We start from the raw sequence: 104824 nt of genomic DNA on the forward strand, positions 1-104824 counted from the left end.
TCGCATGTATTTCCCTTTCGTTTTCAATTCAGCCGGTTCAGATTTCAACTCACTATTTGTGTTTAATCCTTTAATTCAGCTCAATAGCTCTGCATCAGCTGAAGGCGCATCCATTTTGAATATTGTTGCTGTTGTTGTTTTGTATTCATACGCGCCGCTTCATTTACATTATTTACATTTTTGATCAATGACACATCACATTTTTTTATTTGAAAATGTTTTATTAAATGATAAGAAATGAAGATAATAATTTTTCTATTGATCGACGTATCAAAGAAAAAATTGACCGGAAAACTTTTTCCGGTCAATTTTTTCTTTGATACGTCGATCAATAGAAAAATTATTATCTTCATTTCTTAAAGAGGTTCGATCCTCTGATTTTGGGTAGCCATTTTGTGTCACATCTAGTTTGGAAATTCTGTGTCATATATGGATTCTACTTGTAAATTCCTTTTTTACAATGCCAAATAAACTCTATCGAATAAAATAGTGAAGAAAAAATTCCATATTTAGAGAGTGTAGTAAGGGACTATATTTTGTGGCGGAAGGTTTTTAAGAAGAAAATGAACATTTTTCATAACTCAGTTGTTTTAGAGTACCGTAATTTTAGCTTTCTTGTTTTCTGTGCAGACAAAAGTTTCAGATAGTTTATGCATTGGGATATCTTCGTATTGTCTCAAAAAACATATTTCAACAATATTTCAATATTTCTATCGACATATATTGGCATGTTTAAGTGATATTTCATAAAAGTAAAGAAAAAATCAACTCCAATTTTCCCCTAAAATTAGCTTATTTCAGGCCATATCTCAAAATTTACATTATAGACCCATACTTTTGGTTTTAATTTTTGAATATTTAAGTTTCTTTTGACAAGGCTGTCATAATTTGAGAAAAAGTTTGAGACTTTTAAATTATTTTATTGCATGTTGAATCGTTCATGAATAAGAATATTATTTTTTCAGTGCAAAAAGGTCAAAATATCAATAAGGTGAAGAAATTGCAAACTTTTTCATTATGATAATTTTAATTTTATTAATTCCAAATAATGTAAATTTGTATTTGATACCATGGTTCATTTCGATAAAAAATTATAGAGGGAAAAGCGATTTATGTGCAATTTGTACTTTCAGTGCAGAAAGGTCATATTAAATACACCGTAGCACCGAAAGTAGCATATAGACCCCACAATTTTGTTTTGAATTTTGGTTTAGATATGTGTGTAGATATTTGAAAAATACTTTAGAAAAAAACTTAGAGACTTTTAATCGCAGGATCCAACGTCCTTAATTCAAACTGATTTGTTGATATCAAGAATTATATCATCTGATATCAGAAATTCAAATAATTTGTTATATCAAAAAATGATTTTGTGATATGAAGAATTCCATTTTTTTAAACATTAAAAAGATTTTCTGATATCAAGAATTCATTTTTTTTATATAAATGAATCAACTTTAATTTTTGATGTCAAAAAATCTATTTTGTTATATCAGAAAATCATTGATATCAAGAATTCGAATTTGTGATTTAAAAAAATGATTTTCTGATATCACAAAATAGATTTTTTGATATCAATAATTATTTCTTGATATCGAATTATTTTTTGATATCAATAATTTAAATTCTTGATATCAAATACTTATTTCTTTATAACAGAAAATACCTCAAAAATATTTAAAAGTGCCTCATTGTTCATTAATTTACTGCCTTACACCATTTCTCTTTCCAAGTGTGCATCCACAATACAGTCGACATCGCAACAGTGCGATGAACGATAGCGCGATATAGACCTAACAATGACTGGAAAGAGCATCGTGTCTTCGTTATCGCAACATTGCTATCGTACCATCACATCATTGCTTCGTCGTGCTATCTTACTCGCTTTGTCATGCCATCGCATCATCATCATCACACCATCGTCAACGCTTCATCGTCATCATCATCGATGGCGTGATAGTGAACTCCATGGCCCTGTCTGGATTCCATACATACATACTATGTATGTGACGTGGTTGTGTCAATTTCTTATCCATTCACTTAGATATTTTGAGGAAAATGTATGTACTTCCTGTCCAAGTCATATTTTGTGATGGAAAAAAGACTGGAAGCTCGTACATGACCCGAGAATACATCATTATTTTGACCATTGTGCAAGCTTAAGCGGGATTGGGGTGTAAATGAAGTATCAGGGTTTGGGTCAATTACTTTGAAATGTAATTAATTACTTTCAAATACATCAATAATTTTGTAATAACTTGCAATTACAATTACATTGCTTTTTTCAAATGTAATTAATTACTTTCAATTACTTTGACAAATGTAATTAAATACATTTCAATTACTTTTAATATCTTAAGAATAAATACATGTATAAACAGCATTGAGACACACAAAACTTGTTTATGGTAATGTCTTTAAAGGTTTCCATTCATTTTATTAATAATCATTATTTATAGATTTTGCTTTAAAATTTATAATTTAAAATAATATATAACCATAATAATGGGTACTAAATCCAGTGTCACTGGGTTCGTGTTTGGTTCTGAACAAGACTTTTTATACTAAACTTTTATTCAATACATTTGTTCTTGTGTATGAGAGGGCTTCAGGCCTGAACAAATTAGACCTTTTCTAGAGTGCCATGTTGTATAAACACATCAAACATAATGAGACACTTAATTAGTGTATAAACACAAGCCCATTTAAAACAGGTATGCAACCTAAACATAATTATTAAATATCTGTCTGTCATTCTCCTGTTATCCTTATATACCTTTACATGCATATAAGTAAGTATACATATAATTGTTTACATCTACTTGTACTGACAAAATGTGTACTGCTTAAAGCTTAAATTTAATGAAGAACTGAACTGAATATGACACCTTTTTAAACTTTTAACTTGAAAAAAAGTAATTAAAAATACATGATATTTTTGGAATGTATTTAAATAAATTCAATTACTTGTAATTTAAGGGAGACTCAATTACAAATTACTTCCAATTACTTTGAAAAAAAGTAATTAATTACACTCAATTACAAATACTTCTTTCAATTACCCCATCCCTGTGAAGTTTACCACAAAAATTCTGAGTTTAACAGAATTACTTTTCCAGTTTCCATGCTTCAAAGACAGCATGTACTAAGGAATTTTATAAATATTATACTTCACTCATTTACTACACAGTCTAAACCCCTGCAGAAACACACACCACTAAAATCCATCATGTCCAGTCTTTTGTACAAATTTATTCAAGTTCACAACAAATGAAACATGACAATATGACACTGAATTCTGAAATAAATATAAATATTTTGATTGGTCAATCTGAAGATTACCCAAACAACAAATATGAAAGAGGTAAGGCTTCTTTAATCATAGGAATGATTTTCATAAAAAAATTATAATCTGGATTCGATTCTGTACACATAGTTAATTGCAGACATATAACTGTATTTCTAGGAGATTGTCACACTTAACCTTTGAGTTGAACAGAATATTTGCCAATACTACTTATAAATCAGAGGTGAACCTAAATCAGGTCTCACCATTTTTCTACAAGGGCTCTAGACCAGGTATCTACAAATCTGCTACTGTATAACCACAGTGTATATAATATAAAAATGTTTTCATCTTAATTGGATTTTTGTTGAAAGCAGTAATATTACCTCCTTCATTATAACAATCTTTTTGGATAGCTTCCCCCCCCCCCCCCTCCCAAAAAAAATCCCCCAAAATCAATGATTGAAAATATCAGGTTCGTGTAATTTACACAAAAAAGCAAGCTGTTTTCGTTGATCATCAAAAGAAAACACCACTGATTTGTGTTCTACTGAGAAAGAATATATATTGTATACTTCTATTAATGGTATCCAAAATAATGGGGTTGAATAATGGTGAACAATGTTTGCCATTTAATCAGCTTATAACAACTTTTTGTAAATAAATGTACATATATATCAAAGGCTTTTTGTCTCAGAAATCCTTTTATGTACAACATTTCTCATTTATAAATGCCTTTTGGGTTACAATTACAAGTTAAATTGTTTTTGTCATATACAATGATGTTAGATAAGAAAAATTAGCTGCTGATCTAAACCAATGCATAGACTGGAGGATATCTAGAAATGTGGATTTGTTTTGAATTATAAAAACAAAACAAATAATATTTTAAGGTATTTTACAAGAGAGCTTTCTGAAACAGAGCTCTTTTATATACCACTTATCTTTATCAATGGAATACTGACTCGCTTTTGACAAAAGTTAACAAGAATTCAAAGTACTGAGAGTAACCTGTCTTTTTACGATATTGGCCAACAATGGTTGATGTGCTCTTGAATAAAAGTGGGAAAAAATGACTAGTACACCACTACAGCCAAGTGCAAGAAATCTAGACCACAGACAGGAATACAATATCACTGATTTTGGAAACGGCTGATAGAATAAAAAACAGAACATCAATAACATTGTAGATGGAAGATCTATGGTTGTCGCAGGAATGGGAATACAAGGGTGCATGTCATTAAATATGAAATTCAGTGTATATATATAAAAGATACAAAAACAGTTTCTGAAGGTACAAAATATATAAACATCATCATTGACGTCAATCTGCAGACATGATTCATAAATAACAAGAAAAACACGTATTACATATAAAAATGTAAAAATAGACAATGATATACTGCATCTGTTGTTGCTTCAAGCCCAGATCTGCTAAATTATTTATAATATTACCGACATTGATGATAAAAGGAGGCTGCCAGGGAAATATACCAGTATATTTATTGTGCTGGCCATTGTTCTGTGTTTTCAAAGTTTCAAGGTTATGTAGATTTGTAGACAACCACTTTTCTATAGGATTCTTGGTCATGTTCAAGTTTCTACTTAAGTATAAGGAGGCTGGATGATCAACAAACTATCCATAAAATGTACCTAAAATTTTAAGATAAACCATTGTTTGTTTGGCTACAAACTGCTATTTAGTAAAGAAAAAATCCTTATATTTTACCTTTAAAATTGTTTTTTTCCCCAATATTTTTATATGTAGCTCTTCTTTTAGAGGAGATCAATACAGCCCAAAAATGGCCACGACCATCGAGCCCTCTTAATATGATTTACTGGATCATCTCAGCAACAAAATCCAGAGAAACAAGATACCATGGTAGTTCACACCATGATTTTCTCATCTTTTTTTTGCACCAGGCTTTTGTTACTGATTAGTACCCTATGACCCATACGACCCTGAATGTTTGTTTCCATGACCTTTGACCTACGTTATTAGAGGAGCTGGGCATCAACAGATGCAGTACACAGTACAGTACACAGAATCACACACACAGAGGTATTACACTATGGTTGTGGACATTTGGAAAGACTTAGGCAAGATAAAATATGTAAAAAGTCATAACATAATCATGGAGGCCTGCCCCTACACTCCTTCACAAAGGGAGACAACTTGTTCCAACTTAATGCTCATTGTATTAATATTCACTACGGAAGTACTTATCATAAAGGGGGAAAAAAAATAAATATATGTAATTTTAATACATCCACAAAATAAAAATGTATGGCATCAAGAATCATTGGTATGTCCGATTTGATTCAATTAAAACTGACCATCTAGCACAATATCCTTTGATACAAGAGCACTCTAGACTGACTTTGGGTTGAACTAGTTCCGGGACAAACCTCTACCTTGACCAATTAAAGCACCAGTAACGAGCCAACAACAGCTCATCAGGTCAGCACTATGTATAACATCCCCGTCTTTGGTATGGCATCCTCACACTCAACAAATCAAACATGTTCGTCAAGTGTAGGGACTTGAAGCTGTCACTGCTGGATTAACACACCTGTGCATACCCTGTTTTGTTTTTTTGTTTGTCTACATATCTATATCTTTCTCGTTTGAGACCGGAGGTCATTGCATGTGATATTTAAAAAGAAGAAGTCACAATAAACAGGAAGAATTCAAAATAGCTTAATATATATGTGAACAATGGAAAAAGAAAAATCCTCCATCTCCCATAAACTGTTTCTATGGTTAATAATGGTGTCAGGAGGAGTTTTTGTCGAACACCAGAGATTTGTCGTAAGCAGTCATGCGGTTGTTGAGTTCTTTGATCCCCTGCTGAATCCTCTTCAGGTGCCCGACCTTTGTCACTCCGAGGTCCTACAAACACAACAAACACTGTCATTTCCTACGTAAGTATTCTACATATGTTGAAGGCATGAATATTGGAATATTTTCAGGGTAAACGTGGTAGTTAGAGTTTTTTTGTTTTTTTTTTTGTAATTTTTTTTGTTTGCTAAGGGGTTGAAAACTTATTTTATGTTATTTCATCATATGAAATTCAACAGGTTTTTTGCTTTTTTCCAGGGAGGGTTTAAAGAACTAAAATTATTTAACTGCTAAGAAAAATTAATACTGAAATTAATACTTCAAACATAAATATGGGTAACTAAACAATTCAACTCATACTGTATAAAACAATGAAGAAAATTCTTTAAAAAATCTTAAATAGAACTTAAAGATAAATTGGCTGTATCACTGAAATTGTTCTATCTAAGTTCACCACAACAGTAAAGGATTTGTCACAAGTTTTGCCAGTATTCTTTATACATTATGTCCGTTATCACTAATTATACATAATACAATGATCGGTCATCTCACCTGCAGATCTCCCTTGTCAAGAGTTAGGAGCTCGGTGCCACGTATCTCATTACGAATGAACGAGTCTTTGTACTCAGACAGAGATCGAGATTCGAGCCACTGACCCACATCTTCTGGCGTCCAGTTATAAACATTGTATGCTAAAAAATAATTCCAATAAATAGTGCTAATCAATTTATTCATAGTTGTTAATTTATTAAAGGATTTTATGTTTCTGAACAGTAAACTTAAAATACCCTTATTCTTTACATCATTGATTTTTTTATACTTCTCTCGTCATTAACTGACTAGAGAATGTTCTTATTTTTAAGAATTTGTGCCCAAATTCATCTCTCCTTAACATTTAACAATGTGTACAATCAAAATTGACTTACAAAGTGGAATGTATTGTTTGTCTTTGTTCTTTCCCTTTAACTTGCTGTAAACTTGCCGTAATTTTCCTGGCTTTCTTTTATGTTCTAAGGGAATCAACTACAAAAAAAGCTATAAATGTAACTACCTTTAAACAGAAATACACACTAAAATAAACAGTTTCTTATTGCATGAATTTTGCAAGAGCTCAGTATAGCCCCATCATATGTTGGTCCTGTTTACACAATTGAAGCGGATGCTTTGACAGGGTCAGGGTGTGCTTTAATAGTGACCGCCTACCTCCTCCTGTGATTGTGTGATCTGTGAGGGGTCGTACTGGAATGTAGAGTTAATCCCACACACCTGGCAGATTTTCTGCAGCTCTAGCTCAAGGTGTGCCAATGAAGCGTTCAGGCGTTCCGATATATCAGGTGCAAGTCTCTGTAACATGTGACAACATTAACAACATACTGGTCAGCCAGGTGGAGTGCGCACATCAAGTCCACAGTTTATCATTGTAATGAATTTAGAAGCTACAGAATTTATAGGTGGTTTATAAAAAAAGCGTGATCTATTCTAACCAAGTTTTATACGACTATAAATTTCGTAGCTATTGAATTAATGGTAATTAAATTCTATATCAAGAACATAAATTGAGACCAATTTGCCTCATAAATAGTACAAAACATAATAGTAACATCATGCAGATCAATTTTTTTTTTAGCATGAGCAATTGTGATATCGATGCCATCAAAATTGTTTATACAAGTGTAAAATGTAAGATACATATTTCCTATTCATTTATTTTAAGCCAAATGAATTTATGTGCTTATGGTGAAGACTCTAGGGGCTTGTGGTGTAAGATGAGAAAACTTACTAGAACAGCGGCCTTCTCCGATAGGAAGTTACTGGTGTCGTGGTTCAGGTGCTGCACGCTGCGAACAAAATCAATCACCTGACTCCTGAGGGTTGGCTAAATATAGCACAAACATGTGTTATTACATTAATTACAAAAGGATAAATCACCAAAAGTCACACATTCCTACCATTAACATCAAATTAGTGTCCAGTGCCATTTATGCACTACACAGTAGTATGGTGAGTATGCCATTTAACAATTCATTCTTTAGATACCGTTATGATTTAAATGAAAATAAAAAAAAAAATACATGTATACATCCTTTGGTTAAAGCAAGAATACTATAGTGTATATACTGTATACAGGGAAACATTCAACCTCGTTTTATTTTCGCCCCTTTGGCCCTCGTTGTCAGAGGGCAAATTTAAGACTGGGCGAATTCCAATGTTCCACATTATCTCTCTTTAAACACAACTTTGCCTGGGTGAATTCACGATGGGGCGAAACCTGTTTGCAAGTGAAGAAGGGTGAAAATAACACGGGGCAAAAATAACCCTGTATACAGTATGTCGTTAATAGCATTCAGCTCATCTTCTTTCCTTCCCTCGTTTTTGCCAATTTAAATCAGAATTTCTTTAAAAAATAAGCAAGCACTCTAAAAACTACATAGAAGGTACAACTTAGATTCAGTGTTCTTTGCAAGCAAGTGGAAAAATGGAAAATTAGGTGGAAGAGACACAGAAGGAAGAACTACTGGTATACCAGCACGTACAATTCACAGGATCACATGCATTATATTTAATAGTTATGTCCCCTTTACTTAAACAGAGCATTAAAAAAAGACTCTGATTGGAAATTGAAGTCTGAGAAAATATCGAAATTTTGTGAAATACACGAGTCATCTACTCTAAGTGATAATTAAATCACAAAAGCTGCGTGACCTTTTGTGCGACTTAATTCAGTGATTAAACTGGTACAGATTATCAATGGACAAAATACACATTATGTGAAGGGAATATTGCACATTAATAGTATACCAAACAGATCAATAGAAATCACACGGGATGAATATCAGGAAGATTTGAACTGTTACAAAAAGGAAAAAATAATGAAAGATGAGAATTGTTTGATCTCTTGGAAAAATGTACATCACATGATATTATGGAATCTTACTTTCAATTTTGATTTAAATTTGATAGGTCTGTGTTTAACCTAAAATGAAGTAAAAAAGTAAATGAAAAAGCAAATGAAAAAGACAACAATAAAATAAAAGGGGGTTGATGAACAAAACAGATAGGGTTTTTTTTTTACTGAGAAAAGCAGACAGGTACAACAGGCAGGCACCTGATAGGACTCCATTCCTCCTGTCTCCATCTAAGACAAGAACCAACACACAGACAAAGTGAAATCAATGTACGCAATGCATCATGTAGTAACGGTGTCATTCAATGACAGACTGGCATTTGACCATGCAAACAATATCGATCATAGTGATCAGAATTCTCATGCAGGCTTATGAAATTTCTTGCTGAATTTGATGAGTTAATGTGTTATTTTAGAGACCGCATACCTCTGCTAACTTTCCCGCAGGAAACAATCGGTCCATGTACTCCGAGGCTTGAGTAGCAAGGGGAAATAACTCCTGCTCTACTGCACTGTACTTCAAGGAGGCAATCTTCACACTGAAAGGAAAAATAAATATGTTATTAAAGGCACCTTTCAATCATCTAAAGATTAAACATTTATTTTCATTGGCTTCTCGGTTCTGTTGGTATTTGAATTTAATATTTTGATTTATATACAGTTTACTTTCAAACATATTATTTTAGCTGAAAAAAACCACACTAACCCTTTGATGAGAGTGGATGCAACCTCCACAAAGTTCTGTAGTACAAGGGACTCCTCCTCAGACAGAGAGGTGGGCTGGGGGCTGACGGACCGCTCAATCTCTTTCTGCTTCTCTGACCAAGACTTCAGCGTATTCTCAAACACCTGTTTCATCACCAAAGACAAGAACAATCAGTGTGTTTCCTATGTATGGATCATTCACTCAGTGCTACGTAGGGGTCAAATATAATTGACAAGTATCAAGAGTGTAAATTAGATATGCCAGAGTTAAATCTACAGATTGAAATCTATAGAGTTCAATCTACCAGTATGAGTGAATCTACAATGTGAGTTAAGCCAGTTTTATCTCCAGTGTGAGTATGTGAGTCTGCCTAAACTTACCCTGTCCCTGGTCAACATCTGGGCACGGTTCTTGTGGACGATGTGGATGTATCCCGGGGGCTGCATCCACGCCTCCCCATCCACCTGTGCTGGCACCGCCTCGTCCCCCATGATGGTGATCTTCACACGACGGCACTGCAAGATGTTACAAATGTTTATCTCACTGCATGTTGTTACCAGCATACATGCACTGGGGTTTTATCAACCTTTGGTCTTCTGAAGTATGATACAGGTATATGAAAATACCGTAGAAGCATATATTTTTGTTGGGTCAAAATTTCGTTGTTTTTAAACCAAATAAAATTCATTGGCATTTAATTTCGTCATATTGTAATCTCTTTGTATTCACTAATACTTGGGCTGAAAATTCATCAAGGATTTGATTTTGTTGCTATATACTGCCAACAAAAATAACGAAATTAAATCCTCACAAATATTTCTGCTTCTACAGCAGTGTTTACTGATAGGGCGGGCTATTGCCCACAAGTTTACGCTTCCTCTAAACAGAATCTTGCTAAATCCACAAAAATTGATGTCTATGAATATCAGTGAAACCACACTGCTATCTTTCTTTTTTACAATAGCTATAGTACGTTGGATCTTCTATCCACCTTTTTCCTGTTTTTTAAGGCCTACCTGTGCTATCCTGTGATGTTGGATGTCGATCACTCGAGACATGGCCATCTGAACACTCCCAAACACTGCCACCACCTCCAGAATCTTGTCATCAAAGCTTGGGGCCTGAAATGTCTGTAGAAAAACCCCAAAATAATTCACAAAGAAGCACTTTTCAGGGCACCAAAATCCTTTCATACTATCATGGTACATTTGTACGTCATTGTGCATTTTTGAGAACATTTTAAAACAAGCTTTTAAACTCACATCATCTTCCTTTGTTCCTCCCCAGAAGTTTGCTCCACCCATGTAACTGAAAGGTTATAGAATGAACGTTTTCTTAAATTGCCTTATATAAACTTTGCAAGATGGTATGTTGAAGAGAAGTGTGTCCGATTGATGTACCTTGGTATATTGAGGATGACTATGCCCTGTAGGCTAGGCAGCGGTATACGCTGACCATCACACTCCAGCTGTACCCGCTGGTCCAGATTCTTGAAGGATCTCTGCACCAGCTCCTTGCCTCCCAACACACCATACCACATAAAGTTCTTGGTCCTACTCCTAATATAAATCAGGATTTTGTAAATTAAAAATAAATAACCATTCCACATTAAGTTCTTGGTTCTAGTCCTAAAATATATGGAGTGTTTACAATAAATGAATAAATCAACAATAAATCTTGAGGTGAAATCTGAAAAGCTCCTGAATATTTTTACTTTCATGTTGAAATTTACATACCTGCATTTTTCTGGATGTTCATCTCGTTTATTTTGAAAGTCTAAAGTGATCTTGGCATCCAATCCAATTCCAAAATAATTGTTCATTACACAGCGCTCAGTATATTCTGACCTAAAAAACAAACCAGAAATCCAGCTATTGGTTATCTGCATGATTTGTACTAAATCCAAGATCTCCCGCTTCACACTTCACACTTTTTAGACACTATGGTAATGACAAACTTCGTAACAATTGCCGTGTACCCAGTACCAACTTAATGGCATTATCAAACTAAAAAATAATTTGCAAAATTCAGAGGATTTTGAATGAACGTAAATAATTGTTGAGCTTTGACTTGAGCTGGGATGAACTTACGGTGGAATGTCATCCTCCACGAGGGGGGAAGCGGCAGCACACAGGGCATCTGCATTGGCCAACAGGACCTTACTGATAAAGCTTCCCCCCGCCAGCTTACCGGCGATGTTACTGTTCAAACCTTAACACAGAAAGTTCAGGGCGTTAATCAAGCATCGAAATAACATACTGTAATCTTTTATCTACATGTATGTATGCACACATGGAAAAAATGGTATATAATCAGTGAATCAATAAATCAAATCAAACAAAACATAAACCTGAATGTGAATATTCTTGTACCAATATACATGTACTGGTCTTCTTTATTGGTACATATACTAAGTAACTACTCCATCATGATAAAATGAAATTTAAAAAGCAAAAACTGTTTAAAAAAGGCAAAGCAACAATTCAAATAGCTGAACCTCTGGTATTAAGAATGTATATGTATGTGGTTTATTTTGTTGACATTTACCCGGTAGGATAGTGTGGAAGGGGACCCCGAACAAGGGAGCAGTAAGTTCCTTTTGAGGACTTTTGTCCCGGCCCAGTACCGAGCCGACACTGGCCGTCTTATTGAGCATGCTCATACTGCTGATCCTCCGTGACGCTCCTGTTTCTAGGTCCTTCACGCTCAGGTTAGGATCAGTGTGAACTAAGGGAGCAGTCGAAAACAATTATCAGTGTGCATTCTCTTTTTAATGGAAGTGTGAGGGAACGTTTACTCAAAGAGTAGAAAACAAAATGGTATATATAGGATTTCTGATGCAAATGGCAAGCATATTGACCCATAGTAAAATAAAAAGATGAAAATGCCACAAATCTTTATGTCTGATGCAGTAGGAATTTATTCAGTCTTGTGTATTATGTCTGTGATTAGTTTAACAGAATCAGTCAATTTATAAATGAATGAAATGAAACATTTTAGTACAATTTTTTTCTAGAACTCTTACCTAAGTTCCTTGGACTGGATATGGGGGTTTTTGGAGCTGCCTCCAGGGTGAAGATGGAGAATGTAGGGGCTGATCGTGATGTCTCGGCATGAGCAGCGAGCCCCCTTTGTGGAGAAGTCTCGCTGGAGTCCAGCAGCTCGGAGCTGTCTGCCTTGTACAGGGGCGACTCCTTCATCCGCTGGTATTGTTCCTCAGTTTGTGCATTTTGTTCATCAACAGCTGTGAGAGAAAAATTACGGTAATCTTAGGTACATGTACCGGTACTGTGAAAACAGGTATCCTCTACAAAATTCAACTGAAAATGTTTTACACAAAGAAAATCAAACTTGCTACTTATTTTGGGAGTTTCCCTCCAAATCTTTTACAAAATGTAAATACATGAACAAATGAGATAAATAATTTCACAGGATATACAGAGGTTCTAGTGATGGCTATACTCTGTCCCGAGTTTTTGCTTCCACCACTTTTTACTTGATATTTCAATAATCATAAATACCTTTGTGCTCAAACTACGTTCATCCACTAATATGAAAAATGAAACGCCCCCTCTACCACTTCAGGTTTTAATACACATCCAAAAATAGAAAGTCTACGTGGATTTTGCATTGCATCAGCCATTAAGAAGCCCGGATGATAACGTTAAAAAATTGCGCGAGGTATCCTGAGTACTTCCAAATGGAGAGAAGATGTAAACATTTCCCATTATAAATCTCCGTAAGAAATTTGTTTTCGTTCCTGTGAACTTTTATGAGTGAAAAATGATAATTATTCAATGAAGATATCTTGGATATATTCCCTTTTATCGATTTCAACTGTATTTCTTTCACAGGTATGTGTATTTTTATTAAAAATCATCAAAAAGTGGTGGAAGCAATAACTTGTGACAGACTATAGTTTTCTTACCTCGCTCAGTGTGTTCTATGATTTGGCGGATTGCTTTTTTCAGACTGTTAGCTCTGGACATAAGGGCATCTCTAGGTTTAAAAATGGCCTGAAATAAAGACAATGCCATCAAAATAAATCCATTCAACTACAGTCTACCTCTCTATCATAAATGTCTGACAAGTGGGAAGCGCTGCTCACAGATTTGGTTTTGGTGGGGGCGGTAATAACCCCAGGGACGGTGTCTTGATCTTGATTGCTAGAATCTTGTTCCGGAGAGGAAGGGGATTTTGTTTGTTCCTGAAAACATAAAACAAATCAACTTGATAACCATGAACAACCACTGCAGTGCAATAAAATGACAGTTTATTTAGTTAATTTTACTTCAGGATCCGTTTCACAGAACATTTGTGCATACCTGAGAAGGGGTAGAGGCCTCTGCTTCATCATTAAGGGTGACCAGTAAACTCTCTAACTTTTCATTCAGCACATTACACTGTCAAACAGAAAGGATAATCTTCAACCACACAACATATTTACAACCAATATTCTATAGTATTTGACATCCATTACCAAAAAATATCAAATGATCTATTCCATCTTCATGTTTTAGTTTTTGTTCATTCCATTATCATTGTGGGTTTCATTAACTAATACATCTGTACACACGTTCTAACTTGCTTTCCTCTCACCTTTAAGGCAATGTCTGAGTCCTTCTGGCCTTCTTTTTCGTGTGCTTCTCCTACTTTTGCCACAAAATCTTTTACAGTTTGACACAATACTCTGTTAAACAAAGGAAACATTACACAAATATTTAATGAATGATCTACATGTTGATGTACAGTGGCCTTACAGCAATAATAATTCTTGTCTCACTTAAGAAGAATATTGAAAATTCTGGAAAAGTAATCTTCAGCCAATGGAATACTTGCTTTGCAGAAGAAATGACAACAGCGTGGTCCTCGGAATGTAACATTTTGGAGAGATGGTTAGCCACTGAATCCTCGTACACAGATATCGGGTCAAACTAATCAAAAATCAAGTGTGAAATCATCATCAACACCATTTACCACATTCAATTCACTCAAATTATCATAACAACTACAAAATCACAATGTGAAACTTTAATAACACCGCACATGAAGTATATGAGACTTCCAATTGAGAAACAAGTACCTGTTGAGAAAGTTTTCGAGGTGGTGGCATTGTTCCTTCATAAGTCCATATACTCCACCTACAAACACAATTTGAGCAGAGTTGATGTGCTATAACTGTCTATCCAGTAATTACAACAGTTACTGGAGAAAAGATCATGCCCATTACGTACCTATCTAACATTTTAATTTGTGAATGTTCTAATTTTTCTAGTATCACAGGTAGCTGTGTGTCAGCGTCGAAGGTTGATCCCCACCCCAGGACCCGGGCCAGGTCATTCCCTGTCCCAAAGGGCAGCACCCCCATCTGACACTGAAAGACAAAGTCATCTCCATAGCTATCATATTTAATGTACATTATTATTATATCATTACATTACATAATTGTTATATCATATTATATTAAACTAGATAGTTATGAAATTAAAAAATCATTTCTAGTAAAATAAGTACACTGACAATTTACTGTAGAAGAAAGGGTCATCAACTATAAGTAATAGTGTAATGCTGTAATCACAGTATAATACACAATGCAACAGTACCTGTTTATGGAGATCAAGTTTATCGATTTCTGAGAGAACCCAGCCAACACTTCCATCACCCCCACACACCAGGATCCGGAACTGGTCAAACTTCTGAAACAGCCTCAGCCTACAAACGAAAACAACACCACTCTGTGGTAGTTATCTATAACCTGTTGTCTTAAATAACATTCAACTCAATTAGATGCAATTTTTGGTTTTTCTTTTCAAATCATGAATTTAATAACATTTAAATGATTAAAATGATGTTATTTATTGTTAATAGTCTTAGTTATTTGGTTATTTAATGAAATAAGTACTGATTTTATTACACAATGATTCCATTCTTGTTTTAGTTATAGTGAGGTAAGAAGAGTGTATTATTTAAATACGTAACAACTGGAAAATATGAAAATAACTTCTGTAAAACGTAGCAGTTCTTCTGATTTGGTGTACTGTGTGATTACACCAAAGCTACCTACCCAGGATGTGGTCCCCCATTCATTAAATCAAACACCTGAGCAGGATTCAAAAGCTGTTTAAATCGTCGTAAAAATTTAACACCCTACAAGAAAAAAATTAGATTTAAAAATAATAAGATTGTTTCAATATATCGATCCATAGCATAACAAAATCAACAGTCTTACTGCTTACAACTGATTGAAATTTTATCCCCCCCCCCTACTACTTTACCTCTACCGGTACTCTGTCATAGTTTCCAATGCAAAATCTTTACTTTAAATTACACTTTTCAAAAACTTTAAAATATAAGTAGAAGTTGTCACTATTACTCCCCCCTTCCCCATCCCTTTCTATGCCTTTACCTGATTGTCTCCCGATTTGGTGTTGACAAACACCAGGAGGGGGCTGGTCCTGGGGGGTCGGGTCGCCTCCCAGTAACCGTCCGAGTCTATGTTGTTGATGGCAGTGGGAGGTAGGATAGAGAGCTTACACTGACCCAGGGGGCACACCGACGAAATCTGGTCCTTACAGTTTGAATGAACCTTTATCAAGAAAAAAATAATCACATTTTAACAGATTTTAATATACATGTTGTAGTTTTGTCACACTAGAAAATGAGGGTAGGGTCAAAACAATTAGCAAAATAAACTCGAAATATAGAGGACAAACTTTTCTGAGAAGTTTCCACAAAATAATACCTTTTTAAGTTGAAAATCCAAATAATTTGATTAGAAAATATTTTAAATTCCTATTTTTTTTTTATTCATAAATTTTGACACAAAAAACAACAAATTTGATACATTTGCAAATTAAATGCATTCTCAAATTTTCAAATTTGCGTTCTTCTATGAAATTCAAAAAGTGCACAGTGAAGAAGTGCACAACTTAAATAACATAGCAAATATACCTTTTATTATTTTACTGTATTGTGCTGTAAGTGCTTGGAATTCCTAGATATATCTAGATATACGTACCATGGCCTTACACCAGAGACACCGCCAGTCCTGTAGTTTTAGCACACTTCCACAAGTCTTGTCACAGACATTACACTTAGCACTGACCGGCAGGTTTCCCTCTAACCACTGGTGTGGCATTGAGATCAGCTACAACACAGTCAAGTATAACCCATAAATATATAGCATTGAGATCAGCTACAACACAGTCAAGTATAACCCATAAATATATAGCATTGAGATCAGCTACAACACAGTCAAGTATAACCCATAAATATATAGCATCGAAATCAGCTACAACACAGTCAAGTATAACCCATAAATATATAGCATCGAGATCAGCTACAACACAGTCAAGTATAACCCATAAATATATAGCATTGAGATCAGCTACAACACAGTCAAGTATGACCCATAAATATATAGCATTGAGATCAGCTACAACACAGTCAAGTATAACCCATAAATATATAGCATCGAAATCAGCTACAACACAGTCAAGTATGACCCATAAATATATAGCATTGAGATCAGCTACAACACAGTCAAGTATGACCCATAAATATATAGCATTGAGATCAGCTACAACACAGTCAAGTATGACCCATAAATATATAGCATTGAGATCAGCTACAACACATTCATATATAACCCGTAAAAATATAGCATCAAGATCAGCTACAACACGTTCAAATATAACACGTATATATATCATAGAAATCAGCTACAACACAGTCAAATATAACACGTAAATATATAGCATCAAGATCAGCTATAACACATTCAAATATAACCAGTAAATATATAGCATCAAAATGCTAAACAAATTTGGATGATGAATTAATTGTTCATTCAGTACGGCTACATAGAGATTTCTATTAGAACACAGTAGATTATCTACATGTACTGAAAATGCAGTCAGCACATAAACATTTCTATGAAAATACACCAATATGAACTTGAAAATGAAAAATTTAATTAATTATTCAGTCTGTTAATTAGACATGTTGATATTAATCAAGTACACACAAGTTTCTTCACTAAGTTTTTTAAGCTGTGGTCAAATACAATCATTTAAATTCTTGGGGCCAATTTTCGTGGATTGTGGATTTTTTGCTTATTTGTGGGGATGTAATTTGGTGGATGCGTTGGTTTTCAGTTTCAGTAAGAAAACTAAATCTTTTACAATTAGTTTTCATCGAGGATGTAAATTTGTGGGTGAGGGCTACCCATGAATACCACGTAAATTGAGCCACTATGAATTCTAATGATTCCACAGTAACCTCCTTGCTGTAAGCCCATGCTATAGAAATGCATGTATTCACCTAAACCATGGTTACTTACACCGTCTTCATCTTCCAGAATTTCTCTTCCAATGGCCGCCAGAGTGGTCCACTTACAGTTAGATTGAGCTTTCACAGCACATCTCTTGTGGGCTTTGAACTTGCATACTACAACAAATAGAATAGACCACCATTGAGATATACAGTGGGTCAGGACTAACAACATCACCTGCAGCACATCATATTTTGTTTCATACTTAAGATCTTGTGATTCGAGGATTTTGGTCAAACCCACCTGAATGCAGAGAACTAGCTGTTTTGCATTCAAATATACTGTAGTAAATTCTGATCAATTATGAGTCATATTGAAATATTGACCTTGTCCATGTTGGAATCACGATTTCTGATTTATCAGAACAAAGAGAATAGAGAATTACAGAGTTCTGAGCATAATGGTGTTTTTTACTACAACATTTACAGTACCACTGTAAATAAATAGGAACTACTGTACATAAAGATTTTTCTGTTAGGTTAATGGACCACTTACAGAGATGCAATAATAAAGATTTTTTTTAAAAATTAGCAATAAAAATGTTGGTTTTTACATCAATATTCTACACAAGACCCCTTTGAGGTCAATAACTCTGGTAAAATGTGGAACCAGGACATCTTGTTAATTCCTGAAAGAAAGAGGATGTTAAAGTACAGTGACTCCATCATCAAATAAATTAACCAAATTCAGAGTCACGCAATCAGGTAGCATACGACAGTATTCCAAGACATACAATACAGTGATCAATACAAGAGGGGAATATTATACCATACAAGTCTATTTTTGTCCATAGATCTGCACAAAATATAGAACCGACTTTAATGTTTGGAGTCACTTCAAGCAAAAATGACAGAAACAGATTATGAAATAAAGCCAATAATAGAAAGTTTTTCAATTTTCTCAGAAAAAATGAAATCTAGAATTCAATTTTGCAGCCATAAATCCTCACAACAGTGAAATGTCATCAAGTCACGATGTCAACTATTTGTGTTACTACTGAAACAGTTCTACCGGGGCTTGATCTCAAAACCACAGAACCATTAGAAGGAAAATCAGTCAGGATTTCTTTTAAAACCCATCCATTTATTGGTCAGGAATCGCACATGTTCTTGTTCTAGCACAAACCATAAGCCCGGCTTTGATCTATCCGAGTCCATTGGCAAGACCTGGCTTATTGATGAGAAAAACTAACCACAGCTTTACGACTTTATGTTAATACAAAACAAAACATTGTGCAGCATTCAATCAGCAGTAATGTGCATCATTCATCCCCCTATTCTTTTTGCATGATCTATTTATTTGAGTGTAATGAGTAACAGGGGAGACGTCTTGTCTGTTGGTGCCAGGGGTCACTGGATCTGTTGTCTATAATCCAGCACTCCACAGATCAAACAGTGAACAGAACAAATAAATCACCACCTTCATTACAGGTAAGACAAGCAAAAAACAACTTAATCAGGACCAAACTGTTGCAACAACAAAAGAACTCATTTTTACCACAACAACTAAGTGCATAGATTTGATTCAAAGTTTCAAAATTTCATTTCATAAACTGAATTTTGGGGTCTGTTAAAGAACGGCACACATTTTTTAAATAAGAAATACTGACCAAGTTAAAAGTATCTGCATGTGACAGCTGTTTAAGGTGCACAAACCCTCAATTAAGAAAGATAACTCCCATTGAAACATAGGACTTACATTACTTATTTGTATAAGAGCAACTATTATAAATCTGTGATTCAAAGTGTGCCATGCAATGCATGCTGCATTTTTGTGCATCTCATTTATCATTTAAATCTCTTTATGAAAAAAATAATTACTAAAGCAAAATTTTATATGATTGAACAGCGGGATGATTAACCATAAGTTTAGCAGCATTTTATAAAAATTTAAACAGCTGTCTGCAGAATCAAGCCAACAGAACTCTTCACAATGTTTTAATGCTTATCCATTGTGTATGTATAAGCCAGTCAAATTTGCTTCCATTTTCAAGTTCTGTTTCTCCCTTTTTTCACTCAAAAATCCCAGCACATGATAACATACAGCATACTTTACATCAAGGTAACCTTTTTTAAGTACACAATTTTTGCACTGGGAAACATTTTCAATTTTTTTTTCTTGGAGATAATTCAATTTAATAGTACATTTAGATTATATTACTCAAGGCCAAACAAAATAAGAAATGTTCCGAGTTCATGTGTAATTCTACCTCGCAGGAAATCACATAACATGCACGCTGATATAGAATTTCATTTTTTCATACTGGTATCTGCCTTTTTTAAAATTTCCCTTAAAGTAGTACTGTATCAATAGCCTTTCTTCTTTTAAGAAAGTTAATTCAGTAAGTCTTATCAGCAAGCCTCAATCAGGTCAGGACAACCAAAATCATTTAGAGAGTTTTATATTCTTAAAGTTCTTCAATCAGCAGTGTTCATATTCTTCATGACAGTGGACGAAAAAAAAGACCTATAAGAACCTACAAGCTATGCAAAATTAAGGCAAAATTTTATTTTCTCCAAGGGATTTGAATTCAAGATCAATGAATGTAATGTACAGCATCATGAGACAGTAATAATTTCCCACAACCACAAATTAAATATTCAAAGTAATGGCATACTAACCAACTCTAATTACTATGTACGGTACACAAAGGGTATGCACTCTAGCATTATCAAGAAACAAAATGTGACCAAAGTAAAGGCAAATGTAACATTAACTTTACAAAAGTACTGCACAGAGGGTATGTACTCTATGGCTGTAGTAATTACACACTACACACCTTCACAGATGTATGAGCAAGAATGGGGATGAGGGGAGAGAAAATGTGCTCCAGACAAGTGGTATTGGACAGAAAGACTGACTTACAGTATAATACACTATAATGTTTCCACTGTGTGGGGCCCTAATGACCTTACAAAAATTCTGTAAACGTACTACATTTAGCTGTGTATTTTATTTAGCGCTTTTGGTGGAACGATACTTCCGCTAAAGCAAGTACATCACTAAATGCCATGCATAAATGTATAAGAAAAGTCACATTCAGGAAAATGCTAATTCAAATCCTCGCCAACTTGTTTAAAAACTAATTTCCGCCAAATATCGTAAACACCAAATATAATACGTTTACAGTAGTACAGAGAGGCTCTGTCCTCCAATACAGCCAGAGAAATGACTCTGAGATACTCACAAGAAAGACACAGAAGATATATATACCGGTATACCATATACAGTAAAACACGCTTATAATGAAGTGCCAGGGACAGCGATTTTACTTTGTTATAAGCTATAAGCGATAATTCGTTATCTCCGTCAAGTTTTAAGCGTGTAATAAAGTTACAGGGAATTAAAAATCACTTCACTGTAGGCATAAGTTCATAATAAGCGTGTTCGCTATAACCGTGTTTTACTGTATACTGTCTACATAGCATGTATTCTACACTACTACAGGTAAAGAAATGACCCTGAGATACCCACCCTCGCAGGAGAGTCCATGGGAGGTGACCCCTGAGAGGGCCTCACGGCAGACATTGCAGTAGGTGGGACGGGCGTGGGAACACGCGTACCAGTTGTGCTGGCCGGACATCATCTCACGCTGACTGGCATTCCCCTGTAACAAAGACATCATCATTAATACATACACCAAATACTGGGAGGGAGGATGAATAATAACAGCTTCATACATGTATTACAATTCTAGAATTTGGTTGTGGAGGGATTCATGTAGCATTGTAAGATTTATTTTTTAACTCTTAGCAACAAATCAGATTTAATTATCTATTGAATCTGTAATTGTGCAGTGACATTAACATAGTGCAATTAAAATTTGACATTCAAAAAAAGATAAACAAAATCATTTACTTTCTCTAAGAAACAAGCTTTACATGAACCTGTTATCATTATAGTATCAATAATATGCAACACACAATTCTTTTGTCTCTTTCCTCACAGAAAAGCAACTTTTCTGCCAAGGTAACAACTCTGAGAGACCATGGGGCTAGTCTATAATCCATAAAACAGGGTATACTGTGATGAATAGAGACCAAGTCCTGAAAATCCTCCTGCATAAGTCTCAAACAATAATTCTCAAGAACCATATCAAAGCAAAGTGTTTTATAACCCCTCCCCCCCTCCCCACCCCCCTCTTCTGGACATCAACTTTTCATTCAGCTGACTTTGTTTTTGGTTTTTTAAGAATTGTTGTAAAAGTTTGTTGAAAAAGAAAATTTTACTAAACTATAGTTAATGCGAAATTACTGTACATTAATTTAAAAATAACCTCACCATAATATTGTATTCTAAATGCCAATTTTTATTTTTTTCTCTCTTGCTTCAATCACTTTTGAGTTTTGATTATTAAGATAAGAATGATGGAATCCAAACTATATCACATAGAGTAAAGTTGTGAATGATTGAGGACATACCTACATCTGCTCTCAGTGGCCATTAGGTCAATCTGTAATTTATCACTGAACAACTGTATAGCAATGTATCATAAACCTCAGGGTCAGCCAGACAATGACAACATTAGTACAGTGCTGCCCCGAGCCATGTTTTAGGGGCAGCCATGTTTTAATAGCCGCCACCTTCAGTCACAAACCACTCCATCTTAGTCTTTTACACCTGGTCATTCCTCTTGTAATCAGTACTTGTTAGTACTTTTATATACATATTTATACTCAATCAAATCAACAAGCTTTAATCAGGTCACAACAGAGACAAATAAGCATGCAAGCTATGCCACTCGTAATCAAGGAATAAGGATGACAGACCTACCGTAATTCATTTCTACTAATAAGGATTTTTGAGTTAGAGTAACTAAAGATGTTCCAAAATCAATAAAAAAAAAAAACCCCATTAAAATCCAATTAGATTTTTAGTAGTTGAACATAATGTGTAAAAAAAAAATGTTTGAAAAATTCTGCAATAGGTTTTCTATCTAAACTGAAATATGATACTTATATTATGATTTTGAATGTTAGATTATAGCAAGTACATTATTGTACAGCAAATACACTATGTAAAGTGCGTGTAAATGACATATAATCTTTTTTTTTCTGAATACTCTATTGCAATTATTACTTATATTTACATAATTTTCAGCAATTGTACGATTAAATATCAGAATATTGACATACTTATGTGATTTTTCATTTCTTTTAATTATGCAAATCCTGCTTGCGTCCCAACAAAACATCATTTGATTTTATTGGACTATACATTACAAAATCGATTCGTAGGGTTATCATAGCCAAAGACAATGAAAAATGTACATATAATATTGCACAATGTAACTTGCCTACATCATAATACAACACATGTGCAAATGCTGCAAATTGTATTGATTCACTTGACGTTGCATTTAAATTTTGTATAAATTTCAAATGTCATTTTTTTAAAATAATGGGCCTTTTTTTCTAATTTAAGTTGTTAAAAATTAAATCACAAGGAATAAAATTTCTAGCTAAGTTAGAGAGTATAACTTACCTGGTAACTTGACACAGTTTTAGCTTTTTTTTAAAAACTGCTTTATGGTTTATAAAGCGTGAAGTAAATTCATTCCTTAAATGAATTTATTTTTTGCAAAATCTTTCAAACAGTCAAAATGTGACACAAGGTTGGTTTTATTTCCAAATTTCATTGCGATATATTAGGGTTTTAACTATTGCACTAGTAAATTATGGACCTGAAAAAAAATTTCATAAATTCACAATTTTATTGAATCTTTACAGAACTAACACATAAACCTGAAATAAGCAGTTCGCTCATTACAAACCTTTTTGTCAGTCTGTCCATTAGCAACTTGAATCCTCTCAAAATAATGGGTAATTAATGAACTTTCTCTCTTCAGACCTCTCAAACAGCAAAACATTTTCTTGAATTAGTGATATCCAGGAGTAAAACAACAATTCAAACACAATTCCATGGAGATCACAATCAAATATTTTGGTCCACTGTTTGTCTAAGATGTGGCAATCCAATATCTAATATCTCAATCAAAATTGAAATGTCTTGATCCAATATATAAAATATGAAGTCTCATTTTCACCCCTTGTCTAATATCTGATATCTTAACCAAAAATGAAATGTATTTCTGATATCACCATTAATCTCGTTCCAACATTGCTCTTCGTAACTGATCAATCCAATTAAATTCAAATTCGTTTCGAGTCATATTTCCGAATTTAACTTGAGATATTTCAATTTACAATCAGATATCTCAATTCTCTGACTTCTATGACACATAAAAAGCTGCTTCTAGGCCTCAAGTCAGTCTTTCAAGATCCCCAGCAGGAGACAGAAGTTTACTGATGGAAATCCTCCCTACAACTCCCTGATTCAGCATCATGTCAAAAACTCAGGTCTCCTACTGTCACTTCTTGTCTTTTCAATTCCTTATAGCTACAGATCTACTATCATAGGCAAGATAAACAATTGATTTTTCTGACGTGTTATTTCTGAAAGATTTTTCTCATTTACTACGACGGCATTGTCTTGCGTCAATCTCAATCCCATTAAGTGAATTAAAAAAGAAATATGCAAAAAGTAATGCAATTCTAACGAAATCTTATCGAATTCCTTTTAAGTTCAAACAGCACATAAAAAGATTTTATAATCCAATGATGTTGTCAAATTAAACATTCATTTTTCAACATTAAACATTGATCAAATTAATCTTCATTCACTTTTGCGTGTCTCTGATTCTTAAAGAAATCTTGTATACAACAGTTTGAGTTATATTACAGCTAAGATTAGCACCAAATGGAAGCCCACTTGAACATGACACCTATGCATTACACAAATGTTACTTTAAACATGTATCACGTTTTGATTTACTAACAATATGAATTCTTTGTTCTGGTAACCACTGTATTTTCACATTAAGAAGTCCTTTGTATTACAGAATCTCCTATTTTAACAAATTTTTTGTTGCTTATTTTCAACAATTTGGATAATTCATCAATCATTTTTCTAGGCTATTTTGAGTGATCATTCAGTATCATCAGTGTTTGTATAATAAGAATATGTATTTCAATATTTCATATGATTTACTTTCCAGAACAACAAAAAAATACATCACAGCAAAACTGATATTCTGCCCTACCTGCTGAAATCCCGACAAGTTTTTGGGGGTAAGTGCATGATCTTGACCAGATACCCTGCCCTAATGTTCCTAATGATGTCTGCTAATTAAAGAAGAGATGGGAAGGGACAGCTTCCCATCAAAAAGTGGTACTTACATCGTAAAACTCTTTGTTAGTGGCCGTTTTAAGGGCCGTGATCCATTCCTCCATCTCTCTCCGACTGTCTGCGCACAGAACAAGGTTCCTGAACGGGGTTATCACCTACAAAACACAGTATATTATAGGTATTATCTTAGTCATAGTAAAAGTACTGAGTCTACCATATTCAAAACAGTCATATTATAGGTACAGGGTCACCATATACAACAAAACAGTCACAGAAATAGGTATATATTAACTGTACATACTGTACAAAAACATTCACATAAAGTGACTACAATGAAGGTCCCAAGTTATCACCTGCAAATCAGTCATAAAAAATCCCCCACACAGAACTTGAGGACATAAAGAATCTCCCGGCCAGGCATCCAACAAATGGTCAAGGATGTACAGTTATTGGTTACTGTCCTGGCAAGGGGATCCTTGGGGTGGTGCTGCCTAATGTCTCAGATGTCAGAGACAATGTCAGAGGCAAACATATTACTAAAGTTTGAAACTTTGATCAGTTGAGAATTGCAAGTAACATATTGTAAACAGGCAAAGGGACATGACACTCTGAAGAAAACCAGTCAGGTTTAGACAGCCAAAGGTAATGACTTCCTAGTACAAGGTTGTTAGTTTAAAAGTCAATGCATACTCCATTACTATTGGAATGTGTAAAATAACACATGAGTTTATAGTAGTAAAATTCAGACAGTAAATACTGGTAACAGATTTTTTGAAAAAGTACTAAAGGCAACAACTCAACTCTTTAGCCTGTTACAGGTTCTACAACTAGAATTCAGAAGACTTAGAATTTGAATGATTTTTAATGCAAAATACTGCATTCAAATATCAGCATCACAATTGCAAAATCTTCATATCATGTAATCTGGGGTTTTATTGAGCCTGACGGTTTTTCATTATACATGTAATGTGCAATCAATTCTATGTGAAGACTTCAATTTTTTCTACAATTTTTTGCATTTCTCAAATCAATGAATATTTTAAAATCAAATTATTTAAACATATTACAATGTTTTGACATGTTCTTCATTTCCACATTGCCGTGCTCTAGTCAAGAATTGTTTCTCTCCAGAGTTCATGCATTGCAGCAAAAATGTCAATAGTTATATGTGATAAATCATAACATAAAGACTATAGAAATACATACATTATTACAAACTGTGTTAGTTATCAACCATCCAAAACTCCCTATAGTACCTCACGCACAATATGTGTGTACCATACCACAGATCCCAAAAGAAGCAACATGCAATATATGTCTTATCATTAAACGTAAAAAAAAAAAAAAAAAAAAAAATTGTGGACACACCCTAGCTTCCAATCGAATGTCAGGGAAGTGTGAAATCCTGTGTAATCTGATGGCATCTCTGTTATTTATCACGATATCAAACATACGTGAGAGGCAAGTATATAGAAATCCAGCGCGGAGGTGAAGAAAAAAAAACCCCACACTAAGCCATGAGTGATGTGACTATATGTGAATCTACGTCTATTCTCCCCTACAGACTTACCATGAAACCCTGGCGGCAGGAAAAAGGCATGAGTCGTATTAGAACTTAGGTAGTACAGGTTTATATATATTCACATGCATACTTAATGATGTGTCACATAAATAACTGAAAAACTGGCATACGATGGGTCAAATCATGCACATAGCACTGCACCTTTCAATAGTACTAGAACTAAAAATAAAACTAAACAAGGACATCATTTTCACGTAACACATTCTTCCTTGCCAGGTTAACACAACACTGGCTGCTAAATGTCACAAACACTTGGGATTCCTGGGTAGGAGGTGTATATCAGTATCTTGTCACCGGGGGTGGATGGATGTCTACATTCCAGTCTACACCCTGACAAGGGTGACATATGTACCCATATAATATCTATCTACACATCTCATACATGTACGTCAGAGTTTCTTTTTAAATTAGAAAGGATTTACCCTGTAATAGGTATGAACATAATACATCCATAATTAAGCCACAAATTAAAACGTCATAGCTATATAAACAAAGAAGAAAGGAGAGAGGGAGAGTGAACCATAAGCTTCGTTGATACTTACATTAACATAGTCAAGAGAACCTAAATTAAATTCCGTGCTGGAGTATCTTGACCATTCTATTGAGTTTACACAGTTCCACTCAATGGGAATCAATCCTCAGTCAATCCTACGCAAATCCACAGTAAACACAGACAAATCCGGGCCCGCTAATTAACCAGATGGTCAATGAACATCAGTAGTAAGAGTAATCAACTAATTAAAACCAGGGTAATCCTACACTGAGCTAATCATACTCAAGAAGCAGGGATTCCGAGAAACAGGATTATTTTTATATCACCACTCACTCACACACAAACACACACACAGAGTCTGTACTATCCACAAATTCAAGTCACTCAGTTTGTTTCCTAGTATTTCCTTATTTAACAAATCTGCAATATTATCCCATCAACGAAAACAAGGTCACCTGATGTGGATTTCTCTTCCTGAACCAAGAGGATAATTGGGGTGCTTTGTAGTCTGCCTGTTCACCGATGTTCAATACACCAGCACAAAGAGAGATCAGTGGGAGGGGGAGGCCAATAAAATCAGCTGTCAGGAGACACATTTATACAGTCAGAAAAATTCACCCATCATGATCGCCATCAGATAGAGTAATTGAACGCCTCCTCTTTTTTCTCCTGCAGATAGAATCACCAACAGGCAAGCAAAGATTTTTTTCTCTCTCTTCTTTTACCAGTGAAACTTTCTTTGCCCAACAGGTCTTCAGAGCTGATAATCCACAGATGTTCCAACTTTTATTTAGGAGATTATCATCTCCAGTTAGACAAGGGGGTTAAGCCCTAGGTTCATGACCTCTTGGCTAGACACAGAAATATCCATGGAGAAATCAGCTGATGAAAGTCTAGAAATAAACCCCTCGCATCAGGGATCCAATTTCTCCATCTTTTAATGTGTACTTGTGAAAGATCAAAATTTAAAGAACAGAAAATATTCCATTAATTATGGAGTTGTTTCTATAGTGAGTACAACTGGGTTGATACAGAAAGGTGGAGTACTGGAGAGATTACACTGAAGATTTGTGTGCTAGCTCCCACTGATGTATCAGAATAAATTACTTCTAAACTTTCTCCCGCTATTTCAAACATGCATCCATCAAACGTTGAGAAAAAGAAAGATTGTGTAAACTTCTTGCCTTTACAGACCAGTTAATGACGTCACTTGTCTGTCCGCCAGCTCACTTCTCCTGTGTAACATCAACAAGGCGAGATTTCCCTGTACTAACGCCAAAGAAAGCAACTACCTACCGGCCAGCCAACACTTCACCCCTTTCTATGCTACAATCCTCATGTACGGCATCTTTATCAGCAGCAGAATCTGCTGGGAAGGTATTTCTTTGTAATGTTTACACTACATGTATATATATATATCATATCTCACCTGGTGCTAAGAAAAAGAAATATCACCTTTATCTGACAGCTGTCACCAAAAACAAAGTCAACAATTATAAACACGTACCCTCTCAATAATATTTTTCAACAAGCAAAATATTATTGAAAATATGAGACACTGTATCCTTCATCAGACAGTCCAAATAAGGCTGTAAACACTAGTGCAAACCTAAATTACCAGACCCAATTCCTGTTTGTCTGTTTACAACCTGAGTGGCTTTATGCTGGAAGAGTTCTGATTGTGACAGGGAATTATTAACACCACTGGTGACCACCAATAAAACTCCAGATCCATAACATCATTAACGCATCTACCTTCTTACCACACAAACAGGTGGCACAGAAAAGTACAGCAAAACATTGCCAAACAACAACTCATCACAAACAGTCAACAAAATGACTTCAAAAATAACTCTGAACTAAATGTGCCCTGTACACTTTGTATAATTGTAGAATTTGTTGGATCAAGTACTTACTACTGAAAAGCTAACATCATGCACTGGTACTGGCAAATGAAGAGTAAAGCTTATTAATAAGTGCAAATGCATGACATTTGTAATCTATAACTTTCAAATCAAATTTTTCAGCTCTTGGTTGAAATAAAACTTGTTCACATTTCTATCCTTTTATCTAAGTGACATCGAGTCCTATAAACCCCTAAGTAATATATGGTACTGTTATGCGAAGCATCAAACAGCAATTAAAGATTTTTTCATACGGTGCCTCTTCTTGAAAATCTATCAACATTCCTGAATAATCATTGGTTCCACACCAATGTATTTTCACGAAATATTGATGGATTTGGCAGAAAAAACTAATTGCAGCCATATAATACAAGTCAGTGACCATGAAATGGCAAAAACAGCACAAGATCGGGAACCCCACCTCTCACTAACACCTACATGTTTATGACTTCAGACATTAAAACTGTGGGATTGATCATTTCTCCTTTTCAAGTCCAGGCGTGGGGGATACGTTTTTGTTGTTTATCCACAAATTTTCAAGAACTAGTATATTTTAAAGACAAGGAATATGCTTTGTTATATTTTTGGGCAGTTGCTTCTTGTTTTGATAAATAATGCAACTGGTCTTCACTAAGATTTTAATGTCATATAGTAACAGATGAATGTACTAGTACACAGTATACGCCATGTTATTGTTTCTTTAATCAACTCCTTTAAAATTCACAAATTACGCACAACACCAAACAGGACAGTCAGTTAAATATTTACAAAACTGGCTCATTCCAGTCTTCTGGGCTATAAAACTCCCAATCTATAGAATTTTTTTCGCAATAAAATATCCATGATTTAAGTCAACAGTTAACTGATGATGACATACGAATTCATCAAATCTGTTAAATGATATTTGTGTGCATTTATTGTGTAAGAATGAAAAAACTTCATTGATTTGTGAGAAGCCCAGTCAAACATACAGTAAGCACTTGTCAATATTGCAATAATGAGGCTCTGACCCCCCGAGTTTCAAGTCATCTTTGGAAATTAAAAGCATTATACAAATCGTTCACTCCTCTCTGTTTAACTTCTCTTATAGTATATTACAATTAAACCTGAATGAATGTTCAGACAGTCATTTTCCTGACATTGCAATTTTTAAATTTTATAAATGTCATTGACCATCTCATTTTTTTGTGTTTGGGAACACAGAATTGTAGAATGTAACTAAATCTTAGTTCTTCAAAGTATGATATTTTATATTTAACTATTTAATAGTTTGTGAATTATTGACTAATTCACTCATGAATGTCATACAGTTATTAATATTTGTTGAACTATCTTGGAGAGACAAAAATACTATCCAAGGCAAAGGCAAACCCTTCCGCCTGAGGGCCAAACAAATCACATGTTGTCAAATCCCCAGTCAAAATGCCTTGTTATTTCCTTTCCTATAGATATAAGCATCATTTTGAGTTGCCAACAGTCACTAAGGTGGCACTGAATTTCAGCTATGTTTATAGGGCAAAAATTGCAAGAATGTTAGATATAATACACATGTAAATTAGCAGTCATGTGATGCTTAAGTCCAACAATTTTCATGTTGGCTGGAAGACTAGGCAGCATTATTACTTTGTTGAACTTTTGGTTGGTAAGAAATACATTGACAAGTGATTATAAACATAAAAGCCAATGTTTTATTTACTGAAGGATGTTCATTTAGAGCAAGTGGAGTTAATGTTACTCTTTATTGTGAATACAACATGATATTCACCAATAGATGCATATGGAATTATTTTTTATATATAGACTATGAAAGACATAAGACGTTCACTCGGTATAATGTTGTCTTGAGGTCACCACCGCTTTGCCTCGACTAAACTTGGCTTGGCTTCACCACGGCAGTAACAATGATGGTGTCTATATCAGAATCACAAGGTTATAGCATACAGTCATGTACAGTACATCTTTTAACTTCATTGTATTTGTGACATGGTGAGGCATATTCAGAAATATTCGTTGAATACATGTGACTGTACTTAGATTTATTTAATTTTTTGAGACTGTAGAGACATAGAGTGATCTTTCAATGACTGCTGGGGCACAGATAAAGATTGAGTCATCTGTTGTTTTGTATCAATTCCAACAGACTCTGTTTTAAAACGAATACTTCCCAATATAAACACAATTATGTAAACTACCATCCGAGCAGCCTCTCAAGGATTTATACAGTAAACATAAGTAGAAAACTTGGGAGGTGATTTTGTAAAGTTTCAACTATTCACGCAATCAAAATTTTTTTTGTGGCTATTCCAATTCAATGAAGAGTAAAATAATGAACAAAAAAAGTAAACAAGCTCACATGCACCATGCTCCCACATTACTTGACGATACTACACATAATGAATGTCATGTATGCATACTGGTTAATAATAAAAGGGGCTTAACTCCCAAAGAAATCAACAAATCAAAATATCATGCAATCATGCACTGTGTGTGCATTTATACAAAGTTTTATAATATTCTGTTCAGTGGTTTAAGAGGAGTTGCAGTGACAAAAAAAAGGGCGATTGACTGACTGTCAGATAAAAAACATTGAATCCCTCGCAACTTGTGGCATGGAGAATGAAAAGTTTTGGCAATGTTAGGCGACCTGATAGATCAATTGAGAGGCTGAAATTCAACTGGTCTGGTTAGAATGAATCAAAGTGCCCTCAGTGTGGAGTGCCTTTGTTACAAAAGACTTACCTGAAAGCTGTGGTTGATATTCTTGGTGCTGCATTCTGCTACACTCAGATCAGTCAGTTCTATCTCATCAAAAATGACAGACTGAAAGAAACAAAATCAAAAGATGTACCGACTTTTAAACAGGACTTATTCAGCAGTAGTTTAATATATTTCTGACATTTAAAATTTTTTTTTTACCAAAATCCTTAATTAATGGTACTAAAAATTTTCATGGTACTTAAATACTGGGGCATAATGTCCAACATCATAGAACATTTAGTACCGATACAATTGGAAATATAGCACACATAAGATGTACTTGTATTGAGTTTAAGAATTAGTACAAGTACATGACAAAAAAAAAAAAATCAAAACTCAAGAGTTTAAACTTCATATTCGAAGTTATAATAATACATGTATTAAAAATTCTGTTTTTATCATTTAAAAAGTTATAACAACTATTTCATCATGGAAGTAAAGAAGTATCAATTAAGTCACATGACAGACAATTTTAACAATGATTTAAAAGATGACAGTGTTAATTTTGTTTCCATCTGTGACCAAAAACAATATTTTTACTCTCCAACAACATATTTCCTTCAATAAATGTGGTTTATGATTAACATTAAACTTAATATATCATTAATATCAGTTTTATTTCGGAATTTTTGAAGGTGTCAATTAAAATAAAATGTTAATATCAATGCATTGTAAGTTAATTCTTAAATATTCCATAGAACTATGAATTATCATTCTTATTTAGTCATTAATTCACACATTCATGATTTATACTTATTGACAATTAGTGCGACTATAAGAATCAGTGAATCATTCAGGAAAGATAACTCTGATTTGAATTTTAAATATCATATCAACAGGAGTTATCTAACCTTTAACATTGCAGTAGATATATATACAATTCTTAAAGCAATATGAGGTGCAATTTTCATTGAAATTTTTTTATACGAAAATGTTATTTTCTACTAAAATGACAAAAAATATCATGTTTTATAAATTTCTGTTTGCCATATTTTTGTGGGAAAAATAAAATTCTAAATAATACAGCTCATATTGTTTTAAAATTTAAAATGTCCTTAATTTCATCCCTTCAATTGGTGTGTGGGCAATATTGCTCACCTGTGCAATGTGATCAAATTTTGATCAAGGTAGCTTACTACACTTGCAAATCAAATATTTAAAAAGTATCAGCTGCAGGTCTGTTGCTTCTAGACTGAAAAAGTTTGGATGGACCTGGGAGCAACAATTCCTTACATGTTTAAAAAAATGCAATTTACAGGGCACAAAAATAGGTTTGGACTGATTAATCTTATTTCTGAACACATTCCTCTGACATTTTAACTACGGATATCGTCACTTTACTTGCCTCTGATATTCTTTTAAACACTATATATATATCAACATCCCTTAAAGTGAAGAAGTGTAGTTTGCTTACATAAAAATGGTGACTCTCCAGTCTTCGAATTTAAGCGGTAGCCCGATGACCGAGGCTAGTAAAATCAGGATTGGGCTACCAAATATTATTTTCGCGCATGCCCGATGGGCTTGTACATTATTTCCGGCGGTCATTGAAATTATGATACCATTTTTAAAATATAAGGAAGATGCTATTCCGGGTAAAAAAAAAACCATCAAAAGGACCGCTCTAACAGAAGAAGAAAAGGTTGGGGTGAAGAAGAGATATGAAGAAAAGCTTCAACGGAAATTTCAGCGAGCTTAGTTAGAAGACCATGGCTAGATTTCGTAGATGACTTGATGAACTGCACCTGGTGCAAGAAGGAAAACGTCTGAAACTGGTGTGATTCCTGATCATAGTGATGCTGGAGTAGTCACCCCATCAGTAATTCCAGGAGAGGAGGTATTCATCTTTTACCTTTCTTATGTTTTACATATTGTTTAGAGATTAACTTACACTTCAGAAAAAGTTGACAACCTTTGTTTTTATATTTATAGGATGAAAGTGATGATGAAGAACTGGAAGAAGAGTATGACTATGAGGATTCTGAAGAATCTGACAATGAAATGACAGAGCTAGAAGTTGAAAGAGAGTTTGAGCTCTTGTAGTGCAGTGCTAACTTTCAATGCATTACTAAATAAAAAGTCATTTTTTGTCGAGTTGTTTTTATTGTTCTTGATTTGGGCTAATAAAATTTTGTTTGGGCTACCAGATTTTGTAACCTCACTTGCCCTATGGGCTTGTAGTAAAAAAAGTTAAGCGCAAAGACTGCTCTCGATCTGAAAACATAATGTACTTCATTTTCCTGTAATCCAGCATGTTTATGTGAAGTGATGACATCAGTAGTAAATTGTCTAAAAAATAATTGATGGTACTGATTATTTCCACAGAATTTGTGTGGAAAAAGGTTTATTAGTCCTAAACTACCAGTAGTTCATTTTTTTGTCTTCCGTAAAAAAAAAGTTTTTACATGTAAGAAACTATTGCTCCCAAGTCGTCCATCCATATTTTTGCAGACTGGGAGCTATATACCTATGCATAAAGCTAAAAAAGTATTTTTAAAAATTTATTAAAGAAAGTATTTTTCCCCAGCCAACCCTTATTCATCAACAACAGGTACGCTTGCATATAAAAAAAATAGCATATAAATCATTCCTTGAAGATAGAACAAAGTTCTAAAATGACGCTTATTATTTCCATTTTTTTCCCACAAATTACATTGTATTTCCCAGAAAAAGTGAGAAAGTTAAATGAATCATTACTGGTATATACCAATACATGTACGAATGTTTATTATCTAATTGATAAAAAAATTAATTATCTGCATTTATGATGGTTCTCATCCGCCAATAAGTTTGAACTGTTTTGCAATTAATCAATAACCACTTGAATTGTATATACATTCCAAGTGTCAGTCATTGTAAACAAGGAATTCATTAAACACAATCATTGTGACAAACACTTTTCATTTGTCATTTGATTGACCTGAGAAAGCTACTCAGATATACAGCTCTGGGTTCCAACACTAATGCAAACAACAAGAAAGCATAGACAGCAAGACTAAAACAAACTCTATCGGTAATCTAAAAAATCAAGTCCTCACAGCAATTGGACACTCATTATATTAATAGATTAAAGATGAATCGCATAGGCCTTTAAATGGAGAAAAAGTTACTTTAGAAGTTATTTCAAGAAATTCAATAAAAATCAATAACTGCAAAGCAAACTGTTCGTGGCAGCTGCATAAGATATAAATGACATATATTTTATCATATTTCATAAAATTATCTTTCATGATATTATTTTTATATTTCTATATGTCATGAATAGCTGCTTTATCACTCTGCAATAAATTTGAATAGCCATGGTATCCATTTCAAGTGCTTAAACATCTATATCAAATGGCCACACACAATCACTGATCATGGTTTGTAGGGACACGCCCACTTTTCAGGGACCAGTGCTAGCGTACTGGTCAGACAGTAAGCTAAGACAAACATGGAACAGCTTGGCATGCTTAAAAAAAACACCCACAAATTTATTTCAATCAAACCCTTATGTGGATTATATCATAAAAAAACCTCAATAAGAATGGACCAATTTATCACATTAGTGTACTTTCACAAAGCTGTGCCTGACCTATATCTGGAGTAATCTAAGGCTGGATTCAATATATTGCTGGAAGTTTTATGATTTCAAAGTCCTATTCAGATGGATTTCACACCAGATCACTTTAAGTTGAACCATTAATATATAAATTATTAATTAGAAATTTGTTGTTCTACCAAACAAGAGTGCGGATTTCAATTAATTCCAAAACCTCTTGGGAGACCTCTACAGTTGCACCTTCTAACATAGTAAAATTGAAACAAGTTCACATAAAAGTAATACACAGCGAGTTTTAGATTTGTAATTGAAAATATTAATAAATAGCATTGTTTTTCTCCATTATTGTTATTTGAATCAACACTAAAAGGTCTTTTGGCAGGTTTTTCTGACACTAAGATTTAAGGAGGAATACTCGTGAATCGTTAAGTTGTGGTTTACAACTCCAATATCTGTGATGACGTTGGGCGAGTTGTCTAAGCTACTAAAACACGGTAATTTAAATACTGGTAATGCCATTTACTAGAATACCCAACATGCAACAAGAATAATCTGGTGTCTCTTTGTCTCACTCCAAATTAAAAACCTGTAGTTTCTACCATATAATGATGTAAAAAATTATGCAGGTTTAATGACAAGGGTATTTCTAAGTTCAAAAGGGCCAAAATTTCCAGAAAAGTAATGGAATCAGAATTTTCTGGTAATATGCACATCTGCACATTGTGTCCTAAATGCCTACAGAGTTTTATGATATTCCATGCAGCCGTTTAAGAGGATTGTGCTTACAAAAAAGCATAACCGACGGACTGACTGACGGACCAGTCAAAAACATACCTTTTACAACTTTGTTGTGTGGGGTTTAATTATGATACATGTATATATATTGTGTGATTTCATATTTGCTTTATTAAGCAAGATTAAAGGCTATTTATATTGCAAGACTTGCTGAGCAAATAAAGATACCATTTCAACTCAATACACTCAATAAAGCAAACATAATATCCCATTTATTAATCTCAAGAGAGAACTTAATTTCAAACAAATATTTATCAAATAATATAACAATGCCACATTGTGCCATTATTGTGACTTTGTACAATAAAATGTAGTACATCTTTCATGAGATAAATTTATTTAACTGTTGCTGAATATACTGGTAGACCTTGAAAAATCCAATTTTTTCTCTTAAAAATTTTCTAATCTAACGACTGATTGTTTTCTGCTAAAAAGGAAATTCTGTTGACTTTGCTGTAGTAAAGTTTGATGTATATAAAAAAAATTCACATAAATTGGAAGTTAATAATTTTGAATAGGAGGCCTGCTGGTGTTGGAATAAAGTCTTAGGAGGCATTTATGTCCAGATTATGTGTATAACCTGTACATATAAAATTATAAAGTAGATCTTCCATCACCATAATTTGCCAGAAAACAAACATGACTGACAGTATTTTTTATGAACATATTTATATTTTTAGCTTAGTTTTTAAAAAAAAAACTTTTTTTGACAAATGAAAATAGCAATGTAAAAATAAAGAAACAAGGTCATTAAAGCTTTCATGAGAGGGGCAGAGTCAAAAATAAGTCTTTCCAAAGTAATTTGATCTATAGCTAGCAACCTCTATTACTAAGCATATGTTTTATCAAACGATTTGAATTCACCAATTTATGAGACAAATCTGTGTCTGATAATGTGATAATATTTTTGAAAATGGTATTGGAGCAGGCTAGTACACTCTTACTTTCCATGGCCAATTTTAGGGAAAAATTAATTTTATTTTTCCTGTTTCAGGGAAATACAGGAAATGCAGCATTTTTAGACCCTTCAGGAGGAATGTAATGAGAATTCATAAATAAATAATTTGTTTGAAAGCACATCATTGAAATACAATCACCATAAAACAATTTCCAAACTCGACAATATTCAGGTATAAAGATTACAGAAAACACTCTAAACAAGTTAATAATGTCATGAAATCAAAAGAAACCCAGTCCCTTGACTCATACACACAAGATACTTTAACCCAACTGAGCAATAAATTTAATGCCCAAAAAATAGTTAGAGCCAATTTTGAATTTATTGTATATTGAAAGAAAGAACTTTACAAAATGTAGCTTTCCTGTTCCAAAACAAATGGTCGATTGTCCTGATCAACCAACAGTGTCGGCTGTAACACAAATAGCTATTCAACTTGCTTTACAAAAGACTACTATAGTAATATTATGTAATATTATCTTTGAACAAGTACATGTATATCAAGTTCATCTTCCAGTACTGGTTGAGGAAACTTGAGTCCCCATCTTTGTAATAAATACTTGAGTCCCCAAACTGGTATTGAAAAATTCTCACAAGTTCCAAGTCTAAATATTTTGTATCATTATGTCATTGTTGAATTGAAACCAATTGAAGTAACTTTTATTCAATGATTCATACACATCTATTTGAAATTGAAATACAAATAAGTATACCAGTACCACTCATATTTATGACCTTGACCTCATTGACCTTTGACCTTGACATGTAGATGGTTGGCTCCATAGCTGGCCAGATGCACCAATCCATGAAACATTAACCAGTTGGAGAGGAAGAGACAGCCAAATTTTAAATGCAATAAATCTATGTATGTTTTCAATATCTTTCATCAATCCTGGGAGGGGGGGGGGGGGGTGGGGGGGGGGGGGGGTAAGGTATGTTTTTCTACATATATACATGTAATGTATTTGTGTTATGTGCAAGGATGTCTTTTTAGTTACCAGAAAGTGATTTCAAAGTCATGCATAAAGAAAAAAGTTGTTCTGTAAACAGGAAAGTAAACTAAAATGGTTTTCAAAGACATAAAAAAAAACTTGAAAATATAACTTGGACTTACATCTAGGTATGATAAAAAGGTTGGTGGCGTTTAAGTTTTTTTTAAAGGATTTTTTTAATTCAAAAAAATTATTTCTGCCTTGACTTTGACTGTGTATCTATTTGCAAAGCATTCCTTTTAATGTGTTCAGTAATTTACTGTTTCCATGCTTTCTCAAACTCATCAGTCTTAATTACCTTTGTATCTTTTGCATAATAAAGTTTTCTTCCTTTAAGTTTAAAATATCTTCTTTTCCATCTCTGAAAATGCAGAAACATGTCACAGTAATATGATCTAACTAATTTTTTTTTTTAAATACAGAATCAAGAAAAAAAGATCTAACACATCGAAAAATTGTGACACTTATGTTTGTTTTTTTGTATGTGTGGATAATTAAACAAATATTAAAAACTTTAAATATTGAGATTGAGCTTTGATCAATATATACATGTAAACAAAATCTTTGTAATCAAAAAGTACCTGAAAATTAGTCTGTTTCATTAAATGGCCTTCTTTTGTACATGCCTGAAAAAATAAAAAAATATCCAGATAAAGTGTTAAAATGTTATTATGAGAAAGATTCTAAATTTAGTCTAATCTATATTTCACTAGCATCCCTAGATCAGTTTATGAGAAGAACTTCTCAATAACGATGACTGTGTTTGCTGTGTATATTAACACGTAGGTATACATTGGTGTGGTGAAAACTCTCTAATGAGCAGCTCAAGTCACTTGCAGCTATTAACAATTGATTTTTTGTCACAGATCACTCACAGTACAGCACAATAACAGATACATGTAGCTTCTCCCAGTCATCCTAGGCATCCAAAATCAATACAAAAACACCAAATCTCACCAACCAATATAATATCAAATATGCCTACCTGTAACCCCACCCTTTGTTGTGTCATGCTTTTTCCCCTTTCAATGGCTTGTTCAATAGTTACCCACATTATTATGTCAGTGCACTATCAGTGCCATGTACTTTTTCTACATACCAGGAAGCAAATATCATAATATGTTCCAAAGGGTCTCATACAGTACAAGTATACTGAAATAGCAATAAAGGAGATTTTTTTTTCATTTTTCAAAAGCTTGATTAAAATTCTGGGATGGGCAAAGACAAGCAAAGGGACATAAAATAAGCAATTTTGATACCATTCATAACAATTTAAATGTCTTCATTAACTCATAATCTTTACTTAATTAGAGATGCATAAAATGTGTAGCACTATGTTGTTACTGCTTCCACTCCCACTTCTTTCAAGTACTATGCCAGTTAGTACTGACTTAACTTGTATCTATTCCCTAGACCTGCATTTGATGTTCTACCTATGACAGATCCAAAAGGGCACCGCCAGTGTCTGATGAATCCATGTGTATAATCATGATATTTATTGATTCCTGATGCTTTAGAACACACAAAGGGATGGAGACATTGGAAATACACATATTTATACACAGTGAGAGGCAAACTATAAAAATTTCATAAGCCCTCATACTACAACTGGGAAGAAAACAAACGATTGCAAAATTGTAGCCATTTGTGCGGGTAAAAATGAAGACTATCAAATCCGAGTAGGCTGATCATCATATAGAATCCCTGCTGCTACAGACAAATGATAGTCATGTTAATTGGACTAATTTTCTCCAGCAATGCTATTCATGGGACTTCATCAAATATATAAAGTCACGAACAGCATTTAGTTCATACCGACAATGCTTTATCAATGATTATACATAAGTATTGCCAATTCATACCGACGATGCTTTATCAATGATTATACATAAGTATTGCCAATTCAAGGACATGATACTATGTATAATGCGTGTAGGATAAATATGTAAGAGATTCTTGGGCAACCTATACTTTTGGATATTTGTTGGATATTTATTATTGGGACCCTTTCTTATTCTGTATGAATTAAATGAGATGACTAAGCTTGCACTGTTGTGCATCAGTTCTCATTTACATTCATTTTCAGTTGAAAACAATTGCCATTTATATGCAATAATTTCAGATACTGATCTTGATCAAAAATAATACTTTTAATATTTCATTTCAGATACTTATCGATGCACTAAACATAAATTTTTTCAAGTGCAAACATAAAATTTCCTCAATTACAATTGTATTCATAAATAGCTCTAAAAGCACTTGAACAAATGAGAAAATATTTATCATGGCTTCATCTGGTCATATAATGGTAATTTAAAAGTATATTTATTTGACAAACACTTCCACAATCTGAAATTTATTTTGTTCCTTAAAGTAACACCCTACCATAAAAGAATTCACAAACATTTAATAGTAGTAAATGTTGTTAGTACTAGCAAAGCCCATTCATACACAAGCATTTATACTATAGGGTGAAGAAGTTTCATTTACATACCATTATTTCAGCATCAAGAACCTGAAAGAAAACATGCAGGGCAACAAAATAAACATGCATAATAGAACTATAAATAAACATAACATAAAAAATTGCAGAAACTGAACAAAATAAAAATTGAAGGGATCGATATATACTGCAGATTATTGATCAATACATACTGTACATATGAAAATGATACTACATGCAATGAGGTAAAAATGAATTTAATTGCCATGATCTATACAAATGACAAAGTTGAGGAGATTATGTTTGCCTTTAAAATACTATAAATTTATTGACAATATTTTTTTCAAATCAGTTAACTATGCAGAACATCGTTGATTTGAGGTTTACACACAAGTCAGTACCTTGTCATCTTTAAGGGTAAAACATGTATTTTCAATTTCCTACAATACAATTATTTTCTCAATGAATTCGAAGGAATTAAATTCTGAGTTGTAACATATTACACATTTTTCGGTTGAATTCATTAAAATTTTCCTTTAGCTTTGATATCTATTGACAATCAAAAGTCAAAACCTTGACTTTAGTAATAGCATAGGCCTACTGAGATGGATTGCAGTGGCACATTTACTGTATCTATATGCATGTAACCAAGAAAACTATATCCACACTATATCATATGACGGATTCTATTTTCAAGTACTACATTACAAGTACTACTATTGACAGAAATCTAACTCAGATGGGTCTCCAAAAGTAATTAACGTTTATAAGCAAAATACAACAAAAGATATCACAACATTCATCGCCATGCTGCATAACATGTCACGACCAAACCATGTCACCAGCATCTGTCAACCTCGTACATCGACAGACGCCGACTTCTAAAATCTAACTTACGGAAGATTTAATTTCTCTGTTGGTAGAAATGCGTCGGTGAAATCTCTTTGCCGGTTCTGGTTCCGTCTCACTCTCAGAAGATTCCTCAGCGACCGCAATTTCCACACGTTTCCCATTTTTGTGTGGCCCTTCTGTCAGACTCAAACTGGCCGCCATCTTTATTCGCCACACTTGCCACTAGGGGTCGCGTTCGATGCTATTCCTCCTGAGAGATCCCTCACATCTGACTTGTGCGAGCTGATTGATAAATCATTATTCGCGTCTGCTGCGAGACTTTTTTTTCAATTTGACAATGTTCGATAGGGAGGGTAGTAGATTTCCGTTTGGGCTCGGTTTAATATGCAAATGAATATGAGGTTATTTTAATAAGATAGGCCTAAGTTCCGCTTTAACGACTGCTTAGTTTCATTAATTTAAGGGTAACATTAAATTAATTCAATCTTTGTTTCTATTTTGCGAAAATTTGATATTATACACAAAAGACAACTATGAATACATATTAAAAAACTAAAAGGAAGGTATGTAGGCTCAAATGGCATCGTGCTAACGGTATCGTTCTACTACAAACTGATATAAATTCCTATCCAAATCGATATCGTATTTAAAAACTGGATTTACAAATGATCATTTTTTATTTCATAATGTTTTATGCAAACACAATACAGATACTAGGAGAGATTTTCCTAAACTATCACTCTTAAATAATTAATTAAACTGACTTATTGCCGTAAACTTTAGTTTATAATAAAAACAAAGTGGTTTTTTTTTTAGATTGTCTAATGTTAGATTAGAAACGATTATTTTTTGTTCTCTCTCTGTCTTTTTTTTAAATCTCTTAACTTCGCATAATTCTATAATACTTCTAATCACGTGAATGCAAAAAGTATATCTTTCGCATTGTGTATGTTATATACGGTGAGAATGTACTGACTTTCAAATATCACAAACGTATATGTTAATACCGTCCAGATATTTATTATAATGTGTGTATTTCTAATCAATCTTTTTAGATTTAAGATAAGTAAAATTGTCCGTCTTTGATATGTACGAAACTTAGAAAGTCTTTATAAAAGTATTTATCTCGTACCCTCGTCAAATTCTAAATATAAAAGTTGAAACAAAAACAAACATATATCAAAATAGTCTCAATATTGAGTAAAAAATTTCATGAAATCACCTATTTGGCCTGATTTTCTTAGCATTTTGAATTTCAGTCTCATCTTCTTCACGTGTTGTTCATATATAAGTGTGTAGGAATGAGAGTGCCGAACAGATATGTAAATGTTACCCCCCAAAATTAGTGTCCAACGGTAAGTATTCGGACACAAGTTACACTGCCCAGGTTTTTATCACTTTATAAGAGGGGTGGTGGTGTATATTTTTTAATATAACAAGCACTCGATTATAGACAAGTAAAATCATGCAAAATTGAGGTTCGTAAACAGATCTTGGATTGTGTTACAAGTGTCCGGGAAAACTGTTGCACATAGATATCCTGTTATGGAACATTTTCTTGCAGACAACAATATGTCAATTTTTCACCCCTGTTGCCTCATGGCATGAAAAGGACCATTTAATTAAGTTGTCATCCTTAATGACAATGTAGAATTGTCTTCGCGTTCTACGTGTCGTCTGCAGTTTATTCAGAACCATCTATATGATATCAACATATTATTAAAATGTGTCAAAATTACCCCCCCCCCCCTTGCCAAGAAATGATAACCAATTTACGGTAGCAAAAAATGAGAGAGAGAGAGAGAGAGAGAGAGAGAATGGGCCGACATCAGTTCAGGATCCATTATAATGCCAAATAAATTAAATTGAATGGTCACATTGTCAAAATATACCTGACACATTTCAACTCATGATATCTCCAAGGCAAAGAAAGAGGAATTTCTTTCCCAAAGTCTAAATATTGATCCACCAATGCAGTTTTAGAGAAACATCAAGAAAGACAACTCTTTTCATTTTTTTTTTTGACGTCTCAACACAAACACAAGTAAATAAACATGGCACAACAAATTTCAGATCCTTTATTTATTCGTCATTTTTAAGCTTTACATTTCCCGAGTCCTACAATAATTGATCTTAAATTTAATTGTTGGTTTGTTCCACATTATTTGTGATGGCCTTATTTTATCATTTGACATACCCTGTCAAAATGCTAACGGTACCAAAACAAGCCTCTAGTTCTGGGACGGAAAACATGTGACGGGTCAAGATGGTACACCAAGTTATACATGTATGTTATCATTAGAATCTATAGCTGGCAAAATTAGAGTGTTACTCACCCTCAAATAATCCCTAAATCTAACATACTACTAGTGTTTTGCATATAAACTATATTAACAAAAAAATATTTGAAACTGTAAATTGCACACGTTCAACTTTTCTCACTGTAGAAAAAAAATCCTTGCATTCCAACATAAAAAGGCAAAAAAAAAAAATATGTACACAAATGGTTAAAACTAAGTTCTATAATGCAAAAGATGTGATGTGATGGCAATTCATGAATACCAATGAACTGAGATTTCCAATCTGATTTAGAGCATATCAATAACAAATAATCTCCATTTTACATTGCAATCCTACATCATCAAGTTGTACAATTGTATCTTTCAAAGCAACCACTGATATCCCAATTTCTGAAATTTAACCAATATGTACACATAAAAAGAAATATATATATACAATGCTTATTCTGGCTATATACCCGATAATAGATAAGTGTCCTTTTAAGGAATGTAACAAATGTATATCAACATATCAAAGATCACTAAAGATTTTCATATCTGGCATATTTAGGGTAGCTATTTAAATAGCCAATATAAAAAAAATTAGCATCACTTATCAAAGAACCATATTTTTTTCTCACAAAAATGCCCCCATAATTTACAAAATAAAATCAAACACAATTTTAAAACTAGAAAAATTTGAAAGTCTCAGTTATACATTTATTGGTTGAATAGCAGCAACCACTTTAAAAATTTGGTAAAAAAAGAAATACAAACTTATTTTTCCTTGTGGCCTTCTATCATTTGTCTCACTGTCTCTCATTTACCTTCAGGTAAAGGGTCCTTTTATAAAGATATTCTAATGTGTTTGTGAAAAGCCACCCTTGCAACGTTTGTAGTGAAAATTATAAAAAGTAGACTAAAAAGAGTTCATTCGGTTAATCCACCATCAATTCAAAGTGGACCATTCCGGCTTTCTCCAGCTGGTTGTGCCGGATGTTCCTGGCGTAAGCTTTGCATTGAACCATGACGAGAACACCTGGGTGGGGCCTGATGAATCTGGCCATCACCAATGGGGAGCGGTAAGCTTGCTGGTTACGGAATGGGAAATATTTGAAGTGGAATCCTCCCTGTGGGTAGTACTCAATGGGTCCGATGTTGTCCTTGTCAGCGGGGTTCTGTAAAACACAAGTAAAATATTTTCACGTTATAAAATTTGAAGGCTAATAAAGACATGCAACTGCTATATGGGAGAAATGAATCAATAAATGGACTGTATGTCTGTGTGTTATACTGACCTCTCCCTCACACTTGACGGTGACATGGTAAGGCTCCCACAGATCAGCTACCTCCGAGGGTACTGTGTCATTGGTGAAGGACTCGGGTTGCCAGTCAAAGATCTATCAGAATAAAAAATATGGCTAATGTAAAACTCGAACAATCAACAGCTACAACAATAGAAATACCAGCAGCTACAAAATTGCAGCTAAGGGTATCTAAAATGAAAAAACCTATCACATTCTATTCTTAGTAACATGATATCAAAATTAACCTTTATTTTAACCTTTTTCTTAGAAAGAACAAAGGAAGGATGTGCATAAATAATCCATGAATCAAACATTTTCCGACAATAAAATAAAACATTGTCAGTTGCATTTTTTTAAAGCTATAATACATAAATAGGAAAGTCCTTTAAGTCAAATATCTCATAGCTCCAATAATCTAAGTATCACACAAGATCATTCTTTGCATGAACTATTTTATCTTTCTGAATTAGATTATACCTTGTTGAGCTTCAGCAAAATACATGGCATTCCATCGTCAAAGCCAAAGGTCTGTTGTTTGACACAATCAGCTCCCAGGTTGGCGGTCAGATCGAATCGGCAGGGCTTGTCCCAGTCCTTCTCTGGGCGGCGCCCGGTCACTGAGTCACAGTCGGCCACGGTACCTCCGTCCTGGGGGTTCAGGTTCTGGTTCTCGTAGTCTGAAAGTTAAACAAAGTAACATGAGTACACTCAAAGCCATACTCAACAGAACCCCTAGTGTTATCAAACTTAATTCTAATTTTACAATTTCTTTTTTAGAGCAAATAAATAGTGTGATAGTAGTCAAGACATGCCAAACTGGCAGTTTTGAAACAATCGCTTATTCATGTTCCTGTGATAACTCTATGTAGTAAAATAGGGGCACCTAATGTAAAGACATAATTTGTGATCTATTTTGTTATGGTCCATGTTACTGGCATAAGATCCTTATACTTACATTCAAGGAAAGCCTGGATGTGGTCAGTGTATGGAGAGTATGTGGAGGCATCAGCCTTAACAAATCTGACTAAAGTAGACTGCACATCAGGAATGGGACGGAATCCAATACCTGTAAACAGAGAGAGTGCAATAGTTTCAATCTCACATACAAATGGTAAATGCAGGTTATTTCTGCATACATTCTATAATGACTAATTGTGTAGGCCATTAAAGCCTATGATCAATTTATATTACTTTCAGGGGTAGCTGTTGTTGATATCCCTAAATGTCAAATGATATAAATGCTAAGGATGCATATTCAGCCATACAAAAATCTAAAATGAAGTAAATGCCTCACCTGGGTTTTGTTTGAGAAGAGTATCAGGTCCCTGAAGTCTGGGGTAGTTCCAGTCCAAGGTCTGGTAGAAGATGGCCATCATCCCAGCGAAGAAAGCGGAAAGGCATGAGTAGTAGATCAGATAGAAGATACCAATCTGGGCTAAAAATACATGAAGGAAAGTAAACTTAAAAATCTATCATTTCACAAGTTTAAATAATTACCTTTATTTAATCAATTGAAATAGATAAATATTTTTCTGTCATTAAGTATTTTGGGTCTACATATTTTGCCAGACAGACTGTGGTTGTACAATATAAATGCATTGTATTTTGTTTGTTAGAGGTCATATAAAACATTTATGGTTGCTTCTGCCCATTAACTATTACAAGTTAAATACAATGGCGGATTGTCTTATTAAATCAAATATGTTATGCTTCACTGCCTCTGTACGCACAGAAATTTGATATGAAGACACAGCCCTGTATAATGCACTAGTCTGACATTCAAGCATTGTTTAAATTATGTGATGAATAAAACTAGATTCATTAACTTGATCGTGGCCATTAACAAAATGTGAACCAATTTCTGTCCATTTAATTCCACAGTCACTGTGGTATGTACACAAGTTAGTATGTCAAATTCCACACAGAATTAGGTGGCCTTTGTCATTTATCTATAGCTGTAAAGAAAACCTAGACCAAAATATAATATGTTAAGCAATGTAATGCAAGATTACATAACAGTTTACACAAACACAGCTCTGGGCAGTGAGGTGGACAAATGATTGTCTGGCTGGCCACTGTTTAAATTTCATATCACAAGGAGATTTATTACAACACATAGTTGGCTTAACTTGAGTGAAGACAAAAACCATCCATTCTTGTCTTCCTCTAGACTTTTTTTTTCACCCCCCCCCCTCCAAATCTAATAAAAAAAATTAAAGTTGAGTTTTTCCTAATAATTTTAAATCTTTTTGACAAAAATCAAGTTGATTATTTTTGATGGCCTTACAGATGATTGTTGTTTGACATTTTTATTTGGTGTCATAAATTTTAGTTTTAAAACGAGGACATTTCCTCTGGAGATTAAAATAGCCCTCACTTGTTTCACACTATCAGCGTACGTACGCAATGACAGTTGAAAGTGAAGGTGACCTATAATGTATGCATAAAATAATACAGACATCTTGGTGAATAGCTTGAGGCTATAGTACTCCTAGAGCCATAAAATGACACGGCTTTACAGCATGCCAACTTTTTCTGGACTCATAACCTTTCATTTAGATATTTTATTTGAAAAAAAAAAATATTTGAGACACCTTTTTGCTAAGTCTTTTAAAGTTAAAGTAAATGATTTAATGATTTGTGAAAATGTGAAAAAGAAGAAAATTTATGTTTTAATTATATGAAATAAGAAAATCAACAGAAGTGTAAATTGTGTAATAATAAATTCAAGAAACGAAAATATTTTTATCCTGATACATATCATTTTCAAACCTGACATGAAACAACTATAGTGCATAACATATAGATATATTAACATACAGTGACCCAGCTCAAACAAGTTCTGAACAATGTTTTGAAGGTCATGGAGTATCAGTATGAAAACATTGGAAAATAAGCAAACTTAACATTTCACAATATTACATCTTTTGTAAACATAGTATGTCTGAATTGATTGCGAAATAGTATACATACGGAGAAGAGTAGTGGTTAACCTACAGTGTATTATGTACTTTAACATGCATGTCAGAGCTTTAAACCTTTGTATAAGTTTAAGTTTTGAATTTATCACAACAATAAAAGTAAATATCCAATAGTCATAACTTCATAAAGATTAATCCGTAAATATAGGTTAGCGTGCCTTCCTTTGTGTGTACCCCCTATGTGGCCCCACACCGAAAGGACAATCTGCAAAGGTCATTCGAAGTTGCACCGTGTATTTCTCAAAATATCCCATCCGTGTAATAGAAAAAATCACTACCATTCAGAATAAACCTTATATAATGTAAATATCAGAATATGTACCATTCTAATTATCGCTAAAGACCGTTTAAACTTTACCGGTTCAATCAGGAGAACGCCAAAACGAATGCAGAGGACAAGATACATGTCTTGGAGCGAACAGTATTCAAAACTTACCCCAGCTCTTTCCAGTTCTTCCGAGCACAGATCCTTCTTCTGAATTGTACAAAAAGGTACAAAAATCATTAACTCGTTGTCTGAGAGATGGATTGGAAGGGGAAACTGTAGCAGCAGTCTCTACACCTGTACTAGCGGAGGACGCCATTTTTCCTGCTGAAGGTAATGAGAGAGTGAAAGAGAGGCCCGGATGTTACTTGGTTATAAATAAAGTATCACGTGACTATGACGCCACTAAAATTTAACCCCCCCTTTCCAAATGTAAATATAACATATATATTCTGCACAAATAATGCACTCAAGTGCCAAAAGTATGTCAGGTTTTTTTCTTTTCACTATATATTGCATTGAAAACCAACATTTAAAAAAAAAAAAAAAGAAAGAAGTAACCACTTGACTGATTTAGAAAAGACTAACGTTAAATTCAGAATTTCTCTAGCTTTTTTGGCATCAATTTAGATATTTTTCCAACCTTCAGAGTTCTATTCCTGAGATTTGATGTTCACAGTACAAAATAAGATTTTTCGGCTTGCATAATCCAAAAGATAGTTAAAGAAGACTGGATGGTCAACAAATTAACCATATGATCTACCTACAATTTTGAGATATCATTTCATAGCTATAAACTATTACTGATTTAGTAAGAAAAAAAATCCATTCTACGGTTATACCATCTTCGCTAGCCAAGTGTCCGATTCGTTTTTCTCAGATGAGAAAAACGAATCGGACACTTGGCTAGCGAAGATGTAGTTCTACAGGTGCTTGAGGACAGAACCGACCCGCGCACCCCCAATGAAAGACGTTGGATCTATGTCTATACATGGGGTTGAAGGGCATGCACGGATCCAGTAAATTTTCCAAAGGGGGTGGGGTGGTTAGTGGAGTATTTTCGATAATTTTTCTATGTGAATTTATACATTTTACGAAAACATATTGAACAGTATGATTACTTTCAAACATCATTCAGCTTACATTTTTGTGCACATATTAGTATTAAAAAAAAAACATACACACACAATGCATAACTGTTAATTGTTTATAATTTCTCTTCCCTTCCCCACTGCCGCGTTCATACCTACCCCCCCCCCTCCCCAATTCTCCCCATTTTCTCTCTTTATTCAATGGCATCCCTTTTCGTCAAACTGCATCTGTTGCAATGGTCTGGTGCATGTCAAAGGCAGGAACGTAGCATCAGAAGGACCGGGGAGAGGGGCTGTCCCACCCACCCCCTCCCAACACCAACACACACTTTTTTTTCTCTCAGCAACATTTTTCTTTAAGTTACAGACTAGTTTAGAAAACTGAATTTTGATGACCTTCCCCTTTTTGGATGCGAATTTGCGGGGTTTTTGTTTGTTTGTTTTGCTTTGTTTTTGTTTTGTTTTTTTTTGCTATATTGATTTGTTTTAGTATTTTTAGTAGTTTTTTACTTGTCGAGATTTTTCGAATGAGACAATCTGATTTAAATAGAACCTCTACAAGCTCCGTTTACCGGTATTTTGATTTCTGCGTGCCAATCAAAATAAAGGAGTTTGTGAAGGTTTGATTTCAATCAGATTGCGAATCAGGAGACTCTCGTACGTTCCAGGAAGGTACCCGTAGCCGTTGCGAACCAATCTGCACTGTACTAATTTATAGAACATGTATTGCTTGCGCTAAAGGGCTATAATTTGTGTATGTTTTACAACCATCATTCTTTGCAAGATGCAACTGAAGACTAATTTTTTAAGAAGAGAAATATATTACATTTATACATATTTTATGTATATGTCAAAGACTGTCGCTATCATGTACATGAATGGATTTGATAAAGCGATTGTCTAATTTTATTTTTTTTGCTTTTAGTGATTCTTATTTTGTTCTCAAGTTGTGGCATAGGCTATTACAGAAGGTTATATAATTATATTAGTTGCATAACTGCATGTTCTCTCTGTTCTTGTTATTATAATTTACGAATTTACGTCAGTTCTGTTATAACCTATTCAAATAATTCATTTGTTAACATGTAAGGAAAATAACAAATAGATTTATATATATAGCCTATATGAGAGAGAGAGAGAGAGAGAGAGAGAGAGAGAGAGAGAGAGAGAGAGAGAGAGAGAGAGAGAGAGAGAATCCGGAATTAATATTTCCCACCGACAATCACCGGAAATAAATTTGTCAGGAGAAAAACAAGAAGGGCAGCCATGTTTTCCAAGTCCAAGTCAGTCATTTGGCATAAATTATTATGTAAATAGCGGATCAAAACTTCATTACGGAGGGTTTTTTTAATTCAGGTAATTTTTCTATTTAACTTTAACAAAGGATAGAAAGTAAAGTGATAAACTTCATGACTTGTCAGACTGGCAGTGGTTAGTGGTATCAGTTTGTTATTGTTTATTTTTGTTACACAATATCATTGAACTTTTGTTTGAACTTAACGCACTTGACAGCCATTCTTTCGTCATTAAACGATCCCAAATGATATATTGATATGGATATGGAACAGAAAAGTTGAAATAAAGCACTGTTATATGTTTCAAGGCTTCCAGGGTACAGAGGTACTGTAGTTTCAATTTCATACAGACTGCATGTGAATTAATTTATCATCTATGTTATTACAAGTGTCCAAGTTGCATAAGAGATGCATTGTCAGATCATAAGAAATTAACTGTTTATAGACATAGTCGAATCAAAATGGTGTTGAAGCATGTCTGAATATCTTGCGTTCCAATATTATACTGTGTTAATCTTATAGTATTGTACGGAGAGATGTAAGTAAACTGTTTCAGTAAATGTTAATCATGAGGTATCTTACAGGACAATGCCAGTAGACTGCCCCATCCCCCAGCATGTGACAGGGCTGTATGTGTTTGCAGTGATCAACCTTATTTGTCTTTTTCATGCCTCAACAGTTTCCTGTGATATTGAAGTGGTAAGATAATTTTAGAAACCTTCTTGTTATCAAGACCAGTCTATTTTGAAGTGATAAGATAATTTTAGAAATCACATCTTTAACAGGAACCATGTGTATTGAGTACATAAGATAATCTAAAACCACTACATTTTTGCAAGGACTATGTACATATAGAAGATGTGTAATAATTTAAAGAACCCTCATGTTTACCATGTTTTTCGGGGCATATGTTGATGTGGGGCATAGGCGGAATTGCTCATATTCAGACAAAATTCAGGAAAAATCCTTAGACTACCCGAATTGGGGGATAAGCCGAATTTCAATTGATGATTACTATAGTGAAAGTATGGTCACTAGCTTTTTAAGAAAGTCATCGTATTAAGTATATACTTTCAGAATATCAATGTAGAAAGTTAAAAGAGTAATTAAAGTTATTAGATTTGCTTAACATATATATTTTAAGCAATTTTAAAAAATATATCTGTGTTTTGTGGCTGATTGGTCTATTCCGTATTCGTCGGTATATCGTTACGTATCATAATTTTACATAGTGTAAATTTAATTGCAACACCAACCTCTGTGGTTCTGTCTGATAGAACTAAGTATAAATTTACCAATCCTTTTATATTTTATTAATACCTTATTGCTAAATTTCATTTAATCAAGTTATACTTTGAAAGCTATTTGTAAATACGGGGTATGGCGTCCATTAGCTCAACACGTGGTTTCGTATTCAAATAGAGTTATCCCCCGTAATCGCTATGAATGAGAAAACGAAATACCACACAGAAAATATTTCATTTGTGTTCTTTTCCATTAATTAATTAAATAGAGACGTGCCGTTATGCAGAGAAGTTGTAATGTTAAAAACACAGTTAATGCAATGAAGTGTAACGGTGTACACTACATGCCCTCAGGCTGTGTTTTAGTCATGGGTTTCATACTTTTGTATATACAAACGAGACCAGAATACCGTTATTTCATCCAACAGAAAATTAATTGAAAAACACAAAGCAGTTGATTTATTCTACACCCAAGACCAGTGATTCCCATGAACATGATGAATGCAGACATGAAAAAATTCACAAAATTTCTGTCATATTACATTCTACCCAGTTTCATTTTCTTTTTTACTACGCAATAATAGTTTCCTGGGTTCATACAAAAATTCTTTTGATTGGCGTTGTAAAGAAATACCTCATACATTTTATTACTCACAATGTCATTACAAAAATTATCAACAGGACAACAAATGGATAAAAAAAAACAATCCTCATAATAAACTGCTACAACAGTACAATGGATAAAAACAGTATTTTATATTTTACTGTTTAATTTTAACTTTAACCCTACGACAATCCGATCACGGGGGATAAGCCGGGGCTCGCGCATCGGAGAAAAATAATACCGGTCTATGCCCTGAAAAATATAGTATGTAGAATTGTGGGTGTATTTAGTGACACTCATTTTAGTAAAGTTGTTGTTCTGTTTTCCAGATGAGAACCCTAACCAATGACACAATCAATTCCTTTCAAGATGAACTAGCAAGTTTCGGACCTGACATTCCAGACAATGGAATCTATGTAATGATTTTAGTTTCATGTGTATCTCCATATAATGTGCATCATAAACTCATTTCCTTTGAAAACAGTGCTAGAAGATTTATGAATTTTGCTCAAATTTCTCTCATATGTGCTGTACCCAGAAATAACTGTCATCTTTTTACAGGGCTATGTGTTGGCTGTGGAGCAAGATATTCAAACCAAAAAATGCACCCTGTATCATCCCAAAATTCCAGATGTCAATATTTCAGATCAGTTGACATGGATAGCATTGATGCAAAGAAATGGATGCAAGTTTGATGAGATGGTAGCTATTATTCAAAACCTTATCAAGGAATGTGAGCTGTATATTGCAGAAAATTGTTATTTATCTTAGATATTAGTTGCAAGGATGTTATGATTGATGATAACTGTATACCAACTTTTATTTGTGACAACTTTGTTTAGAAATTCATAAATAAAAAATTGTTCATACTAAGTGACTAATTTTTCAACATAAAATACACAAGACATCAGAGAACTGGGTTGTGGTGAGAAGTGTTCACAAGGAAGAGGATCTCACAAACTTAAATGAAATTTTCTTGCACACTCATAAAAGTTGGTCTACAGTATTTTGAATAATGAATTGAATCTCAAGTGGTGCATTTTTTTTAAAGGATATAGATATTTATAATCAACAATCTTGTTGAGATTACAGTACCGAACATTTTTACTAGAAATGGCAATACTTGGTTTGAACAATGATAACCAGTTACAAAATCTGTAATAATCAGTAATTTGTAATGTAAATAAGAGCAATGAGGTACTCTATGTGTTTTTAGGTCTACAGTGCTCAGATGCTAGGCTATGGAGCAGTGATAGTGTATAACGAGGATGGAAAGGATGAAATCATCAAGATGGGGGGAGGTAATAGACACCATAGATTGAAGATTTTCTTGACAAACTTTACTCCACCTTCTTCTGACATTGTTTTACTTTATAACCAATTGTAAAATTTGAGATAACCATTGTTTGAAGTATGGACTTCAGTCATTGTTATTTTCTTCAGGCTCTAGAGATGTGGGCATACCCTCGGTGTTTGTTGGATTTACTGCGGGGAGCATCATGAAGAAGAACTTCCAGTTTGATGTCAATAGGACGTAAGTCAGCCATCAATTCAGCACAGAATTTAAAGTCATAATGAGTTAAAATATAAATTATAATAAATGATTTCATTGTCATTCCAAAGATCACATGTATGTGCGTATATAACAGAAGTCTGTCATTTCTCAAGACTTCAATATAAAGAAAATATTCATGTTTATAGATGTAGTTCAGAAATTACTTCTTTTGACTTCTGAAAGAAATGACAATTGTATGACAAACATGTATTAAAACTTTTCATTTTTAATTTCTTTATACCTTAAAGAAAGTAAAATGTTTGATTAAATGTTTACTTTTCAGTCAGTTAAAATTAGTTTGATATACAACAAAATGTATGCCATATCAAAGATTTGAAAATTTGTAAAAGTAAAGCTATAAAATATGTTTTAGAAATAATGAAGCAGAGATGTTTTGTCTTTATACCCCCAGGTTTTATATCAAAATCGGCAGGGATACATTTATTGATAAGCCTTACCTGATCTGGCCTTTTGCGGTTGTAGTGGGCACTTGTTTTGTGCTGATGCTTCTATTTATGGTGAGTTTATTGTGTTTTTATGGAACCTCAGCCACCACTTCTTGAGTTAACTTAAAAATGAATTATTTGACATACATACATTCAAACATATAAGATCCATGTTTATAATTTGCATTCCTAAATTATAGTTTGTTTAAAAAGCTGTCGATAACCATTTTGCATGAAATTAACAACCATTTGATTTTTATTCCTGGTATTACACAAATCATTGAAATACAGATACAATACCTTAAGTGTTTTATAAAGCACTCATACACGTTCATTTCTTTTTCAAAATTTCTGTTGCAGTTATTTAAGTGGATACGAGATTGTCAAAAGAAAAGAAAGTCTCGGCTTTCGTCAAAACATTTGAAAAAGATTCCCATAAAAAAGTTCAAGAAAGGTGAGAATCCCAAATTACTTGATGTTTTTACATTTCATCGACTTTATTGGGAGATAAATCAGTGCACTGGTTTTAGTTGATCTATTAAAAGAACTTGAACATTTTTTTTTTATGTAAAAATTGAAAATTGGGATTGCAGTCGTAATTGAATTCTAAAAACACAAAAAGCACAAATATGGAAACAGTACTACCATGTTATCTTGAGTCCCTTGTCTTTTTGATACCTGCTAACTGTGTAACTAATTTTGACAGCCTTTCTGCCATAGTGATTGTGTATTACTATTAATGAGGCGGAGTACAATTCAAGTGCAAATGGCTTTGCGCATTGTTTTATTTTCATGCAGTTTAAGATTAAAAAAATTTATTTACTATTTAAATTTTCAAGGGGATCATCTTGAAAGTTAATATTTTTTACTATGGGACCCTATGTGATTTGTTGTGAAAAGGCTTTGAATTTTCACATTTTTTGTATTTCTGCCCTAGAAATTTCATTTTCTGTCAAATATATGAGAAATGTTGTAAAAAGTCTCAAAATTGTGAAATTTTAAAGAAGTGTTTACCTCCTGGTTTGGTCCAGGGGGTTATATCGAAGTTGATTTTTGCCCCCCTAATTTGACATCTTGCAGTATATTTTGGCTTACCAAAACTAATTTTAACATAATACATGTAATACAGTAACATTGTAAATTAAATTATTTTAAGATTCTTAAAGTAATTGATATAGAAGTTAAATTAGAGAAAAGAAATTTCATCAAAATATCTAGGGTAAAAATAATTAGACTAAGATTCGTTAAAGCAAAACTGACTGTAAGGATGCAGTGACTAGGTACATGTATGCTAACCGCTTGTTTTGTGATTTGAAGGAGACAATTATGAGACCTGTGCTATATGTCTGGAAGACTATGAGAATGGAGAAAAATTGAGAGTGCTCCCTTGTGCCCATGGTAACTACAACTGTGTATTTGTTTGCATTTCATTTATTGGAACAAATAAACATAATTATTGGGACAAAATGCAATATATGAAAAATATTTATATTTGAGAAATCCTTGGATTTCTTGATATATAAGTACATACTGGTTCAAAGGAATGGTATCTATTTACTGAAAATGATTTCAGCTTACCACTGTAAATGCATTGATCCATGGCTGACCAAGAGGAAGAAGACATGCCCTGTGTGTAAGAGGAAGGTGATCCCCGGGGCTAATCCAGACTCGGACTCAGAGTCTTCAGATGAAGAAGGACCCGGCACCAGTGAACGCACTCCACTCCTGGCTGGAAACAATAACCGAACTCGGAGATCTACTTTTGACAATTCTGGTAAAATAAATCTTTTCTTCACAATTTTAAAATGGGATTTAAATTCATTTGAGACTTTAAACAAGTGAAATTTGTAGATTGATATTATGATAAAAATTGGTTATTGTCTGACAATAATTTATAATATCTTGTTAGGATTGCCCGAGGCCGTCAGAACCGAGGTCCAAAGAGTACAGATCCGTCGACAGTCACAGTCCAGTGATTCTGATTCATCTGAGGATGAGGTGGACACCATTGAGGCAGACATCACCATGAACACCTCATCAGAGGAGGAAGAGGAGGAGGCTGAGGCTGACCAGGCAAGAGGAGGAATTACCGGTATTCACAACACAGCTTTCACGGACGTCCACGTAGACGCTGCCCCTCACCCTGTGGACAGGGCTACACAGAACCAAGCAGAGGTGGATGTGGAAGTGGTGACGGTGAGACAATCGGAGGAGAACAAGGCCTCCAATCATATTGTGTAGACATTGTGTGTTGGGCCGGGTTGTGTGAGATATGTTCCAGTGGAAGAATCTCTGTGATAAGGAGATGGTATCAAACATTAATGTGATGAGGATCTTGAATAATGCTCAGGCATAAACAGTTCTACAGAGTAATCGAAGTATAAAGGTTGCTGGGCATTGCTTTTTTCTATATATTTTATCCAAGAATGAAACTCTAAGAGGACTCTGATTGTGTAAATATTTCATTAGATATTTATGTTATACAGCTTATATTTTACTCATACCAATTCTGTGTTAAAGGGAGGGTATCAGTGATGTTTTTGTTTGCATGGGTCAGGGTTTCCAAGGGTTTTTTTGGGGGGGGGGGGAGTAACTTATTACAATGTATTTGCATTTAATAAGACTGAATTTTTGAAGGGGGTTCCTTGGCCCAATGACCTCCATCCCCTTCCAAATCCACAAATGTCAATGTGGAAATGCATTTTGGTGTTATACTAATTGAGTATACGGATGTATTATTGATAAATAAACAAGGAAGACAGTTCAATAATAAATATGTCTGTTCTTATTTACTATTAAACTCAGAAAATTAACAAAAATGATGTCATTGAATTGCTGATTTATTAATTTTTCAGAGAAATTTGAGATTTTCATTTTGAAATGTGATGAATGAAGTGCTGTGCTTTATTTACTGTAAATCTGGTTTTGTTTTAAAATATTAAATGAAACCTATTTCTACCAATATACATCAAAGAAGTTTACCATCTTTGTAATTTCATGTTTGTTATGTATAGTTGTATACCTGTTTGTCCTGTTGTCCAAATACACATTCCTCCTCTTTCAAAATTCAATTTTTAAGTTTGCTCACGTTTTGTCTTCCTCGCTTTATATGTATGTATAGGAGAAAATGTTTATACCTGGTTTATAAAGAACTTTCAAATTGTTACTTGTGCACAGTGTTTAATTGAATTTTAGTCAAAAAAAGTTTACGATTCAATTTTCTTTATACACAAAATTAAAGGGCGATTTATCTAGAGTGGTGTGTTTTGTTAATGGGCCTTGCATCTGTAGAGTTAAAATGGTCATGGAAATGCCCCAAATTATCGGTCTTTAGAAGCCAATAAATTTATTTCACTAGATTTTTTTTTATTATAACAATTTTAATGATATAAGGGTAATTTATAAAAATGTGTAAATCATCATCTCTTGAACACATTAAAATGATTTGTTAATATTATCAGTGCTATGTAGAATTTGTTGTTATTTTTATAGGAAGCAAAATGTTTGGTTTGTTTTTTCATATTTATAAATACTATTACTACGTGTAATGAAATTTTTTTCCTTGGAGGTTGCATCAAAAAAACTTTGTTTCTTGTTATATTAGAAGCATGTTTTATATATAATAAGATTAATAATTTCATCAATATTTTACATTGAAACTCGTTTTGACAAATATTATGTTAGATTATCAATATTCATTCATGTACTGTGATAAATTGTTTTGTGCAATTTTCTAATACCATGCTTGAGATGTTAGAATGTTGTTCCATACAAGCATGATGGCTATGAATTGTACAAACTTACAATAATGGCTCTGTATTTTTGAAACATAAACTATTAAAACCAATTGTTTGTCGAGTTGATGTTCAGATTTTGCTGTTTGAAAATGAGGACCAGAATTACTTAATTTCCATTTTCTTTAATAGTTTTACAATTTGCTGATATGTGGTTCTCCACAAAAAAATCTAAATTTGTACCGGTACTACTGTGTTATTACAGGTATTTTGGAAGAAACCCTAGTCATTAGTTGATATTACATGTAATTGTAAATGATAATCTAATATGGACAGCATTATTCCACAGAAATAAAAATCATTGAAATTGTTTCCAACACAGCTTTCTCTTGAGCTTTTCATTTTGTTTGATAACTGCAGAATGGTGGTCTGTACGTCAACCCCAATTTCCTGTGGAGCTACTATACAGTTCTGCAGCTACGTGTATTTGTTGATTGACAAGTATTACATTTTATTTTTCCTTATGTGCTCAATAATTTTCCAGAAGGGTCCACTGGCTGTTGCATACATTAGCATATATACAGTACATTCCAATTTTGTCTTTTTGTTACCACCGGCACTGCATGTACACACCTGGCCCCAAATGTCCTGTAAATAGTGGGAATTTTTGTTTTGGGTAAAGTTTGACAATTTTCGCGGGATTTTAATGTACCATTTACATGTTAAGAGCCTGACTCCATATGTGACAGTTCATCATTAGCAAATCAGTTGATGAAGCTTTTATGGTTCTCCGATTCTAAGCCTCAAAGTATTTTTTTCATCATAAAAAATGTTATTTTTCCTTCAAACTTTATTAATGAAATAAAATAAAAAAAACTTTTTTTTATGGTTTCCATGCACTTTACAAAGTTATTGCAATTTTGGCCATGATGAATAAAATGGAATTAAGGTGGCTCTATACACCCACAGTTTATTCCAATTTTCAATAGAAGACCACAAAACATATACTTATCAAATATTAAAATGACGATAGGGATACTATAGGTATTTTTAAAGAATTTTTTAATGTATTTTCGTGATTTTGTAAAATATTTTTTAAAAAGACAGCTATCAACAAATTGAGAGAAATTATTTTGTCATATGATGGATATTTCCTTCAGACACATAAAAAAAATATAACACTTCTTAACATTCAAAAACGTTATTATTGCAATTTTTTTTAGTATTTCCCCAAAACATAATTTTTCATATTTTCTTACTCTGTTGACAAATCATCTGAAAAAGTTGCTTGATGTTATAAGAAAATGTATTTTAATAAATGTGACATAAAAAATTGAATAAAAACCATTGCAAATAAACACAAAAAATATTTTAAATTTTATTTGGTATGAAAGTTCCTCATGTAAGGGTTATCGTTCCTAAGTCCCAAGGCCCAAACACCTTGGGGACTTTTCATTTCTGAGTTGAAGAAAATTTCCTAAATATAATGTTGGAATGATAAATACATACATATTTCATTATAGACTTTGCCCTGCATAAGTGAATATATTTGCCTTAATGCAAAACTAAGTCAAATAAATAAAGGGGAACATTGACTAGGCTAATAGGATTTATGTATCCCAACCTGAGAGAAATTCAAAGCAACCCTCTCATCCCCGTTAGGTGTCGATATTAATGTGCATTAAAGTATATTATAATTGAAATATTTTCACCTGTTTAGAATTTTCTTTCACTGTATTCAACCAAAAAATACGTTTTAGAAATTTTTGGAAAGTTAAAAAATTTATTGTTCTCAACGGGAATCGAACTCATGATCTACTGGTTTGTAGTGAACCCACTGACCCACTGCGCTACGGTGTAACATATCGATGATGCTAAAGAAACTCTTTAAAAATTTATACTTGATTTTATTGTTTATTTCGATAAATAATACCACAAAACGTGAAGGTGTCACATACCACATTACTTGTAAGTAATGAATTTTCCAATTATCAAATTAAATCTATCCATTTAACAAATTTTTCAAAATAGCGGTTCCCATACAATTCACCTCAGTTTAAATCAGCCAGTACCGGAAATGCATGTTTCCAGATTTACTTTTTTGCGTACTGCGTCATCAAAAAGTGGTGTATAGAGCCACCTTAATAACGAATTCAGGTTGAGATCCAATTAGAAAAAAGTTGTACCAGTGGGTGGCTCGGACCCTTTTACATCTAGGCATTAAGTCTCTGTGGAGCCATTAGGCCAACCAGTACATTGAATGGCTTAGCGTTATATAAACACTCCAAGACTTATTAAAGGACTATATATGATAAGGGCCTAAAATGGCCCCTTTAAAAGATGAACATTATCATTTTACTATCATTCTTTGTTTTCTTAGTACAGATATGTATGTGATGTGTTTACATAATATTCATTTTGGTTAAAGTGCCCACAATTTAGAATGATGACATTGTAAAGACAACCTTTTCCCGCCATTTTTGCATTTTTAGCGTAAAACAGCTTTGTTTTCAAGCATTTTTTCCTTCCGAAAACATAGAGCGCATTCTTGAACAAATAAAATATTTTAATCAGAGATGTATCTAGCCAAGACTAATAAGTGACAAAAATATTTTCCTTGTTAAAGCATGCGCTCTATATTTCCCATTCGTAAATAGATAAGAAAAATGTCAATTTTTGGCTGATTTTGATTGAATTATAGAAATGGCGTCACTTCTGACGTCATATACTGCCAGTGAGTGCAAACAAATCAAATAAATAGATGAAAGATATATTTTATATAAACTCTTCTAAAAAATTAGTTAACATTTTATTGTACCCGAAACACTTAAAAAATGGCGAATTATGGGGGCCAAATTTAACTCTTATCATATATAGTTCTTTGTCTACATAAAAGGCAATAAATTTGTCTATATAAAAGGCAGATTTATGGTACAGATATGAACATTGCTAAGGATCGGAGATCATTGAGATAGCTCTGAAGTTTGTTTATTGATGTTACTGGTATGTGGACTGTATTAAAACATTGAGAATAAAGTGCCTGTGCCATAGTTCATTCACTTGTCCTTATTGATAATCAGAAAGTTTTTTAAATAAACTCCGAAAATTTAAATAAACATTGTATTATACGACAAATATGTCACCCTCTTGTTATGAGTTGGTCACTCCATCTCTATAATTACCAACATTTATTAGCTTGTTATTTTTGCTGTACATCTTGCAGTTTGTTTGAACCAAAATACATGTATCTACAATGTTAATGATGCCATCAACATGCTGGTCGCACATAGCATTCGATATACTAGAATAGTGCAATAATTTTATAGCCTTTTGCCTTACTGTATGAGTATTACGGTAAACATTTCTTTGTTTCAAAATGTTTTTGATACATGTAGTGCTGTTATCCTGAAACCTGTATGCAAAATATGATTTTCAATGAGAACAAACAAGAGATATGTTGACAAATTGTCTCTGTATTTGACAAATGAAACGCCCTAGTACATACATGATCTACAATAACAAGATTCATGCACACAGTACAGAGTGATATCTTTTATCAGGGCAACAACTACCACTTTGTATTAAATATTTCTACAGGTACATACCAAAGCTTGGCACAGAGTTTTAATAAACACTGGCATGATCAAATTATTAAAGATTTACTCAATTTTTACCTTCTCTAAAAAGATACAGACATAGTTTTAATGATATCACCAGATAATTTTTAGGTTCATACAGAATAAAAATAAGGTTCATACAGAATTAAAATACACGTACAACTTTTTAATTTTTTTAATTCCATAAAACTTTTAAATCTATTTACTCATACTGTAATTATCTATTTTCTGCATGTTTTTATTTTTGGTACAAGAATACAAATAATGACTACATAAAGAACTAAAAATGACATAGCTGCCATCTCCATAAAACCAGTCATCTTGTGAAATACAGCTTTTGAACAAAGGCGTATCAATAATGCACACCTAGTTATTTGTTATTGTTCAAAACCTTTTGTTTATGATAAACAAGATGTGGTTTTAATGTCTCAAGAAAACAAAAACCAAATACTAGTATAGTTTAAAATACAGCCTTTGTATACCTTTTCTGACAGTAAAAAAAGCCATTTCAATTCGTCATTTTTCCCAAGTTCTAAAGCAACAAAATTAATAACATGAATTTTTTTTTTCTTTTTTGTATATTAGTATAAAAGTAGCACTTTCTGTGAGGTGGAAAGATGACAACACTCAAATCAAAACACTTATACACAAACACTTACACACCTGAGATCAATATTACTTTAACAATTTTCCCATGAAAACTAATATAGACCTATTAGTATATATATATACACACACATGTAATGTGAACAATATGTAGTTTCTTCACAATACGATCTTGTCATCTTTCCCTTCCTCTATATTGGTCAGTGGACTGAATGCTTGAGAGGGAAGCATTGGACAGCTTGGGTGTGACACGGTGCTGTAATGATGTGGGCGGGGCTCTGAGCCTCTCTCTGGGGCTGGCTGGTGCCTTCAGAAGGCAGGACAATGGTCTATCAACTGCACACCATCAACACATATCACAGACAAACAATATTTAACTCAAGAACGTCTCAAGGTTAACTGTGGAATATCATTTTCGCAAGTCTAGGACGAACACCTGGAACAGATGAAGAAGCTATGTAAGTACATACATCTTGGTGTTGACATGATCTAGTTAAAACTAAACTTTCATTTAATAAAGAAATAAATTTCTTTGCAAAAAATCCAGTGGCATCTAATTCTTTTATTTTTTTTTTATAGACTTACTGATCCATCTGATGCACTGGCTCCTACTTTGTCACCCCGATGATTCCAGCACACCTCAAATATTCCACCTGTCCCTCGGTAACTATGCACTAACTGTCCACTCTGGAAAACAAATAAACATCAATGTCATTGTTTCTGATTCATATAACACTTTTGTAGGTTTTAATTTGTAACACCATCAACGTGAAATCATGAATGGTTTGATAACTTTGCAACAAAAAAGATGTGATCTACCAACAAGCAAACAGCATGTTACCTGAACATTCCAGATATGGACACACTTGTCGAAGGATCCACTGGCCAGGTATTTGCCGTCGGGACTGAAGGCCACACTGTAGACGGGCTCTTGGTGTTTGGTCAGGGTGTGGAGACAACGACCCTGTTCTACCTCCCATAACCTCACTGTCGAGTCAAAAGATGCACTGAAGAAAAACAACAAGCATACCATTAATTACAACATATATGGAAACATATTATGATAAAAAAAAATGGACTACATAGCTCTGAGATAAATAAATGACCTGTATGAAAAGTTACAGGTAGAGCAGTGAGACTCGTTACCTGGACAGTATGAGTGGTACATTGGGGTTGTTTGTGAGATGAATATGACCTGTATGAATAGTTACAGGTAGAGCAGTGAGACTTGTTACCTGGACAGTATGAGCGGTACATTGGGGTTGTTTGTGCCGGGCCCGGTGGGGCTCCATTTGATTGTGTAGATTTCTTTACTATGGGCCTGGAGATCATGCACACAAGGATCCTGTCTCATACTCCATATCTACAACATCCCAATCTCTTACTCTCACAAAGCAAAATAATCAGAAACAATAACCTGTAATTTTTATTCAAAGATTACCACCATTACATGCATGCATGAATACATGTATAGGAACCTTACTTTTAATGTCATATCATCTGAGCACGAGGCAAGAAGTTGACCTTGTGGATCCCATTTGATGGCATTAACTTCATTCTGCAATACATTATGGGATCAAAATAAATGAAGTTATGTTTAGAGAAGCAACAGTGATGAATCAAACAAAGCAGTTGTGCTATTAGACGTCTGGCATAAACAAACAAAATCCTACTGTATGTCCTTGGAATGTTTTCATTGGACGCTCCATTCCTAGCCTACACACATGGATGCATTGGTCGGTAGAGCAGGATGCAAATGTAGCATTACTCTGCCAATCCACGTCCAGCGCGGGGGCTGTTGATGATAAACATAATAATGACGTGTTAACCTTCTTCTTCACATCGTAAATTCTCATTTCCTTTTTTTAACTAATGACTACTTGCTAATTAATGAATCATCTTTAGAAAAGATAAAGTGAAAACAATGTGACTTTGGTAGGCATGACTCACCAGAATGAAATGCGAATTGCTGTGTACAATTTCCTGAGCTAGCATCCCAGATTATTGTGGTCTGAAAGAAAACGAGAGTGAATTAAACTTAATATACATATAAATCTTGAACACTGTACGAACAGAAATTTTAGCCCTGGCTCCACTTTATTTTCCTCTAATTTTCCGTCATTTACAGTGGGGCTGAAAATTTCAAGTTACTTCATTTTTACCACAATTAGGGCAATCTTTAACAATCAATATTGGGTGGCAATGGCCCTGTACACATTATTAATTTACTAATTTACATATGAGGGTCGATTAAAAATTCATAGACTTTGCAATGGTTTTTGGGAATTGATTCATAAGATAAAATTGACCTAAATAAGGCCGACATGTTTGTCGGATGAGAACAATCCGTTCTGGCAGATCATTTATTCAATATTTACCAATAAATCTGATGGCCCGTGAATTTTGTTTTTCTTGATATTTGTTTCTTATGTTTTTTTTAATTTGCTTGTAAGTCAACAGGCTTAAATAGCAGGCATTATCTTATAAGTATTTTTCAGAGATTTCTCCTTCAGATTAACAGTTACAACAGACTCTAAATCAGCTATGTTCAGATATTGTTCAAACAATAATCCTAAAAAAAAGTCAATTCCATCAGTAGTTTTACTATTTTATTTTATTTTCATTATTACAAAAGGACTATATATGGTTTGAGCCTAAAATGGCCCCCTAAAATGAACATTGTCATTTTACTGTAATTCTTTGTTTTAGTTGTACAAATATACATTTGAAGTTTTTTCATAATTTTCATTTTGATTTTAGTGCCCACAATTTAAAAATATGACATCATAAAGTATACCTTTTCCCGCCATTTTTGCATTTTTAGCATAAAATGGCTTGTTTTGAGGCAGTTTTTCTTTAAGGAAACATTGAGCGACTACTTGAACAAACAAAATATTTTCACAAATCTTTCCAATACTTATAAGTGACAAAAAGTTCGTTCTTGTTCAAAGAGTCGCTCTATATTTCCCATTCGAAAAAAGATAAGAAAAATGTCAATTTTTGGTTGATTTTGATTGAATTATAAAAATAGCGTCACTTCTGACGTCATATACTGCCAGTGAGTGCATATAAATCAAATGAATAGGTGAAAAACATATTTCATGTCAACTCTTTTATAAAATAACACCACAAATTAATGTACCTGAATCATTTTAAAAATAGTGAATTTTGGGGGCCAAATTTGACTAATATCATATATAGTTTTTGGTATCTAAAATCTTAAGATCAATCAAATTAGTTTATTTATCTTAAAAATTCTACACCTACATATTTAATCGAGCTGTGAAAATGGAAATACACGAAATACAAAAAAATACTCCAAAACAAAACATGTCAAAAGTCAAATCTTCAGAAATTGAATCCAAAAGTGAATAATATCAAGCACTCAACTTAAGCATTGTTGTGACATTTTATGGCAAAATTTTGATGTGATATACCTGCTGTATTTGGCTGAACAGAAATCATTTACAAAAGATAAGATGTTTAATGTTCTATATGAAAACCATTTCAAAATTCATTGAATTAAAGTTCTGAAAACTTATTTTGCAGCCAAAACAGCTCCTTCTCTACTTTATTCTTTCGCTTGGTTGATATCAACTTTACAAATATGTTCCTTGAATCTTTTCTCTTGAAAACAATTTAAGTAAAAAACATTCCAGGCAAAATTACCTTGTCTACACCTGCACTTAGAATATAATTTCCTCGTTTATTCCACTTCAGAGCAAAAATTGGTCCTTTGTGTTGCCCTAATGTGTTCACTAGTCTTCCTGCAACAGTTAAAAGGATAGCGAGTTCAGAAAGATCAAGAGAAACAACTAATAATATTTTTTAACTGATAATTTTTTTCTGCAATACCAGCACCGAGAAAGATTGATATGCATGTACATTTATATATTTTATTAAAAATGAATTTTTCGTCTATTTCTTTTGAAAACCGATTGTAATTCATACAGGTCTACACCGACAAAATTGAAATCTTCTCTCTCCAGTTAAACAATATTGGCGCTTGATTATTTGCATTCCTTGCTATAAAGGCAATGTCAACTTCAATTCAAGTAGGTATGATAAATAATTTAAACATTGTTCATTGATGTTTTCTTTGTACTTTTGGTGTTGACTTTGCATGGATTATTTCTTGATAGATTGAAACCTAAGCTATATTGAGGGTATGGACTCCTTAGACTAGCTCCTGCTGACCATTAGACTTCCAAGTATCTGTACCAGTAGTTACCATGGTAGCCTTCACATATATGGTAAAACAGCTGTTCTTTTTGGTTAACGTTTTGATTGACAATAATAATAAATCACATACTTTCACAGTTTTACTAAAAGAAAATTTACTAAGGAGAGACTAAGAACAGTTAAATGCTTGCTTTGGTGGTTCAAACAGGCTATGAATGTAGCCATTATTGCAAAATAAAATACATATTCCACATCAGCAGACAAGTCATATTTTTCTGCCATGATAGTTAGTTTCATACCAGCATGAACCACCACAAAAATCAAACTTTGGGGTTGTTTTATTGCCTTTAGATAACCTTTGTTAATATACTGATGCATGATGTGACTACCTTCTGTACTCCATATTCTGGCATAACCATCGTAAGACCCTGTAGCCAGTAAAGTCCCTTCACACTGCAAAACAAATAAACAAAATACATGTACATTTTTTCAGTAAGTTAACCATTTTAATAATATGCATTTCTTTGTACTTTTTCTAAACTATTACACAGACACTTGCGAATTGTTATGCATGTTAAGAACCCCCTACGTTGTTAGAACTTAGAACCTGAGTTCAAACCATTTGTGTATGTTTTATATTATAAAATATGTTCAAACCATAAAAAAATACAATTATTAATTTGGTTTCCTAGGTCTCAAAGGTTACATTTACATACATTAACAATACTAGCACTCACAGAACTACACCCAGCAAAACACAACCAATTCAGGGTTGGACAGGAAATAGCGGTGCTGGGATTTAACAGTGGTAAATACCAGTATTTCCTGTCCAACCAATTAAATACACATCTCTACACATAAAGACTACGTAATCAATATTCTGTGTTGCTGCCTCTGTGTTGATTACAAAACACACAATCTACAATGCATAGTGATGTTAAGGACATTCAATTTTTGTGTGTTAAAACTTGGTGTATGTCCAGTATCACAAAACACTGATATCAAGAGACCTCAAAAAAGTTTCAGAGACAAATAAAACATTGTTGATCTATAAATAAATTATCATTATTTACACTGTTCAAATGTTTTTTTCAATCATAGACAAGTTTTTTCTGTCAAGAAGTTTGTTTCTGTAAAGGCGGTTACATTATAATTTTGATCTTATACTTGAGTTGTTGGCAAAATAATTCTCATGTCCATGTAATTACAGACAATACATGATACTTACGTTCCAGTCTAGAGAGGTGACATCTTTGTTACTAGGGACTTCTGTACCTCCTTTCTGAATACAATGTCGGAGGACTAACTGATTCGCACTGTAGCAACTGTTGTCATTCATGTTCCAAATCCTCGCGGTCGAATCCCCAGATCTGAGCAAATTTTTCACAACTTCATAAATGTGGCAGAGAAATAAGACATATCATGAATTACACTGACATAACTTTTGTTGATCTTAATCATTGTTATTAAACTTTGGATAAATTTTCCTTTTTACAAAAAATTTTTTCCCCAATAATAGAGAGGCTAAGCATTTGAACGTGTACGTCTACGGGTACGTTTAGAACTACAAGTATGTTTACACGTACAAAAATTAAGCGTATGTTTAATAAACTGTACTTGTAAATGAACGTGAAAAATAATTAGATTTAACATTTTCAACATGTTCAATTTACTCTCACTGTTCATGAAATAATTCAATGAATTTGATGAAACCAAAAGCACAGTCGTCCTTAACCTATCGTCTGCTTTACATAAAACAACTTTTGATATACACAAGGTATGTATTTCTTTTGAAAAATGCTACAAGTTTACACCTCCGTGTACTTTTAATTTTACACGTTTTGTACAACTTGTAGAATTACGCGGCATGCAGAAATTATGACGTATTACACATTAAATTAGGGAATTCCCCTATTTACACGTACTCGTACACGTACACGTTCAAATGCTTAACCTCACTAATATGGAGAAACAGCCTAAAAAAAGTTACAACTTTTATAGTTGATGAATGATTTTCATAAATCAATTTGATTCATTTCAATATTTCTATTTTTTTTAAAATCAGCCTTTTTTAAATTATACTTTAACAAAAAAATATATATATACATATTTACTTTTCATGATTTCAACAAACAAAAATTTAAATACCCTGATGCCAGTAGATCATTGGTGGGATTCCATGCACATATGAAAACTTCTGACTCATGTCCTCGTAAAACTGTAGCTTTGTTTGTGGGAATCTCTTGTCCAACTTCCACTTCCATAGCATCAGTGTGATTCGCTGAATAGGAAATAATGAGTTCAGATTGTAAATTCATGAAAAAGAATTATGTCCCTTGATCTCTTTGTACTTCCATCAAAAACATAATTTTGAAATAGACTATAACTTCACTCATTTACAATTCACTGAAATAGACTATAATATTTCCCCAACTCTGGAAGTTTCGCTGACACAACAAAATGAGAAACAGACTATAGTAGCTGACTGCATGTGTAGGTGTCACAACCAGTTCAACAACCTGACTTCCCCTATATCTGATTTTCCCATAGACCCGTCCACACACACAACCTGAATTCCCTTTTGCTATCAAATAATGGAATCTTCTTTACATAAGAGAGATGTTGGAAGATTGCCAATATGAATGTATTATTCCGAAATACCTCAGTGCAATTGAACTCTTCAACATGTTCACGGTATATATAGACATGATTAAAATAGATCAAGTGTAAATGCAGGGAAGTTGTTTGCCAGATTACAAAGGAATGTAGGGTAATTTTCTTGCTACACGTTTATCATCTGTTGGATCTAAGCCAACATGATATATACTTTATTCAAAACACACATAAAGAACACGAACAGAGGTTCAACAAAGTTCAAGCCAATGAGCATTCAGAAGAGCTGCTGTATCTTTTACCAAGTCCTTCGCCGCGTAATGGTGACACATAAGTCATTACATAGTATAGTCTTGGTTTATCACAAATAGGATGAATGTTATTTGCTGTACGAGGCAGAGCAAAGATCAATACAAATTAGCAAGTTTCTTGTTGTTGAGTTATGACAAGAGTACAAACCCAGCTGGGTCAGAGCGTTATCGATTTTCCTTTCTTTGTGTGAAGGACATGTCTGATTATTGACGTCAATGCTGATCTTTATAACTTAAGAAACCAGTTCCCTCTTCCCACTTATGCAGACACCAGAGGCTTACAAAGGAATCCTCCAAAATGCTAGAACCATTTTAACAAGTCCTTGGACTTTCGGTTGGACGTAGCTATCTATTTCTTGGGTCAAAACAAGTTGAAAATGACGCAGTTTCAAGCGAAATATGCACCGATTGCGTAGTCATAGCTCAAAAGCCAGACAAATCTTGTCGATTTCAAAGAGCAATGGCTGAATGGCCAGCAATGAAATAGACAGGCCTACATCACATTGCTGTTTGACACATCTACCCAAAGTCCAAGCTCTTGTTAAAATGGTTCTAAAAGCAAGGAAATCCCCTGAAGGGTTAACACCAGGTCACTCTCAAAACATACAGTACATTGCTCTCATTGTTCTCAGCATGTTTATCTCATTCTATACAGCTTCCAATAACCTGGTTTATCTTTCAAATCAACAAATCTCAGAGTTTTCTATTTTTTTGCCTAGGTCAACAGTTTCATGTCCATGAGCATAATATGGACCGGTCCAGAGTGATATATCTGTAGCTGTAACCCCCTGGAGAGTGAGTCAGACCTGCACAGGTCTGTCAGATGTTATCTGAGCCCAGCCTACATTGGATTTATTATGACTTGTTAGCTGCCAGGCTGGCAAATCAATACACCACAAATAATCGACCTTCACATTGCCTACATTGATTATCAAGAAAACCCACAAGGCATAAACTGCAATAAATAGCAATGTTTTCCTGTGTGTCATTTAGTGTGAAGATAATAGAGGCAATAGCTTTACAGTCATGTGCCCCATTAACGTAGGCAGAGTTTTTCCTTTGTGGCATGTACAGACAGATTCCAATTATAAAAAAAATACCTGCCTTTTATGTAACTAGGTCACAGTAAAACTTGTATAACTATTATTTTTTTCAACAAAGCACAGGTGTTTGTTGGCTTTTTATCAGAGCCAACTCTGCCTAGTGGACATTACTTGTTATCAACCTGAATTAATCCTTTGTCTGCTTAGTGTTGCCTTGTTTTATTTACCGATTTCTGCAGGCGTAGCCTCTTCACCGTTAGTGCTGGCAGGTTCTGTCTTGATTTTAGGAGCAGGTTGAGCTGCTTGTTTCTTAGACTCCACAACATCAGGCATCACCGCATCTATCAAAGTCAAAGCTTCTATGTTTTTTGCCTGAGCTCCATCCTATACAAAAAACAAAAAGTTACGACGTCAGATAAAAGTGAACAAATGTAGGTCATGGTATTTATTTTGGAGCATTAAAAATAATAATCTAATTAATCACTGGCGTCAATATTCTATTGTTTGAATGACTTCAAATTAGTGGGTCTGGAATTGCATACACCAGTAATACACCATCTAATTATGTTATGTTCTGAGGATGCACTTATTATTTAAAATGGGTTCATGTTGATTATTTACATGGAAATTCTCAATAACACTTTATACTGGTAATGTAAACTATTAACTTATAATGGTCATAACTACTAAAAACATGAAAGTTCTTGCTTTTCCATTCTGTAAGAAGCAAATATTGACTGCCGTAAAAAATCAATCTTGGAACAAAAACCTTTGTGTTTTTCAATCATGCAAAAAAAACAGTTGTTCTCAGATATGCATGAATTTCACAAAAGATTCCAATATGTTAAGGTCAAATAATTGATCTTGTTTCCGTTCATTAATGAAAAGCAATTTTGCTATGCATGTTCAGACATATTTATGCATTTTATTATCAAGGAACGAGGAAGCTTTATAAAGCAGATCACAGCCTTGGGTGGAGTAATAAAAAGCAAACTGCATACAAACTGTAATTTTGAATGGCTTTATCAGTGACTAACCCAGAGGTTATCTAACCAGGACTTTTGCATTTGAATTACAAGGCATGTAGGGGAATTCTTATCTTGCTGAACTCTTGGTGCTACCTGATCAAATTTTTCACATCTTATCTCCAAGACATCATATTTCTTTCAATTAACTGAGCTAAGTACACATTTTTACACAATACGAAAAACTGGAACTGTCCTAATGGGTCTAACTCCCCCCCCTGCTAATTTCAAATGGGAATCATGTAAATTTTATTAAAGTAACTAAAATGTAAAATTAAAATCTTAAAAGGATAAAAAGGTTTGTGATACATAAATTAAAAAAAAATTGTAAAACAAAATATTTTAGTTAACAAAGAAAAAAAATCAAAGTTGTCAGAACTTCAATGTAAATATATATGTAATACCTTTCTGTATCCAATGAGATTTGTTCATTTGTTATAGAGAGAAAAAACCACATAGTGACATTAACCCCTCCCTTTGCAGCAAATGAAAATAGCCATGCAATGCTCTTCTGTGAATAACACATTGAATTTGTTTCTAATCTGTGTCTGTGTAATCAATTAGTCATTTCAAAATTTTCCCACTTTCTTCTGTGGTACAATGAAACTCCAAATTGATTGCATAGTACCAAGATTTTCTTTGATGAGGTTGCATTTTGTAAAACTTGTTAACTCCCAAAACATTATAATGTAAAAAGGAGAATTTAATATCACAACTTTAAAATTTCCAAAACATACAATCATATCAATGATTTAAATTTCATATAAATTAATGCCCTATAGGGTCAGTTCATCAATTTATTTGACTTCTAAATTTTAACAGCTTCTAATTAAAGTTTCATTATTCAAAATAATTAATTTCTTTGTTATTAATGATGATATAATTCCTTTCCTTAAAATGATAGAAACTTTTGGTTAATGTGAAACAGTATTAAAACAACCTACAAACCACTGCCCATTTTAAAGCTGCTTGGTCCGATTTTATATCAAATTTTATGCACGCTTTTAAACGATGGCTATGCTTAGTATAAGTATAATAATAGACATTGCAGTAGTTTTTCCAGTCAATTATGCTAAATTTCAATGAAGAAAAATACGTACAAAATTTGCTAACAAAACAAACGACATTAAAAGGTACCGCATTATTTCGCCTCATGTTAAATTTCACCCCTGACGACGAGACAGGTACGGTTGCATTACGACTTTGACATCGCTTTAAATAAAGGTCGAAATGATCAGACAAATTACAAATAAACATGTGTTTGTTTTGTTCGCTAATATTTCTGAAGTCTGCTCTCTTTACAATCGATGCATAGCATGCGGGTTGAATAACCCCAATCATTCGGGGGACGAAACCAAGCGGTTTCCTTTTCTAAACATTCCCGTGATGCATTTTGGTTTGTGTTTTTGTTTGCCCAAAAAGAAATTATTTTCATTTACTTTGAATATTTCTAACTTTGAAAGGAGACTGATTCTGCTGGTGTATAGGAGAAAGTCCATAACTTTGTAAGATAAATGATTTGTACGGAAAAAAATTTGATACTGTAATAACAAAAAAATCGGACCAAGCAGCTTTAAAGATTATCAATTTTCCCTAATCACATGCTCCATCTAAACCAAGCAAAATGATATTACTTTCTAGTTTTATTATTCATGTCCAGTTGTTATAGATCTATCCCCCCTCCCACTTTATATTTGCCTTTCATAACAAACCCACATCCTTGTAACTGGTGAGAGGGCGTGGTTACAACTAATGTTCAACAGACAGTCTCATGTGTTCTCCTCAAACAAAAAAGCTTCCCACTTCAACACAGATTAGTAAAAGACCACAGGATCCATATGAATTAAAACAATGTCTGACCTCTCCAATGCTGATTTCAGCCTCTGTGTACTGCAGGCCTTTCATGATGATGTTGAGGAGAGCAGCAGGTGGAACCAAGGCTCCATTGATGTTGGACTGACTGATGTGGCTCTCAATTCCAAATGTGTACGCAGAGTGCACAAATCCTGGAATATATATAGACAAGAAATTTTATGAGACAAAAATTGTGTCAATGTAGTTTTTTTTTTAAAATATACACATGCAATGATTTGGATTGAGAAGATCTGCCCAATATTTAAAGTCAAATAGCTACAAAACTTGTTTAGCATTGTATTATAATGTAATATTTTCAAATTCCTTTCTGTACAAGATTTTTTAAAAAGCTTAGTGAACTGGAAATGACATTTAAAACAAGCCATTAAATATCTGTGTAACATGGCGGCTTTAACTGAATGTTACAGGTTACACATTAACTGTGACATGCATTTCCTGCACAGCATAAGCTAGGGTCAATGATCTTTCACTCGTGACTTCATTGATCAACCATATTTCTGACTTGACTCAGGGGCACGCTACTACAAAACCTCTTGCAGGTCAATAAATGTAATATTTACTTTTGAGTTTTATGTCATCACAACCCTAAACAAGCATATCGGTTTTACAATGCATTTCAGGTATCTGATTACGCTATGCAATAATAATATCAACTTATCAATACTAAAGACAGAGAAAAAAAACACACACACAATAAAAAAAGCAAGAGCTGCAGGCTGCAGCAGCAAATATTTCAGTACAATATATAATAGAATAATAAAGACATTTACAATTTAATGTTTTAATTTATTTATTAATCAATTTATTAAAAATATTTCTGTGCATGTCCAAGCATTCTCCCCCTCTCCTGTAACCAAGAGAAATGCTATATTTAGATCTCTGTGGAGGCAGCAAAATACCATTGATTTTTTTTCTCTCTCTCCCTAATTGGTAGACATAGAAACTTGTTTACTTGCAAGGGAAATTGTATACTAGTATCCATTATGTTCACATAACTACATGCCGGTAACTGTATACGACAAATTTTAATAAAAATACAATTAGATCAAATCCAATCATTAGCTTTCTTCAGGAGCTATCATTAGCACCCTCAAGATTGTTTTTTACATATTTCCTCTGTATCAGAAATACATTAACATCTCTCTGCAGGTTTTGTAGCTAAGGAATTTTCTAATAAAAAGCTATTGGTCGGTTTGAAGTAACATATTAAGAAGCTTATTCAAAATTAATTTTGTGAGGCATTCAAAATTTTCTGCCATGATTCATCCAACATACATTGTCTCTAAAACTATAGTGTGTTCCATAACAAAATGATGATGCTATTAGATGACAGAAATACAACGTCAGTCCAGTCAGTCCCCCCCCCCCCCCCCCCCCCCCCCCCACCCCCACTTCAAGAGTTAATAATTAAGTCTCTGAAATAATCTTATAAAATCTTATCCATTATCTTAGTTATCGATATTTTTTAGTAAATAACACACTTAAAATTATTTAAAGTTAAGTCTCTGAAATAATCTTATAAAACCGTATCCATTATTTTTTTATATATATATATTTTTAGTAAATAACACATTTAAAGTTATATACCGGTATATAATTAATACAATTTTAACCAGGAAAAACCACTTAACCATTAACTGTTGACTAATTTGGATTAATACCATGTTTTCATAAACACAAAAATATTTGCATTATTCAAGGAAACTCTCTTACATACCCTAGAATGCAGCACTGCTAATGTTTAACACTGATCAACTTTGCCCTAAATGGCCCTTTGCAACTCAATTTGTCTTTAAATATCAAAGTGTTAACAATATGCAAATCTGTGGAAGCTGTAGATATTCTCATTTTTATTCTGTTATTGTTTTGTTTATACCGGTAGTTTGGATTCGATTCCTATTATGCTTTCAATGAATAACAACAGTCTACATCCTCTCCCTTCTTCAGGCTCTTTAATTTTGCTTTGCAAATTCTATAAACTTTGAGACTGATACGACAACACTGCTTTCATAGTTTAATATTCCTATTTCTGAAATTTCATAACTTTTTTTTCAAAGTCACTGAAACAAAACCTGTTTAAAAACTGGTAATATTTATTGAGTCAATTTTAAGAATTTGTTTTTCCTCTCCTGACTCCGGTATTTAATCTTTAGGTCTAACAGTAAGTAAGAAATTAATTTTTTTAACCAAAATTTCATGAAAATCAAATTTAAAACCTTTTCATTAAATAGAAAATATTATAAATCAGCTAATATCTGTTAAAAAAAAAATGTGCCTGACCAGAAAGGTAGTTTTCGAACAGAAAAAAAGCATCCTGTTTGTAAATATAAAAAAATGGAAGAGGCAAAATCTACCAACCCGACTCCTGAAGGTATCTGTAAACCAGAAAGTTGACCTCATCACTTGTGAAACTCATTATTCTTGGTTTCAAAAGCCACAAACTTTCATTGCAGAGGCTGCTTTCACAGCCTCACTGAAACATAAAAAATTATCAACAAATTATCAATCAGACAAGGAAATAGACTGACAAGGTCCATGCAAATAATTTTTTTTAGTTTTTTATTTTTGACTACCACTCAAAGTATTTAGTTTTAGCGGTTACACATTTCTCCATTCACGTCCCTTTAAATCTAAACACGTTTGCAAGTTGCCTAACTCGAAGACACCTGCCTGCATTTTTTTTAAGTTGCACAGAACATACTTTTTAAAACAGACTATAAAATCACGTGAAATAATGAAATAGAACAGACTATAGAACTTCAAATTAATGCTGTTTTTGTCCTTTCCTTGAAAACGCACTATAAAAGAACACGTTTAATATGATCCGTGATATATCTGAATATGGTCAAGAAAAAAAACTATTTTATATCTATAACTATAAACATGAATTAAACAAGCTTCTAAATTTCAAATATGTCCACAGTCCAAAGAAAATATGTCTTCATGTATCGACATTGATCCTCAAATTCATGATGCGATCATAAAATTATCAATCATATTATTTTGATGATTAAATTATCAACAAAGTTAATTCAAAAACTCACCAAATAGTGCTAAGAATCCGACTTTTTAACAAAACACCGATTCAAAACTATGGAACAGACTATAAAAACATTAATCGAAACTACTGGCAATTTATGAATTAAAACGTGTTCTAAACGATTTAAAAAGTATCTTCTAGTACTTCCAGCACAGAATAATCCAAAAATATTCACTTCACTTAAGTATAACACATGTAATCGCAAATGCGTCCCAATTTCGTCACTGTATGTATTCCCTACCACTGCTCGTCCTTCTTGTCTGTACAATGGCGGAAGATATAATATTATGCACTATGTTTTACACGCGTACCAACAATGTATAAATATTCAATATTTTGAACTAATATTCCTATTTCCTTAAACCATATCTAAACATCTAAATCCCCAGAGATACTTTTAGACATGTATGCCATCAAAGGTCTGAAATCTTGCATGATTTTTTTTAGTATTCATGCGCATCGATACACGAAAGAAGTCCGAAATTGCCGATGTCAGTTAAATCATTGAATGCATTGTATTTTTACCGATTATTGCTCATATAGTTTGATTAAATATTTATGATATAATTGGTATTTTTAAAATTTCACTACAGTTTGAGGAATTTGAAAGTATGGAAAACCCTCATTTCGATAAAAGATGACTAAAGACTGTTCTATTTATGGGGATGTAAAATTTTACAAAGATTGTTTTTCTCCAGGGAAAGTTTACTGCAGATGATCAAATCAACTGTAAAAATAGATTTAACACATATGAAAGTTATAAAATATCATTCAAATCATAATCTCTCTGAATTGGTAACTGAAAAAATCAAAATACCACTGAACCTTTTACCCTGACACCAAATGCAATCGACTATTCCAAATTGACATACTTAGCTAATGAGGCTCAACAAGGGAAATATAAGGTAAGTTGCTGACCTGATAAATTTAGTCCTTTTCTCAATAAGCTAGGTATTATCTTTACCTTCGCTCAGCTCGTGTATGTTGAAGCATGTGAATCAATCGTATAAATTTATATATGTATAGATATATACATGTATAGGTTTAGTACATAGGGCCGATGGGTGGATTTGAACTGTTATTCATATAAAACTGTATGCTACAAATCATTTGCATTTCATTTATTTATATGGATGCATCACATTGGTTACAAGCACGCGCGTTCTGTTGATACTTGTACAGATGCTTGAACAAACTTTAAAATACAAAGTCATGCCTATGTTCTTCTTGCATGTAATTACCGACCCTGTAAGTGTGCACAATGCATTGGCGGATCCAGGGGGGGGGTTCCGGGGGTCGGAACCCCCCCCCCCCTTTCTCTGGGACATATGAATTTTTGGAAAACTTGTAATTCCTATTTAATTTTTCCCATTTATACTATAAATACTTTAATTATCTCAAATAAATGCTTTTAAAATTGCTCATTTAAAGAATTTCTTATGCGGGTTATGCTATTTTTCTGGAATGCTAGCTACCTTCATACCTGAATCACAAACGAAGGCTGGAAGCCTTTTTTTGTTGTTTTGTTTCCAAGAATCGGAAATTACGTTACAAAAATACAGTGTAAGGGGTTTATATGTAAACCATTATGTAAATGCACAACTTTTCACAACTTCCTTGAATATGATCGCATCTGTACTAGTGCCGGGTGATATTGCGCACCCATTACAGAGGTCACATCAAGTTCCCTGGGACGACTATTGCTTGTACCATTGTATTACACATGAACAATCTATTCAGCAGATAAAGTATCCCCTTTTTTTGTCATATCCTATCATTTAGACCTTTATTTAAGAAGGCAATCGATAGAAATCAAAATCGATAAATAGTTCAGAATTTAAACATCAAAGACATAAAAAATATTACCAAAAAATTCATATTTATAATAGCTTGTCGTAATATGTCTGAATCATTTTTTAGTGTTTCTTTCTATTAAGCATAGACGCACGTTCTCATTGCTGGAGACTTGGGTTTTTTTCTAAGGCTAGAAATTGTGCAAATCTTCCTTACCTAACCCAAAACGCTTTACAGTGCACTCTGATATTAAAAAAGGTATGAAATACATGTAGATATTGACGAGATAACTGTTAATTAAATTTACGCACGGAAAACGTTCAAAAGGACTTGTTTGTTGAAAATTAATGAATTTTGCACGTATTGATTATCTTCAATTGGAACCCCCCCTTTTCCAAATTGCTGGATCCGCCTCTGCAATGACATGATATTCTAACAATCTTATTTTTTGTAGATATTGTTATTTGTATAAGTATATGTCATTGACTATTTTTGTTATCGACACCCCTCCTCCCCCCCCCCCCACCCCCCAAAGGTCCAGAGTTGTTTCGATACATCCCACCTATTGAACAGTAACAATTCATGTAGGCTAAATAAAATGCATTTGTTTGTTTATCTATTACTGTTACATGTATTAATAAAGAAAAAACAGAAGCACGTGTGTGTTAGCATTTTAAATGCACATTTAGCATTTGAACAATTTATAAGATAAGATAGATAATTTTATTTCCAAATTCTGGGACCTTTTGGGCAAACAAAGGTACATGTCAAAAAAAAAAAAAAAAAAAAAAAAATAATTTTTATGCATGAACTGATCGAGAAACAAGACCGAGCGAAAATAATTTTTAGAAAGAAAAGGACAGAAAAAGAATTGGGTCCCGCTATATTGGACGGGCTACCCACCGGCGCCTATTCACGGGCGCGATCCCACTACTGCTCAACACGGGAACTTTTGTCTGCTGTGTTTCCACCCTGGACCGGTACGTCCCTCCTTAGACAACCTGGTGAGCCTAGGTTCCCCTGAGCCCACCATATTGATGCTGAGCTTAGTGCGGACGCCCGATCGACATAGAACACCGATGGACAGGGCCCCCGGCCTCAAACTGTCCACCAACTCAAGCCTCCAGGTAGCTGGATTACAGGAGCACGCCACAACTCCCAGCGATTAATGTGAGGCCTAAATGGCATTATAAACTGACTAATAAACAGTAATCGAAGCACTTAAACAAATGAATTACTATTTCGTTTAGTCACAATACTTGATAAGGCAGATATATGTATATTTCAAGGATTTTTCAAAAAATTAATCGAGAATCTACGTTGTAGATGTTTTATAGCGACATCTAGGGGCGATCTAAATTGTGCAATTCCGGTAACTCTATTTTATTTAGTTACACTGAGAACGATTCCAAGAGTTACATTTCTTAACGACTGCACTAATTTGTAGTAATTTGTAATGAGGCAAATATATAGTCTGTGGTCTGCATAAATCATGTATGTCCCAATGCCCCTTAAAAACGTGATGGTTTACTGTTAATATGAGAAACTCTAAAAACCCATTATTTGGGTGGTTATACATAAGCGTCGGAACCAGGGGGGTCGGCTTAAGCCCCCCCCCCCCATTTATTTTGCAAAGTTAGACCTAACCATTAGGCACATAACATCAAAGTGGGTTCAGCCCCCCCCCCCCACTTTTTCTCGCAGCAACGATAATTTTTCCAAAATTTACCTTGAAAAGATGGAAATAATGAGAAGTTGGAGTCATATAGGTATAGGTATACTACAAGCCCCCCCCCCCCCACCCCCTACCCTCCACGGATTAGTAAATTCATGATTTTGGAGAGAAAAAAATTTTGGTAATTAAGAATTTTTTTGGAACAACAGGTATAACCCCCCCCCCCCCCCCCGGATTAGGATTTTCATGATTTTGGTGGGAATTATGTTTTTTTTTGTTTTTTTTTTAATTTTTGCCTGTCAAGATTTCTGAGGATTAGTCTACCACCCCCCCCCCCCCCACCCCACACTTTCAATTTGTTTCCAACGCCACTGGTATATATAAACTTGTAAGCATCTAAATCCAAATCAACTGCTAAACGTGAATAAAAGTTTAAATAAGGGGCAGATTGATATATGTCCATAAATTCTTAAATTTTAATTCGAAGAAAAAAAACCTTATAATGTTATTCTTTAGATAATTCATTGCTTCATTGGAGGTTCATGCGGTTATGAAGGTTGCAAACACTGAAACTGACAAAAACATAACTGACCTGCAATGATGAACGAGCTATATTTTTTCAGACCCCCCCTTGGCCCGTTACTTTAATATTCGCATGAAACTAAACTAAAACCCACAAAACAAAAACATTTCATAAAGTTTATCGATTGTTTAAAGTGGAGAAAACTAAGCAAATAGTCTTTATTGTCTATATCAGTAAGTTGCAAAGAAGGAACATCCAATTCCTCCATATACGAATAATATATTCCGGGGCTGCAACTATTTGTAATTCTGACTTCGTTCTGTGCAGTGTGGCCAGCCAGGCAGAATCAACCTAAGAAGCATGAAATTGACAATGTACTACAAATTATATCTTTACTTCACTGTAGTTGTCAAGTTATAAAAATGCCAATACCGGGTGCTCATTTGATTCTGGTTATATAGGCACAACATATAGGTAGTCAAATGATGTTGATTTCTTTTCGCCTATGACCGAAAATCTGGTGTTGATACAACGGTATGAAATCAACGTTGAGAAAAAAAATTTTTTTCTAACTTGCGATCTCTCGAACTCTTGATCACTCGAAGATGGTCCTCTGAATTTCGAATTATCGAGAGCTGTAGTTTAATCTGATTTATTTCAAAACAAAATAAACCACCATCTTATTTTACAATACCATGCACTTTGTTTCAAACTATACTTACCTACGCCGTATGGAAGGAATTGCTATTATCATGGTGGATGGGCATATCTACATGTCTTTTTTTCTTCTTTTTTTTTTGGAGGTGCATATGTTGACAGTGTGCTACCTTATTTCCAAATATTTATCTTTTCCAGTGTCTTTATGATAATACTACGAATCAATTTGTAATGTATAGTCCAATACATTACATCAATGACTACTTTAATATTTAATCGTTAAATTGCTGAAGTTTTTTATGAATATAAATGATAAGGATTCATTCTTTGAATATTTTGAGGTGATCAAATATAGTCAGGTGTGATAAAATCTATCATAAAGCCTTTAATTGTTTTTTGAATTTGATCATCCCGACCATATTTGATCACCTATACTAAAAGAATAATTCCTTATTCTTTAAACCATACTGAAGTATACATGCACATGATCACTGTTTATTGTAATAATATGTATCTGTATATATCATATGTACCATTTGGTCACTGCGGTGTATTATATTAAACATGCATTAAAATACGCTGATTAAAATTCATAAAATCTAGAATCAAATATTGTAGTATTCAAGAAGGAAAAATCAAGGATAAAACTAAAAGATCAAAGCTTAGGTACAGAAAACAAAGTTTTTAATGATCCATACCACTACGTGTACTAACGATTCCATTTTTATCCATTGATCACGTACTAGTACTTCTGAATGTAAGGTATCGACTATCAACGCCTTATCAGCAGAAAGGACGGCCTTACAACCAGTATGTCTAAATGTAATGAGATGTTGACATGCGCGTTATCAGAGCTAAGTATATTATAACTGTGTGGTGAATAAGGAGATATTTGGACACCCGACCCACCCAACACCAATAACAGAAACATTCTGTCCCACTGTCCTTTTTGACATCACTTTTTGGTTTTCAGTAAAACTCGTGTGCTCAAACTAGAATCATACACCAGTTAACAGTTTATCATCATAGATTCGAAGTTACATTATGTGAAGACAAAAATACTACATTCCATCTTATCTCGTAACACACTTTAAAAATTATACATATACACGAAAACCATAATTACACATTTATACAAATAAGTTATATAGCTCTTCTAGAATTTCGATTATAATTTTAAATCTTGATAAGAAATGATTTATTCCCATACATGTAAATTACTTCACAAAAACCGAGACTCCAATATTAGCCCGAGGGCTGATACAGGCTGTGATATGGAAAAGGGTATTTATAATTATATTTATTACATACTTAGCAATAAAAATTTTAGAAAGCATCAATTTAAACAAATTGATTTTGAATTTTATTTGAAAATAAAAAAAAATTAATAGTCTGTACATGTATTGATTAAGAATATGAGATCTTATTGTTTTACCAAACATGCATCTACAGAACCTGTATTTCCTCGTGTTTTAAAATTAACTGCCCGGGCCCCAAAACTGCAGTTTTCAATTGCATTCAATTTGATGTGATACTTATCCGTATCAACCATAGGGCTGATAACCTGTATCAGCCCCGGAGACCGATATGAGTTTTGTGATGTCATCTGTATCACAAATGAAATAAACATGTATTTACATATATTACTAAGTATGTGATAATTTGTATACTAAAATCTGATTGGTTAAGACGCAGTTCATAATCCGTTCTATTACCCTCAGCGTTAGCAACGCACTTAGCAACGGGTTACATTGCAAATTGTTACATGCGCGAAAATCATGCGCGTACGGTTCGCCTTAGAATTCACGTTATTCCTATCTAAAAGCAGTGATGTTTTCTTTAAAATTAAGACATTCAGTATAACAAAATAAATAGTGCCTGTTTGGGAGGATAACAGTTGAAATTGACACCCCGAGAAAACCATTGTCAACCTCCGCTTCGCGTCGGTTGACAATGGTTTTCTCGGGGTGTCGCGGAGGTTGACAATGGTTTTCTCGGGGTGTCAATTTCAACTGTTATCCTCCCAAACAGGCACTATTTATATAATAACGTGATGCCATCTAATTGATATCACCTTTCATTCAGCAATGTTACCTTTTGAATAGATGATGTCACTAATTCAGCTATCGATTTGGTGATATGGTAAACTACGTAGAAGCTTTTAATAGACGTTAACTCCAGGAAAGTTTCAACGTAACGCTTTAACTGACCTTTAGCCAAACTCTGCTCATATCACAGCCTCATACATATTACACAATACTGAGAATCGTGAAATAAAAATATTCCAAACATGTGCAATTTTTTTTTGTCAACAACCTAATCCATCAACAATTCTAAACTCTAATTGCGCAATGTCTCTGCAAGTTTCTGTTTCAGATTATCTCTTTGAAAAATTGTCAAATTAAGATAAAACAAAATTCTAAAATTCCATTAAAACCTTTACGAGAGCTACTCGTCAACTGTAAATATATATACTGTATGTACATGTTAATATACGTATGCCGTACATATGTATATAGACATGGAACTGTAACATACGATGTAGCACCATTTTCATTGTACATTACAAAATGAATTGTTTCCACTCTCATAATTTCGTGAGTGATTACATACAGTTAAAAAAACCGACAAAGGTAAGTTGGTAGTGTCTGTTATTGAAGAGTATACAGTGGGATAGGAGACGTCAAGTAAATGATTTTACAACAGTTAAAGGCAAGGATATAGTCTACCTTGGTCCCCGATTTGTCCGAAGTTAAATACTTTGATCTGCCGAGGACTACTGAACGATCCTTGGCTTTAGATAGTGTAATTGGCTATTTGTGAAATGACAATCTGAAAGACAGCTTCTTCAAGAATGATAATGGCGTCAGTCTCACCTAAGTTTTTATAACAAACTTTCACTAATTATACAATAACAAATTCAAAATTACGACAAGAGGGCGTGGTTTCTTGGGGTCTCTTGTGGACAGAAGGCAACGGCATACAAATGGTCCGTTTGCGGATAAATGCCGTTATCTTATCTAACAGCAGTTATTGAAAACTCTCAACCGTGTTCAAACATGCAAATTATCTTTTCACGTCACTGAGAGGAAAGCTATTGGGCGATCCCGCCTTTTGATATATGGTGCTTCAATTTTACAAACACGGGACGCGACACACTGTGCAAGTGGCTTTACAGTGGATAAGGAAGGTGACATCAAACCATCATGGCGGTGCAGGGTCATTGTTTGGGAAGACATTAAGAATATATTGAATGTGTGGTGTATTGATCATAAACAATGTGGAGTGCTACCAAAGTTCGAGCCCGAATCACAGAAACTGACCCCGTTTTCAAAGCCAGGTACATAGGATGTGCGGAGACATTTGTTGCTAGTGGCCAGGGATGTACAACTGGACCCGTGCAGAAACTCTGGGACAATGCCGGGAGTGAGAGAGAACTGAAAAAGGTAACCATTACAATTAATACCAATGGTATAACAATGAAGGAATCAGAGAAGAAAAAGGATCAAGGCAAGTTTTATCCTATCGAGAATATTTCATTTTGTAATGCCGATGTGGCTGTGAATGAGAGGATATTTTGCTGGATTTGCAAGGCGGCCGATTCTCCTTCTCTGCAAGTGTACGCCGTGATCTGTAGTACCAAGGAGGAGGCCAAATCTATGTCCCTCGTCATGTCCAGGGCCTTCCAGATAGCATACAAAGAATGGAAGACGATGAAGAACCGAGAGGAAAGGGAAAGCAAAAAAGTCAAGACAAAGAACCAAACTCAGAAAGGACAACCAATTTCTCTCAAAGATTCGGCGTCGCAGGCGGATTCGGATTCCGTGCATAGCAGCGAGTCCGGATCAGCGCCGGATTCACAGAAGTTGTGTAGGCGTGATTCTGGATGTCAAACAGAGACAGACGACTTGTCCAATGGACTAAACAGTTCTCTAAAGATCAAAGACTCAAGTCTGGACACAGTATCAGAGAACAAAATCAGTAATAAAAACCCTGTAAAAACGGAAGTTGGAACGGTTCCTGAAGGGACTGATGTGCAATCGGCGAAACCGGAAGTGTTATATTAACATCATGATATTACTAACAACAGTAATTCTAGTCTAAATCTGTGATATTTTAATATTTCATGCACTGGATCCAGTTTTTATTGAATTGTTATTTCGGTCCATAAAAAGACTGATAATATTAAGACGTAGAGAGTTTATGCACCGAGATCGGCTTTGAATATATAGATATTATGATTTATCTTAAGAACTTTTAATGATTGCACTTTGTACATGTGTACATGTATGCCAAATGTAGAATTAAGACGCGTCTGGTGATTGGTTTGTACAATAATTTGAAACCATTACTTAACAATAGCATAAAGCGATAAAAAATGTTGATGTATTACTGTGTTTGCCCTCTCCGTACATCAAAAAAAACAAGGAGCAAATTTATGGGCTGTGTGAGTTTGTGTAAACCTCTTCAAAAATTTATGACTAAAACTATCGCTCTTCTCCTTCCTGTTTGTAGTTCAAATAAAAACGTTAAAATTGCTTCCCCATAAATTCTCCTCGTCTGAAAGGCAATTTTCAGTAATTGACCACACTTTAGAGTTGTCATAGGGAACCTGACTTTTTTTTTTTACTAAATGATAGGCATACTTAGTATCTTTCTACATAGTGTTCAAAGAAAACTGTTAAAAGGAACCTGGTAAAGTCCATATTCTCTCAAGATAAAAATCAAACAATGGCATGTTATGTTTCATAAATATTCATAAATCTATATGTGTCACTGTTTGAAGAAAGACATTGCTTTATATGGTTGATGGGATTACGGCGAACCTTGGAATGTATCTCAGGGCCCATGTATAAATATGTAACAAAAGGACAAAATGTTTAATTGATAGGTTATCTGAAACAGTTAACCAGAAAAATAACTGAGTAAACACAGCGCGTTTTGTAAGTTTACATGAGTATCATTAAATGGACGTCTTGTCGATTGCGGCCATAGAAACAGCAAGCCCTCGTAAATCCTTCCCACACGTTCGGCCTTTGAAGCAATTATACGACCTGGATAAAATGAATACGAAATGATTAGAATATCAATCACCGCAAGGTTGTTTGTTGAATGTAGTCAATATCCCTGTTTTCTGTTAACTCTTATGATACACATGTAAATGTATATTGATAATCTTGGTAGACATAAAGAAGTGTTCCGATTGTTCCAATAACGAAGTGTTCCGATTGTTCCAATAACGAAGTGTTCCGAGTGTCCCAATAACGAAGTGTTCCGATTGTCCCAATAACGAAGTGTTCCGATTGTCCCAATAACGAAGTGTTCCGATTGTCTAACTTACAAAGTGTTCCGATTGTCTAAGAAACGAAGTGATATAATTGTCTAAATAACGAAGTGTTCCGATTGTCTAAATAACGAAGTGTTCCAATTGTCCCAATAACGAAGTGTTCCGATTGTCCCAATAACGAAGTGTTCCGATAGTCCCAATAACGAAGTGTTCTGATTGTCCCAATAACGAAATGTTCCGATTGTCCCTCTAACGAAGTTCCGATTGTCCCAATAACGCAGTATTTCGATTTTCCCAATTACGAAGTGTTCCGATTGTCCCAATTACAAAGTGTTCCTATTGTCCCAATAACGAAGTGATCCGATCGTCCCAATAACGAAGTGTTCCGATTGTTCTAATAACGAAGTGTTCCGATTGTCTAATTACAAAGTGTTCCGATTGTCCAATAACGATGTGTTCCGATTGTACCAACAGCGAAGTGTTCTGATTGTCCCAATAACGATGTGTTCTGATTGTCCAAATAATGAAGTGATTTAGCTTCAAACTGCAAAATTCTATAAATTCAAAACTACAAAAATATTCATAAATACTCAACCACAATTTTCATTAATATTTAATCAACTTGTTTTTCATTATTTTAATCTTGCATATATTCTTAATTATGCAAAACTACGACAACCAGAGAAAAATTCGCCAGTGTTTCATGAAGTTGCATATTAAGATAAAAACCGTAAAGGGAACGTCTCTCTCATATGATTTATTCTTTGAGTCCATGATAAAGTTTTCGAGTGACAGAAGTTACTAGTTTTCAAAACTATTTTTACCTGTAAAATTTCTACAAATCAATAGTACGTATAGGAAGTCGAAGGGGGGCATCACCTATTGCTAGAGCATTGCTTAACGTGAGACGAATATATTTAGTAAAAATAGGTTATCTTTGAATCTATAATGTTTTTCCTCCTTCACAATTGTATAAAAAATGCAGAAAAGTAAACCCAGGCACAGTAACAAGTATTGGCTGATGTTAATAATGAATAAATTATTGTAAACATAATTATATACTGTATTAGAACGTTTTTTGTGTGCAAACGGAGACGTGTTTTTGGTTAACATTTAAGAGGGCTAGGTGGACGTTGTCATTTTAAGACTATATGTATCTCCTTGAGAGTAAAAACTCTGTACATAAAGATACAGGAAGCTATTCTAACTTAAGATAAATTAGATTTTATTCTTCACCAAACATTTATGTTATAGCTAAAAAAAAAAACACGCATAAATATCTAAAGTAAATCTGATGAGTAATTTGATGACCACCTAACCTGAAGGGATATTTTCATATTATTCAGGGACAACTAAGTCACTATGTATAAACAATGCTCAGCATATCTTCTTGAAAAAGAGAGAGAAAGAAAGAATGAGAGAGAGAGAGGGCGAGAGAGAGAGTGAGAGAGGGAGAGAGAGAGAGAGTGGGTGGGTGGGTTTGGATTGTAAAGTAATGTTAACATTTTCCATGAACTGCATGGTTTCAGGTGTTACGTAAAACGTACCAAAGATAAGCTGATTGTGTAAGTTATAATGTAGATGTATCGTCATAAATTTGAAATCGTTTAACCATTTTGTTCCTTCCCTGATAAAACCTGATTCAAATCTTGTGCATTTCAAAGCATCCAAAACAAAATAATCTGCAGCACCAACACCACCCTCCCGTATACGCAGCGCGTCCCACTTTTAAGGATATAGTGTACTTTAGTGAAAACCTCCTTTAGAACCAACCGACGTTGCTAAAACAACACTGCAAATTCTACACCAAAAGCGCAGAATGTGTAAACTGGAATAAAACTGTCGGTAAAAAATAGGTGATTGGTACTTTATCGTGTATCCTTTTTTTTATTTTATTTTATCCCATGTTGCTCTTGGTTCGTCCGTCCGTCTATCCATTAGTCTGTTCGTCCGTCCGTCGGTCTATTGCATACTCTAGTATCTTGCATAAATGCCTGATAAGGTACTCTAATTCTAAGCGAGAAAGCTTGTCAAGGTAGTAGTATCAAGGTCAAGGTAGTAGTAAATCAATAACAAATTCTTTGAAAAATTTAGGAACGTGCGTCTGACCTTAAAGGGACTTGGACATGATTTGACTTAAAATTTTCAAATTCTTTTTTTCCATTTTCAATGTTAATAATGGTAAATATGGAAGTTCATAATGCTATGTCAAATTTGAAAGTCAAATATCAAGTTATAAGCAAGATACAGAGTTCACAGAGTTTTTGTTTTGTAAATAAAGCTCGAATATTGTCATTTTTACATATGTGTTGTATTGGTGTAAGTTTTAATCAACTGAATCTTTCTTTTGTTGGTAATTGTATTTATGAAGAAATTGAAATTAGTTTAAATTGATTTTTACATGTCATTTTGTCTAAGAAATGGCAATTCTCTACATAACATTTTTTGTAAACAACTATAAGACCCGAGCTTTGTTTACATAATAATCAATTTGTACCTCTGTATCTCTATTGTAACTTGACTTTAACATTCAATATTTTCTTAAATCATTTAAAAATGCACCAGTAAACCATTTTATACATAAAAATTGAAAATAAAATTCTTGATCTCAAATCGTGTCCAAGTCCCTTTAAGTTAGCATATTTCACTGTGTAAATATAGTTTTTGTGAAGGTTTTGAACAAATGTAATGACAGCTCTTCATAAAATATACATACTGGTATCATTTATCTATTACAATTAAAATCATGGCATAGAAAAACATTAAGCTAGAGTGATATATAAGTACTACGTAGGTTTATTAGGATCAGAATGAATTTTGAATGGTTATAGCATACAATGATTTGCCATTGCCATAAATAATTAATATAAACAGAATACAAAATCGCATTTTATTTTGAAATGAGCAATTTACTGCTTTGCAGACAATTTACGTCAATAATCATATTTCAGTAAAAACATTTAATAAAAATTCCCGTAAATCACTTACTATTATGTTTGTTAAGTACTGGTATTTCATCTAAAAATGTTAAATGTTAATACTTTTATGTTGGATTAATTGCTTAATTAACTTATCTTCTTTAGATACTGCGTCATTCAAATGCTACTCGTATATATATACTGCTACTATGTATACATAGATATATCTGTCTTCCATTCCTTTGAATTTCCTCGGCACGAAACATGACATTTGTGTTTTTTTATACAAATTGACCTCGGTTTCGGTATACCATATAGCACAAACTTCAGGCCCTGTGATTTCAAACGATAAATAACTCGGTGTTTTGTTTGGTTTCTCTATCAGTGCAATACATGTCCTATATGTAGAAAGCATTTCGAGCAACCTAGTGCTCAACTTTATTACTAATACATACAGTATTAAATTCACTGTATTACTAACGCAAACTTCTTTTTGCAATGTCCAGAATGAGAGCACGTGGTCAGCATTCTATCATTTCTGTATCTGTGACTGTCTTGAGATTGATATTACTTTATTTTAGCAGGGTAGTTTACGATCATCAAATAGAAAATTCCATGATCGTTGCGATTTTCTATGACAAGATCATGCGTTCTGTGTAAACATGTACAGAGCGACTAAGAGAGGTGACGACGGCCGTCCAAAGTGTGCGTGGAATATATAGAAATGCAACATGATCAGCACTTTTTGAGCTTAATATAGTATGTGATTCAGGAAGGACTTCTTTGAGGTACTGCGTAATTTCTATTTTTTTTATTACCCACACCTGTGAATTATCAAAATGGCAACCAAAAATAACTGGGGACGACATACTTTTTTCATGTGCGTCTTATTTTTGATGGCGGCTGCGGCTATTGCAATGTCGGCCATCGTTTTACATCGCATGCTCAATGATGACGATAGCGATGATTCTCCAACGTCAGCGGGGACTGGCAGACCGGTGTCAGGGGCAGAGGTAGGGAACCCACCAACGACGCCCACAAGATCCACTCCTCTTCCAGACTCACGGCAGGGGGCGGTGGTTGACTGCCTACCAAGGAACCTTAGAGAACCCAGGCAGGACGTCACTAGGGGGGAATGCGAGAGAAGACAGTGAGTATACAAGTACCTTGTAGTCTACTGAGGGGCGCCTGTTGAGAGTCTGCTGTACCGACATTTAACTGTCTTCACGGATCTAATCTGAAATATTTATGTTAACCAAGTAAACACATCCTATTTCACACACCTGTTCACGCTTTAAAGTTGGCCAAGAAAAACACATCTTTGTTGTGTATAGTAAAATGAGGTTTCGTGTGACATTACAAGGACACTTAAATCTGCTCTGTTGCAACGTAGAAGAAATTATTTATGCAGTTTTTGCATAATATTTCGGGGATTAATACAAGTAAACAAACTCTGCGATATAATTAAATAACAGATGAACATTCTGTATTCGAAGAAAACTGTGCATAGAAAAGTACAAAAAATATAAATGACAACCAGTGCTGAAATGTTCTGTTGACTTAGAGATAAGCTTGCAGTTGTACTAGACTAATAATCTACATACCAACGCTGAGATCTGCTGTCACTGGGGACACTAGTCGATGCCTCCACGTTTAAATTAGCGCTATCTTTTATAACCAGTGCTGTTCTAATTAAATAAAACAAAAATCAGCCCCTCACCCTCTTCTTTAAAAACCCACACCCAAAACAAACAACCCCTTCTCCCTACCCACCCACTGGGTGCCATTTGGTTAAGCCTACATCCCATTGCAAACTTGTATTGAACATGAACACGAAAAAAAGTTATCATGGTTATGTCATTGTGGTATTCTCTACGTGAGATATTGACATTTTTTAAATGAAAAATCAAAATGCCAGTCTGCTTCCAAAACACGAAAACCGATTATTAGTCATCAGCAACTGTCTTAAAGCTCTTTGATTGTCATTTGTTTTCAAATAAATTTTTTTTGTCTTGGGGGGGGGGGGGGGTGCCCGCAACATAAAAATATAAGGTATCATAGCGGTCTTTAAAGGGTTAAATCATATTTCAAGGAAAGAAGTTTCAAATATCCTTTCAATAAAATGATGTTTTGAGCTAACCAACTTTGAGGGGATGTTCTATTTTGGCGGTTGGCTTTAAGAAATAAAGACTCATTCTTTGAGTATCATGGGGTGATAAAAAATGGTCGGAAGTCATCAAATCTTATAAAGCCAAATACGGTCCTGGGTGATAAAATCCAATAAAGCCCGGAGGGCTTTATGATAGATTTTACGACGCCCATCGTATTTGAACACCTCATTATACTACTGTTCAAAGAATGATTCCCTATTATTTATATTTGCCAAATTTTCAGCAGTTGTGCGATTAAATTTTATAAAATAGTCACTGATGATCTGTATTGGCCTATACATTTCAGAATCGATTCGTAGTTTTATCTCACACAAAGACACTGGAAAATGTAAATACTAGTATATAACGTTAAATTGCAAGACAGCTTTATCACGATTCTAAATTATTTTTTTCTCAGTATTAAGCATCTACTTTTAAAGGTTACACTGCTGAACTTTTAAAGGTGCCAAAAAAAAGGCTTAAACAAGAATTTGATAAAAAAAGAACTATGAGCACTAGATCTCGTTGTTTGAGTTGGGGTTGACCAATTGATAATTCAGTACCTTTTAAAGTGTTTAAGCATTAAGAATGGAAAAATGAATTTAGGAAAGTCGTGACCGTACTTTATCGTAAATTGCCTATGCAATAACACAATATATAACTATGCACTCTGACTTTTTATGTAATTTTTTAGATGTATATGGAGAATAGCAGCAAACAGCCGTGCTCCCAAATGTGTTTTTCCGGATACAGTGGGTTACAAATTTCAAACAGGAAACACCAACCATCTAAAAATATCCAGGACCGGCCCCGAGGAAGTGTACGGAATGAGGGTACACCCGGAAGTTGACGTCACGGTGGAAGACTACGGGGACAACGCACTAAGAATCTATGTATGTTCGTTCATATAACCATATATGTAGATACAAAATGTCGCAAGCATCCATTTATATTTTTACATTTTTGCATTTAAAAATCTTTTTCTTCATAAGTTCCGTCCCAGTAATACTCAACCTTTTGAAATCCCAGAGGAGGCTCTGAAAATCAACCGACCAGCTCCAGCAACAGATAAGCAATACAGGGTGGAGGTGGTTAAGACTCCCACATTTGGCATCAAAGTCACCAGAAACAGCACAGGGTCCGTAGTGTAAGTATATTATCATGAGTTCGCGGGCTCATCAGTAGGAATAAGCCGTTCTGTGCGGCGATTCTTAAACAGGAAAATGAAACTAAAACTTTGGACGATAGCATTAAACAACGTGTAATTTAAGAAATACTAGCTGTTGACTTTTGAAACTTGCTTTGGAATCGGCGAGTTCTCAATGCCGTAAACATGGACATTAATTACGTTAATTCCCGAATAACAATTCATACGCAAGGGATTTATTTTGTCATTGTAATCATGTCTCCACGCAAAACAATTTAAATCAGTAACGAGTGAATTTCTTTTTTGCGCAAATACTTACTTTATAATCATCCCCAACGATTCAATGATTTACACTTCTGACCTGGTTGTTGTTTTGTGTTGGAAGATTTGACAGCAGTTTACCGGGACTGACGTTCTCTGACCAGTTCCTGCAGATCAGCACCCGCCTCCCCACAGACAATGTGTATGGGTTTGGAGAGCACAACCACAGGCGCTACCGACATGACATGAACTGGAAGACGTGGACGATCTTCACTCGGGACATGGCTCCAGTGGATGTAAATTGTGGTTGCTTTCGTTGATATTTGTTGTCACTGGTGATCACTTTGCGTTGTTGTGTTGTTTCGTTCTATAATATTACGCTATTATATTTCATAATCTAAATTCAGGAATGGAACTTGTACGGAGCACATCCAGTTTATATGAACCTAGAGAAAAAGGGAAAAGCGAACATGGTTTTTCTGAAGAATAGCAATGCAATGGGTAAGCCTACCTAAAGGTATAAAATTTATGAATACAACATTTCACCACAAGTGGGTTAATGTCTCCTCTTTGCCTTATAGAGGTGACCCTGCAGCCGTCCCCATACCCCGCCATTACCTACAGAACAATAGGAGGGGTTCTAGATTTCTACGTGTTCCTGGGGGAGAACCCAAACCACGCCCTCCAGCAGTACATACACGTAATCAGCACTAAGATATCCCATACCTTTGCTTGTTAAGACTAAAATACGGTATTCTTCTATATATGGATAATGAGATCAATCAGCAACCTTAGTATTGCTTCATTTAAATGGATTTGTCTTGTATATTCAGGCTATAGGGCACCCTGCTATGCCACCATACTGGACTCTAGGATTCCATCTTTTACGATGGGGATATGAAACATTGGATCGAATGAAAATAATCCATGAAAGGAATGTAAATGCAGGAATACCATTTGTAAGCAAAACCTCAGTTTTTACAAAAAAAATATTAGTTCACATTAAAACCAACTATGATATGAAGTAATGATGAGACGGTTCATTAAATATGAGCGTTAGAAAGCTATTTGCAGATAATCTTACAGTTAATGGTTCTTGAATTTAGGATGCCCAATGGGGAGATATTGACTACATGTACAAGAAGTTTGATTACACCGTGGACAAAAGTACCTTTAAGGAATTACCCGAGTTTGTCGACCAGGTTCATAAAGAAGGAAAGAAGTTTGTGGTCATTGTGGTAAGAATGCTTTTTAGAGAGAGAGAGAGAGAGAGAGAGAGAGAGAGAGAGAGAGAGAGAGAGAGAGAGAGAGAGAGAGAGAGAGAGTTATATTTGATATCCAGACTGATGTTAGTTCAACTTCAGGATTGCGGCATTGGTTCAAGAGGAGACCTTTACTCAGAGGCGAAAAACAACAGTGCGGGGTACAGGATGTATGAGGATGGGCTTGAAATGGACGTTTTTGTGAAAAATTCCAGCGGACAAGTGCTAGTAGGAAAGGTAGAAGACTATACTTGTAATCATATTTGCTTATAACCAGTCCTTGTATTTACCATGTACACTGTTATATACGTGTGACGTATGCTAGTATACATTGGAACTAGCTCTAAGACTATCGTGCTCAAACTGTAATTCAATATAATACAAATCATTTGCATTTAATGGTGTGTTTTAACCTTATCTAACACTTAGAATTATGTGAGATTTAGCTGTGAATAATTCTTTTCTGCATGCTATATTTTTAGCTCACCTGAACCGAAGGTTCAAGTGAGCTTTTCTGATCACCTGTTGTCCGTCGTCCGTCCGTCCGTCCGTCTGTCTGTCCGTCCGTCTGTAAACTTTTCACATTTTCAACTTCTTCTCAAAAACCACTGGGCCAAATTTAACCAAATTTGGTACAAAGCATTCTTATGGAAAGGGGATTATAAATTGTTAAAATAAAGGGCACAGCCCTTTTCAAAAGGGAGATAATTGCGAAACAGTGAGTATAGGGTGCATGTCTTTAAAAATCTTCTTCTCAAGAACCACTGCACCAGAAATGCCAATATTTACACAAAAGCTTGTATATATAGCGAAGATTCTAAATTGTAAAAATCGTGACCCTCGGACCAAAACTGGGGCCCCAGGCGGGGTTCAAAGTTTAACATAGAAATACATAGGAAAATGTTAAAAAAAAATCTTCTTCTCAAGAACCACTGCACCAGAAATGCCAATATTTACACAAAAGCTTGTATATATAGTGAAGATTCTAAATTGTAAAAATCGTGACCCTCGGACCAAAACTGGGGCCCCAGGCGGGGATCAAAGTTTAACATATATAGAAATACATAGGAAAATGTTTAAAAAATCTTCTTCTCAAGAACCACTGCACCAGAAATGCCAATATTTACACAAAAGCTTGTATACATAGTGAAGATTCTAAATTGTAAAATTCGTGACCCTCGGACCAAAACTGGGGCCCCAGGCGGGGTTCAAAGTTAAACATAGAAATACATAGGAAAATGTTTAAAAAATCTTCTTCTCAAGAACCACTGCACCAGGAATGCCAATATTTACACAAAAGCTTGTATACAAAGTGAAGATTCTAAATTGTAAAAATCGTGACCCTCGGACCAAAACTGGGGCCCCAGGCGGGGTTCAAAGTTTAACATAGAAATACATAGGAAAATGTTTAAAAAATCTTCTTCTCAAGAACCACTGCACCAGAAATGCCAATATTTACAGAAAAGCTTGTATATATAGCGAAGATTCTAAATTGTAAAAATCGTGACCCTCGGACCAAAACTGGGGCCCCAGGCGGGGTTCAAAGTTTAACATAGAAATACATAGGAAAATGTTTAAAAAATCTTCTTCTCAAGAACCACTGCACCAGAAATGCCAATATTTACAGAAAAGCTTGTATATATAGCGAAGATTCTAAATTGTAAAAATCGTGACCCTCGGACCAAAACTGGGGCCCCAGGCGGGGTTCAAAGTTTAACATAGAAATACATAGGAAAATGTTTAAAAAATCTTCTTCTCAAGAACCACTGCACCAGAAATGCCAATACATACACAAAAAGCTTGTATATATAGTGAAGATTCTAAATTGTAAAAATCGTGACCCTCGGACCAAAACTGGGGCCCCAGGCGGGGTTCAAAGTTTAACATAGAAATACATAGGAAAATGTTTAAAAAATCTTCTTCTCAAGAACCACTGCACCAGAAATGCCAATATTTACACAAAAGCTTGTATACATAGTGAAGATTCTAAATTGTAAAAATCGTGACCCTCGGACCAAAACTGGGGCCCCAGGCGGGGTTCAAAGTTTAACATAGAAATACATAGGAAAATGTTTAAAAAATCTTCTTCTCAAGAACCACTGCACCAGAAATGCCAATATTTACAGAAAAGCTTGTATATATAGTGAAGATTCTAAATTGTAAAAATCGTGACCCTCGGACCAAAACTGGGGCCCCAGGCGGGGTTCAAAGTTTAACATAGAAATACATAGGAAAATGTTTAAAAAATCTTCTTCTCAAGAACCACTGCACCAGAAATGCCAATACATACACAAAAGCTTGTATATATAGTGAAGATTCTAAATTGTAAAAATCGTGACCCTCGGACCAAAACTGGGCCCCCAGGCGGGGTTCAAAGTTTAACATAGAAATACATAGGAAAATGTTTAAAAAATCTTCTCAAGAACCACTGCACCAGAAATGCCAATATTTACACAAAAGCTTGTATGTATAATGAAGATTCTAAATTGTAAAAATCGTGACCCTCGGACCAAAAGTTTAACATAGAACTACATATGAAAAATGTTTAAAAATTTTCTTCTCAAGAACCACTTCACCAAAAATGCCAATACATACACAAAAGGTTGTATATATAGTGAAGATTGTAAAAATCGTGACCCCCGAACAAAAGTGGGGCCCCAGGAGGGGTTTAGATTTTAACATATATAGGAAAATGTTTTAAAATCTTCTCAAGAACCATCGTGCAACTGTTTGGGATATTACTATGCATACATGTACATCCTTAAATAATGTAGATTCAAAAAATTGTAACTCCCGGACAATTGATGGGCACCAAGAGGGGTTCAAAATTTAAACATTTTAAAAAACAAAGGAAAAGTTTAAAAATTTTCTTCTCAAGAACTACAATGTTTTAGTTAGTGGAATATCTATGCATGCATCCTTCGCTTATGTAGATTCCTAATTCGTAAAATCGTGACCCCCGGACCAATAATGGGGCCCCAAGATGGGGTCAAAGTTTATTATAGAAATATAAAGGTAACAGGTTAAAAAATCTTCTTCTCGAGAACTACAATGCTTCAATTTGTGAGATTACTATCATGCATACAACCTTGGATAATAAAGGTTCGACAGTTTTAAAATAGTGACCCCTGGACTAATACTAGGGACCCAAGATGGGTTTAAAGTTAAATGTAGAAGTACCGGTATATATGGAAAATGTTTAAAAATCTTCTTTTCGAGAACTACAATGCATCAATTTGTCAGATAACTACGTAAGCACCCTCAAATAGTGTAGATTCGAAATTATAAAAGCCGTGACCTCAATCTAATACTGGGGCCCCAAGAGGTGTTCAAAGTTTAGCATAGAAATATAGAGGGAAAATGTTGAAAAATCTTTTTCTAGGGAACTATAATGCTTCAGCTTGTGAGATAACTATGCAAGCATCCTTAAATAATGTAGATTCCAAATAGTTAAAACTTTAGCACTGGACTAATACTGTGGCCCCAAAAAGGGTTCAAAGTTTAACATAGAAAGATATATTGAAAATGTTTTTAAAAAGTTCTTCTCGAGAACTATAATGCTACAGTTTGTGAGATTACTATGCAAGGATCCTCAAATTGTGTAAACTCTAATGTAGTGGAACCAAGAGTTATCTTTCTTAATGTTCTGTACAGTCTGAGAGTTATTCCTCTTGAAGTGGAACTCTTCTACGTTCAGTTTTTCAGGTTGTGTACGTGCGGTCCCACCGCAGTGCTACACATTTTCATTCCTATGTTACTATTTATGTTGTTCAAGCCAACCATAAACCTCGGACCATTACTGGGTCCCCAGAAAGGGGTTCAATGTTTAAAATAGAAAAAGCATATGCTACGAAATGTAATGTTACAAGGAACTGCTGTTCAGGTGAGCAATGTGGCCCATGGGCCTCTTGTTTATTGTTGGTCCAGTAAATACTAAAAGATTATACAGACCATGCCCTGCTGTACGTATTTTCAGTACATGTATTAGTACAATCTTATGATTCTGCCTAGGTGTGGCCAGAGGAGTCAGTTTTCCCAGACTTTACAAATATCGAGAACGCGACCAAATTCTGGAAAAAATGGATCCAGTATTTCAACGACACAGAGAGGGTTCACATTGACGGGCTGTGGATCGTAAGTACATCACCAAAATCCTTGATACACTTGAACGATGCACTTACTGTCTTACTTAGTAATAAAATCACTTGTATAGATTATAGAACGAACGAGAATGTAGAATAAAATTGCACATACCACAAAAGAAATTCGCGTTAAACCTAAGATGCGATAAGTCTTCTATGAATTCATTGCTACAACGTTTGACATTCAATCGAATATTTTAATGTTTAATGTTATATTTTTGCATAAATTTAAATTTTATATTTAAAAAGGACATGAATGAACCCGCCAACTTTGTCCAGGGGTCTGTGACCGGTTGCCCTGACAACCATTGGAACCACCCACCGTTTATTCCACGTTAGCTCTTGTATTTTGACTGCTCATTTCTTGTGGGTTTTTTTTGGTCTCTTTACTTCATAATAATTTCCCTTTTCTTTCCGTTGGTCAGAAATATTTGAAGGGGACAGGGACAATGGGAGCCTGTATTACAAGACGTTGTGTATGGACGGTGTACAACATTGGGGCAGTCATTATGACGTACACAGCCTGTATGGACATAGCGAGAGCATCGTCACTTACAAGTATGACGTCACTTTGGTCTGATCCATGGATTCCGCTCTATAAAGCAACTTTTTATGCCAAGACTGTTTCATCTTTATTAAGTAACAACTCACAGAACGTCTCATTTTGAAACAATAACGATACTCGAACGAAAGTAATTATTTTAGTTGATTATCAATCAAATGAAAAAATTAACGTTAGGATAAGGAATTGGTAAAAATACCTTGATAGATGACCCAGTCCACCAAAAGCCGATTGATCCAAGTTGTTAACATTTTAATGTTTATCATGAGTGTATTTATCAAAAGGAAAGGAACCGTAATCTATACATCTACTTCAGCATTACTGGTTCTTAAAGCAGTTTTGCAAAGAGTAGAACTTTATAAGAAAACTTACCATTTGGCAGTGTGTATTGATCATAATTGTAAACATGGTCTCTTCGTGAACTATTTTAATCTCCAGTTCTATATTTTTCCCCAGTGCTCTGGTTGAACTGAATCCCAACAAGCGGCCATTTGTGATGACGCGGTCATCTTTTGCCGGAACTTCCAAGTACGCATTTAAATGGCTAGGGGACAATGGAAGCCAATGGAGACAGCTACACTGGTCCATAGTTGGTAAAACACAGGATTTATTTTTCCAATAAAACATTTTTTTTCATGTAATACTTTTATTTTTTTGTTCCGGTCTGTTGCTATAAAAGATTCATTTAGCTGTTTACCTTACTTTACAATAATTATTTCAATAAATAAATAATACGTATACTTTTTCCGCGCAAAGTTGTACTTTGTTTTTCAATTTTTAAATCACCGTCAAACAGCGTTATTTCTACAAGCTTATAAATTATGAACTAAGTAGCGGCCCAGAACATATATATATTGTATATAAATAAAGTTTTTCTGTCAAAATGTTGTCCAAACATTTTATTTTTATTAAATAATGCGGACTAAGACGGGAACGAATCTACTTCACATGTTTATATAAATCAATTTCAAACGAGTTAGTTTTAGAATTGACAGAGGTAAACAAAACTTGTATGACTTAAGATACACCAAAACTTTGCAAGTGATGACCTACTCTTCATTTACATGTTTTATTTTGTTTATTTCAGGTATGCTAGAATTTCAGCTATTTGGATTTCCTTTGGTAAGTACTATTCGACAATATACAGTAAGTGTCTACTGTTTTATTAGTACTTCTCGATACGTATAAAATGTATTTTTAAATTTACTGATTTTTCAGATCGGGGCAGACATATGCGGGTTTTGGGCGCAGGCGCAGTACGAGATGTGTCTGAGATGGTACCAGCTAGGAACCTTTTACCCTTTTGCTAGGAGCCACAATATATATAAAAACGATGGCGTGGAATATGCCAGGGTATATATTGTATTGTAGATTTTAAAAAAAATCATGGAAATAGAATTTTAAAAAATCAACTTCGCTTGCATGCTTTCAAAAATAGTTTAAAATTTTGTACAATAGAAACTAACAACTTGAAAAGTGTATTTCAAATTGCTTTATAAAAATTGTATTCCTTTATTATTTTGAATGCAACTTACAATTGTCAACAAAAGCGCTAATCATTAATAATTTTGATAACTAATGAATACATTTACTCAAGGACCAAGACCCCACCGCCTGGAACTCGACTTTTACCGACATCGTACGTCGCTACATCCGAATCCGGTACAAATTCCTGCCTTATATGTACTCTCAGTTCAAAGAGGCCCACATCGAGGCTACAATGGTACTCAGGTCTTTGATGTTTGAGTAAGTATATTTATGTACTAAGGTTATAAATGTCAGATGGTCCAAAGATGTTTCTCAGATTTGGTTAAGTTTACATATATTTACAATTTCTTTATCATTTTTTGTTGAAACACATTCAAACTTCGAATTTATCAACAATCTGCAATATTTGACCAACAAATACACTGTATGTACACTGCATATACATTGTACGTACACTGTATGTACATTGTATGTAAACTGTATGTATATTGTATGTACACTGTATGTACACTGTATGTATATTGTATGTACATTGTATTTATATTGTTGGTACACTGTATGTGCATTGTAAGTACAATCTATGTATATTGTATGTACACTGTATGTACACTCTATGTATATTGTATGTACATTGTATTTATATTGTATGTACACTGTATGTATATTGTATTTACATTGTATGTAAATTGTATGTACATTGTATATATATTGTATGTACACTGTATGTATATTGTATGTACATTGTATTTATATTGTATGTACACTGTATGTGCATTGTAAGTACACTCTATGTATATTGTATGTACACTGTATGTATATTGTATGTACATTGTATTTATATTGTATGTACACTGTATGTACATTGTATGTACATTGTATGTACACTGTATGTACACTGTATGTACATTGTAAGTACAATCTATGTACACTGTATGTACAGTAGTCAGTCTTACATTGTACCGTTTTGACTAGATTCCCAGAGGATGAGAATACTTGGTCCATAGACAGACAGTTTATGTTTGGTCCCTCACTGCTCATCTCTCCAGCACTGGACGAGGTCAGGACTAGTTTAGTTACTAGTATATTTATTGCGTCATATTTGAACAAGTATTTGTTGTAGATCATTTCATCAATTTGTATTTCAACCAACATACCGATTTCAAAGTCCATTATCATTTCAACGATCTTTGATTACAAAATTTACATTCATATAATTGACGGAAGGACGTTTTAAGCATCGGCTATGATGAAAAGTCTTTGATTATTGATCCAACCCTAACCCTGCAAGTAAATAGGATGCACCGTTACAAAAGTCTAATTTACATGTTTGTCTAGTTTTACAAAAATATATATTGGTTAGTTAAAAATTCTTTGTTCCAACCCTAACCATGCAAATTTATAAGAAGCACAATTACAAACATCTATTTAAAATGTAAGTCGAATTTTACCAAAAAATATAATACTTTGTTAAAAATTCTTTGAATGCTTTGGATAACTTAAAATAATATGCCACCTTGAACTATTTTTGTAAGGGCCAGACTGAAGTCACGGCATACTTTCCAAAAGGCAGATGGTTTGACTATTATGAGGTTGGTAACTTTCATTTCTTTGGATAATTGGTTAAATTTCACGTTTACTCTGAGATGTTTTGGCACAAAAATCTTATTTAGAACATTGACATAGTGATTACGCGCTCGTAATTATAATTAAACTTACTGAAAAAAAACAAAAAAAACAAAAAAACAAAATACAATTAAATTGAACTAATTTCTTGTAAAAAATACATTTCATAACACAACCAAAATTAGAATATAATGTACTCATGCACTGTGTACTAAATGCACGTGACGTTAGGGCGAAGAGACAAGGTCATCAGACGGAAGATTTGTCACAATCCCCACCCCTCTGTCTTTCCTTCCATTTCACGCAAGGGGCGGATCCATCATACCATATCAAAATGTAGCCAACTCTACGCAATACAGGTAAACATGATTCTTGGATAAAATACTTGATTTTTGAAGCTTGAGAAAATATATATTTGGGCAATAGATTTCTATTTTGACAAAGTGAAAATTTTCTGTAATTCGAACTATAGAAAGCAGCTACGAATGTAATCCTAAGGAATGATTATAATTTAAAAAAAAGAGAGAGATAGAAAAAATCGCGAGTTTATGATATTTTGTTTGACTACAGCCGCCTGAACCCCATGGGTCTGTGGTGTGCCTTGGATGAAACTTACAGCGCCTCGGGCTCCCTATATGTGGATGACGGGGAAAGCCTAGGTATACTTAGGCCTATAAAAAATTAGTGTGTTTAGGGTATCGCTGATGAAAAAATTAGGTTAGGTAGGTAGGGATTTTTTTTATTTTATCGTATTTTTTTCTGCATGAATCCTAAGAATGTTTGTTTGTGTCATATTTAAAAACGGATTTTTTAATAGAAATAATACAAAATTCACAATCGGATAAAAACAGACATCTAAAAATGGTAGGATGGGGGCATTTTTGTAGGTTAGGTCGGGTTACCCTAAACACGCAACTTTTTTTTAAGCCTTACGTGGTTACAACATGTCATTGTTATAGTTCAAACCTTGGTCAAACTTTAATTTCTTCAATTTATCTCCAAATTACTTCTGTAAACCGCAGTGATTTTTACAACAAAGTCGAGAGAGGTTTTCTATACTGAAATCGCTGTAAATATTGTGTTGGTATTTTTTTCCTTTCCAGATTCTTATACAACTGGAAAATATCTTGAACTCAAGTTTGAACTAAAAGAGGTACCATATGTAATTAAAAACGCATATTTGATATCTAAGTGAGATATATTGATAAACAGTGTCATGAAAGATACAGTTTTCTTGTATGTGTGATAGGGAGAGCACCTGACGATATCCGTGGTCCATCAAGGATATACCCCTCCCGGGAATCTCTCATTCACCGTCATAGAGTTTAGCGGACTCCCTGGTGTACCAACGTCTCTCTCCATTGACGGCCGGCCGATAGAAGCCAGGCATATACAGCTTAAACACAAAGTATGCACACAGAGAGAGAGAGAGAGAGAGAGAGAGAGAGAGAGAGAGAGAGAGAGAGAGATGTGCGCTTTTTTGTATTAAAATTATTCTTGTATGAACATTTGCTTTGAAAACTACTACTTTCTTTTTTGTTTCAGATTGTACAACTTGTTGACATAAACTTGGATATAACGAAAAATCACACAGTGAATTGGATGGTATACAAATGAAGAAACAACTTTAAAAGTTAAATAAACGATTTTCTGATATATTGCTAGAGCTATTCATTAATATATCCCAATTTACATGAAAAAAACCACGCAAAGCATAAACACATATTTACAGAATTTCAAACAATTTATCTGTTGCCAAGATTACTTTGAAAATATAGATCTGATTTGTGAATGGGGGTACATACTCGTATTGTATTGCAAAGAACTGGTTATATGAGAGCTTTTTGTTTATTTGTACAAAATATTTTATTAGAAATTGTGATCAAACCATTTGTAATTAGGGAAAACAATTGTATGAAATAAAAATTATCTCTTTTTATAAATGAAAATACTTATGAATTATGACATAATCTCACGTCAAAGACCACAATTTGTTTTAATATCCAATCTGCATTTTACCAAGAAAAAAAAAATTAAGCGCACACCATTGTATACATGTATCAGTTTATTTGAATTATTCATCTACTGCCGCTGGTATTGTTTGAAAGCTTTACATGTACATGAAAATTTTTATATGGAGTGAAATAAACTGTTGTTCAGTATATCCTCGTTTTGATTCACTATTCCCAAAAATATGGAAAGAGGTAATCCTAATCGGTAACTAAAATGGAAATATGTTATCAATATAACCAGAAAAACTTAAGGTATCTCTCTCATCACATTTTGATTTTATTGCGCACATGAACATTATATATGTAAAAGGAATATGGTTCATTTATTTACTCAGCACAGAAAAATTATTACAACATCATTCATTGAATTCAATGTTTAAGGGAACAATTTTTTTCGTGCGGTCTTTTAACGAAAATGGCAGAATTCAAGCAATTTATGAAATTTCAATATATTTTTCTTTTTATATACTTATTTTATATTACACATTTTTAAAATTTGATAGGTTTGGAACACGTTCTATAGGTTCTGTGAAACATCTACAAATTAAATTTTGAAAGTGTGATAGACCTTTAGCATAAAATCATGTAAATATGTCGAAAAAGTCTGAATTTTTTTCAGCCAAATTTGCAAGGA

The 104824-nt window shown here is 34.0% G+C and overlaps 6 protein-coding genes and 1 long non-coding RNA gene across 23 annotated transcripts; 4 read left to right on the forward strand and 3 right to left on the reverse strand.

Annotated features, from left to right (window-relative positions):
* Positions 1–3232: 3232 nt before the first annotated feature.
* On the reverse strand, positions 3233–41866 carry LOC105324494 (diacylglycerol kinase delta). 15 transcript variants are annotated; one of them, XM_066070364.1, is made up of 36 exons: positions 41622–41866; positions 40776–40796; positions 38863–38907; positions 38580–38642; positions 31978–32058; positions 25310–25414; positions 21546–21678; positions 18081–18187; positions 16758–16886; positions 16146–16325; positions 15804–15886; positions 15343–15451; positions 14974–15113; positions 14823–14880; positions 14579–14673; positions 14339–14429; positions 14065–14142; positions 13848–13946; positions 13668–13755; positions 12765–12983; positions 12287–12466; positions 11830–11950; positions 11476–11586; positions 11140–11298; positions 11002–11047; positions 10756–10869; positions 10120–10254; positions 9740–9882; positions 9461–9572; positions 9235–9264; positions 9064–9102; positions 7909–8004; positions 7332–7472; positions 7055–7151; positions 6681–6820; positions 3233–6179 (listed from the first exon to the last, which is right to left on the reverse strand). In XM_066070364.1, exons 1-36 carry the CDS (start codon positions 41775–41777, stop codon positions 6063–6065), a joined length of 3861 nt encoding a protein of 1286 aa, XP_065926436.1. In that variant the 5' UTR covers positions 41778–41866; the 3' UTR covers positions 3233–6062. The 15 variants fall into 15 exon arrangements, with proteins under 15 accessions (XP_065926436.1, XP_065926437.1, XP_065926443.1 ...); XM_066070365.1 differs by lacking the exon at positions 40776–40796; XM_066070371.1 differs by lacking the exon at positions 12287–12466.
* On the forward strand, positions 27886–37410 carry LOC136271097 (uncharacterized). 2 transcript variants are annotated; one of them, XR_010708921.1, is made up of 3 exons: positions 27886–28025; positions 28527–28711; positions 37326–37410. It is a non-coding gene; the product is annotated as an uncharacterized lncRNA (long non-coding RNA). The 2 variants fall into 2 exon arrangements; XR_010708922.1 differs by lacking the exon at positions 37326–37410 and adding an exon at positions 31039–32128.
* Positions 41867–44501: 2635 nt separating the features above from the next.
* Positions 44502–48758, reverse strand: LOC105333474 (probable sodium/potassium-transporting ATPase subunit beta-3). The gene is made up of 6 exons (XM_011436470.4): positions 48580–48758; positions 46457–46597; positions 46118–46228; positions 45640–45839; positions 45154–45255; positions 44502–45033 (listed from the first exon to the last, which is right to left on the reverse strand). The coding sequence occupies exons 1-6, from the start codon at positions 48725–48727 to the stop codon at positions 44794–44796; spliced, it is 942 nt and encodes a 313-aa protein (XP_011434772.3). The 5' UTR covers positions 48728–48758; the 3' UTR covers positions 44502–44793.
* Positions 48759–50724: 1966 nt separating this feature from the next.
* Positions 50725–57027, forward strand: LOC105333475 (E3 ubiquitin-protein ligase RNF13). Its single transcript, XM_011436471.4, has 11 exons — positions 50725–50855; positions 51379–51493; positions 52972–53058; positions 53204–53344; positions 53859–53943; positions 54086–54176; positions 54610–54715; positions 55004–55097; positions 55961–56041; positions 56217–56417; positions 56553–57027. The coding sequence occupies exons 2-11, from the start codon at positions 51383–51385 to the stop codon at positions 56882–56884; spliced, it is 1329 nt and encodes a 442-aa protein (XP_011434773.3). The 5' UTR covers positions 50725–50855; positions 51379–51382; the 3' UTR covers positions 56885–57027.
* Positions 57028–62796: 5769 nt separating this feature from the next.
* Positions 62797–76980, reverse strand: LOC105333476 (F-box-like/WD repeat-containing protein TBL1XR1). Of its 2 annotated transcripts, XM_011436473.4 has the most exons (15): positions 76694–76980; positions 76008–76122; positions 73635–73780; positions 70977–71133; positions 68931–69063; positions 68011–68152; positions 67172–67235; positions 66270–66367; positions 64551–64611; positions 64274–64395; positions 64084–64158; positions 63836–63963; positions 63442–63607; positions 63186–63287; positions 62797–63036 (listed from the first exon to the last, which is right to left on the reverse strand). In XM_011436473.4, the coding sequence occupies exons 2-15, from the start codon at positions 76063–76065 to the stop codon at positions 63010–63012; spliced, it is 1479 nt and encodes a 492-aa protein (XP_011434775.1). In that variant the 5' UTR covers positions 76066–76122; positions 76694–76980; the 3' UTR covers positions 62797–63009. The 2 variants fall into 2 exon arrangements, 1 of the variants encoding a protein (XP_011434775.1); XR_010708923.1 differs by lacking the exons at positions 62797–63036; positions 63186–63287 and having other exon boundaries at positions 63469–63607; positions 63747–63963.
* A 7337-nt stretch (positions 76981–84317) lies between these two features.
* LOC105333477 (protein FAM43A) lies at positions 84318–86053 on the forward strand. Its single transcript, XM_011436474.4, has one exon. The coding sequence runs from the start codon at positions 84617–84619 to the stop codon at positions 85403–85405; it is 789 nt and encodes a 262-aa protein (XP_011434776.3). The 5' UTR covers positions 84318–84616; the 3' UTR covers positions 85406–86053.
* Positions 86054–90087: 4034 nt separating this feature from the next.
* LOC136270919 (sucrase-isomaltase, intestinal-like) lies at positions 90088–104340 on the forward strand. Its single transcript, XM_066069875.1, has 23 exons — positions 90088–90693; positions 92388–92586; positions 92686–92840; positions 93226–93397; positions 93509–93602; positions 93683–93801; positions 93935–94060; positions 94208–94339; positions 94466–94600; positions 98375–98497; positions 98755–98839; positions 98931–99063; positions 99524–99660; positions 100155–100189; positions 100286–100420; positions 100665–100813; positions 101528–101612; positions 102088–102144; positions 102410–102537; positions 102749–102837; positions 103282–103331; positions 103428–103586; positions 103724–104340. The coding sequence occupies exons 1-23, from the start codon at positions 90383–90385 to the stop codon at positions 103793–103795; spliced, it is 2880 nt and encodes a 959-aa protein (XP_065925947.1). The 5' UTR covers positions 90088–90382; the 3' UTR covers positions 103796–104340.
* The last annotated feature ends 484 nt before the right edge of the window (positions 104341–104824 follow it).

This window comes from Magallana gigas, chromosome 8, assembly GCF_963853765.1.
Source record: "Magallana gigas chromosome 8, xbMagGiga1.1, whole genome shotgun sequence".
In the NCBI taxonomy this organism is placed as follows: Eukaryota; Metazoa; Mollusca; class Bivalvia; order Ostreida; family Ostreidae; genus Magallana; species Magallana gigas.

Bases quoted from the DNA above. Each gene is read 5' to 3' on its own strand.
- LOC105324494 (XM_066070364.1), bottom strand. From the start codon at position 41,777: ATGGCGGCCAGTTTGAGTCTGACAGAAGGGCCACACAAAAATGGGAAA. The intron at 40,797-41,621 runs GTAAGTTAGATT...GTTTTCTTTCAG, and splicing joins ACAGAGAAATTAAATCTTCC to GTTCTTGATGCTGAAATAAT. The intron at 7,473-7,908 runs GTAAGTTTTCTC...CACATGTTACAG, and splicing joins CGGAGAAGGCCGCTGTTCTA to AGACTTGCACCTGATATATC.
- LOC105333474 (XM_011436470.4), bottom strand. From the start codon at position 48,727: ATGGCGTCCTCCGCTAGTACAGGTGTAGAGACTGCTGCTACAGTTTCC. The intron at 46,598-48,579 runs GTAAGTTTTGAA...ATGTATTTTTAG, and splicing joins AAGAACTGGAAAGAGCTGGG to CCCAGATTGGTATCTTCTAT. The intron at 45,034-45,153 runs GTCAGTATAACA...TGTGTTTTACAG, and splicing joins CCGTCAAGTGTGAGGGAGAG to AACCCCGCTGACAAGGACAA.
- LOC105333475 (XM_011436471.4), top strand. From the start codon at position 51,383: ATGCCAGTAGACTGCCCCATCCCCCAGCATGTGACAGGGCTGTATGTG. The intron at 51,494-52,971 runs GTAAGATAATTT...TCTGTTTTCCAG, and splicing joins TTTCCTGTGATATTGAAGTG to ATGAGAACCCTAACCAATGA. The intron at 56,418-56,552 runs GTAAAATAAATC...ATATCTTGTTAG, and splicing joins ATCTACTTTTGACAATTCTG to GATTGCCCGAGGCCGTCAGA.
- LOC105333476 (XM_011436473.4), bottom strand. From the start codon at position 76,065: ATGAGTTTCACAAGTGATGAGGTCAACTTTCTGGTTTACAGATACCTT. The intron at 67,236-68,010 runs GTAAGTATCATG...TTTGTTTTGCAG, and splicing joins TCACCTCTCTAGACTGGAAC to TGTGAAGGGACTTTACTGGC. The intron at 64,612-66,269 runs GTAATTTTGCCT...GTTTTCTTTCAG, and splicing joins TAAGTGCAGGTGTAGACAAG to ACCACAATAATCTGGGATGC.
- LOC105333477 (XM_011436474.4), top strand. From the start codon at position 84,617: ATGTGGAGTGCTACCAAAGTTCGAGCCCGAATCACAGAAACTGACCCC.
- LOC136270919 (XM_066069875.1), top strand. From the start codon at position 90,383: ATGGCAACCAAAAATAACTGGGGACGACATACTTTTTTCATGTGCGTC. The intron at 99,661-100,154 runs GTAAAACACAGG...TGTTTATTTCAG, and splicing joins GCTACACTGGTCCATAGTTG to GTATGCTAGAATTTCAGCTA. The intron at 100,814-101,527 runs GTAAGTATATTT...CGTTTTGACTAG, and splicing joins CTCAGGTCTTTGATGTTTGA to ATTCCCAGAGGATGAGAATA.